Raw genomic sequence first — 142,298 nt, 5'->3', positions numbered from 1 at the left:
TGCCACCCTCAGGAGGTACCCCCTTCATTGAACTGGAAGAGGGAAGTTGGTGTAAGAATAAGAGAATGGTCAGCACCCAGATCACCCTCCTGTTTTGCTTTCCCTAGTAGGTCAAGAGCAATGATAATCAGAGACTGTGAGCTAAATGAGGGTGACTGAGAGGAGAGGGTAGGAGACTTCCCTGGTGGCCCAGTGGTTAAGAATCTGCCTTTCAATGCAGGGGACCTGGATTCCATCCCTGATCAGGGAACTAAGATACCATATGCTGCAGGGCAACTGAGCCTGAGCCTCACCGTACAGAGCATGCCACAACTAAGACCCAAAGCAGCCAAAAATAAATAATAAATATTATTTAAAAAGAGGAAGGGGTAGGACGTAGATGGGGGCAGGACTCCAAGGCTCATGGAGGTATTGCCCAGGACACATCATACTTCAGGTTCATTATTTGATCTTCTCAGCTGCATAGCATTATGGGAATATGTTCAGAGCCCACTGTCCCCAGTCAAAGGGAGAGCCCTGCTCTCCCAGGTAGAACCATTTTGACATTTTTTATGCCCCTGTCTCTGAGAAAACGTATGATGGATGGGTCTTCGGAGAGCAGAGCTTAACTGCCTCACTACAGATGAAGTAACTGAGGCATCGAGGCTCTAAATACTACAGATAATTAAATAAAAGAAAAGAGAGAACAAGACCCTTCCATCTTGGGTGGCCCCACACGGCATGGCTCATAGCTTCATTGAGTTACACAAGACTGTGATCCATGTGATCATTTTGGTTAGTCTTCTGTGATTCTGTTACTCACTACCTTATAGTCTGGGACTATTCCTCAAATCTCTGAGTTTTACTTTCTTTAATTATAAAATAAGGATAATGCTTGTACTTGTTCATGTTTTCAGCCATAGACCACTAGGAACACTCCTGTTCCTAGCTGAACAAGTTGGGTTTATTACTCATAGCAGCACCTCACAGAACACCTCCCTTGAGGAACGATGTGGCTTTCCAATAAGATGTTAGAAAGAACTTTACAGGATGTGGTATGGTTAGCTTCAGGATTGAGGAAGCTGGCTTTGCTCTGAACTGGATGCTGTTGGGAAATGAGCAGTTCTCTGATTGACTGTCTTAATCTTTAAGAAGGGAAGACTAGATAGATCTTAGAGCTGTACTTGGTAACGCAGCATCAACACCACTCATTTGAGGCAGGATAACGGGATAATTTAGCTTGTTTTGCCTGTGTTCAACCTCGACTACAGCGTGTCCTGTCATTGTGTTGATGCATCATGAAGACAAAATGGTCTTGACTGACGTGAAAATTCTGTGAAATACTTATCTTCAGCAAGAGAACATAAAGCCAACTGTGAGTGCCAAGTCGGCTTTCAGACTTCAGGGGCTGCTTTTCTCTTTCTCATAACTTCTCATAGAATTAAGGTGAGAATTAAGGATACAATATTAGTAAAATGCTTGGATAAGTGCCTGGCAGAGTACCCCTCAATGAATGGCAGCTCCAATAAGAGTAATAGAAATAATATTAAGAAATACTATTAATAAAGAAGTTGTGTGTGTGCATACTCACTCAGTAGTGTCCGACTTTTTGTGACACCATGTACTGTACGTCACCAGGCTCCTCTGTCCATGGGATTCTCCAGGCCAGAATACTGGAGTTGGTTGCCACTTCCTCCTGCAGGGAATTTTCCTGACCCAGAGATCAAACCTGAGTTTCCTGCAGCTCCTGCATTGGCATGTGGATTCCTTACCACTGAGCCATCTGAGAAGCCTAATAGATAAGTTATTTAATTATAATTAATAAATATTAATTCATAGCAGTATAATGGAAAAGTACTTGGCTCTAAATAGAAGAGACTGACTTCAGTAGCTCTGGGTATTGCTGTATGACCTTGGACAAGTCCCTTCACCATTCTGAACCACAGTTTCTTTCTATGAAAAATAGAGTGATTGCACCTGCCTTAGGAAATCCATTCCTCTGACTTGCCTGGGAGTCTAGTGGCTGGGACTGCACACTCCCAGCATAGGGGGCCCAAGTTTGATCCCTGGTCAGGGAACTAGATCCCACATGCCCAACCAAGAGTTCACATGCCAAAATTAAAGATCTTGCATGCCTCAAGAAAGACTGAAGATCCCACACGGTGCAACTAAGACCTGGTGCAGCCAAATAAATAAATAAATTTTTTTTAATACAAGAAGAAAGAAATCCTCTTCTTTGGGTATTTTTGAGGACTAACAGATTACAATGCTAAGTGCTTTGAACACCACAGACCAAAACAAGTTGGCTAGAAACACATAGAGTTTTGGGCTTCCCTGGTGGCTCGGTGGTAAAGAATCCACCTCCCAATGGAGAAGACACAGGTTCAATCCCTGGGTCAGGAAGATCCCCAGGAGAAGGAGATGGCAACCCACTGCAGTATTCTTGCCTGGGAAATCTCATGGACGGAGGAGCCCAGTGGGCTACAGTCCACGGGGCCGCAGAGAGTCGGACACAACTTAGCAACTAAACAACAATATCTAGTTTTAGGGGGTTTTTGGCTCCTGACTGCTTTTTAAGTGTACTATCAACTGCATTAAAGAAAGGAACAAGAACATTTTTCTTTGGTAGCGTCACCTTCTAGAAGTCCACTATCAGGAATTTCCCCATTGTTTAAGAATGTCAAAGTCCTCTTCCAAATTTGTCCCATTCTTCTTCACACTGAATCTAATTCCCTCTGGGTTCTGTAATAGGTCTCACCCGTATCCACTTTCACGCCCATCCCATGCAAAAATATTTGACCCTCTGGTCTCTCAAAAATATAGGGAGAAACTTTTGACTTTCTGCTGGTTCTCCTTTCAATTAAAGCCCCAAGGAACCAGCCATTAGGAACTGCTCTTTAAGGAAGGCACTCTCTGCCCACAGTGGCTGCCTCCTGGATCCAAACAAACCCTCTCTACTATTAGGAGGGAAAATTCACCTCTTTGGGTACCTGTGTGTGTGTGTGTGTGTGTGTGTGTGTGCATAAAGTGGGTTTATAAGTCAGCAGTTAATATGAATAATTATTTTAAAAAATATTTACTCAGCTGTGATGTACACAGGAAAGACATGGTCTCTGCTCTGTTATAGTCCATTTTCTAGCAGAAAATTCCGTGAGATATTGAACAAGTGATTACTAAGGAATACAATGCACAGGGTGTGAAGGGAGAGTTCATAGGAGAATGGAGGTGATGGGAGTTGGATGGAGGGATGCCCTGAGGAAGTGAACTTTCAGTTGAGACCTGAGAGATGAGCTAGAGTCCCTGAGCAGAAGGTGGGGAAAGGGTTCTCGGCAGATGAAAAAGCAAAAGATGGAGGAGGAGGTATGTGAGAATGAGTGGGAGGATGGGACGAGGTAGCACTGGGCATAGAAGTGGGAGCCAGACTTGAGGAAACTTGTGAGATGAGTTAAGAGTTTGGGGCTTTATCTGAGGTCAGAAGAAGGACCTGTTCAGCTTAGAAGAACCTGGCAGAGGATGGAGAGAAGGGCAGGGGAGGTGGGCACCAAGGCAGGGGGGGTCACGATGAAACCATACAACCCAGGCTGGGACTTGAACCATGGTCTTTTAACTGAGGTTACACACCTGTTCTGGGACCTTAATGAAGCTCAGCTTCTTTAAGTCTCATTGCATAAATAATTCACTGAGAGACAACGTGATTAAGAAGTGAATTTATTTATTTAGAGAGATATACATTCCATAGACAGCATGTGGTCCATATCAGCAGATGAGAATGGTCTTGGAAGAAATACATTCCACTGACACAGGGTGGGCCATCTCCGAAGATGAGGGGCCCAAAATACGGGATGGTTGCTCTTCATGGGCTGGGTAATTTCATAGGCTAACAAGTGGGAGGATTATTCCAACTATTTTGGGGAAGGGGTGGAGATTTCCAGAAATTGGGATAAGGCAATGGCACCCCACTCCAGTACTCTTGCCTGGAAAATCCCATGGATGGAGGAGCCTGGTAGGCTGCAGTCCATGGGGTCACTAAGAGTCGGACATGACTGAGTGACTTCACTTTCACTTTCCACTTTCATGCATTGGAGAAGGAAATGGCAACCCACTCCAGTGTTCTTGCCTGGAGAATCCCATGAACGGAGAAGCCTGGTGGGCTGCCGTCTATGGGGTCGCACAGAGTCAGACACAACTGAAGCAACTTAGCAGTAGCAGTAGCAGTATCCACTTTTTGACCTTTGATGGTTGGCCTCAGAACTGTCTCGGGGCTGTGTCATTTAGCTAACGTGTTACAACGAGCATATAGTGAGGCTCAAGGTCTCCTGGAGGTAGAATCTTCTGCCATGCTAGTCCTAGTTGATTCTAACTGGTTTTTGTCATGTCCTATGGAAATGTCATTCTTTCAAAATGACATATGGCTATGTCATTCTGCCCCTTCCCTCGTGTTTCAGTGACAACTGTCCAGAGTGGAGATGGGAGTGGCCTGGGTGCAGCAGAGAGCAGTGGCTACAGAGGAGACAGCAAGGAGCGACAACCAATAGGCTTTTCTAGGAGACTGCTCGGAGTGAGGAAAGGGAAGAAGCATTGAAAGCAGTCAGGTACCTGGGAGAAGGGAGGGGGAGCGAGTCTGGGGGAAGGACAAAGAGTTCATCTTGGTCAATGTTGAGTCCATGGCACCTGTAGAACATTCATGGGAAGATATTGAGTAGACATTGATTCATCCAACCACTTGATCAGAAAATGCTGGTTAGGGATAGAATACAGGGTGATCAAAAGCTCAGACCAGACCCTATGACTTCAACCTCTGGCTCTGCCAACTTTCTAGCTATGTAGTCAGCTCACTTCTGTCATCATCTGATCCTCTGCACAATGGGAGCCATAACAGAACCTACTTCTTTGGTCGATAGTGACACCAAGGGGATGAATCTTTGTAAAGACCTTACAACATTGCCTGCAGCCAGGAAGGAATAACCGTGTCCTATCTCAGTGCCTGCTATGTGTGCCAGGCACTGTCCTAGGCTCTGGATCACAGCGGAGAACAGCTCACAGCTCCCTGCTCTGCCAGAACTGACATTATAGCTGGTGGATACAGTCAGTGATGATGAACAAGATACATTTCACAAAGAGATCACTGTCAGGCAGAAAATCATGCAGAATCAGGGCAAAGCAAATCACAGCAATTTTAGGCAGATGGTTGTAAATATGGAAGGAAGGGTGACTGGAAAGGCCCCAGGGCAGGAACAAGTTCCCTGAGGTGGGGAACAGAAAGGTCTGTGCAGCAAGGGAAACTATGGGAGAAGTAGGCGGGGATTTGCTCAGAGGTGATGTTAGGGCATCTAGGTTGTAATTCCAGGTGCAGTGGGAAGCCTCGAGAAGACGTGAAGCAGGGAAATATCATGGTCTAATTTCATTTTTAAAAAGTCACTAGCCAACAATGAGAAAATGTAACACACCAAGAATAAAGAGAGGGGGAATTCCCTGGCAGTCCAGTGTAGGACTTGATGTTTCCAATGCAGGGGGCACAGCTTCCATCCCTGGTCAGGGGTCTAAGATCCCACAAGCCACATGATGTGGCAAAAAAAAGAAAGAGTGAAGGGAGGTCCATGCTGGAGATGGAGATCTGAGATTATTCACCTAATGGAAAATGGTGTTAGGAGGAGTGGTTATATGGACCCGGGAGGGTGCGCAATCACAGTAACAGGGAGAATACGGCTCTGCTCTTGCCTTCCCACGTGACCCTGGAGGCGGGTCCACTTACAAGGGAGGGTGGTGCCTGGTACCATGTAATGATGGAGATGAAGAACAACCACTGCAAAAGTCTGCTTTAGATGGATTCTCCTCCCTTACACAATTCTACGAAGCAGCCACACGAATTCCTGGAGTGCACACTGGCTGTGTGTGCATTCTGCCCCTGCCTGTCCTGTGTTGTGCAAATCAGCCTCAGTTTCCTCCTCTATAATGTGGGCGTGATGACATCTCCCCTCTCGTGACTGTACAGAGGATGAGATTAGATAAACCCTGGGAAGGATGTTGAAAGGAGAAAGAAGAAGGTTCTTTCTTTCATATTTCTTTCCTTTTTTTAATTTCAACTACTTTACATACTGGATTATGTTTCTTTTAAGTCTGCGTTTTCATATATGCTCTTTATTGACTAATTATCAGGTTTCATTGAAATTATATGTCAGTTTTCTAGAATTTCAAGTTTGATTCTTACTGCTAAGTCACTTTAGTCATGTCCGACTCTGTGCGACCCCATAGACAGCAGCCCACCAGGCTCCATCCCTGGGATTCTTACTTAGTTTTACTCTTAAAGTGCTAAACATTTATTAATGGTCTCCATCCAAAGAGCATGTAGATAGCTTGACACTGACAGATTTCTCACATATACATTCAATGGCTATTTTTAGGAAAGAATTTGTTGCCACCCATAACATCAGGTTTCTTTCTTGGGAAGGAAGAAAGAGAAAAGGCTGTTGGGCAGGTATCTGGGAGTGTCTGTTACAGCTTCTCTCCCTGAGGCAGAGAAATTAAATATAACACCTGACTTTTCCAGGCAGAGACAAAATACCTTCAGGCCCCACGAACTGTCAAGGGTGTGGGCACAAAGTGTCTTTGGTCCAGGACTGACCTGTCAGAGCACAAAGGTAGACAACATCCCTGGAGTCGCTGGGATGAAGCAGGGCCAGGTAGACAGAGCTCAGAGTATCTACAGGGCATTTTGACAACAGCCCTTGGACAACATTTTGACATTAATCAAAAAATGTTTGACCACCACATTTTGACATTAATCACATGTGAGCTCTATCTTGGTTGCTTTAAAAAAAAAATTATATCCTAATCCAAGTTGACTTTATGAGGCTAGAAATACTATTTCATGTTATAAATGAAGAAACTGAAGCTTGGAAGGATTAAATAATGTTGCCACGGTCACCTAGCTAGGAAATGATGGAGCTGGGATTAACCTCTTCTCCAAGGTCGCATAATCACTAATGGCAGGAGTGCGATTTGAACTCAAGATTCTCTGACTTCAAAGACTGCCCTCTAAAAGAAGTTTGAAAGCTGTGAGGCTAAAGCCTTGGAGATTCACAAGACAGGACTCAAAGTTTTGAAATAAGGAATCTCTGCTGTTCATAATTTTTTCAATTAGATGATATAGAAACAAATTTTTTTATAAAGAATTTGGTTTGCATTTATGCCATGAAGACCTTACCTGTGAGTTAGAGGAGGATGAGGGCTGACCAACTTAGACAGCATATTAAAAATCAGAGACAGTACTTTGCCAATAAAGGCCCATCTAGTCAAAACTATGGTTTTTCCAGTGGTCATGTATGGATGTGAGAGTTGGACTATAAAGAAAGCTGAGCGCCAAAGAATTGATGCTTTTGAACTGTGGTGTTGGAGAAGACTCTTGAGAGTCCCTTGGACTGCAAGGAGATCCAACCAGTACATCCTAAAGGAGATCAGTCCTGAACATTTATTGGAAGGACTGATGCTGAAGTTGAAACTCCAATACTTTAACCACCTGATGTGAAGAACTGACTTATTTGAAAAGATCCTGATGCTGGGAAAAATTGAAGGTGGGAGGAAAAGGGGACAACAGAGGATGAGATGGTTGGATGGCATCACCAACTTAAAGGACATGAGTTTGAGTAAACTCCGGGAGTTGGTGATGTACAGGGAGGCCTGGCGTGCTGCAATCCATGGGGTCACAAAAGAGTCGGACGTGACTGAGCGACAACTGAACTGGACTGAGGCCTGAGAAAAGGCCATTGGATTTGGACATGAGGAACTTGCTGGTGACCAGTAAAGGCATAAAATCTCCCTGGTTGTGAGCAACAGAAACTGACTCTGGCTACTGGAAGAAGAGAAGGAATTGGTGAGAATGGTGTGGGGATATAGAGGGCATCTATTCTGTCTTCCTGACTGTACCCTTAAGTTACATCCCATTGGATTCTTCGGCTGGCAACCAACAGCACTAGCTGATGTAATTCAGTCTTGGAACGGAAGGAAATGCTAAAAAGAATTCTGCTTGGAAAGGATGGGAAACAAGAGAATCAAGGTCTTCTCAGGCTGCTTTTGAATGAATACCATACATTTTCAGGATTTTTGTCTTTCATTAAGAAGTGAAAGTGTTAGTCACTCAGTCATGTCTGATTCTTTGTGACGGTGGGGACTGTAAGCCACCAGGCTCCTCTGTCCATAGAATTCTCCAGGCAATGAACATTGGGGTACACGTGTCTCTTTCAATTCTGGTTTCCTCGGTGTGTATGCCCAGCAGTGGGATTGCTGGGTCATAAGGCAGTTCTATTTCCAGTTTTTAAAGTTATCTCCACACTGTTCTCCATAGTGGCTGTACTAGTTTGCATTCCCACCAACAGTGTAAAAGGGTTCCCTTTTTTCCACACCCTCTCCAGCATTTACTGCTTGTAGACTTTTGGATCGCAGCCATTCTGACTGGCGTGAAATGGTACCTCATAGTGGTTTTGATTTGCATTTCTCTGATAATGAGTGATGTTGAGCATCTTTTCATGTGTTTGTTAGCCATCTGTATGTCTTCTTTGGAGAAATGTCTATTTAGAAATGTTTATAATAGCCAGGACATGGAAGCAACCTAGATGAATGGATAAGAAAGCTGTGGTATATATACACAATGGAGTATTACTCAGCCATTAAAAAGAATACATTTGAATCAGTTCTAATGAGGTGGATGAAACGGAGTCTATTATACAGAGCGAAGTAAGCCAGGAAGAAAAACACCAATACAGTATACTAATGCATATATATGGAATTTAGAAAGATGGTAACAATAACCCTGTATACAAGACAGCAAAAGAGACACTGATGTATAGAACAGTCTTTTGGACTCTGTGGGAGAGGGAGAGGGTGGGATGATTTGGGAGAATGGCATTGAAACATGTATAATATCATATATGAAATGAGTCGCCAGTCCAGGTTCGATGCACAATACTGGACGCTTGGGGCTGGTGCACTGGGACGACCCAGAGGGATGGTACAGGGAGGGAGGAGGGAGGAGGGTTCAGGATGGGGAACACGTGTATACCTGTGGCGGATTCATGTTGATATATGGCAAAACCAATACAATATTGTGAAGTTAAAAAATAAAACAAAATTAAAAAAAAAAAAAAGAATTCTCCAGGCAAGAATACTGGAGTGGGTAGCCAGTCCCTTCTGCAGGGGATCTTCCTGACTCAGGGATAGAGCAAATGTCTCCAGCATTGCAGGCAGATTCTTTACCCTCTTAACCACCAGGGAAGCATTCATTGGTCAACATTAAAATTCCAAGGAGAGAATCTGTTTGGCCACTCTTGGTCTGGGAGTAAAATCAAGAACTCTGATTGGTAAGCCCCTCAACCTGCCTGGCCCACCTGGGGTGGAAGAAGGATCGTTCTCTCAAACAAAAATCAGGCTACCTTTTTTTAAATTATTTATTTCTTTGTTTATTTTTGGTTGCTCTAGGTCTTGGTTGCTGCTCTCAGTCTTTCTCTAGTTGCGGTGAGATGGGGTTACTCTTCGTTGCATTGCACAGGCTTCCCATCGCAGGGCCTCTCTTGTTGTGAGGCACAGGCTCAGTAATTGTGGTTCACAGGCCCTAGTACAGGAGGGCTTCAGTAGCCCCATGGCATGTGGAATCTTCCCGGACCAGGGATGGAACCCATGACCCCTGCATTGGCAGGCAGATTCTTATCCACTGTACCACCAGGCAAGTCCAAAATCAGGCTAGTGTTATCAGTAAAAGGACAAAGGGATGCTAGGTGACAAAACAGCAAAATAGCCAATGCACTCAGAAAGAGAGGTTTCCTGAGTTAGGAAGTTTGAATGGGTCCAAGAGGACAAAGAGCCATTGTATGGTTAAAGGTACCCTGTTCCTTCCTGGGAATTTCTCAGATATCTAACGTTCATTTGTTTATAGTCATCTTAGAGTGGGCAAGTCTGCAGCTGACTCATATCACCACCCATTTCAACCTTATTAAATAAAAACAAGCTACCTTTTCCCCAAACACTTACGATGAGCTCACCCAACAAGCCACACTTTTAAATGCCCTCCAGGCCAGGTGAGTAATGAGGACAGAAGTATTTGGAGTTGGGGTGGAGGCAAGAGGACAGTAATGAATGCTGGGGATTATGGAAACTGGAGAGAACACTCCCCTCCCGAGAAGAGAGCAGCCCCCCTTAGCTTAGTCCACGGCTTTCAGTGTGGTCCCTTGAACAGCACCACCAGCATCCCTGGAAAGCCTTAGATGCAGATTCTCAGACTTCTCCCCAGTCCTACTGATTCAAAACCCTGGAGGCAGAGATGTTAAATCTGTGTTTGAACAAGTGGTCTATGTGATCCTGATGCTTGCTCAGATTTGAGGCCCAGTGTTCTAGTCGCCGGTTGCTACTGTGTTCCCAGATCATTTCCTTTTACTGAAAGATACTAGAATTTTACTTTTATGTGAAATTCCTCACTCTTAAATTTGACAACTAATTCAAACTCTTAAAAGGTACTGTGTGGGCTCACAATATAATATTCTATCCAGATTTGCAACCTCTGGTTTATGCTGTTGATACAGAGCAGGGCCCTATGGGGCTCCTGGGCACAAGGCCTTTCTGTGTCTTGCATTTCTTTGATTATAGAAAACAGCCTTCATTCAGCCTCCATGACCTTCCCTAAGGTCCAATCAGCAGATTCAAGCAATTGTTAGTTAGGGAAGGAAGGAGATAGGAGACAAGGGAGAAATAGTCAAGAACAGCCTTGGGGCAAGGTTCTGCTTCCCCATTAACAGATACATACAACAATATTTTTGTGCTATTTTGCAGGTATTGAAACCCCTTCCAGGTGGGAAAAGTTAAGGATTAATGATGGTAATCTGCCCACAAGCATGTAGACCCCAGACCCATTGGACCTACCTGCAGGTTGATGATGCTGACTCCTGCTATGTCACCACCAACCCATCAGAAGACTATCAATGAGCTGATCGTGTCCTCTTTGCACAATCACTGTAAAACTTCTCACTATCTTCTCCAAGTTGGGACACATGCTTTTGAGGGTGTTCGATTGCTGTGGCGCCGTTTGCCTGGCAAAGTAACAAAGCTGTTTTTTTCTACTTCGCCCAAAACTCTGTTTCCAAGAATCAATTCGGCACCAGTATACAAAGAAGCTGAATTTTGGACCTTAGTTTTCCCTTTGACTCTTAATATAATCCTACAAAACACTTCTTGTGATGTGTTCCACCTTCCTTCTTTTGCCCTCACTCTGCAGTTTGTAGGATCTTAGTTCCTCAACCGGGGATTGAACCTGGGCCCTCAGCAGTGAAAGCATGGAGTCCTAACCACTGGACAGCCAGGGTATTCCTTCAAGGATACCCGTTTCAAGGAATAAGAAGACATAGGTCCAAAAAGTGAGGTGCTGTTATAAGTCACATAGGAAGTAGCCAACCCCTGATTTGGATCTGAGTGTATTTGGTTTTAAAGCCTCTGCCCTTTTTATATTGTATGTAGAAGCAAACTGTACGAACGCACCTAGAGCACAAGCTGGCATCACAAAAGCTAAACATCTTTGGCATGCCATGGGCCACGGACCCATGGAGCTTTCTCCTCTATTTGTGTGCCCCACCCCATCCCGCTCGCCTCAGGCTAATCCCCATTCCTGTCAAGAGAGTCAGTCCCCAGGAGAACCCAAGAGGGCTGGAGAAGGGTGAGGCCGGGCAGTTTCCTGGAGAGGACAAGCTGACAAGGTGCCAGAAGAAAGCTGTGGGAAGCAGTGCCTGAGGCTGAATGTCCAGCAGGCAGCTGGATTCACAGGCTAAAACCAGCTGCCCATCAACGTGTCCTCTGCATGTCCTAGACTGAGTTCCAGGAGCCGCCCTGGGCTGAGCCCCTACCTGGCTCCGGCCTCATGGCTGCTAACTGTTCTGTGCTCAGAGTAAACAGCCCTGGCCCCTCCCAGCGAGGACCTGTCTCCAGTCCCCAGGCTGGACAAGGGAAGTGGGGGAGGTATTTGAAGCCTCTTTTCCCCGGGCCAACTGTGGGGACAGTGGCTGGACATACTTCTGTCATCAAGTCCTGCTCCTCTGTCATCCCCATGGCCACTGCTCTCCACCTCTTCCACCCTCCGGCAGCAAAGACCTCCTGGGGTTTACTGACCTCAGATTTGAATCAGGAGGGATGTTTGAAGATACTTCTTGCTGGGTAACCATGCTTTGGCATTTACCAGCCTGCATGTTAAACCTCGATGTCTACTCATCAGTCTCCTTACTAACAGGAGACACCATCTTGGCCCATTTACAGATCTCTGGAGATGACAACTTGGCAGCTCAGAACAGAGAAGAGATTCATTCAAGGTCCCACAGCTAGGAAGTGGGAGAGACGGGAATCAAACCAGACTCTGTCACCCGAAGGCCATTGTTGAGAGCTCCTTTAATTACTTTCTCTACAGCAACTGTGTGCCCTAGATGTGTCACAAAAACATACATTTATGATGGACGGGAAAAAAACAGACTTGGAGAGATGGAGACCTGGGATCAAACCTTGTCTCTGCAACTTCGCTTGGGACTTGGGGAGCTGGGAGGGCCTCCTGCACCGTTCATCTAGCACGCACTACTGGCGATGATAATATCCCTCTGTTCACATGTGTCTGGGACCATCCGTGGCATCATGAGACACTGAGCACAGTCAGAGTGAGTGAGCCTGCGTGTCTGCACGGGGAAGAGAGGGAGGGAGAAACACAGGTCCTGATGGCTCCAGACCTTAGCAGGTGTTCCACCTTCTCTGGCCTCGGTGTCTCGTGTCCAGTGGGTTCATGTGTAAATACGCTTTCCTATGGCTCCTTCTGTGTGCTGTGTATCACTACACAACACCCCCACCAGGGATCCCTAAAGCAAGATCCGGGCTCTGACCTGCTGACCCCGAGTCCAGCCACTTCGTCTGCAGTCTCTCCCAGTGGGTCCTGCCCTCCTCTCTCCTACCACAGTGGGCATCACAGGGAGACCCCTGGGTCTTGGAATGGGATCCCGGGAGTCCTAGATCTAGCCCTTGGCCTCCTGCTGCCCTGCCCCCAGGGCCCAGAGGGAGGTGGGGAGGGGGAGGGGACAAGGGTCCGGGTGCGACCAGCTGCACCCGGCCAGGAAGCCGCTTAGGTTCCTGGTTCCCACTGGGGCCAGAGTGACACCTGATCCTGGGAGATTGTGAAATGACAGGAGGTGGCAGTCGGCCCGCCTGCCTTGTGTGCTGAGGCCTCTACCCGCAAGGGTTCAGCCCCGCCCCTACCCCACGCCCCCCAGGAACCCAGTTAAATCTTCCTGGCGGCGCCTCATTCCCGCACCCCGCCCTGGCGAGCACCATGCCTGCCTGCCGCCTCGGTCCGCTCCTGGCTGCCCTCCTCCTTGGCCTGCTCCTGGGCCTCCCCCCGGTCACAGGTGAGTGGGGCGGGGAAAGGCTGGGTGCCCAGAGGGGCCGAACCAGGAGCGAAGGAACGGAGCCGGGCAGGAGCTTAGCCTCTCTGAGCAGTGAGGATTCCCCAGGGCGGAAGTGGGGAGTCCCCTGCAGACTAAAATGTGGGGATCCCTGGTGCTCTGAAGGAGGTAGCCCTTGAGCTTCAGATGTGTGGTCCAGTGTGCTGGAGGTGCGCAGAGACCACTGAAGACTGACCCTTATGCCTGGGATGGGGCGGGGGGGGGGGGGCAGCGGGGGTGGGGAGGTTCTTTGCTGATCTTGGAGATGCAATGGCCAGTGGCGGGGACCCTCTGCCGGGACATTGGAAGCTCCTAGACGCTCAGTCGGGCTGGGGTCTCCTAAAAATTGAAGGCTCAGAGGCCAAGGGTTTGGTCCCTCCTGTCCTCCTAGGTATTGGAGGACCCCGTCCCTGGAAGTGGGGCTCTCTGAAGACTGTTGGGGGGGGCCTAGGAACTGAGACTCAGAATTTCGTAGCGGGGTGGGGATCGAGATTGGGGGCCATCGGACACGAGGTGGGCATCCTCTGAGAGCGGGCCCGGGTTCCCCACGACCCGTCCACCTCCCAGGCTCAATCGCAGTGAAGCCGGGTGAGTGTCCCGAGCTGGAGGGTGACGCGAACTGCACGAAGGCCTGCGTCTTGGATGAGGACTGTGATGACAACCTCAAGTGCTGCCAGGCCGGCTGCGCCACCGTCTGCCAGATGCCTAATGGTAACTTGGGGGACCCTCGAGGGCCGGGGCGTGGCAGCGGGGGTGCGGGAGAAGGGAGCGCCCCGTTCCGGGCACACCAGCGCTACCGACCCGGGGGTTCAGGACCAGGTCGAGGTGGCTGGAACCGGATCAGCCCGTGCTCTCCCTCCCGCGACCCCCGGGGAGACCGAGGCGTCGCTGACATGCCGCCGAGGGGAAGTGAGGTCCCCCACTCCCAGCCGGATTCATCGCTCTGGTGCATGACGGACTTCCCGGACGCACCGCGGGGACGTGGTTCCGGACCATTGTTCCCTGAGATCTGGGCGCCAGGGTCGAAGCTTCCTCCTGGCGGGGGGTTTAGCCGCGGGGCAGCCCTGGGCTGTCCAATGGGCTGGGTCCGGAGGTCTTGGACTCGCTCCCGTGCCAGAACCCCTTTCCTGTGGCTTCCCCGGCCCTGGGGGAAGGCTTTGGGATGCCTACTTGCCCGCACTCCCCAAATTCCACTGTCCAGATGGAGGCTTTCCAGGTTTAGGAGAGCACTCCGCCCATCTTAAAGATGTGATACAAAAGAGAGAAAGGTTCTTGTCCAAGGTCACACTGCCATCCCTGGCTGGACAGGATTCATAACACAAGGGGTCCCTTTTTTGTCTGAGTGGCTTGAAGAAAGTCAGGACCCCATCCTGAGCAGCCCTCCCCCTTCCTCCTCTTAACACCCTCTCTTCTGCTCTGAAGACTGAGTGAGAGAGAGTATGTGAAGCTTGCCCTTCATAGAAAGCACTTGCTGGAGCTCAAGACTGTCCAGCAGGTCCTAGGGACTCCTACCTGAGCAGGAAGGGGTCTTAAACAGCTTGGACTCTGAGCATCTTGTTTTTCAGAAGGAAAAACTGAGGACTAGAAGCCAGGATATGACCTGATCCCACTGTATTGGGATCGCTTGTCTTTACCCAGAGAAAAAGTCCCTGTGATGCTCCCTCCCTGTGATTTCTCTGAAGATGCCTGCAGGGCCAGGAAGGCCTGTAATCAGAGACCTCAGTCAGAGCAGGTGGTGGGAGCCGGAGGGAGGAACAGCCTGTCAAGGGGGCTTGTGGATCTGGGGATCTCTACTGCTACTGCTACTGCTAAGTCACTTCAGTCGTGTCTGACTCTGTGCCACCCCATAGACGGCAGCCCACCAGGCTCCCCCGTCCCTGGGATTCTCCAGGCAAGAACACTGGAGTGGGTTGCCATTTCCTTCTCCAATGCATGAAAGTGAAAAGTGAAAGTGAAGTCACTCAGTCATATCCAACTCTTAGCGACCCCATGGACTGCAGCCTACCAGGCTCCTCCACCCATGGGATTTTCCAGGCAAGAGTACTCTAACCTGGACCAAAGTGAGGAAAACCAGGAGAGGAGGACATTGGGAGAGAAAGACACAGATGAGAGGAGAGTGGGGAGAAAAGAGGAGTTTCTGCTTGGGGGAGTCTCTGCTGCTCCCTGGTCTCGGATAGACTGAGGCAGGAAGAGGGGCAGGGACAGAGGGTCTCGTGGATTAGAATCCTCGTTGTACCATCTGCAGGTTTGTGTCCTGAGCAAGTGGCTTCACTTCTCTGAGCCTCTGTTTTCTCCTTGACACAATGGGATGAGAATCTCAGACGTTGTAGAACTGACATGAGGCTAAAAGAAATGGTACACGTGAGATGTCTCAGGAGAGAGTAGATCCTCCACTCACAGTGGCTTGTTTGGTGAGTTACTGGCTATTGATGCCCTTCTGTCCTGGGGCAGCTCGGTATTGAGAGCTCCTGCCCTTCTCCAGGGAAAGGGTGTCTGTGCAGGAAGGCAGCCCCCGTGTCCTCTCAGCTCATCACCCAGCTCTGTGCGTGCTTGACGTTTGGCTGGACTTGCTCCTTGGGCTTCTGGGCACTGAGCCCAGCTCCCTCCTCCTTGAGCCTGGAGTGGAGCACAGGGTGTGTGTGTGTGTGTCTGTGGACATTGAAAGGCTGGCTCAGGTCTTGGTTTTACTTCTCATCAGCAGTGTTTTGTTGGGTGATGCCTTCACCTCTCTGGGTTTCATTCTCCTCTGCTGTAATAAGAATACAGTAGAAATATCCCCTACAGAAGATAGGTTTGATGTGAAAACTAAAGGACAAAATGGATTTGCACTAAGGACTTGTTAATTGGCACATCTCTGTGGTTTTGTGTGTGTGTGTGTGTGTATGCACTAGTGGAAGAATGCTTCTCTGGGTGTTAGAGTGAGAGTGTAGAGGGGACCTTGGTTCCACCTGGTTGTAACTAGGAATGAGTATATGGGAGTGAAGGCCTGTGGGTGCATCACCCTGACGTGGGCTCTATGGTTTACTGCTTACAAAGCAACAGAATGCATGGTGCACAGACCTGAAGCCAGTTTCCTGGGTTCAAATCCTGTCTCTACCCTGTTTGACTTAAAGCAAATTATTTAACTTCTTCACTCAATTTCCTCATCTGCAACATGAGAAAATAGTTACAGCTCCTTGTCCCAGGTTCTAGGCTTATCCCGAGGATTAGATGAGTTAATAAATGTCGCAAGCTTCGGATAATGCCTGCTACTTAGAAGGAACTAAGTGTTAACAGCTGCCTTTACTCATCATCATTATTATTGCTACAAAGGACGTTGACTTCTCAGGGAGAAGTCTGTTGCCTCCATTGCTTCCATAACAACCTTGTGGTGTGGTCAACGCTGATCTCATCTGACACCTGAAGACACAGGGCTCTGGGGGATTTCCCTCCTGAGGCCACAGTTAGGAGAAGGCAGAGCTGGGACTCAAACTGGAGTGCAGTGATCTCAAAACCCCTGGGAGGAGAGAACAGGAGGAAGAGAGTTTGCAGACGACCTTCCAAGCCCCCTGAGATTCGCTCAGGCAAGCAGCTGTCTTCTTTGTGAATCCAGGTGGGCAGACATGCTGTGGAGACGTGTGCAGCCACCTGCCTCGGCTCTGCTCACCACCTCTTACTCCTTTTTTTACCCAGACAAGCCGGGCTCATGCCCTAATGTGGATATCGCCTTCCCCCAGCTCGGCCTCTGCCGGGACCAGTGCCAGGTGGACAGCCAGTGTCCTGACGCGTTGAAATGCTGCGTCAATGGTTGCGGGAGGGTGTCCTGTGTCACCCCTGTCTTCTGAGGTAGGTGCCCTGTGCTGGGGGGAGGGATACATTGATACCCAGATATGACAAGCTCTGCAGGAAGCTGAAAAGGAGCCCCTGAGCTAACACAGTGCTATTCGCTTATCCATCCTTTGATTTGTTCTCATCTGCTCAACAGATAGTCACTGAGCATCTATCACAGGCGGTTCACTGCTGTAGGTGCTGGGATGCTCCATGAGTAAACAAACCCAACAAAAATTTCTCTCTGATGGGTTTTATATACTGTGCATTCATGCGTCCTAAGTTGTTTCAGTCATGTCCGACTCTGCGACTCTATGGACCTGAGCCCACCAGGCTCCTCTGTCCATGGGATTCTCCAGACACACATACTGGAGTGGATAGCTGTGCCCTCCTCCAGAGGATCTTCCCAACCCAGGGGTCGAACCTGCATCCCTTATGTCTCCTGTGATGGCAGGGGAGTTCTTTACCACTAATGCCACCTGTAGATGCTAGTGAATGTAAATCAAATAAAAAAGCAAGTATACCCTGTAAAAAGGCTTCCCTGGTAGCTCAGTTGGTATAGAACCTGCAGGAGACCAGGGTTCAATCCCTGGTTGGGAAGATCCTCTTGAGAAGGAAATGGCAAACCACTCAAGTATACCTGCCTGGAAAAATCCCATGGACAGAGGAGCCTGGTGGTTTGCAGTTCATGGGGTCGCAAAGAGTCAGGCATGACTAAGCGACTAACACCTTCATTCAACACCTTCATTCCCTGTAAAATGTTAGCAGGAAATAAGTGACCTGGAGAAAAAGAAAACAGAAGGAGAATTCGGAGTAGGGATGGGGAGCAGCAGGGAGTTGTGTTGCAGTTTTATCACAGGACCTTTCAAAAGGCAGCATTTGAACAAACTTGTTGGAGATGATGGAGGGAACTGGGAGCTTTCAGAGAGCCTGTTATGACCAGTGGGGGCAGCAGATATAAAGCAGTAGAACCCCTGGTGTGTTTCAGGAAAAGCCTGAAGTCTGGAGCCTATGATCAAAAAGAGGGCAATAGAGGAGAGGGTCAGAGAGGCATTTTATTTATTTATGGCTGCACTGGGTCTTCACTGCTCTGCACAGGCTTTCTCTGGTTGCAGCAAGCTGGGGCTACTCTGCGTTGCACGGGTTTCTCGTTGTGGCGGCTTCCGTTGCTGCAGAGCCCAGGCTCTAGGCAAGCGGGCTTCCGTAACTGCAGCACGCAGGCTCAGAAGGTGTAGCACATGGTCTTAGTTGCTCTGCAGCATGTGGGATATTCCTGGACCAGGGATCGGACCCAGGTCCCCTGTATTGGCAGGCAGATTCTTAACCACTGGACCACCAGGCAAGTCCAGGACTTTGGTCTTGACCCAGAGATGTTGGGCCCTTGGAAATGGACATGCTCTTGAATTTAAAAGGATTGCTCCGGCTGCTGTGTGGAGACCCTAGAGGCAGCAGTAGCAGAAGCAGGGAGACCAGCTAGGAGGCTCCTGCAAGAGGCCAGGTGCGAGGTGATGGACCAGGTGACCTAAGAGGCTGGGTTTGCGACACACATGAAGGTGGATGGGACAATATTTGCTGATTATTTGGGCTGTAAGATTTACTCCTTTTCCCCTTCACTTGTGCACTTACTCTGTGGCCGACAGGGCTACATTCACCTGCTTTGAGTGGTTCTCATGCCTAAAGACAAGATCGTGGAACCTCTTTTTCCCCACAGATAATTAAAAATAAAACAATATTAAGTCTTAAAGCAAGCATAAGAAAGTAAAGAGAGGGACTTCCCTGGTGGTCCCATGGCTAAGAGTCTGAGCTCCCAATGCAGGAGGCCTGGGTTTGATCCTGGTCAATGAAATAGATCCCACACGCTGCAACTCAGACCCAGTGCAGCCAAATGAATAAATACATAAAGATTTTTTTTTTTAAAGAAAAGAAAGAGAAACAAAACCCAAAGCACATGCATCTTCAGCCCATTGAGGGATCCAGTACTGTGCCATGTGCTGGGACAGAAGGTGACGGCTGCCCTTCCTCACGGAGTTTGCAGCCAGGTGGCCGAGGCAGACAGTTGGACAGACACTCCCAATGCCTATAATCAGTGCGGCAGTGGAGGGCAGGGCGGGGTGTGGTAAGAACACAGGAGGAAATCTCACCCAGGTGACGGTGGGGGAAGGAGGGAGCAGGGTTCTGAGCCAGTCCTGAAGGATGAGTGAAAGGTCAGTAGTCTGGTAAAGTACAGTGGTAGGGAAGCTGTTCCGGATGGAGGGAATGGGACCAAGCAAGCCCCTGGAAGGACCCCCTGGTTGTAATTTAATTGCTAATCGTGCACTGCTGTTGATAAGCTCTCAGTCAACAGACTGGCAGGTCAGTGATGTAACCTATTGCCCAGATGTGACGACTGAGACCCAGACAGAGGGGAGGACATGCCCAAGGACCCATGGTTGCTAATTCAGTGCCTGAAAGGGAAGCACGGTCTCGCCAGGGCCCCGAGCTCTCCAGTGATGCCAGCTGCCTCTTGCCTCCATGTGTGCCAACAGCATGGGCTGGCATTACAGTCAGGAAGACCTAGGTTCAGATTTCAGCTCTGACAATTAACTAGCCTTTTTCACCTCCCTGAACTGCAAATATTTTGCTTATAAAATGGGATAAATAAGATCTTTTTGATCAGTTAACTTAGCTTAACCAAAGGAATGGGGGCATAGTGCAACATCCTAGTGGTGGAAGGATTCTTAGGGAGATAAATGACAGTGACCCCTCATGAATGATCACAGCGGTCAGTGGGGACCATGGTATACCCAGGTGTTTCCTGGGATGGTCGGAGCAAAAGAAGTGAGTCTAGGACCTTCAGAAAAATGCCTGCAGAGCCCCAGGGCCTCGAGAAAGTGAGGCTTTGCTGGGGGGTGGCGGGGGGGACGGGTAGGAAGGTAATTGGGAGTAGGAAGGCGCTGGGAATGTGATGGAGTGGGAGGAGCTTTGGATCAGAATTTAAGCTGCAAGCACTCTTGTCTAGTGTCCCAGGTGTTGTTGTTGATGGTATTATTATGATTTTCTTCCTCCAGCTCCAGCCTGTGGACTGAGGGAGCAGCAGTGTCTGCCTGGCCCTGTCTCGCTCCAGCCCAGCTGCCCTCCTCCCTTTCTGGCCTCTTCCCTCCCTCCTGAGCTGACCACAGCTGCTTTTTTTTCCAACCAATAAAGTGACTGCTTCCAGCACTGGCGGGCCTGTGGCCTCTGTTCTTATAATTCAGTCACATTCCATTCCTGCCTGCAAGCGTGGGCTGAGGAGGTGGGAGTGGGCGTGGCCACCAGATCGTCCAGGCAGAGTCCGAGAAGAGATGAGCTGTGACGCGGTGACACAGTGAAGGTAACTCAGGGCTCTGTGTGCCGAGGCCCTTCCCCAGTTAATCGTCCCACCAGCCCTGTGCAGTTGCAGGTTATTCTCCCAGGGTGATGGAGAAGAGAACTGGGGCTCAAAGAGATGCTGGAATCCTTCCAGAGCTGCTGGGAGTTCTGACAACAGCAGCACGTACTGTGTGCCTGACACAGGGCTGGGAGATTCACTTGTAAGATCTCCTGAATCCCCCAAATAGCCCTCAGATTGTGATAAGGTCTTCCTTGGTGGCTCAATGGTAAAGAATCTCGCTGCAATGCAGGAGACCTGGGTTAGATCCCTCATCTGGGAAGATCCCACATGCCATGGAGCAACTAAGCTCCTGGGTCTCAACTATTGAGCTGGTGTTACAGACGGGTCTCAGCCAAGTTACTTGCTTGAGGCCACACAGAAAGAAGGTAACAAAGTCAGGGTGCTTTGTTGTAGGTTTTGGGTTTTGTTTTAATCAAGCTGTTATTTTGTAGAAATAACACTTACATGGATCACAATTCAAAAGGTAAAAAACAGGATATATAATGTATGTACCACATCTTCTTTAAAATAAATAGCCAGGCTTCCCTGGTGGCAAAGAATCTGCCTGCCAGTGCAGGAGACCAGGGTTGGATTCCACATGCCTCAGAGCAAATAACATAGCCCAAAGATGGCCTAGATGGCTGGGATGGGGGGAGAGGGAGGTGATATATGAAAAGATATAAACATAAGTAGAGCTGATTTACTCCGTTGTACAGGAGAAACGAACTCAACATTCTAAAGCAATTATGCTCCAAAAAAAGAACAGAATACACAATGAAACATCGTTCACCCTTGACACTTTTCCTCCACCCCAGCCACTTTGTTGTATTTTTCTTTGAGAATTCCTTTTTGAAAAAAATCTTTATTTGTTACAGTATTGCTTCTGTTTTATGATTTGGTTTTCTGGCATCAACATGTGGGATCTTCGTTCCCCAACCAGGGACAGAACCCACACCTTCTGCATTGGAAAGCAAAATCTTAGCCAGCGGAACAGCAGACAAGTCCCTGCTCTGTGTTTTCTGTGGAGACTGTGAATGCTATCAGTTTCTTGTATCTTCTTTCCAAGCTACAGCTCAAGCTCACTCCCTCTATCCCGTACCCTTCTCTTTGTTCCCTCCTCTCTATCCCTTCTTTCTATATGTATTTATTTATTCTCTCCATCTCCTGGCTCCCAGGGCCAGAATTCTGGTAAACTGCCACCCTTCCAGAGTGCAGGGCAGGGGCTCTTCTTGCACTGACCTCCCATCTCCAACAACAGGCTACCTTGCTGCTGTCTCTAAACCCCACCTCCAGTCTAGAGGCTCTGTACAGTAAAACTGATGCAAAAACAAATGTCTGCTCTTCAGTAAAGTGCAGGTTGGGGTTGGTGGGATAATAGCTATATTTGAGGGAGCCAGAGCTTAAAAGTGAAGTTCTGAAGCCAGACCACAGCCCTGCCTGAGGAACAGCGTAAGCAGAGGTATTGCTCATGTGGGGAATACTTTTTGAGCTCTTACTATATGTTCTGTTCTAGGTGGGGCGGATTTGAGATCAAGGAGGTGTGTGGTGTATGCATGTGTGCATGTATGTGTGTAGGGGGGAAGAACAGTCAATAAATGAATGAAACAAGGCATATATAACATGTTAGGTGGTGGCAAGATGTTAGCAAACTATAAAGATGAGTAAGATGACTAGTGGGTCCAGGGGATGGGGGAGAGAAAGGGGCAGTTGCTTTGCAGAGCGTATTCAGGGAAGGTCTTTCCTAAGACGTCATTCAAGCCATGGGCTGAGTGAAGGACAGGAGCCATGTGAAATCCATGGAAAGAGCTGTCCAGACCGAGGACATTTCTAGTGCTGAGAACCTGAGGTCAGAGTGTGCTCTGGGTGTGCTTGAGGATCATGGCTGGAGTGGTGAGGGGTCAGGAGTACCAGGGGAGATAGTCAGAGAGGTATGTGGGCACAGATTACAGAGGGCCCTGTGGTCACTACAAGGACTTTGCCTCTTATTCTGAGGAATTTAGGAGCCCTGCTGGGGGTTTGAGCAGAAGGACGACTTCATCTTACATTTGAAAAAGATCCTTCTGGCTAGACTGTGGGACTTTCCTGGTGGTCCAGTGGTTAAGAATCCTCCTGCCATGCAAGGGACACATGTTCCATCCCGAGTCTGGGAAGATTGCACATGTCATGGAGCAAGTGAGCCCACATGCCACAACTACAGAGCCCCTACTCTAGAGTCCAGGAACCTTGAAGAAAAGCCCCCTTCAATGAGAGGCCCAGCACAGCCAAAATAGAATTTAAGAATCGACTCTGGGGCGATGTGGAAGCAGAGAGAGCAGTTAGGCGACCCAACAGGACATGGAAGAAATGACTATTTTTTTTGCCTCTTCATCTACTAATATGTATGAGACCTCCAAACTGTCAGCCCTAATGCCTGGGAGCTAGGGCTGTACCAGCCACGGTGGCTCCTATGACTCCTGTGTGGTTCCGCGTGTCCTGTCTGTTGGAGCTTTGGGAAATTAGCTCACGAAATAATCACATTGCAAACACAACAAATATTCCGCTTCCTGCCCCATGACCACGTTTACCCCGTTGATCAAAAGTGAGGGGGTGAGGAAAACAAAAATAGACAGCTGACGACATTGTTAGTCTTCCATTCACAGCTGCAATCTGGTGGGTATCTGGTTTCTTTAGCTATTAAAGATGGTACTTGCGGGGGAGCTGCAGTGCCCCCTTCAGTCACAGAAAAGCATAGCATTTGAAGGTCCTGCCTTCTGGACCTAGAGGTCTCTGTATCCCCTACAGATGGGATATCAACCCCCCAGAAGCCCAGCGCCCAGCCAAACCAAGCCTACTGGGGTGAGCTTATTATATAAAAGATGGAACCCCCTAGAGCTACTGTATCACCCCCTCATCATTTGCAAGCTTCACATCTTGAACAGCCCTCTGGAGATTTTTCACCAGATGAACGATCCAAACAAAGCCTGTGGTTTATTATGGGCTACGATTAGGTTTAGGGTTATGGTTAGAATCTTGGCACCACCAGGGGAACAGACTATGGAAGGCAGCTGCCCTTTTCAGTCAGTCTGAAAACAACAACCCCTCACTGATGGAAGGCTGGTTCACTCTGCAGGCCGAGCTCCAAGTGGCCTGGATGGTGCCCACAGGACCCTCCTTTAACCAACCTCCAGGTAGCAATATACACAGACATGCTGGGTTGAATTTTCTACATTGGTTCACTCATGATCTCTGTTGGTGGGTTGGAGACTCTAGTTTGAAATAGATAAACCTCTCAACATATTAATGTACAAGTTAGGCATGTTCATGCTTATCTCAGGGTTAGTTCTCCATTGGTCTCGTCTGGTTCAGCTGTGGTATACTTGTAAGGTCACCTTGTTATTTCTACGCTGCATTTTGTTTGTTTGTTTTGGCCATGCCGTGCATTCCCAGCCCAGGGGTTGAACCCAGGCCCTCAGCAGTGAAAGCTCAGAATCCTAACCCGTGGACCACCAGGGAATTCTCTAATCTCTTGATCTTATGTATTATGGCTTTATTCTCTAGTTTGGGTTTATTGCTTGAGACAAATAGCACTCAGACATCACATTCTGCATTTCCTTTCCACTTTTATCCTAGTTCAGAGGATAAAAGTCATCCCTAGTGGGTTTCTGTCATTTCTCTGGAGGTCCTTTGATAGTGGGTGGAGGCTTTCACGCTTGAGGTTTTTTCATGATTTTTTCTGGGCTCCCTCCTCACAGCTCTTGATTCTATTGTCTGCAGTTTGAAAAGAGTTTGAAAAATGAGAATTCCCAGCTGTGGGTTGCCTCTTGTTTGATCAGCGTTGCTTCTCCCTCCCTCCTTCATTTCCTTCCTTCTTTCCTTTCTTCCATAATTCAAAGATGACAAGAATCGTAGGACTGACTGCGAGCTTAAAACTTTACCTCTGAAAAATAAATCCCAGGCCCCTCCTTTCCTCCACAGTGTAATTTTTACAAAACGAATCAATAGGTACTTGTAGAGTATTTACTCTGTACACACGTCACCTCTCTTGGCTGGGTGCAGAAATGTGTAACGCAACATCCCAGCTTTCAAGAGCCCACAAAATATAAACATCAGAAGGTAGAAGCAGGCAGGCCCAGAATATCCTTGTATAGTCCGTATGGAGAGGTCAGGGAATTTTATGGGATGGAGAGGTAAGCAAGGACTGGGTTGCTCACACAGTAGAGCTCAACTTTAATGAAAGCGAACAGGTTAAGAATATGGGTTCCAGGGACTTCGCTGGTGGTCCCGTGGTTAAGACTCCATGCTTCCAATGCAGGGGGTGCAGGTTCAATCCCTGGTTGAGGAACTACGATCTGACATGCTGCATGGTTGTAGTAAAAAAAAAAAAAAAAAAGAATATGGGCCCTAGAGTCCCACTTCAATTCAAACACCAGCTTTACTCCTTGTCAGTTTGCTGTTTGGATCAAGTCATTTATATTTCTGACTTTCAGCTTCCTTATTTGTAAGATATAGATGTTAATAGAATCTTCCTCTTTGGGCTGTTGGGAATATTAAAGGAGAGCGTATATGTAAAGCACTTAACTTGGTTCCTGGCATATCATAAGTGTTTCATAAGTGGCAATTATGAAAATTTTAATAGACGGTATTATGTATTGAAAGCTTTTAAAATGCATGTTCTCTGACCCAGAGGGTCCCCTTCTTATAATCTATCCTAACTAAATAGTCAGAAATGCTCACAGTGATTTATTATCCTTGTGAAGTAAAGTGTAGCATTACTTAATTTTCTTAATATTTATTTATGTATTTGGCTGCATCGGATCTTCGTTGCATCATGCAGAATCTTTCATGGCGGTGCGTGGACTCTCTGGCTGTGGCACGTGCTCTCAGTTGCTCGGAGACGTGTGGTCTTAGTTTCCTGACCAGTGAATTCTTAACCACTGGACCACCAGAGAAGTCCATACAGCATTACTTATTATATTGAGAAATTGTAAACTCTCTTAATATTTAATCAAAGAAGTTTGCTTAAATAAATTATCATCCAGCCATACCAAGAAAGCTCTACCCCTTTGAATGGTTCTGTTGAAGAATATTTAACGATATAGGAAAATTTTCACCTGATATTGTTAACTGATAAAAGCAGGTTATAAATCTGTATTAATGTATGCTCCTGAATTGTTCTCTTTCATTCTTCCCAGGAAGTTTTTTTAAGGCTTGTGGAGCTTGTTCATTTGAAAGATTTTCCTCCAGCATATGTGGATTAAGAAATTTAGCAAGATCTCAACACTGCACCAAGAGTGCTGTTTCCAGTGCCTCTGTAGCTCATCTGGCACTCACTGGTCTTCTGGTAGTTTCTTCTTTTTGACAGTTTCTGTGTATCTTTTCATCTAAACAACTTTTAAATCACAACAGTTCTCATCACCCAGACTTGGTTGATATAAGGCCTCTTGGATATTTGTACTCATAGGAAACCAGGCACTGGGAGTCTTCAACTTTTCACCTGTGAACAAATACCAGAGAAGAACGAGGGAGAGGAAGAAGACTCAAGAACTGAGTCTTTTTTAATTTAATTTTATTATACATTTATTTTTGGCCACATGGATTGCGGGATCTTAGTTCCTGAGCCAGGGATGGCACCTGTGTCCCCTACAGTGGAAGCGTGAAGTCCTAATCTCTGGACCACCAGAAAATTCCCAAGAACTGAGTCTTTAAGCCGTCACTGCTGTGTAGAAAGAAGGTTCTCCGGTGTTCTTGCTTGGAGAATCCCAGGGACAGGGGAGCCTGGTGGGCTTCCGTCTATGGGGTCGCACAGAGTCGGACACGACTGAAGCGACTTAGCAGCAGCTGTGTGACTCTGGCCAAGCTCCTCCTCCTCGTGGCAGTCAGACTGCTCAGGTGGTCCAGTGATCCTCACTTCCTAGGATTCACGCTCTTGTGTAATCACTGCCTTGATGTGGGCAGGACTTAGTGACCTGTTTCTAAGGAGCAGTGCAGTGTCACTTCCGAGATTAAGTTACAAACAACTGCAACTTCTATCTTGCCAGCACTTGTTCTGGTTTTTCCCACTGCTTGCTCTGATGAAGCCCATTGTCATGTTTGTGAGCTGCCCCCTGGAGAGGCCCAATTGTCAAGGGCTGAAGGTGGCCCCTGGCCAACAGCCTTTGAAGAACTGAGTCCTTCCAATGGCCAGGTGAGTGAGCTTGGAAGTGGATCCTTCCCCAGTTGAACTTCAGATGGCAGAGCAGCCTCAGTCAGTCATTGACACCTAGACTGCATGCTTGTAAAAAAAACTTAAGCTCAGGAGACAGTATTTCAAGTAACCCTGAGAGAACTGCTCCGAGGAGGAGGGGGATGAGTCAGGTTATATAGAAGTTTGCAGCAAAGGGCAGGTAGTCGGAACATCAAAAGTACTTTTGTGAAGTAAAGAAAATCAGATATCCCAAGTTAAAGAATTCAGCACAACTGTATGTATGGGAAGATGCAAGAGTCTGAACTCACAGAATCATTCATTCATTTGCATCTCAGCTATGTGGGACCAGCATCATGTATTTTTTACATCTTGAATTCCTCAGGGTTTACCGTAGGAAGTGGCTACAGCCTAATGGCTGCTGAATTGCAAGTGTTCCTCTCCTTCTTGGGTGCCCTTAGGGCTCAGGATTTCGCATCTGGAGGGCTGGGATTGCTGAGGATTGTGACAACCTTGTTTACTGATATGGCAGAAAATTTTCCATTTCTCAGTCATTGTGGTGCATGCCTTGTTCCCAGGCATACGGAATCTTCCCCAAACAGGGATGGAACCTATGTCTCCCGCATTGGCAGGTGGATTCTTATCCACTGTTCCCCAGGGAAGTCCTCAGTGAGTTTCCTTAAGATGATTATTTTGCAATCTTTGACAGGCAGATTGTAGATCTGTGTTTCTTGGGAGCCAGTTACCAGAGCTTTACTAAGTTCTTTTGGTTGTGCCATGTTTGATTCTTCATGATTAGTGTGGCCTTGACATGGTATCTCTGCCTTTGAAGGAACAAACACCTCTTCCAGTCTTGACATACTGGTTTTGGCATGTGAGAACTTTCAGTCAGCTCCCCAGGCTGCCAGGATTACCACTAGAATCAGAGTTGTGCTGGATTAGAACTGGTTTTGAGACTGTCACTGGGTCGTCTGCGGTGGGTTTGTGATTTGCATGTTTGATTTCAGAGGCTCAGGTAGGCATGGATTCTGCCCAGTCCTTGGGTGGATGAGACTATCTAGAACCTGGTTCTGTAGGGAGGTTCTGGGAGAGGGGTCTGCTTTAGGGTCCAAGGTCAGGCCCTCATTCAGCGAGCCTATTACCAGGTACAAGGTAGGTGTGGCTCCCACCAGGTCCCTGGGAGGGCTGCTGCGTAGTCACCGGATGAGTCCCTGGGTGGGTGACACTGGTCCTGGACCATGGCTGCCAGGGACTGAAATGGAGCCGCAGGACTTTTTCCGGTTCAACAGCCAAGATTGAAGGTTCTATTCCTGGTTCCAGAGGCACAGTGTTGCCTGCTGGGTCTTTGGCTGGGCTGGACTATTCCCTGACTGTGACTGGAAGGACCGGAGCCAATTCTAGGGCCCTTTCTGTATCTCCCAAGGTACAGATGTGTCTCCTGCCAAGTCTCTGTTCTGGCAAGACTGCTCACAGTCTGTGGCTGGAAAGGGCTGGAACCCAGTCTAGGGCCTTTCAGGATCTCCAGAGTCGCAGATGGGAGTGTCTTCTCTTGGGTCCCTGAGCCAGTGGGCCGGTCTGCAGACCATGCACAGGACAGATCCTATTTTAGGGGCCTTTCAGAATCTACACTCTGAGTAAGTTTCGTGGGTTTTCCTCCAGGGGCTTCTAGGCAGGAGCTGTAGGCAGTTCACAGGCTAGTTCAGGGCTCACTAGTTCTCTATGCCTATTATCTGATGCGTGGGGGAGGTTGACTCTGTCTGGGTCCCTCGGCATATGGTGCTGGTGACAGGACCAAGCTAAATGGGACTGTAACCAAGTCCTCGTGGATATGGAGCTGTTTCTGGGTCCTAGTTGGAACTGTGATAGCTGTTTCAGCCACCTGGCTGTGGGCCTGCCTTCTCAAGTGGTTCTCCCAGGTCTAGGGCTGCCCTGGGCTTCACAGTCTCCTTCCAGGATCTAAAAGCTTCCACAAAGGCATTTTTGTCTATGGATGGATGCCAAATAATTATTCAGAAGGAATATGAGAGGGGGACCTCTTGTTCAGCCATCTTTCTGGTGTCACTCAGGATGTTACTTTTCAAAGGTATTAAAAATCATTCTTAATGTTTAACCTTGTGTTATTTTGCAATAATGGAAAATTGGAAGCACACATTTAACCACAGATGATTAGCTAAGTAAATTACAGTGCTTTGTAGGTTAGAATATTATGTAGCCATTAACAGTGATACTGAAGAATATTCACTGGTCTGAAAAAATATTTAAATGTTTATAGTAAAATGCTACATAAAAATCTCGGTAGAAAATACTACATAATTCATGCACAGAGAGAGAGAGAAATGGGGAGGAGAGAAAGAGAGAAAGTAAAGGCATACACAGAGGAATGTTATTTTAAGATGATAATTGAATGTTGTCCCTGTGCATAAAATTTAATTTAATTTAATCTTTACCCCCAAAATATACTTCCTGTGTATGCCCCAAGTTTTCAAATTCATTTTCCATCCCCCAAAACTTTTATCCTCCAAATCACTAAGCAATAACTAATACTACGTGTGTGTGTGTGTGTGTGTGTGCGTGTGTATTAGTTGCTCAGTCATGTCCGACTCTTTGCAACCCCATGGACCATAGCCCACCAGGCTCCTCTGTCCATGGGATTCTCCAGGCAAAAATACTGGAGTGGGTTGCCATTTCCTTCTCCAGTACTAAGTGTGAATGACTCTTAATCCCCACAGTATATTAATATTTATATGTATATATTTTTTAAATAAAGTCTTTCGATTTTAAACATTTTGGCAATATTTGTAGAATTTCAGGCACAGAGGTGGGTAGTTTAAAGACACACCAAACTCTCTTGCACTGTTGATGGAAATGTAAATTGATACAGTCATTATGGGAGACAGTATGGAAAGTCCTTTAAAAACTAGGAATAAAACTAACTACCATACAACCTAGCAATCCCACTTCGCAGCATACACCCTGAGGAAACCAAAGTTGAAAAAGGCACGTGTACCCTAGTGTTCAGTGCAGCACTATTTACAACAGCTAGGACACGGAAGCAACCTAGACATGCATCAGCAGATGAATGGAGAAGAAGCTCTGGCACACGTATCTGTGGAGTGTTACTCAGTCATAAAAAGGAAAGCTTTTGAGTCCGTTCTAATGAGGCGGATGAACCTAGAGCCTGTTATACAGAGTGAAATAATTCAGAAAGAGGAAGACGAATATTGTATATTAACATGTATATATTACTCCTTGGAAGGAAAGTTATGACCAACCTAGATAGCACATTCAAAAGCAGAGACATTACTTTGCCAACAAAGGTCCATCTAGTCAAGGCTATGGTTTTTCCTGTGGTCATGTATGGATGTGAGAGTTGGACTGTGAAGAAGGCTGAGCACTGAAGAATTAATGCTTTTGAACTGTGGTGTTGGAGAAGACTCTTGAGAGTCCCTTGGACTACAAGGAGATCCAACCAGTCCATTCTGAAGGAGATCAGTCCTGGGATTTCTTTGGAAGGAATGATGCTAAAGCTGAAACTCCAGTACTTTGGCTACCTCCTGTGAAGAGTTGACTCATTGGAAAAGACCCTGATGCTGGGAGGGATTGGGGGCAGGAGGAGAAGGGGACGACAGAGGATGAGATGGCTGGATGGCATCACTGACTCAATGGACGTGAGTCTGAGTGAACTCTGGGAGTTGGTGACGGACAGGGAGGCCTGGCGTGCTGCAACTCATGGGGTCGCAAAGAGTCGGACACGACTGAGCGATTGAACTGAACTGAACTGACTGATGGAATCTAAAAATATGGTACTGATGAATCTGTATGCAGAGCAGCAATGGAGACACAGACAGAAAACAGCCTTATGGACAGGGGTACGGGGGAGGAAGGAGAGAGGGGGATGGATGGAGAGAGTAGCATGGAAACATGTATACCAGATGTAAACTAGATAGCCCATGGGAATTTGCTGTATGACTCAGGAAACTCAAACCGGGGCTCTGTAACAACCTAGAAGAGGGGGAAGGGGTGGGAAGTGGGCGGAAGGTTCAAGAGGGAGGAGACATATGTATACCTATGGCTGATTCATTTTGATTCACAGCAGAAACCAATGCAATATTGTAAAGCAACTATCCTCTAATTAAAAATAAATAAATTTTTTGAAAATTAAGAACACACTAGGGGGACTTCCCTGGAGGTCCAGTGGCTAAGACTGTGGCTCCCAAGGGGCCTGATTTCTATCCTTAGTTAGAGAACTAAGTCCCACATGCCAAAACTAAAACTTGGTGAAGCCTAATTAATTAATTTTTTTTTTTAAAAAAAGAGCATGGCAGAGAGAAGGAGGTGAAGGAATGCACTTCTTATTCACAAAAATAACTTCTACTGCCCTAGAGCAAGCCTGGCTCCAGGGAGGGCTGACTTGTTAGAAAATCAGGTTTCTTGCAGGTTTCTTCACATTCTGTTTTCTTCTCAAAGTTGTTGCCATTGCCATAACAACCTCCAAAATTTAAAGACTCACATTCAGAAGTTTTCCAGTTGTAAAACCAGTGCTGGGTCCATTCTGCACAGGGGCCAGTGTTTATAGGATATTTGCAAACATTTGCGATGCCCATTCTGACTAAAGAGAGAAAGTGATTGAGAGAGGCTCACTTCTTATTTCCATATGCAGAGGCGGGTGGGGGCAGGGAATGACCCTGGCCACAAGCCCCTGGCTGTCTGTAATAGCTGAGTTCTGTTTCTTCCCACTCAACCCACCTAGTCCGCCTAGTCGAGATTTTCACTTCTGGGAGTAGCCTGATGTGGTGAAAACCCAAGACTTGAGACTTCCACTCAAGCGGCTGCAAGTCCTAGCCCTGCCACTTGCTGTTAATACCATGTGATATTATATCAACGTAGTAAGGCAATGGCACCCCACTCCAGTACTCTTGCCTGGAAAATCCCATGGGCGGAGGAGCCTAGTAGGCTGCAGTCCATGGGGTCGCCAAGAGTCAGACACGACTGAGAGACTTCACTTTCACCTTTCACCTTTCACCTTCATACATTGGAGAAGGAAATGGCAACCCACTCCAGTGTTCTTGCCTGGGGTGGGCTGCGTCTCTGGGGTCACACAGAGTCGGACACGACTGAAGCAACTTAGCAGCAGCAGCAGCAGTGTCTTCAAATTGCCATCTCTTCATTTGTAAAATTAGGGAGCTGAACTCCACCATCTCTGAGCATCCTTCCAGGTCTGATTTTCTAGGATTTGATGAGAAAGATCTCTCAGGTATCCACCCCCATCTCACTGTCTTTCTAGAAAAGATATCTGATCATGAGACAAGGACCAACTTGAATCTGAGAGCAGGATTGAACTTGACTCAATCATTTCCTAGCTTGGATAAATCACCTATCTTTTTGACACTCAAATATACAAATATATACTGTAAAATGGGTGTATATGCACATTTTGGGCTTCCCTGGTGACTCAGCAGTAAAGAACCTGCCTGCCAATGCAGGAGACACAAGAGACGTGGGTTCAATCCTTGGGTCGGGAAGATCCCCTGGAGAAGAAAATGGCAACCCACTCCAGTATTCTTGTCTGGGAAATCCCATGGACAGAGGAGCCTGGTGGGCTACCTAGACTAGCCAAAGAATCAGACACAACTTAGCAACTAAAATAACAAAATAGGCACATTTTAGACTTACTGAAGGGTGACAGACTGGTTCCAAATAGGAAAAGGAGTTCGTCAAGGCTGTATATTGTCACCCTGCTTATTTAACTTATATGCAGAGTACATCATGAGAAACGCTGGACTGGAAGAAACACAAGCTGGAATCAAGATTGCCGGGAGAAATATCAATAACCTCAGATATGCAGATGACACCACCCTTATGGCAGAAAGTGAAGAGGAACTCAAAAGCCTCCTGATGAAAGTGAAAGAGGAGAGTGAAAAAGTTGGCTTAAAGCTCAACATTCAGAAAACTAAGATCATGGCATCCAGTCCCATCACTTCATGGGAAATAGATGGGGAAACAGTGGAAACAGTGTCCGACTTTATTTTTCTGGGCTCCAAAATCACTGCAGATGGTGACTGCAGCCATGAAATTAAAAGATGCTTACTCCTTGGAAGGAAAGTTATGACCAACCTAGATAGCACATTCAAAAGCAGAGACATTACTTTGCCAACAAAGGTTCGTCTAGTCAAGGCTATGGTTTTTCCTGTGGTCATGTATGGATGTGAGAGTTGGACTGTGAAGAAAGCTGAGCACTGAAGAATTGATGCTTTTGAACTGTGGTGTTGGAGAAGACTCTTGAGAGTCCCTTGGACTGCAAGGAGATCCAACCAGTCCATTCTAAAGGAGATCAGCCCTGGGATTTCTTTGGAAAGAATGATGCTAAAGTTGAAACTCCAATACTTTGGCCACCTCATGCGAAGAGTTGACTCATTGGAAAAGACCCTGATGCTGGGAGGGATTTGGGGGCAGGAGGAGAAGGGGACGACAGAGGATGAGATGGCTGGATGGCATCACTGACTCGATGGGCATGAGTCTGAGTGAACTCTGGGAGTTGGTGATGGACAGGGAGGCCTGGCGTGCTGTGATTCATGGGGTCGCAAAGAGTCGGACATGACTGAGCGACTGATCTGATCTGATCTGAAGGGTGACAGATGACCAATGGGAAGCTTGATAAATAGAAAAGCATCAGTAAACCCTGAAGAATGAAAATCGTTCACTCGTGTCTGATTCTTTGTAACCCCATGGACTATACAGTCCTTGGAATTCTCTAGGCCACAGTACTGGAGTGGGTAGCCTTCCCATTCTCCAGGGGATTTTCCCAACCCAGGGATCGAACCCAGGTCTCCCACATTGCAGGCGGATTCTTTACCAACTGAGCTATCAGGGAAGATGCTCTCAATCACTCTTTTCCTTCCTGGACCAAGAAGCCTCTGAAAGCAGGGACCTCATAATACTCCTTCTGCAGCTACACACCTAACACACACCTGGCTCTGAGTTGTCAGGAAATATTTGTTAATGGGGTTGTGGTCGGTGGGGGACAACCATGAATATAAGGCAGTGTTACAAGTTTCTTGTAAAAAAAAAAAAAAACAAGAAAATATAAAACTCCTTTTATGTTAAAAAAGCATAAGTTTCCTTTTATGTTCCTTGTAAGTGAACAACTTTATCCTTGCAATTACTCTTCAAGGTAGATATTGGGACTTTCAACTTTACATGAAAAAAGCTAAAAGTCAAAGAGATGAAGTGTCTTTCCTGATGTCATGCTAGAAAGTGTTGGTCCGAGACTTTGTGTTGCTGCTCGCCACTCCCCGCCCCCCAACACACACACACATACACACCCATCCTATTCCCAGGTTATTCTTAGAGTTCCCATGTTCTGTACTAACTTTGCCCTTGGCAGGAGTCGAAGAGCTGGAGAAGTAAGAGAGAGACCCAGATCTGCATGGTTGCCTCCTAGTCAGCAGCCCAGCTTGGGGTTGGTATTTTAGAGAGAAGGGTGACCAAGGAGGAGTCTGATCCTACATCCAAATCATTCATCCCTAACTTCTGCAGTTCAGAAGGCTGGTCCACTCTTGGAACAGAGTGTCCATCCAAAGCACAGTTCTGCCTTTCTCCTTTGACTTTACCTGATCTGAATTTATCAAAGGCTGCTTTACTACACTTCATGGTGCAAGCCCCTTAAACAATTAATAAATCAACAGCTACCATTTGTTGAGTGCCTTTAACTTTCCAAGCACCCAATAAAATACTCTTCATTCATTAGCTCCCTTGAATCCACACAAGATCCCGGCAAGGCTTGTTGTTGTTTAGTCACTAAGTCATGTCCAACTCTTTTTGGGACTCCATAGACTATAGCCTACCAAGCCTTCTGTTCATAGGATTCCCAGGCAAGAATACTAGAATGTATTGCCATTTCCTTCTCCAAGAGATCTCCCTGACCCAGAGACTGAACCCTTGCTTCCCTGGTAGCTCAGCTGGTAAAGAATCTGTCTGCAGTGCAGGAAACCCCAGGTGGATTCCTGGGTCAGGAAGATCCCCTGCAGAAGGGTTAGGCTACCCACTGCAGTATACTTGGGCTTCTCTTGTGGCTCAGCTGGTAAAGAATGTGCCTGCAATGCAGGAGACCCTGGTTGGATTCCTGGGTTGGGAAGATCCCATGGAGAAGGGAACAGCTACCCACTCCAGTATTCTTGCCTGGAGAATTCCATGGACTGTATAGTCCATGGGGTCACAGAGTCGGACATGACTGAGAGACTTTCACTTTCACTTTCTCCTGCATTGGCAGGCGGATTCTTTACCACTGAGCCATCAGGAAGCCAAAGGATACCTTATGTTCTTGCAAAATCCTATATGCAAATGTTTGTAAGGGGTTTATTCATAATTGCCCCAAACTGGAAATGAGAGTGCCAGCTGGATCAGCATCACACTTGGTCTCTATAGAAACTTGTTACCATCTTTACACATTAGTGGTAACTCTTCCTTCCTTCTCTTTAAATTCCCTGAAGCCTCATTCATTGGCATTGCTTCTCGCAACTATAGTTCACACAGTGACTGGTCAACCGTCTCATCACCTTCAGAGCTTCACTGTATTCCCTTGAAGGCTTCTCGAAAGCCTGCATTTCCGCATATCCAAGCGTGCATCCTCTTTTGCACCTTGGTGGCTCTAGCAGCATTATTCCTGGTATCTCTTTTCTTAGCTCTCTTAGGTGGTCAAATCAGTTCATTAGAAACCAAAATAATGGCAGAAGGAGGCTCCCAGGAAGTAAACAGACATTCCATTCAAACAAAGGAAAGGCAGGATTGCCTACAGGTTCCCTCGGCTGAGAGCTTTACCACAATGTTCCCTCTTCTAGAGTGAGAATTGGCCTCTAAATTCAGAAAAGCAGTTTTCAGGAATTCCCCGCTAGTCCGGTGGTTAGGACTCCAGGTCTTCTCTGCCATGGGCCCAGTTTCCATCTCGGGTCAGGTCCCACAAGCTACAAAAGAAAAATGTTTTTCAGAAAAGTTTCTGCTTTCCCAGAAAAGCAGTTTTCATCTGGGGAGGGGATAATTCTGGCCTCCCAGGGACAATATCTAGAGATGTTTTTGAGTGACACAACTTAGGGGCGAGGGGCACCTGGGAAAGGCCAAGGATGTTGCTAAACACTCTACAAGACATAAGACAGCCTCAGCATAAAGAATTATCTGCCCTCAAATGTCAAATATTGCTGAGGTTAAGCAACCTGCATAAAAGTTATAGATATAAACACTTCCTGACCAGAGATCTAACCCGGGGCCCCCTTGACAATAAAGGTGCAGAGTCCTAACCACTGGACCTTACATTGGCAGCGTGATATGGATTCCACAAAGTAAATGCAGTGCTTGATGAGCTGTGTCTGTACTTACTGAGTGAACAAGCTTTGTAGGTGGGTGTGGGAGGGGCTGACCTTTTCAAACCAGGCACTCTATACCCAGTTGCCCTGGGCGATCTCTGGCGCTGACTCAGTGACTGGGCCTTTCTTCAGGTGACTGATGACTATTCCAGAAGCTGGAGGGCTAGTGCAAGATTTATTAAAAGCTCATTGGAGAAGCTAGCAGGAAGTTCTTTCTAGTTACTAGTACTTATAGTCATCAAAGGAGTCTTACTAATCAACTATACTTCAATAAAATAAGAAAATTGATTGATTATTTCTGATGATATAAAAATCTTTATATTAATTTCCTATCATTTCAGGGCTACCTATATAGTTTCAATGATTTCTACAACTATTTTGAATAAATATTTGGTACTGTCTATCTTTAAAAAAAAAAGTGACCTTTACTAACCCCATGTCAACCATGTATACATGGTTTGTGTGTGTGTGTACACATATATAAAGAATTAATTAAATTACTATTAATTGAGACCTGATGCTTTTGGGTAGTGTAGGGACTTTTGCTGTTGTTTAATTACTAAGTGATGTCTGACTCTTTTGTGAACCCATGGACTGTAGCCTGCCAGGCTCCTCTGTCCTTGGGATTTCCCAAGAAAGAAAACTGGAGGGGTTGTCATATCCTGCTCCCAGGATATGGATCTTCCTGACCCAGGGATCAAACCTACATCTCCTGCATTGACAGACAGATTCTTTATACCACTGAGCCACCAGGGAAGTCCCGTGTAGGGACAGGGGAAGTAAATAAGGGTGGAATATTGGAAAAGTAAAATCTTCCCATTCAGACTAAAACCTCCATGTAAAGTTTATCTTTATCTTTTCTAGAAGGGGGAAGGAGACCAACATCATCTGAGTACCAGCTACACATCAGAGAATTTTCTGCCTTGACTTTTCACATTCTCATGAAAAGACCTTGGGACAGATACTATTATCAGCCCAAGATTATGAACACAACAGAGAAATGAAGACTTAGAGAGACGACTTGCTTGTACATATAACAAATATGTTTACCACACACGCACACATACCAGGAGATTTTATTTTTGTTTCAACCTTATTTATGTTCAAAATAAATGTCCAGAAGGGGGAAATAAGCTTGATTACTTTAAAAGCAGAGTCAATTTATTTATTTATTTATTTATTTGATAGTGTTGGGTCTTCATTGCTGTGCAGGCTTTTCTCTAGTTGTGGTGTGGGGGCGTCTCTTGTTGCAGAGCACTGGCTCTCTAGCACACAGGCTCAGCAGTTGTGGTCACAAGCTTAGTTGCTCTGTGGCATGTGGGATCCTTCAGGACCAAGCCAAACTTGTGTCCCCTGCATGAGCAGGTGGATTCCCATCCACTGTGCCACCAGGGAAATCAATTTATGTCTTCAGAAAGACAAGTGAGAATTTTAGCAGGGGATAATTTTTAGCATTCCATGCCAAATGGCTTGCATATGACTAGGGTCTTCAGTGGAGGGAAGAAAATGTCCCTAAAACTCAGGAGGTTGAAATTCTCCCTGAGACACAGTGAGTTCCCACAGCTCCAGCCTGGCCATTTTCCTGGGAGTTGTGACTCTATACAGTTTGCATCTGAGTGGTTGACCCCGTGAAGCAATGCCTGCATTTTGCACTGTTTGTTCTCATACTAGTCCTTTTTCAGTCATGAAATATCTCCAGCATACCAGGGAGTATGCTATGCACCTCACATAAATCATCTTGTGTGACCTTCACAAAAACTCTGTGGCTCAGGTTTTATCATTTTGCGTTTTTCACAGATGAGGAAACCATGACCCACAGACATTGTGAGACATGCCCAAGTTTATTTAGTTCATAATTGATCTGTCTTGGGGGTAACTTATGTTTCTGTGACCCAAGCCCTTGTTAAACCATTATACTGTGTCATTCTACCACTACCCTGCCAAGGACCTCTGTCCTGCAGAAAGGACATTCCCCTCCATCATTTGCATACCCCAGAGAGACCATCAATTCTCCATGAACTCAATGTCTATCCACTTCAGGGCTTTATTCTTGGGGAAATGAAGTCATGGAGTAGAGGAACTCATAGAGTCATGTTTGGGATGGCAGAGAGATTTTAGAGATCCTGAGTTTAGGATGTACATAGGATTGCGTGTACATCTATTGACCTAATGCTGATAAAATTTGAGTCAGTTATAGTGAGGAGGATGAACCTAGAGTGTGTTATTTGAGTGAAGTAAGTCAGAAAGAGAAAAACAAGTATAGTATATTAATTCATAAATACAGGATCTGGAAAATGGTATTGATGACCTCTTTGCAGGGAAGGAATGGAGACGCAGATATAGAGAACAGATTGTGGACACAGTAAGGGAAGGAAAGAGTAGGACGAATGGAGAAAGTCGCATTGACATACATACACTATCGTGCGTGAAACAGATAGCTAATAAGGAGTTGCCATATAACAGTAAGAGCCCAGCCTGGTGCTCTGTGATGACCTGGAGGGGTGGGATCGGGGGCCGCGGGGAGGAGAGGGAGACTCAAGAGGGAGGCACAACTGTGCAAATCAGTCATAGATATATGGCTGATTTAATAGCTCAGTAACAGCGGAATATTACTCAGCCATAAAAAGAATGAAATGATGCCTTTTGCCGCAACATGGGTGGACCTAGAGATTGTCACACTTAGTGACGTAAGTCAGACAGAGAAAGACAAATACCATGACCTGGCTTGTGTGTGGAATCTGAGAAAACCATACAAATGAATTTATCTGCAAAACATAAATAGGCCAACAGATGTAGAAAATAAATGTATGGTTACCAAAGCGGAAAGGGCAGGGAGGGATGAATTAAGAGGTTGGGATCAACATACGTTCACTACAATACATGAAATAGATAACCAACAAGGACCTATTGTATAGCACATGTAACTATACTCAATATGTTGTAATAACCTGTAAGGGAAAAGAATCTTAAAAAGAATATATGTATTATATACATGTATAATATATATGTAATATATAATAATATTTGTATATATTAATCATTTTGCTGTACACCTGAAAGTAACACAACATTGTAAATCAAACCTAAGTGCATGCTGAGTCACTTCAGTCGTGTCCAGCTCTTTCCAACCCTATGCCTATTGCCCGCCAGGCTCCTCTGTCTGTGGGGGTTCTCCAGGCAAGAATACTGGAGTAGGTTGGCATGCCCTCCTCCAAGGGATTTTCCCAACCCAGGGATCAAAGCTGAGTCTCTTCTATCTCCTGCATTGGCAGATGGGTTCTTTACCACTAGTGCCACTTGGGAAATCCCGAAGTGTCAGTCACTCAGTCGTGTCCAACTCTTTGAGCCCCTATGGACTGAATACCCAGCCAGGCTCCTCCATTCATGGAATTCTCCAGGCAAGAACACTGAAGTGGGTGGCTGTTCCCTTCTCCAGGGGATCTTCCTGACCCAGGGTTCAAACCCAGGTCTCCTGCATTGCAGGCAGATTCTTTACCATCTGAGCCACCAAGGAAACCCAAATAAACTATGGTTCAATTTTTTAAAATATTTAGCTTCATACCATGATAAGGGCCATCACAGAGAAGTATAGGATGCCTGAAGACTCAGAGAGAGAGGAATCCATATAATGTGGACCAGCTTACATGGATGCTTTGGGATGGAAAGGAGCTCTGCACATTTGAGAAACTGAAATAAGACCAATAAGGCTATAGCTCAGGAAATGAGGGAGAGAGGAGCCTGACTCAACCAGGTTCACCAATGTATTAGCTTTGGGTAGGGGGTTGAGACCCACTCCAGTGTTCTTGCCTGGAGAATCCCAGGGATGGGGGAGCCTGGTGGCTGCCGTCTATGGGGTCACACAGAGTCGGACATGACTGAAGTGACTTAGCAGCAGCAGCAGCAGGGGGTTGAGAGGAAGATAGGGAGCTTCTCCAGCCATGAAAAACAAAGTTCACTGAAGCTTAGCCTTCTTCTGATGTCCTCTTTTCACTTGCTCAGTGATCTTGAAAGAACACTGAGTAAGTCCGTCTTCATTTTGCTTGATGAATTAATATGCCAAAAGTAGGTGGTAAAGAGAAAAGGGAGGGAAAGTAGTGCAAAAGATAAATATGATGAAACAGGTATGAGATGTTCTCCACTGGACAATACTTATCAGGAATGGCAGATCAAGAAGGAAGAATCTTTAGTCTCAAAATTAATAGCAGAAGGAGTACAGTAGTATAAATATGATGAATTAGAAATGATACGCTCTGCATTTTATGATATTTATCAGGAATTGTGATATTAAATGGAGAAGGTGTTAGGCCAGTAGTTCCAAACTTGTAACATATCAGAACTACCTTGGGACCTTTCTTTTAAGCTTGTTTTTTGTTTGTTTGTTTGTTTTGTTTGGAAAAGTCTAGAATCTCTGAGTTCTCAATGTACTAGTGTTGGTGAGCCACTGCCTTAGGTATGTGGCTTAAAAAAGGAAGGAAAAAAAAAAATCCTTGACCTACTCAAAGGCAGATAAGGTATTTAAAAGGCATTAAAAATGTTTGTTCATCTTCTTGACAGAGCCTGCTGAAGTTGTGTCTGCGATGTCTTAGAGCAGCTCAGATGTCAGTACTTGTGGATACTGAAGTATACATCCTGTTGATCGAGAGTGAAAACTGCCCTCCAAACGCAAAACCCAGGTCTTGATGACAGTTATAAGGGCTCAATTCTCCCCTCCCAATATGACACTGCATTGGGGTGCAGCTCACCTGACAAGAGACGGAGGTAGAACAAGGGTTTGGAGCCCCAGGCCTCCCTGGAAGGTGTGTGATCTACAGGGTTTTTCTGGACCTCCTGTTGCTCTGCCAGGCCCACTCTTCCCCCATCACTACCTCTATTGATGTCGCTTTGAACCTCACTAGGGGTGGGAAGGATTCGAGCCAAGGCAGTGCCCCCGGTGAGTCTACAGAGGAAGGTCCTTTGTCTTTTCCCAGCGGTGCAGGTGTGGTAATACCAGCGCCCAGAGAGAAGAGCAACTTATTCACTGTCACATAGTTCAAGGGCTGGGGCCAGCAGTAGAGACCAGTTCCCTAAGCCCACAGCTCTTTCTACCATTCATGGAAGTGGTCTCGCTTTACCCTGCTATTTTGAAGAGAATATTCTTTCTGATTTCCACTCAAGCCCCAGTTCTTTCATCATATCCATATCCTTGCAACGAGAGAATAAGAGGGTAAATGACCTCAGTGTTACTCACGTCTGGGTATTCATGCTCTAAAGGACACCCTTTCCAAAGAAAAACCTAACCCAGAGGAATATGGGGCCCATAGCATAACGACAAACTTCAGGAACTGGTTGTGGAAGGACTTCATTGGACCACATCACGTTAGGCCGACAACCTGTCACGAGAAAAAAAAGTCCTCTGTGCTCACTGAGATTTCCAGGTGGTGCTAGTGGTAAAGAATCTGCCTGCCAATGCAGGAAATGAAAGAGACTCAAGTTACATTCCATTCCCTGGAGAACCCACTCGAGTGTTCTCGCCTATAAAATTCCATAGACAGAGGAGCCTGGCGGGCTTCAGTCCGTGGAGTCACAAAGAGTTGGACACAACTGAGTGACTGAGCTTTATGATCGTTGGGACTTCTAGACTCTTCCAGGTGCCATCCTCATATATCAGTCAGGGTCTCCAGACACAAATGCAATCCGGGTTATTTTAAACATGATGGAAATCTATTTTTCAAATTCTGGGTGGTTCGCAGGATGCCCAACTGGACAGGAAAATAAGATTAGGGGAATGGATGGGAACAAGGAAGGCGACAAAGCCAGGGCCACATCATCAGAGCCCTGAATACTGGGGACCCACCTTGTACCAACACCTTTACCATCATGCCCACTGCGCCCCAGAAACAGGATGAGGCTCTCTGCTCTTGCTGCTGCCCTCAGAATGAATTCTCTCTTATCCTTGCTTCTTGCTTCCTAGCTCCCAACTCAGTGTTTTAAGTGAGGCGTCTGATTGAACCCAAGACTAGTGCCTGTTTACAGACTGCAAGACAGGCTGGGAGAGAGAGTATGCTAGCAATAACCTCCTCCCTTCTAGCCCCAAGTCCATCCTCGCTCTGCAGGGGACGGGCTCTCTACAAACAAAGTTCTCCCTATTCTTTTGCAAGTTTGCCTTCAGTTAGACTCTGTGAATGGGAGACTCTGAAAGAAAACTGACAGATGAGATGAAGGGAGAAGATTTTTTCTGTCTCCTGTCGGCATCTTTCCAGCAGCAGAAAAGAGTTAGAGCTCCACTCTCTAGATCACTTTTCAAGCCAGATACCTTTGCACCTCCTTGGAAATCCAGCACCAGCTGGCTCTGCCTGCTGACACAGTAGATCAAGTACCATTGGAGCCAACTTCCCCTCATTTCAGAGGGCCGAATACCAGCTGCAGGGCATTTTAGAAGATTGAGTGCCCACCACACAGCCCCCAGCTCTGTCCTTCCAAAAGTGTGAGCCCCAGCTATGCCTGGGCCCCTTCTATGAACTTTTAGATCTGATAACCCCAAATCTTTTATTCTCCCAAATCTAGGAGTGATGGATGCCTCAGCCCCGCCTCCTTTTGGCCTTTCATCCTCCCAATACTCATGTAACCAATTCATATTTTTTAATTCTCTCTGTTTGAAATACAAAATATGGTGGTTTCAGTGTCCTTTAATGAACCCTGACTGATAGTGTCTGACCCTCTCAGCTTTTACATTGGAATGCTGGTTTTACCTCATTCCAAGACTCCCCTGGATAGGGAATTCTTCATCTGTAGGATTCATCTGTAGGGATGAGATTAAGATGCTGAATATTAAAAAAAAAAAAAAAGACAAATAGCCATTATGTCCACCTTGATTTCCCATTAGGCTGTGGGATCTGGCAACACCTCGTGTTAGTCATTCAGTTGTACTCAACTCTTCGTGACCCTGTGGACTATGGCTTGCCAGGCTCCTCTGTTGATGGAATTCTCCAGGCAAGAATACTGGAGTGGGTAGCCATTCCCTTGTCTAGAGGATCTTCCCGACCCAGGAATCGAACCTGAATCTCCTGCATTGCTTGCAGACTCTACAGTCTGAGCCACCGAGCAACACCTTGCTACCCTTCAAACCTGGATTTTAGATCCAGATGTGTTATTGATTTGCTATATGACTTTGGACAAGTCTGCTTCCTGCTAGAAGCTTCTCTTTGTACATGTGTTAAAAAAAAAAAAAAAGAGGGGAAAGTTATTGGGCTGTGAGAACTCTCTAGTCTCCTTTATTGGCTCATTCCCAGAGGTTCCAAGCCATCCACAGCTTCCTCTGGGCATTTCTGGCTCTGGAGGTAGTTTTGAAAAGAGAATGAGAAGGAGAAGGGAAATAAGGAGTCCTGGGTCTGCCTGCCACCACAAGTAACACCTAAAAATCCTACTCAAGGTATCCTCTTGAGTAGGGCTCTAAGGGGCAGAGTAATGAGCAAACAGTTGACAACAAGGAGACACAGCACCTTCCATATAAGGACCTATGCTCAACCCTGAGGGCTCTGCACAGGAGTGTCTGAGCACAGAGTGCAGACACTGTCATCCACAAAGCACACTGGGCCATTTACAAGGAACTCTGTGGTCCATGAGGGCAGAATGATTCTGTTCCAATTGCTCATGCATGTAAACTTCAATCAAGAACTGAGAGTTACCAATGGGATGGACAAACATCAGTTGCTTATCAGATTTGGCAGGGTTCCTGAGCTTCCATATTTTCTCAACTTTAGAAATACTCTGAATATTAGTCCACCACTTTCATCTAACAGATTGGAAACTGAGATTCTGAGAGGAGTACCTCTCCACCCTACGCTGTCCCAACCGGGCCATACATTCAATGAGGGGCAAAGTTGAGACTCATTTCCACGTCTTTATTCCCAGAGAAGTGCTCTCCCCATAGGATGCAGATTAATGATGACTTTTTGGTAATTTGGCCTGCATTACAAAGATGCACAGGACTGGAACAGGCTTCCCAGGAGAACAGAGGTGTGAAGGCAAGAGCAATGTAAATGTGGGAGACACCACACACAAAGACCACTTGGCCAGGTGGTCACTCTGCAAAACTGCCAAATGAGCAGTGTTTTGGAGGTCTGCAGCCCAACCCTGCCTGATCCTCCCCAACTTTCAAAGATTCTAGTATTTTCTCCTAATGTCCTTCTGTACCAGGAGCAGACACCAATAAACATGTTAAACCTCTATTTTTTTTTTTCTCACTGTTGTATTGCCCCTTAAGTATCATTCCATCCACAGGTTCTGATAAAATCACTTAGATCTTGAAGATTCCTGGACTCTCCTTCTTGAGATGACAATTTCTTAGAAGACAATTTCTGGAGGACCCACACTTTAGACAAGTCCTTCCTACCCTAAATGACCAGCCAGGCTCTTCTGTCCATGGGGAGTGTCTAGGCAAGAATACTGGAGTGTGTTGCCATGCCCTCCTCCAGATCTTCCAGACCCAGCGATGGAACCTGCTTGTCCTGTGGTTCCTGCATTGGCAAACAAATTCTTTAACACTGAGCTACCAGGGAAGCCCCATAAGTGACCCTCAGTGACCCTAATGTAGGTGTTTGCTAACATCATTTTCAGAAATAGTCATAAATTTAACCAGCCCTTTTTAAAGAGGGAGAAACTGAGAGTTGAGAAGATGATAGGTCTTACTTGACCAGTAAGTGTACCCCAGTCTCTCTTTAGAAGCTCTTGGTGCAAGTCAAAGCAAACAAGGCATTTATTCAAAAATGACATGCAAGATGTGTGCTGTGGGGCTCCCTTCTCAAGCCTTGCGCCCTCTTATCTTGCCCTGTCTTTTGGGGACCCCTTTTTTTGTTCACCTGGGCTTCTCCATGTCTTTCCTCTTCCTCTCCCCTCCCTGCTTCCTGCTTCCATTCTATTCACTTCCTTATTTCATCTGTTCCAATTATCTACCAATTGTTGCAAATAAACTTTCCCCAGGGACTTCCCTGGTGGTCCAATAGTTAAGATTCTGCCTTGCAAGGCAGGGGACTCAGATTCCATCCCTGGTCAGGGAACTAAGACCCCGCAAGCCACGTAGCAGCTAAGCCCACACACTACAATGGCTAAAGCCCATGGGCTCCAGAGTGTACCAGTCACAACTAGAGAGTCCAGGGGCCACAACCAAGATCCCGCATGATGCAACTAAGACCCGGTGCAGCCAAATAAAGCACTTTTTTAATTCCCCAAACTTGGTAGTTTAAAACAAACATTTTATTTTTTGTGGGTGAGGAAATGGGAAGGAATCAGCCAGGTGGTCCTCTCTTGGGGTCTTCATAGGGTTGATGCTTGCTGGAGGCTCTGATGGGTTGCGAGCTCATTCATGTGGCTGGAGACTGATGCTGCTCCTTAGGCAGAGCTTCTCTGGGGCTGTGGACCAGATCACCTACAGGAGCCTCTTTAGCGTGATCATCTCAGTGTAGTTGGTCCCCTCCCTCTCTGTGGCAGATGCATGAGCCCTTTCCAAGATGGAGCTGCCCTCTATTAAGCCTCAAGCCTTAGGGCTCCTCACTCGAACAGACCCCTTGTAAGACTCTGAGAGTGGCCCAGGTAGTATGCTCCATATCATCTCTGAAAGCAAGATCTTTTAACCAGCCAGCCTGCTTTCTCTTTCCACTCCATCTTTCCCTCTCCTGTGCCGTGATATTTATGGCATCCAGCTAAAAGGAAGTTGAGTTGGGGAAGCACCTGAGTTTGGAATTAGTGGGATATATTTAAATGTGTGCATGCTAAGTCGCTTCAGTCATGTCTGACTCTTTGAGACACTCTGGGCTGTAGCCCTCCAGGCTCCTCTGTCCATGGGATTCTCTAGACATGAATCCTGGAGTGGGTTGCCATGCCCTCCTCCAGGGGATCTTCCCAACCTAGGGATCGAATCCCCATCTCTTATGTCTCTTGCATTGGCAGGCTGGTTCTTTACTACTAGGGCCACCTGGGAAGCCCCTGTGTTTAAGTAGTCATTCATGTATGTATGCTACATCTATGTACTGTGTATCAGTTATTTCTGTTAGGTAGTTAGAATAGGAAAAAGGAGTCCAGAATGGCAGTGGCTAAAAGACAAGGAAGGGAAAAGTCCATGAAAATAGAACAAAGGAATGTCCAAGGACCGGAGTGAGGTCCTCAGGTAGAACAAACAACACTCCTGCTAGCCCAATCTACACAGGGCAGGCCCAGGGGGAGGAGAAAAAACAAATAAAGAGGAGCCAAAGGGCCAGGGGTCTCTCTCTCGCTCGCTCGCTCTCTCTCTCCCCGGCTCTCTCGCTCTCTTCTCTTCACATCTTTTGGGTCAGCATGCCTTCACACCCCGAGGATGTATTTTCCTTTAATTTTCTAAATAAAACTGAGCTGTAACAAGATGCTGTGACACGGTCTGTCCGAGAGCTTTAACATCCATTGCTTCAAATTTTTGTTGTGAAGAGACAGGACCAAGGAAATTACACACTCCCATGACGTTTCTATGTATCATAAGTTGCTGCCATCTGTCTTGGTGCAAAAATGGTGCTAAGCAACATTCCTACCACCCACATGACACTAAGGAATGGGGCTAGAGGTTGTGTTGTAATAAAATGTACAAAATGCACCTAGAAGGATGGGATAGTGGAGGAAAAATAAGGTTTAAAATGTATGGAGCAAGAAAAATCATTCTGCAAACAATTCTTCCAAATATCAGAAAAATAAATCTATAAAGAGAAAAAAATTAGTTCTTACAGAAGCCTGTTCAGAGCAGGTGTTCTTTTTTTTTAATTGGAGGATAATTACTTTACAATATTGCATTAGTTTGTTGCAGAAACCAGTATTCGAGAAACCAAGCACCACACTCAGAGAGTTGGAAAACTCAGGTTTATTACACCGGTGGGCCCAGAAGAGTCAACACTCCAAACTCTGAGCCCTGAGCAAAGGGATTACAGATTTTTATAGACAGACTGTAGTGGGCAACACTAGCTGTTAATAGGCTGGTTTAAACTAAAAAGGGGTTTCGCGTGTGCGGGAACAGCAGTCAAGATGGGTAGGGGGATGCCTGACCTGGACAGGCATGATTAAGCAGGTTTGCAGGGGTTGGGCAATTGCAAGGAGCAGGATAAGAGTGAGTGAAATAAACTCCAGTTCCTAGTATTGCAAGTCCCCACCTTCTGACACTATGTGACCTACAAGATCTACAATTTGCAAGGGGCAAGCTGAGTTACAGAGGCAGAGGGAGAAAGAGGTTATGTTAAATTGTAACTTCTCCTCTTCAGTTTCTGCCATATATCAACATGAATCAGTCACAGGTGTACATATGTTCCTTCTCTCTTGAACCTCCCTCCCCCATCCCATCCCAAGAACAGATGCTCTTTACTAGCAAGAATATACTTGATAATTCATTATGTACAATTTTAAATGTCCCATACATTTTCTTCTTTTTTGATGGAATTATACAAGGAGAATTTACTAAAAGTCCTGTATCTTTAGGGCACAAACCTGCAGGAGAACTACAACTATCACATATGGCTGTGTTATTTATGCACCCCCACCATAATCGAAATAGAAAGATAGTCATCTTTTGATCAGCCACAGTAAATCAAAGACTGAATTATCTTTCCATAGACATTGACTTTTACAGAAATAATGTCCTACATTTTAAAAAATTGATAATTCATCTAAATGGATTTTGTGCAATTAGTAGTACTAGCTAGCTTTTTAAACTTTGCAATTGGTGCAATTTCCTTTCTCACTTGAAATAATATTCACTTTTAAATTTAATGTGCATTCCTTTTTTTTTCTTTTTTCTCGGTCTCAGTCCGTTCTCAGAACACGCTCCATCACCTAGTTCCCAGAACTCAGACTGCGCAGTGGTCACGTCATCATCGACCAGGGCTTGCTGGGGCCACCCTAACGTCACCCAAATCTTAGCCTAACTGCCTCCCCCTAACCTCCCAGCCCCCGGGTCCCTGGCCCCATTTCGCCTGACACGTTTTCATAATCGTCTCAGGCTCCGGGCCAGCAGCGCCGCCAGCCATGGGGCCCGATCATATAAGGTAAATACTGCGGCCTCATCCGGGGGCTGCATCGTGGACCCGGGAGCAATTCTGTTCCCTACGCCACTCGCTACACCCCACACCTGCCAACCTCCCTGTCCTGCTTCTCGCGCCCCCGCGTCCCCGGCAGGTCCAGCCGACTCGGCCTCCCCCTGGGCTGTGTGTGCATTCCTTTTTAAAGGAACTTCCAAGCTTTAGTCCAGACAAAACCTGGACCTGCTCTGTTTCCATTCTTAAGCAAATTTATGGCAATTGCACCAGGACAAAAATATCATCAGCCCTCTACAGGATTTTCATACTCTTCTTTCATACTCCGTTGGTGTCACTGCGAGATCCAATGATGTATTCTCTGCAGAGGGAACAGATGTGAATTATTCAGCCGCAGAGAACTCAGACCTCACAGAGCGCTTTATTGGGGTGAACTGGAGGTTTCCAAATGATAAATGGGGGCCCTGAAAGTTGAAGAAATAGGGTCACACACTGAGAAGGGATCAAAGAGCAAAGGTCATTGTGTTTGAAGAATAGCTGAGCTGGAGTAAAGGATGTAAGCAAATCATGGGGCTCCTCAAGGGAACCGCCAAGGTCTTAGCAGCTGAGATTCAACCAGTGGAAGCCAACGTGGAACATCTGTCAGGCACACCTGGAGAGATCCCTGGAATAAGAGCCAAATCCTGGAGGTTGTTCCAGCTTTCTTTATCCCAGCCAGCTGACTGACCCTGCAAGACAACAGGATGAAAAATGATGTCCTGGTGAGATGCTGGGGCCCTTCTCACCTTCAGGACCATAGCTTGCAATTAATGGAAGAAAGGAGATGGCGTCATTTTTATATCATTTCACAGGGAGAGAAAACAGAAGTGGAGTGTCATCAGGGGCTCATAGAGTGATCGTGTGTTCTGGTTTTTCCAATAGTCCCAGTTTATGCCTGTTGTTCCCAGTGTAATAATTAATGGCATCTCCTTTCACTCTTAAAAGTATCTTGATTTGGTCAATAAAGCATGTAGTTGCCCTGGCTATAATCACCTTAAGAAAATAAAAAGAATCAGTGACGAGGTTTGATAGAAGTTAAGGCCTGGAGCGACTGGCTGGTGCATGGCGCCCAGCTCTGGGTCCGTTCACTGGGCCTTCTTCTGACTTGATCTCAGCTACTCCACCACCTCTGCTTACTCTGTCTGTACCCACCATTCATTTCATATTCACCCACATCCCTTGGACCACTGCTCCCTTTCCCACCCTCTCTTTCCCAAAACATCCTCTACTTACCCTTCTGTGAGCTGCATTCTTACCTCTGGGTCATAAGCCCCAAGACTGCCAGGCTTCTGGAATGGACTAGTCAACACCAGGCCTCCCAGGGTGGCCCAGGTTAGCATGGAGACTGGGACTTACTTCTCTGGGGGCAGATAGCATGGCAGACACTTTCAGATTGGAAGTTGTTATTGTTCCCTTGGCAACCTCCATAGATAAATGAGGAGCAGGTTTCTTTTTGCTGATCATACCACCAGCGCACAAAGTAGGCGTTGCAGGGGCCAGGAACCTTTGGCAAAGTGCACACATCTGCAGGGAGATTGAGGGGCAGAGCTGTTTGGATGTCTGCCTCCTAAGGAACATTCCAAGCATGTGCAAAGGCATGGGATGGGAGGACAGTGGGATGCAAAGGCATGAAAATTTTAGCGCACGGCACAGAACTCATCCTGCATGGGTGCTTCAGGAATGTTTACAGTAAAAAATCCTGAACGGAAGCATTTACTGAGCAGCTGTTTTGTGCACAGCCCTAGGAGGTACAAATAGAGTTCTTTAGAACCTCAGAGTCTGAAGCACGATGAGCACACAGTTATTAAAGGGTCAGGCATTGTTCTCAGTACTTGATATATATTAACACATAGTCTTATGAGGTAGGTCCTCTTATCATCTTCATTTTTCAGATGAACAAACTGAGACTCAGAGAGGCTAAGTCACTTCCCTAAGGTCACATATAGATGGTAAGGGATTTGAATGTAGATAGTCTGTTGCTTTTAACATTGAGACAAGATCCTTTACTCTGACTGGCAAGGCCCTGCCTTGTCAGAGCTTTCTCTACCTACTCTAGCTTTATCGTGCTCATCTCTTACCATACTCATGCTCTTCTCTGCTCTCTGGGCTTCCTAGCTTGAGGATGGTGTCTTCTCACACAGGGCCTTTGCACATGCTGTTCCCTGTGCCAGAAACGTCTTCCCTTCCATTTTTCCTACCTTCTATCCATCTTTCAGATCTTAAATCACAGATTCCTTTCCTGTCCCCCCGGCTACACTGAGCAAGTGGAGCCCATCACGGGTGTCAAGGCCACAGTAAATGTTTGTTTAATGAATGAATAATGCTTGATGGACAAGGTCTTCTTTAGAGCTCAATGATAAGGGCAGAGAGAAAAGAGTGTAAGAGATCAAAGATGTCTAGGAGAGGCATCCAGAATTTCTACAGACAGAGAGACCAGAAAAGAAGCTAGGAAATACAGATCATATACCCGTTTTTTTATAGCTATCATGTCACCTGCCACCGTGCTGGCATTTGATGAGACTTCCATAGCTACTTAGCACCTTTCTTAGAAATAGGAAAACTAAGACCCTTAGAGGAAAAATTACATTACTCACATCACACACCTAAATAGAGGCAGAAATGAGATGAAACCCACGTCTGTCAACACCCTCCCCAGCCCAGCATTGACAGGATTTGTGCCAAGTTGAAGATGCATCTGGTCTCTTGGTCAGAGACCAGTCATCAACAAGCTAGGGGAAGAGTATGACGATACCAGCACAGGTGGCAGAAAGTAGCCGTAGGGGTGAGGGTGTCAGGTAACCCAGGGGATTGGTGAGTTACCTTTGTCGACATCTAAACATTTCTTTCCACAGCTAAACTGGCAACATTTCATCTTCTTTGGGCAATCTCTGCTGTTCGTACATAGGTCTCTTTCTTGTATTTCACATCTTACCCTGTTTCGGGGACAATGCCCTGAGGGACAGAAGGATATACTCATCTGGAACCTTGAAGGGGTTGGAGCCCTCCCTTCCCAGGGCCAGGACACCATCACCAAAGGAGGGAAGCTGTTTTCACTTCACCTCTCACCTTCAGGGAGCTCAGAATTTCCCCAACGATATCCCCACTCCCAACCACATAACCGCTCAACATCTGATCTCTAAACCCATCATCCATAAGGTTCCAGGGACAGAGATGCTCGTCCCAGGACTATTCTGGTCACTTGGCCTTTCCGTATTTGGATGTTCCCTGGCTGGGGGCAGGGGGGGTTGCAGCTCTCAGTGGTTGCGAACTCCCTTTCTGGAATCAGGGCTTTTGAATTCTGTGCATCCCTCGGTGTGGCAGAAACTGTCCCTGAACCTTGATTTTCTTCCTTTGCCGAGAGGGCTGTTTTGAGGATTCATGTGACAAACCTTGTAAAGCCATTGTCAAGCTGCCCGGGACGTCAGCACCATCCCCACCCGCCATCCCCATCCTCCTCCTGCTCATCATTATAACCAGTACTGATTGAGTGTTTGCTGTGTCCCTGTTCTTTTCCCTTCAGCCCTCCTTACAGCTCTTCTGGGTAAGCTTTGTCACCATTCACACTGTGTAAAAAAGGAGGTGCTGTAAACTTGCCAAGTTCACACGGCTACCAGGGAGTGGAACAAGATTTGGCCCTGCCATGCGTGGCTCCGCTGCTGTCTGAGGGCTCAGTTTTCTCTCTGCTGCTAATGGCAGGGGTCTTCATTATGTCAGCATTTCCGGGGACCTTCAAAGACCCTTCTTTACCCCAAAGACAAAGATCCCCTGTAGGTGCGGGTGTGGGGGTGGGGAGACTTTGGAAGGCTACAGTGAGAAGACTTAGAAGTTGATGTAGCTGGTGCTGGGGGCAGGGAGTGGCCTTTCTTATGGGGAATTTTCCCAACTTCCCTTAGTCTGTTTCATCCAAACCCTTCCAGGAAGAAGCCCTTTCATAATTATGGTGGGAAGTCAGTTGCCACAGGCTCGGGTTTCTGCATTCACCAAGGACATCTTAACCAGGAGGAAAGGGGCTAAAAGGAGGTCTTCGGATACAGTTCTTTCTCCCCCAGGATCTCAGACAGAGGTGGGGGAACACATTTCTCATCAGCAAAAATTTTTGTTCCTTCCTCCCAGCCAAGCTCAGTTTCTCCACTAGGAAGACTGAGTCTTCAATTCTTGCCTTGATACTTACTTTGATACTTACTTAGAAAGAATGCCTCCACCAGCCCAGGTTCCTGGACACCCCCCAAGAGCATGAATAGTATCAGGATTGGCAAAACTCTGAGGAACCCCATTACAGGAGGGACTCGCCTGGCTGGCAGCACCAAAACCAGGAACTCCTGCTCTGCAGCTTCTGCTTCTGAACTTTGGCTGCCCCGGCCTAGCTTGACACTCCAGGAAACCACACATCACTGGAGCCAAGCCAGCCACACTCCCTCTTCTGGAGAACGACAAGCCCCGGAGGCCGTCAGTGGGACTAGCTGACTCCCACAACGTCAACCCTTGTGGGGAAGAGCTCTTTGATAGGCAGCTCCCTCTTCTCATCTCATTGAGGCTCTCTGGCTTTCTGGTCAACCAGGGAGGAGAACAAAGCTTGTCAGGGGCTTCTAGACCCCCTAAGCAGAAGGGTATATTTGATTTCAGGATCTTCTGTTTTCCAGGGGGAGTTTGGAGATCACGAAGATCCCAGTTCTCTTGTTTCTTTCTAATCTTACTCTTCTCCAGACGTATCTATTTTGGTCTGCTTATTTTTCTCACACTGCTTTTGTTTTTTGTTTGTTTTTGCTTCTCTTGACACCTTTCTCTTATACTGCCTATTATTTCTCTCTTTTTCTTTGCATTTCCCTCTGTCTGGGTCTCTTTCTCCCTGCCATTCATCTCTCTTCTGTCTTTCTCTTCCTTCTTTTTGGGCCACCCCTTCTCGTTGTGTGTGCGTGCTCAGTCATTCAGTTGCGTCCAATTCTTTGTGACCCTACGGACTGTAACCCGCCAGGCTCCTCTGTCCGCAGGATTTTCCAGGCAAGAATCCTGGAGTGGGTTGCCATTTCCTTTTCCAGAGGATCTTCCTGACTCAGGGATCAAAGATCCCTGCATCTCCTGCATTGATGGGTGGATTCTTTACCCCAGTACCACCTAACTGGATAGGCACCACTGTTCTTTAATCATTGTCAAAGAGTAAAGGTATTGTCATGAGTAGCATGTGGGGGAAGAAACAGCCTGATTTCAAAATGAACCAAATATTCAGAGTGCCTGTTAAAGTTGTGGTGCTTTGAAAGCAGGAGAGGAGGTTATAGCTAATGGAGAGCTTCTATCACCTCGGAGTATGATTTGGAATCAGTGATGCAGGGAGTGGAGGAGGGGGGAATAAATGTCAGTTATGACCTCATAGCTAGCTGCAGCAGTGAGGCCTGAAGAATGTTCTATTGAACTTTCCAATTTAAGGCTTGCAGCATCCGTAGGTCATATTCTTGGCTTGTCTCTGATTTTACTTGCAGCTGTAGGAGACAGTTCTAGTTCGTTATTTTTTTTCCTAATCCATTTTGTAAACTGAGGTGAAATTCATATTACATAACATTAAGAATTTTAAAGTAGCAGTGCAGTAGCTTTTCAGTACCTTCATAATATTGCACAACTTTCACCTTATTAATTCCAAAACATTTTCATCACTCCTAAAGAAAACCTCATACCATTAGCAGTCACTCTACACCCTCTCCAGCCTATTCCAGCCCCTAGCAACCACTATTCTCTTTTTATCTTTATGGATTTACCTGTTCTGGATAGTTCATGTAAATAGAATCTCATAGTATATGACTTTTTGTGTGTGACTTATTCAGTTCAGTTCAGTCGCTCAGTCATGTCCTACTCTTTGCGACCCCACGAACTGCAGCACACCAGGCCTCCCTGTCCATCACCAACTCCCAGAGTCCACCCAAGCCCATGTGCATTGAGTCGGTGATGCCATCCAGCCATCTCATCCTCTGTCATCCCCTTCTCCTCTTGCCCTCAATCTTTTCCAGCATCAGGGTCTTTTCAAATAAGTCAGCTCTCAGCATCAGGTGGCCAAAGTATTGGAGTTTCAGCTTCAACATCAGTCCTTCCAATGAACACCCAGGACTGATCTCCTTTAGGATGGACTGATTGGATCTCATTGCAGTCCAAGGGACTCTCAAGAGTCTTCTCCAACACCACAGTTCAAAAGCATCAATTCTTCGGCACTCAGCTTTCTTCACAGTCCAACTCTCACATCCATACATGACCACTGGAAAAACCATAGCCTTGACTAGACTTGACTTGACTTGACTAGATGGACCTTTGTTGGCAAAGTCATGTCCCTGCTTTTTAATATGCTGTCTAGGTTGGTCGTAACTTTCCTTCCAAGGAGTAAGCGTCTTTTAATTTCATGGCTGCAATCACTATCTGCAGTGATTTTGAAGCCCAGAAAAATAAAGTCAGCCACTGTTTCCCCATCTATTTGCCATGAAGAGATGGGACTGGATGCCATGATCTTTGTTTTCTGAATGTTGAGCTTTAAGCCAACTTTTTCACTCTCGTCTTTCACTTTCATCAAGAGGCTCTTTAGTTCTTCTTCACTTTTGGCCATAAGGGTGGTGTCATCTGCATATCTGAGGTTATTGATATCTCTCCCCGCAGTCTTGATTCCAGCTTCTGCTTCTTCCAGTCCAGCGTCTCTCATGATGTACTCTGTATGTAAGTTAAATAAGCAGGGTGACAATATACGGCTTTAACATACTCCTTTTCCTATTTGGGACCAGTCTGTTGTTCCATGTCCAGTTCTAACTGTTGCTTCCTGACCTGCATACAGGTTTCTCAAGAGGCAGGTAAGATGGTCTGGTATTCCCATCTCTTTCAGAATTTTCCACAGTTTATGGTGATCCACACAGTCAAAGGCTTTGGCATAGTCAATAAAGCAGAAATAGATGTTTTTCTGGAACTTTCTTGCTTTTTTGATGACCCAACAGATGTTGGCAATTTGATGTCTGGTTCCTCTGCCTTTTCTAAAACCAGCTTGAACATCCGGAAGTTCACGATTCACATATTGCTGAAGCCTGGCTTAGAGAATTTTGAGCATTACTTGACTAGCGTGTGAGATGAGTGCAATTGTGCGGTAGTTTGAGCTTTCTTTGGCATTGCCTTTCTTTGGGATTGGAATGAAAACTGACCTTTTCCAGTCCTGTGGCCACTGCTGAGTTTTCCAAATTTGCTGGCATATTGAATGCAGCACTTTCACAGCATCATCTTTTAGGATTTGGAATAGCTCAACTGGAATTCCATCACCTCCACTAGCTTTGTTTGTAGTGATGCTTTCTAAGGCCCACTTGACTTCACATTCCAGAATGTGGATGTCTGGCTCTAGGTGAGTGATCACAACATCGTGATTATCTGGGTCGTGAAGATATTTTTTGTACAGTTCTTCTGTGTATTCTTGCCATCTCTTCTAATATCTTCTGCTTTTGTTAGGTCCCTACCATTTCTGTCCTTTATCAAGCCCATCTTTGCATGAAATGTTCCCTTGGTATCTCTAATTTTCTTAAAGAGATCTCTAGTCTTTCCCATTCTGTTGTTTTCCTCTATTTCTTTGCATTGATTGCTGAGGAAGGCTTTCTTATCTCTCCTTGCTATTCTTTGGAACTCTGCATTCAAATGGTGGCTCTTTCCTTTTCTCCTTTGCTTTTTGCTTCCCTTCTTTTCACAGCTATTTGTAAGGCCTCCTCAGACAGCCATTTTGCTTTTATGCATTTCTTTTTCTTGGGGATGGTCTTGATCCCTGTCTCCTGTACAATGTCACGAACCTCCATCCATAGTTCATCAGGCACTCTGTCTATCAGATTTAGTCCCTTAAATCTATTTCTCACTTCCACTGTATAGTCATAACGGATTTGATTTAGGTCATACCTCAATGGTCTAGTGGTTTTTCCTACTTTCTGCAATTTAAGTCTGAATTTGGCAACAAGGAGTTCATGATCTGAGCCACAGTCAGCTCCTGGTCTTGTTTTTGCTGACTGTATAGAGCTTCTCTATATTTGGCTGCAAAGAATATAATCAATCTAATTTCAGTGTCGACCAGCTGGTGATGTCCACATGTAGAGTCTTCTCTTGTGTTGTTGGAAGAGGGTGTTTGCTATGACCAGTGCTTTCTCTTGGCAGAACTCTATTAGCCCTTGCCCTGGTTCATTCCATATTCCAAGGCCAAATTTGCCTGTTACTCCAGGTGTTTCTTGACTTCCTACTTTTACATTCCAGTCCCCTATAACAAAAAGGACATCTTTTTTGGTTGTTAGTTCTAGAAGGTCTTGTAGGTCTTCATAGAATTGTTCAACTTCAGCTTCTTCAGCATTACTGGTCGGGGCATAGACTTGGATTACCATGATATTGAATGGTTTGCCTTGGAAATGAACAGAGATCATTGTGTTGTTTTTGAGATTGCATCCAAGTACTGCATTTTGGACTCTTTTGTTGACCATGATGGCTACTCCATTTCTTCTAAGGGATTCCTGCCCGCAGTAGTAGATATAATGGTCATCTGAGTTAAATTCACCCATTCCAGTCCATTTCAGTTCGCTGATTCCTAGAATGTCGACATTCACTCTTGCCATCTCCTGTTTGACCACTTCCAATTTGCCTTGATTCATGGACCTGACATTCCAGGTTCCTATGCAATATTGCTCTTTTTTTTTTTTTTAGCAAAAAAGCAAATGAACACTTTATTTTCATTCTTTTAGTGTTGATTTTAGTAACAGCAATTTATGGAGTAAAGATATTAACAAATATGCAAGCAAAAATGAATACTTTTCCCAGCTACTTCAAAATGCTACATTTATGGCTCTTTACAGCATTGAACCTCACTTCTATCACCAGTCTCATCCACAACTAGGTGTTGTTTTTGCTTTGGCTCCATCCCTTCATTCTTTCTGAAGTTATATCTCCACTGATCTCCAGTAGCATACTGGGCACCTACCGACCCACGGAGTTCATCTTTCAGTGTCCTATATTTTTACCTTTTCACACTGTTCATGGGGTTCTCAAGACAAGAATACTGAAGTGGTTTGCCATTCCCTTCTCCAGTGGACCACATTCTGTCAGACCTCTCCACCATGACCCGCCCGTCTTGGGTGGCCCCATACGGCATGGCTTAGTTTCATTGAGTTAGACAAGGCTGTGGTCCATGTGATCAGACTGGCCTGTTGTCTGTGATTGTGGTTTCAGTCTGTCTGCCCTCTGATGCCCTCTCTCAGTGCCTACCATCTTACTTGGGTTTTTCTTACCTTGGACGTGGGGTATCTCTTCACCGCTGCTCTAGCAAAGCACAGCCACTGCTCCTTACCTCGGACCTGGGGTAGCTCCTCTCAGCTACCGCCCCTGTGTGACTTCTTAGTGGAATGTTTTTGAGGTTCATCCACAGTGTAGCATGCATTAGTGCTTCATTCCTTTTTATGGCTAAATTTTGTTTTGTTTTTGGCCACAGCACACAGGATCTCTGTTCCCTGACAAGCAATTGAATGCACACCCCCTGCAGTGGAAGTGCGGAGTCCCAACTACTGGGCGACCGCGGAAGCTCCAGTGGCTGAATTATATCCGATGCACACCAACAGCTTCCCACTTCAAGTATCAGAGCTCTGCTTCTCTGCTCGGAGTTCTCTCTGACTTCCTAGGAACTTGGTCAGCTTGCATGCAGAAGAGTCTGGAAGAGTGAGGGATTTAACAACCAACATTGCATCCAGTAGAGGATGAAAATCAATGACTAAACACCTCAGCTTTCTCATGAATGAAGAAAATTCAAAGGCAGGTTTTACAAGGTTCTTTGGAAGGTCCCTAATGGGATTAAGCTGCATTTTCCCACCACAGTAACGAACACATAATCAACTCCTCTCTTCTTTGTATCACTTATCCCACTCCTCAACTTGTATTTCTTGAAAGGTCCCAAATAAACTTACTTTCACCCATGCCCTTCTCCTAGAAAGTAGCAGCACCCAAGAGCTCTTGCCTTAAAAGGGCCATATGATGCTTTGAAAAAACAGAGGAATAGTATAGTAACACCCTTGGAATCCTCAACTCTCAAGGTTCTGAGTATCTTCATTCCCTTTAATGCTGTCACCAGAAACCTCAATGACCCTTTACTCCCTGCAAAGTGTGATATGCCAATAGACGTAAATTATTCAGCCTCAGAGGCACAAGACTAAATAAAGTGCTTTATTGGGGAAAATGAGAGCTTCACAGATATAAACAAGCAGCTCTAGAAGTTGTACATAAAGATAAGAAGCATAGAGATGGGATCAAAAGAGAAAGATTATGTCTAAAAAGAGGCTGAGATGGAGAAAGGGGAGACAGGCACCAGGATTCAGTTTAGGGGAGCTCTAAGGCCTTGGAACACTGGAAGTGGAACAGTGGAAGCCAGCCTGGATCATCTGCAGCCACATGGACAGCGCTTGGTCATAAACTGAATCCCGGTGGCAGCTGCAGTGTATCCTTTCACATTCACGAATTAGAGCCTGTTGAGAACGGAGGATAGGACCAACTGAGCTTCTAGGACTCAGCTTATTTTCCAAACTAATCTTGAAGTTATGTTTGTACATCTTTTCACAGAAGACTAAAAGGAAGTGGGCTTTTCTGGAAAACTCTGAATGGGATGTGGCTGGGAGTGGGTTGCTGGCGAAGACTCATGAGGGGAAATTGATGGCCTGGAAGGGGTGATTGGTCCACCTCTCCAGCACTAGGCTGGATGTCCTGTGATCTCTCTGAAGTTGGTCTCTGAGACCTCACTATGTCTGCATCCTCTCCCACTCCTAATACTTGCCAGCTTTGATCCACAACCACACCCCCTCCCAACCTCAGTTTCCCAGCAAGCCATGGTCCCACCCTCTGCAAGGCTCATTCTTACCTGCTGATCGTGGCTGGTCAGTTCCTGATCTTCACTTGGTCTGTCAAGGATGCAACTATTCTGGTATGGGCCAAGCAACACCCACACTCCCCCCCTCAGAGTGGCCCTGGCAAGGATGAGAGACTGGGGCCCCTGGGACTCACCCTTTGCAGAGCAGGCGCTCTGGCACACGGCTTGGGATTGGAAATTGTTATTGTTTCCTCTACAACCACCATAGATGAAGCTGGAGCAAGAATTATTTGTCTTATCATACCACCAACGATGGAAAAGAGCCATGCAGGGGCCAGCTTCTTTGGGCATGCTGCATATGTCTGCAGGGAGATGCCAGAGTTGAGATTTTAAAGTGCCCACACCAAAAAAAAAAAAGCAGCTGTTATTGTCCCCCTAGTAACTAGCACAGACGAAACCAAACAGGCTCCTTTTACCTTTTCACACCTTGGGAGCCCAGTTCCATTGATATATTTGCCCATTTGTAGACCAGAACAGAGCTGTTTGGCTATCTGCATCCCCAGGGAACATCAGGTCAGGTCCCCACTTTCCCTTCAGGTCACTGGACTCAGTGTCTCCCCTGAGAGTGAGGAGCCTCTGTTTTCAGGGCTGTGCACTTAATTCGGGGCACGCACATTGACCTCCCACATTACCAGTCTTGTCCTTGACTTCAGTTAAATGAGGATGCAAAATCCCACCCTGCTCGTCACTCGGGCTGTCCTGAGGTGCAAATAAGACCGCCCTCAAGGCCCGCTACGTTTTGAGCTCCTTGATTGTATCTAAATGTGCAGCTTCCAGCACAGTGCCTGGCAAGACTAGGTGCTCAATAAATTCGTTCTGAATGGATACAGCAGTGCCTCAAAACTGCCAAATTATAAGCCACTTACTCTGCCCTCCAATCCACGCCAAAGAAAGAGAATATGGGGTCAGAGTCAAGGGCAAGTCCATGCAGGGAATGGAAGGGGTAGTTTTTCAGATTGTCAAGCCCCTTTTTTCTCTGCAGTTAGCTTCTGTCCTGTTATGGATTGAGTCCCCCTCCAATTCCAGTTCATACACTGAAAACCTAGCCCTCAGCACCTCAGAAGGACCCTGTTTGGAAATAAAATTGGGGCCTATATCATTAGTTAAGATGAGGCCATACTGGGATGGGATGGGCCCCTAATCCAAAATGACTGGTGTCCCTTAAAAAGGACAAGTTCTAATAGATAACTAGTATGGCACCCCACTCCAGTACTCTTGCCTGGAAAATCCTATGGACGGAGGAGCCTGGTAGGCTGCAGTCCGTGAGGTCGCTAAGAATCAGACACGACTGATCAACTTCACTTTCACTTTTCACTTTCATGCATTGGAGAAGGAAATGGCAACCCACTCCAGTGTTCTTGCCTGGAGAATCCCAGGGACGGGAGAGCCTGGTGGGCTGCCGTCTGTGGGGTCGCACAGAGTTGGACACGACTGAGGCGACTTAGCAGCAGCAGCAAAGACCCACTGTATAGTGCAGGGAACTCTACTCTATATTTTCTAATGGCCTATATGGGAAAAGAATCTTAAAAAGAGTGGATAAACGTATTACCAATTCACTGTACTGTATACCTGAAAGTAAGATAGCATTGTAAATTAATTATACTGCAATAAAAAAATTAATAATAAAAGGGTAAATTCTGACACGGACACACACACAGGGAGGACAGCATGTGAACATGAAGATCGAGGATCTTCATGGCACAGAACACCGGAGATTGCCAGCAAACCACCAGAAGTTAGAGGAAGAGGTGTGAAACAGATCCTCCCTCCCCACCTGACAAAGAATCAACCAACTTGCCAACACGTGACCCTGAACTTCTAGCCTGCAGAATGGTGAGACAATACATTTCTGCGGTTTAAGCCATCTTGTCGGTGCTGCTTTGTTACAACAGTCCTAGCAAACTAACACAGGTCCGGGCTAAACTGTAAGTTCCCCAAGAGTCAATTCCCACAGCTAAACAGTTGAGTTCTGTTGATTTTTACCTTCTCAAAGCTCACCTGTCTGCCCCTCTCCTTAAGTCTCAGGCTGTTGAGAGAGCCTCATATTGATCTTGCAGCCTCTATCCTTGGCTCCTACAATCAGTCCTTCCTGCTGCCCACCAGAGAGAAGGACCTGACGGATCCGAGACCAAGCTAATTGTGTCATTCCACAGCTAAGACTTGACTTCATGAGCAGGTCTTCCGTGGCCTAGAGACACTTCGTCTGGCTCCTGTTTGGCGCTCTGGCCTCCTCCCCTACCACAGTCCCCTTTTGAGCTTCAGGCTTCCACAATCTTCAACACCCGCCCCCCCCCCACACACACACACACCTTTCACTCCATATTCCCTCTGCCACCCTTCCATTGTTCATTAATCACACTCTTATTCTCCCTTCAAAACCCTTCCCAGACATCAACTCCACTATGGCATCTTGAACTCCATTCTCCACACCGCACCCCCACAGGTGCCTCACTCGATCCTGCATTTTTCTACTGTGCTTCTGAGTCATGTGAGTGCGTTTGCCATTTTTTTCATCTTCGGTCTCATCTATGAGGTGGTGAGCTTCTGTGAGGTAGTGAGCAGAGACCATGTCTGATTTCATCTTGGAACCCCATTCTTAGCAGGTGGTCATGCACAGTGTAGGATTTTGCAAATGCTGAGGGTAGAACAAAATGTATCCTGCCTGGAACTGAATAAGTCATTCCTTGAGCACCTACTACGTGCTCAGTGCTTAAAGAGACAAAAGTATGGCCTCTGTTATATAGGAGCTCCCAGTCATGAATGACTGAATAATGTGAGCTAACATGTGTCACGTGACTATTAGATGCCAGGCATTGCCCTAAGCATTTCACCTGCATAAACATATTTGATCTTTCAAATAACCTTTAACATTAGTCTTTTTGCTATCTAGAAACTGAGGCATCACAAGGGAAAGTGGTTAATTTGCCCAAGATAAATAGGCTGGTGAGAACTGGAGCTAAGATTTGAACTCAGGAAGTCTGCGTCCAGAATTCCTCAACTATAGGCAGACGAATAACCCACTGTCCCCCTGCCTGTCCAGTCTACTCCACCGTCGAGCCCTGTTGACTTCACTTCCTACATGCCTTTCAGACACATCTGACTCTTCCCCACCCTCTCAGCTACTTAGTCCAAGAAACCATTTTTTTTTTCATCTTGAAGTTCTTTAAGTCACTCCATTCCTGCCTCGTAGGCAGAGTAAAAGCCACACCATGTGCCCACCCACCTCAGTGAATTTCCATTGATCTTAAGATCAAGGTGAGACCCTCGTCCGACAAGAACCTACCTACCGAGACCCTTTCTCCCTTTCACCATGTTCACACTCATGTACAAAGTCTTGATGGCGGGACACCAGAATCCATCAAGACTTTGTATGTGTACATTGCCTGTGCCTGGAAAGCCCTTCCACCCACTTTTCCCCGAAATTTGCTGCCCATCCTTCTGAACTCAACTCTAGTTTTACTTTCTCAGGGAAGGCTTCCTCAACCTCTTTATAATAGGTCAAATCCTATTATACGTCTCAGAGACACTCAACAAACATTTCTTAAATGAGTGAATAAAGAATCTCTGATAGTCTTAATAGATTCAACAGACATAGAAAACAAACTTATGGTCACCAAAAGGGAAAGGAAGGAGAAGGGATAAATTAGGAGTTTGGGACTAATAGATACATCCTACTATACATAAAATAGATAACCAACAAAAACCTACTGTATAGCACGTATAGAACTACATTCAGCATCTTGTAATGATTAACAATGGAAAGGCAACTGAAAAGAATATATATATATATGAATCACTTTGTTGTACACCTGAAACATTGTAAGGAACTATACTTTAACTCTTGTCTTTATTTTTTTTTCAAAATTTAAACTTTTTATTTTGTATTGGAGTACAGTCGATTAACAATGTTCTGGTAATTTCAGGTGAACAGCGAAGGGACCCTACGTATAATGTAATACATATACATTACACTTTAATTAAAAAAAATTTGTTGATAGTCTTTCTGGAGCTGAGGTAGATGGGCATGGAGTTAAGACTGCATCAGCAAGGATAGGCCCTCTGGTCTGGAGTGGTCAGCAAAGATTTCCTAATGCTAAAGTGGATTTGTATAGGCAGGCAGTGAATCTGGAGCAAAAAGCTATTTTTTTGTATTTTTAAGAAATACAAACATCTTAATTATCATTTGCAGCAACAATGTTGATATATGGTGAACCGATAGCGGCCCCCTTGCTGCTGTTGCCGCGTCGCTTCAGTCGTGTCCGACTCTGTGCGACCCCATGGACTGCAGCCTACCAGGCTTCTCCGCCCATGGGATTCTCCAGGCAAGAACACTGGAGTGGGTTGCCAGGCCCCCTGGGGACTAAGAAAATCATAAGGGTTAAAAAAAAAAATAGTAAGAAAATAATAAGAGTGGAAAGGAGCCAAGAGACTTTGTGGTTCAGTCCCAACCTTATACCTAGATTTTGCTTGCGGAACCTGAAGCCCAACAGGATAAAGATACTCCCTAATGTCAAACATCAAAATAGGGGCGGTGATATATCTAAATTTCAAGTTTCCCAAGTCCAACAGTCTTGCTCAGAGACCAGCCCTTGGTGAACAAGGGACAGGGCCAGCCCAGAGGAGCAGAAGGGAGAGGATACAGGTAGAGGGGTTGGTTATTGAGGCTCTCAATATGTGTTTACCTTGTTGGAGGTTTAAGCATTTTCTTCCGCAGCTGAAGAAGCAACACTTCTCATGCTTCGGGCACTTTTTGTTCTTCGAACATTCATCCCTTTCTTTGAATTCACAATTACCCTGGATTCTGGGGCATCTCTCTAGGGAAGGACCGACAACCATGAGTCTTACAGTCACAGTGTCCACACTTGTCCAGACCCAAGGCAATTCTGGGGAGTCAGGGGAGTTTGCTTTCACTTTGCTCATCCCCAGGTGTCCTTTTCCTGGGGGACTTTCATTTATTTCCCAGGGCTGCCTGCAGCGACCTTTCTCCTGACCACCCCTCACTCTCTGCCTCCTTTCCCCTAGCCCCGCCCGCTAAGGCAAGATTTCTCAACCTAGGCACTGGAGGCATTTGGGCCAGATAATTATTTGATGGGTAGAGGAGGGTTGTCATTTTGTAGAGCGTCCACTGTAGGACGTTTGGCAGCACCCCTGGCCCCTACCCACTAGACTGCCGGTAGCACTCCCGGGTTGTGACAACCAAAAAAGCCTCTAGACATTGTCAGTGTTCCCTGGAAGGCAAAATAGCCCATTGAAAGCCACTGGTGTAACTAAGCCAATCTAGTCGCTTTGGGCTGGTTGAGAAAACAGTGTTTGGGGGTTCCTCTGGGGGGCGCTATTGTGCAGCAATATTGTTCACCCTGGTAGTCAGACAGCTGGGTTTTTTAATTCTCATCCTTGGTTTACCACTTACTGTCTCTGAACTTTGGTTTCTTCATTTATAAAATCCTTTTAGCCTTACAGAGAGGTGATGAAGAATTAAGACAAAGCGTGTAAAGCTATAATCATCGTCACAGATGCCCAATAATATTAACTAACACTGGTTAAGTTAACCATAAGCCTAGCACTCTTCCAACCATTGTAAAGAGGTTATCTCACATAATCGCCATAATTGTTATATGAAGCTAATTCTATTAATATTCCCCACTTTTCAGATGAGGAAACTGAAGCACAGGGAATTTAAGCAGAATTTGTACCCACCAAGTCTGACTCCCTCTCTTTAAATCCCTACTTTCAGATTTTTCAGTAAATGGTAGCAATTATCAATATTACTCTATTTGTCGTTATTCAGTCGCTCAGTCGTGTCCGACTCTTTGCGACCCCATGGACTGCAGCATGCCAGGCATGGAGTATTACTGTCTTAAATTCAAAGGAATTTCAAAAAGTCAAGGAACCCCTGGGGAGGTGGGAACACTTTCTAGAACTACATTTGAAAGACTCAGGAGTTAATAGAGGTGGCGTTTCAAGAAAGGGGGCTATTTTTGTCATGGGGTGAGGGAAAAGTCCCTTACGCATCCCAGATCCTTACAGCCCCTCCCCTAAATGCTAGATTTTGTGATACACACCCCACCACCCCACCTCAACTCCAAAAGACCTTCCCTTTCAAAGGGGCTGAAAATACGAATTGCCCAGGTCTGGATTCTTGCATTCACTGAAGAGATCTTCCATAGAAAAGAAAAAGGGAAGAAATAACCCAAGTATCTCCCTCATCTCTAGCCCAGGCCCAGGGCTAAGGTGGTGGAAAGCTTGTTTCTTCCTCCCAGCCATATTCTTTCTCTCCAGGGCAAGGGCTGAGGCCCCAGTACTTACGGGGAAAGAACCAATCAGTCAGAGCAGGTCCCTGGACATTCACCAGAAGGAGGGATAGCACCAAGAGGCTCAGAAGAACAGAAGACTCCATTCTGAAGGAAAGCTGTCCTGCTGGTTGTTCCAGACCATAAAAATGTCTGGCTGCCTTTGTCCAGCCTAATCTTTCAGTGGTCAGTGTCTTGGATACTTGAGAGCTGGAGTCAAGCCAACCACCTCCTTTCCTGGTGGGAACACTGGGTTCCTGAGGTCATCAACGTGACTAGCTGGCATCCACATCCCACAGCCCTGGGCAAGGGTCTCTTACGGGTGGCTCTTGATTGTTAGCCCCCTCAACTGCAGTGGGTCTTCTGGTCAACCAGAGAAAGTGGGCAAAGCTGCTCTCATTTTCCAGGCTAGATTAGGAGTGAATGCCACCATCGGAGGTCTTCATCTTGATAACTTTGAGAGTTGTAGGAGGACCTCATTCTCTTTTCACTTTCCATTTCAACTGGCACACCCCTTCTTGTTTTGTTTGATCCATGTGCATCTATTAAGCTCTTAGTATCTCTTTGTTTCTGTAAGTCTCCCATGGTCCCTATGTTTCTTTGCTCCCTCTCCCACACTGGCCTCCCATCGTCCTTTTTCTCTTTGGCTCACTCCACTCAAACTCTGATTAAGACCAAAGAGTAAAGATGTTGCCCCAGAGTGATGTGGGGAGGAGGAAGCAGGCTGATAGCAGAGTTTGCAGATAATGTTTGTCCAGATTGCATTGTCCTGAGAGCAGGAGGGAGGGTCAGGAAGGTTGGAGCTTGTACAGACCATCTACCATCTGGTGCAAACTCCCTGTTGTCTGATGGGGAACTGTGAAGGGAAGAGACGTGCCTGAGACCACAATTCAGTAAATGTCAATAACACAGCAGAGTTTCTGGTTTCTAACTAATTAACGGACTTCTAACTAACAGACAGGCTGTGGGAGAGAGTGGGGGGTGGTGCTGTAGGACTTGTCAGCTTTCCTTCAGCTACGGAACCCAGAACCCCAGCCCGTCAATCAGTCCTGGTAGAGGAAGAGACAAATGTCATCAGTAGGGTCACTGTTTTCTTCCCTAAATAGATGTTGCACATTTGGGCATAGCTTTATTTTCCAACTGTCTTATCTGCTGGAGAAGCCAGACAAAAACCAACCTTATTATCCATGACTGACTCTATGGTCACAAAATCTAGGATCATGACAAAGTCCCTATGGAATCTATCATGTGGGTCTGAGCCTACTGATGGTGATGTTCTTGGCCAAGACTGCCTGAGGCACTCAGACAGCCTGTATTTACTCTTGTAGAGCCCCACAGACATTCCTTCCATCATCACCAGGGCCGAGGTTGGGTCTGGACTAACCTTTGTGGTTCTTCGGGTGGTTGCAGGACACATCTCTGCAAAATCCTCAAGGAACTGTTAAAGGGAAAAACCACAGGCCACAAATGGCATCATTTATGCTCAAGTCTATGATACCAAGCCTAGATTTAATACCTAACCTAACTGCAGTTTTGACCTTCACCAGAAATGTAGCATTACTCAGTCTGGAATTCCTGGGTCAGCACCAATGAGGCAATCTGTCGTGTGGGCCATCTCCATGTGTCCCACTCCCCAAGAACAGGCAATCTGTGTGATAAGGACCCGTGATTCTCTTCCCTCCAAAAGCATAGCCCAGTCTAAAAGTAATCCTTTCTTTTCTTTTGCTTATAGCTCCCTTGTCTCATAGCTCTTCCTATAAAAACCCTCCGTTTTGTACAACCCATTGGAGCACCTTCTAGCAGTTCGATGGATGCTACTCAATTCATCAGTCACCTAAGAAAGCCAGTTTGACCTTCAAATTTACTCAGTTGAATTGTATTTTTTTAGTGGAACTTTGCAGAACAAGGTTTTTATTACTCACAAGTCCTGGAGGGTACATGACAGGCCCGAGGACCACATAGTTAAGATCACAAGCAGAGAAAGATGAAGAAAGTGTAGACCTGGAGCTCTGCCTTTATTAGGGTTCAAGATGGAGTGTCTAAGGTTTCACTCTTTTTTTTTTGAAACAATTTCTGCCCCTCTCCCCTCCACCCTTTTTTTTTTTTTTTTTTTGCTACACTGGGTCTTTTCTGCGTTGCACGGGCTCAGTAGCTGGGAATCTCTTGTGGAGCATGGATTCTAGAGCGAGTGGGCTCTCTAGTTGTGGCATTGGGCTTAGTTGCCCCATGGCATGTGGAATCTTAGCTCCCCAGCCAGGGATTGAACCCACATCCCCTACATTGGAAGGTGGATTCTTAACCACTGGACCAAAGGAAAATCCTAAGACTTCACTCTTTATTGATGAGTTTAAAGCATGAAAGCAGGAATGAGGGCATGGAAGGGAGAAACCGGGTCACCCAGTGGTTAGTCATCTAGGTTATGTTGCCAAAACTCAGCCTCTGTTCACCAGTGCCAAATAAAAAGGCAGAGACAAGAGTTTTGGGTAAAATAGGAAAAAGTAGCTTTTAGTGCTTTGCCAGGGGAAGGAGTCCACAGGGGGCTAATGCCCTCAAGATTGTGTAACCCACCCTGGGCGAGCTAGACAGGAGCTCTCTAGTGTTCAAGGAGCAGGGCCTCATCAGCTTGTGGACAATTCTCAGATTGACTGGCATCCAGGTGAAGTTTCAAGCATCTTCAATGTCCTGATTTCAACCAGTTTAGGGTCTATATTCAGAGAGGCAGTGGCACCCCACTCCAGTACTCTTGCCTGGAAAATCCCATGGACGGAGGATCCTGGCAGGCTGCAGTCCAGGGGGTGGCTAACAGTCGGACACAACTGAGCGACTTCACTTTCACTTTTCAATTTCCTGCATTGGAGAAGGAAATGGTAACCCACTCCAGTGTTCTTGTCTGGAGAATCCCAGGGGCAGGGGAGCCTGGTGGGCTGACATCTGTGGGGTCACACAGAGTCGGACACGACTGAAGTGACTTAGCAGTAGCAGCAGGGTCTATATTCTTGCAGTGAGCAGTTTTCATCTGAAGGGAGTCTTCTTCCTGTAAAAACAACTTAGGAACTTGTGCCAGGCCTTCATCTGTATCTTTCAGGGAACTGGGAATTCGGGAGTTCTGCTATGTGACAGAATTATAGTCGATAATGTTACCAGCTCCCCAGTCAACAGCTATTCTTTGTTTCTGCATCTTCACATTTCCCAACTATTAACTCTTGAGTCAATATTTTACTTCAAAAGACAAGGACACAGGGGCTTGAACACAGTTTCAGTACTTGGGCTTTCTAAGAGGGAAACTTCACAGATGGGGGCAGCCTGGTTCCTTGCCAAGTTGTTTCGCTGTGTCAAATAACTGGCAATATGCTTACTCAAGAGGGATGTCGTCAAAATGGATGTCCCGACAATCAAAAGCTTAACATCAGGCACTACAGAATACTTTCCCACCAACTACATGATCTCACCAGATCCCACAAAGAAACTAGGGAACAGAATTTTTAATGAACTGCCAAGATGTCTTAAGCAGTGGCGTCCTTCTTATTCTACTACTTGCATTCTCCCAAACTCAGCCCGCGGGGAATAGAAAGCTGAAATACTTAAGTGGAAAAACTCTGGGGGCCCATCAAGTCCCATTTCCTCAAATTACAGCTAGAGATCATATGGTCCAGAGAAGTGAAGATGCTGACCCAACTTCACCTAGCAAGTGAGTGTCAGAAATAAAGTTAGGAGGGAGTTGGGTTCCTAAGCCCTTGCCAGAGGTCATGAGAGAATCTTCTGCATTGGTGTGGATATACTATTTTAGTAGAGAGTTGAAGGTAGAGAGGAATGGTGAGTTCAAAGAGGAAGAAAATGATATTTTAGGCAACACAGGCTAAAGACCAGGGCTTCCCAAATAGTGCAACGGTAAAGAATCTGCCTGCCAACGCGGGAGGTGCAAGAGATGCAGGTTCAGGAAGATCCCCTGCAAAAGTGAATGGCAACCCACTCCAGTATTCTTGCCTGGAGAATCCCATGGACAGACAAGCTTGGTGGACTACAGTCCACAGGGTTGCAAAGAGTCGGACATGACTGAGCGGCTGAGCAAACACACAGAGAAACTAAAGGCCAACAGAGTCTGTAAGTGTCCAAGTGGTTCCCAGGGTTCCCAAATAAGACTGAATTTTTCTGTAAATTTTCTTAAATGAAATCTCAGAATTTCTGGTTGCTCTATCCCATTCTGTCTTGTTAAATTTTCAGCCACTTTAGAAGCAGGTGAAATGAAATTTACATTTTGGGGGCCTTGGATTAATGTTGCTTGGGGACCATTCCTTCATCTAATTTCTCGGAGAAGGCTGAGTAAGGATCCACCTGGATTTTTGTCCCTCCTTCCCTCTGGCATCTCCCCAACGGTCAGTGTGCCCTACCTCTGCCTTAGCCACACTTCTGTCCTAGGGCCAATCTTGGGCTCAGAATGAGGGACTCCAAAGGACACCAAGGTAGATGGCCTCTACCTGGAAACTTCGGCTTCTTCACTAGACCAGGACATATCACATGCTGACTTCCAGTCCCTGGCTTTCTGCATTGTTCCCTTTGCCTCTGACTTAACCACTGAGTGCCATGTTGGTTTCCCAAAGAAACTCTGAGCTCCCCTGAGCAGGTCTGTGTCTAGATCCTGGTGTTGACATTTTTCAATCTTATTTATTTATCTTATTTCTGGTTGCACTGGGTCTTCATTGCTGCTCATGGGCTTTTCTCTGGTTGTGGTGAGTGGGGGCTACTCTTCACTGTGGCATGCAGGCTTCTCACTGTGGTGGTTTCTCTTGTTGGGGAGTGCAGGGTCTGGACACATGGGCTTCAGTAGTTGCAGCTCCGAGGGCTCAGTAGTTGTGGTCACAGGCTTACCTGCTCCACAACATGCGGAATCTTCCCAGACCAGGGATTAAACCATGTCCCCTGCATTGGTAGGCAGTCTTATGCACTGTGCCTCCAGGGAAGTCTGAGATTTACATTTTTTTAAATTTTATTTTATATCAGAGTATAGTTGATTAACAATGTTGTATCAATTTCAGGTGTATAGCAAAGTGATTCCTAGTACATATGCATGTATCTATTCTTTTTCACATTTTTTTCCCATTTAGGTCATTAGAGTGTATTGAGTAGAGTTCTCTGTGCTATTCAGTATGTCCTTGTTGTAGAACCTCATATTTAGAACATGAATAGGCCCAGAATAAATATTCAGTACATTCTGTTGAATGAGCTATGGAGGTGCAGGATTGGTAAGTGGACATGTGGATGGATAGATGGACCAAGGTGTGATAAGTGGGAAGGTGGTTGGATTAGTAGGAAGAAGAAAGAGTGAGGGTAGCATGAATATTTAAGTGCATGAATGCATGGATATGGATGGGTGGATGAATGGCTGGGCCAAGAAGTAAACTGCTTTGGATAAAAGTATGGATAGGTTAGTGATGCAATGAATGGGTCTATTGATGAAAGCTGTTTGAATGGAAAGCATATGAGTTATTGGTGGGTGTAAGGAAGAAAGACGGATGTAGAAATGATGGAGAAGTACATTGATGGATATGAGAGAAGTGTGTTAGTGTGAAAGATAAGTAGGTAGATAACTAGGTAGATGGATGAAAGATTGGATATAAATTGGGCAGCTGAACAGGCAGAAGGAAGATGAGAAGGGTAAGTTGGATGGATATATGGGTGAAAGAATGGGTGCAAAGATAAATTAGTCGAAACGTGTGTCAACGGAGGGCAAAGTGAGTGGATGGATGGGTGAATAAATGGACTGAATGGTTGATGGATAGGTGGGGGGGGGGGGTGGAAACATGAATGAAAATATTAACTAAAGTTGAAGAAAAGAAAGGGACTGTATACAGAATAATTTATATTACTATAAAGTCATACATTTATAAATAGGGAGAAAATTTATCAATTTTAGCAAAATAGGCCAAAATTTACAGATGAGGTAGAAAGCCTATACAAACCCTAAGATGAAGTATCAAAAAATAAGTAAAAATATACCATTATGATATTTACATGTGTATGTGTATATAACTGAATCACTGAAACTAAAATTGTGAATCAATTGTATACCTCAATTGAAAAAAATCCTATCTAACCTAAAAAAAAAAAAAAATATATATATATATATATACATATATATACACACACACACTATTATAGAAGGAGCCGAAAATAGGCAAGTTTCCCAAATAGTCTTCCAAGCTAGTTTTCTGAGGTAATATGACTCAAATAGCAAAGCACTCAAAAATCATAGGCCTAGTTTTTTCTTTTAACTATAGATATGGGAATTCTAAATAAACTATCTGCTAAAAGAACCAACAATGTATTAATTCAATTATACCTTCAACATGATTAAAGTCATTCTAGGAATATGAGGATGGTTCAACATATGAAAATTTGTGTAAGTTTTTTTTGTCTTTCTTTTTTATTTTCTAAATTATGAAAATATGGTAACACATTTACAGGAGACTTGGAAAATACAGAACAAAGTTACATGTAATTCCACTATATTTTACCATTGTTTAAGTAGATAAATTAAGATTTTTAGTTGTGGTTTCAATATCAAACTCTTGGAAATTAATAAAATGAATGTACAGAAAAGTAGATGAAGATGCTGCTGCTGCTGCTGCTAACTTGCTTCAGTCGTGTCCGACCCTGTGCAACCCCATAGACGGCAGCCCACCAGGCTCCCCCGTCCCTGGGATTCTCCAGGCAAGAACACTGGAGTGGGTTGCCATTTCCTTCTCCAGTACATAAAAGTGAAAAGTGAAAGTTAAGTCGCTCAGTCATGTCCGACTCTTAGCGACCCCATGGACTGCAGCCTACCAGGCTCCTGCATCCATGGGATTTTCCAGGCAAGAGTACTGGAGTGGGGTGCCACTGCCTTCTCCGGTAGATGAAGATAGTAGATCTGAAAAACATTATGAACCAACTTGATGTAATTAAGATTTATACAATTTTCACACAACAGTAGGATACAAATTCTATTTAAGTTCCCATAGACTATAAGGTAGGAGACACTGGAACATATCCAGAGGCATAAGACCAGGTGCAGAAATTTCATGGTCTAAAGGTATTGAAAAAAATTGTATACGTTTTTATACCAACAAATTAGAAGAAAAAAATAATTGCATCACTAGATGCTGAAAAAATATATGACAAAATTTAGTAGTAATTTTCTGCAGCAGCTATAAATGGATTAAAGAGAAAATGACCCAAGGGCAATAAAACCTATATGTCCCAAACCCAAAAACAAATGTCATTTTATACAGCCAGAGACACTGACTTTAAAATAAAGAACTGGACAGGGCTAGAGCTTATTGAATTTATTCTCAACATTATTTCAGAGGTTCTATATAATATAAAAAGCCCTGAAATTTTTAAAAAGTAAGTCATAAAGTTGGGGGAAAAAAGAGTCAAATTTATCATCATTTTCAGATTATATGATTGTATATAAAATCAAAGTAACCCCAATAAATATTGTTATACTTAATAAGGCCATTTAGCAAACTAGTCGGATGCAAGACAAAATTGATAGCTCTTTATTATACCGAAAGTGAAAGTCACTCAATCGTGTCCAGCTCTTTGCAATCCCATGGACTATACAGTCCATGGAATTCTCCAGGCCAGAATATTGAAGTGGGTAGCCTTTCCCTTCTCTAGGGGATCTTCCCAACCCAAGGATAGAACCCAGGTCTCCCACATTGCAGGTGGATTCTTTACCACATGAGCCACAAGGGAAGCCCTTTTATTATACTGATCATCATTAATTATTTTGATGATAACATTTTAAACTTACTATTCATTTCAGGGATTCCAGGCACTTTAGTCCACAGCGTGAACAGCACTTCGTTGTCAATGGGCAATCATTATCCTGCAGGCACTTGGGTCTATCAATCGTGGAACATATTGGCGGCTTGTTTGGGCAAAAACCTGCTTTGACTTTATGAGGTAAAGCAAGACACTTGACCTTGAAATACTTGACCATACTTTGAGACAAATTAGGGGAATCTTGGGAACCTTAAATAAGGTTTTCCTCTAATTAAGCTTCTTACCCTCCCCCCTAGAGTAACAATAAGGTGGAATAGGTGGAGTATCAACTTCTATGTGATAAGTAATTTTAATAATTATTTGAGGAGAATCAGAAAGTCTTGCCAAGAGGTAGGGAACATATGCATACCTATGGCTGATTCATGTTAACATTTGGCAGATATGAATACAATACTGTAGAGCAATTATCCTTCATTTAAAAATAAATATTTTTTAATGGGCAGAAAACAAAGTTTTGCCATCTCTGATTTATAAAATCTGATAGGATTCCTTATTGACTCTACAAAATTAATAGATTTGGGTTATCTAATCCCAGAGTACCAGAAGTAGGAGTGTTAGAGAACACGAAGAACTTCCTTGTTTTATAAACCGTAGATACTAAGGACCATAAAGGGGGAATTGAGTTGCCTAAGGTCACACAGAAAACAAGCATGAAAGTTGAAGTCAGTTGAAAAGCCTTTGACTCCTTCCGCCATACCATGTTGTTCCTCAAAACACTGACAATCCCTGGGACAAGACCACAGTATCTTAGCACTGCATGAGGGAATGAATAGCATCTATAGAGGAAGAGTTCGCTTCTACTCCAACAGCACTTTGCTACCCATCTTTTCCCCTGCATACTTTACATGAAGTTCTGTGCAGACATAGGATTCATCTGAATTACACCTATGAATGGTTATGAATTTTCTATATGAATAAGTGGATACAGTCACCTTGCAGGACACTGAAGAATGAGACTTGAAATAAATACATTTTAATTGAGAAATATGAAGAGGGTTACCATGCAAGATTGGCTTGGAAGAATAGCACAACAGTCTCCCAAGGTCAAGAAGGCAACATGAGAGCCCTGGTTGGCCATTAAGTGAGGGAAATTTCCCGAGAGACTTCTGAGTTAAACAAAGGGGCATCCACCACTCTGGGACAGCTTGGCATTCTCAGGGTTTGCCCAGTAGACTTTGGGAAGTATATCCCCAGTCCTTACCTGTCCAGGCCATGGCACAATCAAAGCCACACATGGATTCGCAACATTTTTCATTTAAGGGACAATCGTAGTCACTCTTACATGAAGCTGAACACTCCATACGGTTCTTAAAAGGGAAGAGTGGGCACTGTCCATCCTTGACTGAAATGAGAGCAGATGTGAGTTCCTTCAAACCCCATCCTCTCCCATCACCCTTCAAACAGCTTCTCCTTTTCTTTAAAACTAGTATCTCTTTCTGGGATGTGGTTCATTCTACCCTGTCCACGGGCACCTCTAGTAGGCTGTGGAGTGATGAAATGCTCCGCTATATCAGGAGATAAAATAGAAAGAGAGTTAAACTTGGTGTTTGAAGGGCCAAGGTAAAGTCCCCGTCCTGCCAGTTAATGAATGACTCCAGTTTCCTTCTCTACAAGGTAGGATTAATTATGTGACATCCACACAAGTCCATGTAAGCTATTTTAGGGGACGTGCTTTACTTTGCAGGAGGAGTGATGTGATCTGACTCGAATTTTGAAAGAATCATTGTGGCTATTGTGTTCATAACAGACTTGTAAGAAGGGAAGGAGAGAAACAAGGAGATCTGTTAGGAGGTCATTGCGATTAATCTAGATGAGAAGATGGCACCTCAGGTTAGGGTGGCAGCTGTGGTTGTGGTAAGAACTGATCTGATTCTGGATCTATTTTCCAGGTAAGTCTAAAATGACTTCTTAACAAAGGATGTTGATTGAGAAAGACAGATATCAAGGATGCATGTGCATGTCTCTGTTTGCCCTCATCTGATTGTAAATTCCCTGACAGCAAGAAATGTTTTTTTCTCCTTGTCCCTGTCATTCTCCTTCTTGCTCTCCTCCTCCTCCTCCTTAGTGACCCCGTAACCTTGTCAAATCTTTGTGTCCTTGATAATACATAACCCTGTCAACAATTCAGTGAGGTACTATTCCAGTATTCCAATACTATTATTCCAGTATTACAAGGGGAGGAACTGAAACTCAAAGAAGCGAAGAAATTTGCAGTGAGAAAGACAGATTTCTAGCCAGTATTTTGACTCCTAAGCTCTGTATCACGCTGTCATGCTGTATCCTTACTGGTCATTGCACAGGAATTAATCCAGACTTTACCTTTAGCCCACTCTGAAAGTGAAAGTCATGCCCACCTCTTTCTGACCCCATGAACTGTAGCCCCCTGGGCTCCTCTGTCCATGGAATTCTCCAGGCAAGAATACTGGAGTGGGTTGCCATTCCTCTGAGCCACCAGGGAAACCCTTCCCTAGCTCTACTCTTCACCTTCTCCCTGCTCCATCCCTATTCCATGGGATTCCAGAGCTGACCTGTCTATGCTTCATTCTTGGGTGAATCCTTAGGTAATATTCAGCAGGTCAATGTCATGAGAAAATAACCTGTTTCCAAAGTGTAGACATGACTCTCAGGTCCCACTGGCCAAAGTTTACCAACAATTGATATGCACTACCTCATTTTTTGGCACAACTCCTTTAGGTAAAGACTTTAGGTAAAGTCTTTAGGTAAAGGTATTAGGTAAAGGTATTTTTAGGTAAAGATTTTAGGTAAAGACTATTATTATTCCCATTTTATAGACAGGAGAACTAAAGCCCATGAAAGACACAAAACTAAGACTACCCAGCCAGTGAATGACACAGCAGAGATTTAAACCAAGGCAATTTCACCTCAAAGCCTGAATCTGCAACTGGGACGGTATACTATTTCTCATCAGACTAGGCTCACAGATTGCCAAGGGTATGAGTCTTACCAGCTGATAAGCAAGCCTGCATGCAGTCCTCCTTCTTGGAGAAGTTGTTGGCATTCCCAAGGCAGCCTCCATATAAAAAGGGTTTGCATACACGCTCTTTGGTGTTAAAATACCACTGCTGGACTGTATTCTTGCAGTGTCCTTGGTCTAAGGGTAACAAGCAGGGTTCTGAGACAGGAGACAGAGAGGGAAGAACATAAGAGTAGCAAAAAAGATAGGGGTTAGGCCCTCAGCTTTTGTATAGCTCCAGGTGTTATTATCCAAGTTGTAGAAAGAGCCATGATCAATAAAAGTTCCGGTCCTAGCTCTATATGGTCACTCTTTAACATCCCTGAGCATTCTTCCTACCTTGCAAAGGTGGTCACAAAGAGCATATAAGAAAGATTCAGAGCTGATCTTACTTCTTCACTGCTTTGAGTTTTGAGAGGGAAAGACTTGTTCAAGAACTGTATCCAAACTGCCTATCAAAGCACCTGGCACATAGAAAGAATGAGGTACTGAGACAGAAAAAGAGCAGTCCCTCTCTGTCTGGAAATTGATCTGATGCTCACAGCTAAGCCATATTGTTCTCCTGTTGGACTTAATCCCATAGGACATCCACATCAAACAAAGTTACTCTGAGGTGATAGAGTGGGACCAAAAAAAAAGATCACTGTGAAACCTACAAAATACCAAACACCTATGAGTGATGTATGCTTCTCTACCAATTACAGCTTTACCCTCCTCCTAGCCTTCCCACTCTATTGAAGAGACTTACCAGGATAGTTATACAACTCCCCCCACTTTCTGACAGCACCCAATCTAGGGTGAATTCCCACTTCCTTAGATCTTCCCCCAAATTCCCCAATCAAAGCCTTCATCCTGTAGTAGATACTTCCTAACAGTTTCTTCTCGAGACACTTCAAATTGTCTGCGGTGAACTTTCTCCCTCGCTGCAGCAAGTGATAAGCTCAACTTGTTCAACTGCAGATCTGTTCCTAGTGGTCTTTAACCAAGGGCATTGACACTACTTATTTGTTGAAGGAATGAATGAATGAAGAGTGAATCTATACAAAATGCACAGTTCCCTACTATTAGATACTTTGAATTACTAGAAAACCTCCTCGAAGGGCAAAGAATCGGAGAGCAAGTCCAGCCTCTGAACTGAGGTTGCTACTTGCCACAGTGCCAACAATAGTTTCTTGACGCACAGTGAACAAGCAGCAAGCTTTAGTTACTGGGAGCGATTGGATGTTGGACCAAAGAAGAATAACATCAAGAGTATCCATTGATGTCCACCATGCCTAGACTCATTGTTTGTACTTGAGGGTTGGGAGGCTCATTAGAGAAGGCGAAAAGCTTGAACCCTGGCCTCCCTATCCCAACGTTCAAGGGGGTCATTCCAGCAGGTCTTGACAGAGCAGGAAGCAGGACACCTCACAGACACCCTTGCTCTCAGCCTGGATGGCCCTACCTTCATACGGGTCCATGCACTTCTTCCCACAGGCAAAAGGGCAGCACTTGAGGTGTTCATCGCAATTGAAATCTGTTTTGCATAAGTCTGGGGCTTTAGAACTACAGGTGATCCTTTCCTGGGGGCACTTTCCTGGCTTCACTGTAAGAAAAAAATGTCCAAATTCACATCTTTTGAGAGTTTCAGCTCTTATCAGCCCATGGAAAAAAGTGGATAGTGAGATTCCTTCAGTCCTATACTCTACCTTCAATTCTTAACTGTCACTCTGTTGTATTCAGGGTCTACCTCTCACCATTCTTCACACATTTAGGTAGATCTGAATCAGGAATTTGTGCCCAGGTAGAACCAAAGGGGAAGCATCTTAGTAACCATAAGTTTGCTTTCAAAATCTGTGAGTCCGTTTCTGTTTCATGACTAAGTTCATTACATTATTTTTAATTAGATTCCACATATAAGTGAAATCATATCTGTCTTTCTCTGACTTACTTCACAGAGCATGATCATCTTTAGGTCTATCCATGTTGCCACAAATGGCATTATTTTATTCTTTTTATGGCCGAGTAATAGTAATATATATATACACCACATTTTCTTTACCCATTCAGATTCCAGGGCAGGGGGTTTTATAGGGATCAAGACCCTAGTCTTAAATTCAGGATCTCCTTTCTCCTCCCAAAACTAATTATTTTAATGCCTAATTCCTCTGCCTCCTGTATCTTAGTTGATAAGGGAAGTTAATTAGTGAGGAGTGGTGGAAATATCATGGACATAGGAGTCAGGAGCCCTGATTTTGGTTCCTGACTCCTTGTGAATTCAAGACCAATCTGAGTTCCACTCTACGACTCTGCAGTTGTCTCTAAGGGGGAAGAAATGGTGGAGTGGAAGAATCACTATAAATAAGACAACTCTGGCTTAGGTGCTTGACTCTACACAACAGCTAAATAATCTTGGGGGAAATGTCTTCCTTTGTCTGAGTTATAAATTTCCATCTATGAAATGAGAATTACAATCTCTATAGGCTCTTCAGAAAGATTAAGATAGCAGAGTAGGAAGACTCTGAGCTCATCTCCTCCCATAGGCACACCAAAATTACAAATCTTCATGGAGCAACTCTGCAGGAGAAAGACCAGAAGACTAGCAGAAAAGATCTTCTACAATGAAAGATACAAAGAAGGAACCACAATAAGATGGGTAGGAGGGGCAGAGATGTCTACTCAAGACCTATACCCCAGGTGGGAAACCCACAAACAGAAGGATAATTACAATTTGAAGAGATTATCACCAGGAAGTGAGGGGGTCTGAATCCCACACTGGGCTCCCCAACACAGGAGTCCTATATCAGGAAGACAAGACCCAGAATGCTTGACTTCAAAGGCCAGAGGGGCTTACTTTCAGGAGAGGCAGAGGGCTGTGAAAAAAGATTCCACTGGTGAAGGACACACACAAAATCTCACCTGCTCTGGGACCCAGGACAGAAGCAGTGATTTGAAAGGAGCCAAGGTCAGAACCCCCTGCTGATTGTAGAGAGCCTCCCAGAGAGGCAAGGAGTAACTGGAGTTCAGCCCAATCTGTTAAGTCTTTTTAAAAGAAGGTTTTTTCCAGATTGGTAGAGAAGAGGTCAGAGATATTCAAAAAAGAATCTGGCCTGCTATTTGTGGCTTTGAAGATGGAAGAAGCTAATTGCCTAGGAATGAGGGTGGCTGCTAAAAGTTGACAACCAGTAAGGAAACCTCAGTGCTACAGCTGCCAGGAATGATTCTGCTAACAACCAATGAGATAGGAGGAGACCCTTGAGCCCATATAAGAATGGCGGCCTTGATGGACACCTTGATTTCAGTCTGGTGAGAACCTGAGCAGAGAACCTCAACACTCCATGCCAGACTTCCAACCTACAGGTAATTTGTCACACAGCAAGATAACTGATACAATATTTATTGTGGCTCCACGTCTCAAAACTGAGCATCTCTCTGGTGGAATCTGACCGGAGAGACGTGACTCTTTTGGATACTACTGAATCTTGAAATTACAGAAGTTTCGAATCAGAAAAAAACATATTTATCATTGGTATCAACTTCTTAATCTAATAGGTTAAAATAAGAAAGAGCGAGGTCACGTAGAATAATATAGTGAATTGGGGGCAGGTCTGGGACTTCCAGTCCATGGCTTCCAGACCCGCTTCTTTGGTGAGGACTGGCCACTGAGATTTCTAGTGCTTTCCAAATATATTTCTTGCCCTTCATACTACCCTTTTTAAAAACATTTATTTATTTATTTATTTATTTATTATTTTCTTGGCCAAGCCTCAAAGCATGTGGGATCTCAGCTCCCCTAACAGGGATCAAACCTGTGCCCCCTGCATCAGAAGTGCAAAGTCTTAACCACTGGACCACCAGGGATGCCCCCCCTTCATGCTATCCTTAATGCACTCTCCAAGGATGGCCTAAAGCTGAGAAAAGAAGATGGTATCAGGCCTCTCCTGTCATTCCTTGGCTCATACTTCCCAGGAGATCACATCCATTCCCACAATCCCAACTGTGGTTCCTATAGCTCCCTTCAGACCTAGCCTCTCTTCCAAGCTAAGACACTTTATAGCCAATGGAAAACACCATTTGGGCATTTAATAAACACCTCTGCTCCAACATGTTTAAAATGGAACTAATCACTTACACATGGAATCTAAAATACAGCACAAATGAACTTATCTACAAAACAGAAACAGACTCAGGCATAGAGGACAGACCCGTGGTTGCTAAGGAAGAGAGAGGAGCGAGGGAGATGGACGGGGAGTGCGGGGTTAGAGTGGATAAACAGCAAAATCCTGATATATAGCGCAGGGATCTACATTCAGTACGCTGGGATAAACCATAATGGAAAAGAATATTTAAAAATGTATATATGTGTGTATATATATGAGTCATCTTGCCGCACAGCAGAGATCAGCACAATTTTGTAAATCAACTATACTTCAGTTAAAAGAATAAGAAGAAGACAATGGAGCTAGCATCTCCCCACGTCCAAACAGCACCTTCTCTCTGTTTCCATCTTGATGTTTGGCATCAACAGTCCCCTGATCTGTTATTAGAATCCTGAGATTCAATTCCCTCGCTCGCCACCACCCCAGCATTTTACCAGTCATAGACTTGGGTCAGTTCAGCTCTCTAAATCCCATCTCTTCTTCCTCTTTGCTCCACTTCCTCAGGGCAGCAGCTGACCTCCTCCCAGGCGTGCTTTGTGTGCTCAGTCACCAAGTCATGTCTAGCGCTTTGCGACCCCATGGACTAGAGCCTGCCAGGTTCCTCTGTCCATGGAATCTTCCAGGCAAAAAAATTGGAGTGGACTGCCATTTCCTATTCCAGGGCATCTTCCCAACCCAGGGATTGAACCTGTGTCTCTTGCACCTCCTGCTTTGGGAGGTGGATTCTTCACCACTCTCGCTGCTAGGGAAGCCCAACCTTCTCCCATCTCCCCCCTCAACTACTGCACCAGGCTCCTCATCGGTCTTCTGCCCTCAGAGTCCTGCCTAGCAACTGACAAATTTTCAAAAATTAAACTTGGAAAAGACATGTATCAGGAAAAGTCGGGGAATAATTTGGGGGGAGGAAGGTGAGGGGAGGATATAAAGGGCTCAGGACAGGTGAGTGGGGCTAGTTCTCTGAAGCCACCATCACAGTGGCCTCCTCTGACATAAGTCCTCGTGTCTAATCCTCAGTCCCCAAGATCTCCTTCTAAAGAAGAGCAGCTGCAGCTTTTCTGAACCCACTTTTGACTCTGTAGCTTGGCGAGGCAGATGTCTGCTCCAAAGAGAGGGAGAGAAGCAGCAGGAGGGCAACATTTCTCCAGGAGAAGGTGGAGCTGTGGAGAGGAAGATGCCTGTGGAAGGGGAAGAGAAGAGGGCAGGGATTAGGCACAAGCCAGAGAGATGCAAGCATCTGCAGATGAACCTTGGAGCTGACCCACCAATTCCCTGAGTTCACAGAGCAGAAAACCAAGGCGCATCACGTGAGGTCAGTCATGTGGCAAGCAGGGCAGGTCTCTCAGTCCCAACACCCTCCCAGGGGCCCCACGCTCTGCTGTGGATTGTACGTTACCTACCCAGACACTTGCCCATTGTCTTGCTCCCAGGCTAGAGGCCACACATGAGTGATCACAGGGATCTGTCTGGAACACCAAGTTGATTTGCCCACAATCAGTCCTGGGGCAACCCCAGACACTACTGAGAATCTTTTCTTTGCTCCACTGAACAAGAAACTGATGATGATATGAGATTTGCAGGGAGGCCTGGCCATATCCTGCTGGGTTTTAGTGCCCCAAGAGCCAAAAAGATGCCAGTTGATCTGAGGTTAACAAAGTGAAGTGAAAGTTGCTCAGTCATGTCTGACTCTTTGCGACCCCATGGACTATACAGTCCATGGAATTCTCCAGGCCAGAATACTAGAGTGGTAGTCTTTCCCTTCTCCAGGGGATCTTCTCAACCCAGAGGTCAAACCCAGGTATCCTACACTGCAGGCGGATTCTTTACCAGCTGAGCCACAAAGGAAGCCTGAGGTTAACAAAGGGATCCCTCTTATTCCTTCTGATGTTATCCAAGCCTAGGAGCTTATGATATGTCCAGACAACCAGATAAATGGACATCTTCCCCCACTTAAGTCTCCATTTTCTATGTATTTTCCTGGCCTTTATCTATTTTTTTTTTTTAATAATGTGAAGAACTGATAATGTCTTACTGTATTGCCTCTCGGAGTAAATTTCAAAAATAGCAAGAGAAGGAGGCAAGAAGAAAGGGAGGAAGACAGAAAGGAAGAGGGTAGGGAAGAAAGAAAGTTTTTATGCCAAAGTGTGTTGTTGTTGCTGAGTTGCTAAGTCCGGTCTGACTCTTTCATGACTCCATGGACTGTAGCCTGCCAGGCTCCTTTGTCCTTGAAATTTTCCAGGCAAGAATACTGGAGTGAGTTGCCATCTCCTTCTCCAGAGAATCTTCCCAACCCAGGGATCGAACCCAAGTCTCCTGAGTTGGCAAGTGGATTCTTTACCACTGAGCCACCAGGGAAGTAACATCTATTAACTCTTGAAAGTTAGTTGATCGGATTAGCCTATAGTCAGTTAGTAGGAAGCAGAACGCCTGAAAAGGGGTAAAGGGAAGGATACGGATAAATAAGATTACCAAATATAATATAGGATGTCCAGTTATCATTTTTAGTATAAGCATATCCCATGCAATGTAAGGACTGTAGTTACACCAAAAATTATTCATTCAAACTGAGTTGGTTGGGACTTCCCTGGAGGTCAAAGGGCTAAGACTCTGCACTTCCACTGCAGAGGGCATGGTTTCCATCCCTGGTTGGGGATCTAAGATCCTACATGCTGTGTCAATCAGTTCAGTCTCTCAGTTATATCTGACTTTTTGCAACTCCATGGACTGCAGCACGCCAGGCTTCCCTGCCCATCACCAACTCCTCAAGTTTACTCAAACTCATGTCCATTGAGTCGATGATGCCATCCAACCATCTCATCCTCTGTCATCCCCTTCTCCTCCTGCCCTCAGTTTTTCCCAGCATCAGGGTCTTTTCCAATGAGTCAGCTCTTCTCATCAGGTGGCCAAAGTATTGGAGTTTCAGCTTCAGCATCAGTCCTTCCAATGAATATTTAGGACTGATTTCCTTTAGGATGGACTGGTTGGATCTCCTTGCAGTCCAAGGGACTCTCAAGAGTCTTCTCCAACACCACAATTCAAAAGCATCAATTCTTCGGCCCTCAGCTGTATAGCACAGCCAAAAGAACCCCCCAAATTGAATTGGTCATCACGTGTTTGTACTTGTTAAATCTGGAAACTTTAAAACAGAATCAATTCATTTAGATTGGAAGGGGACTTGTTTGGGCAATAGAATTAGAATTCAGAAGAATGATAGTTGCTACAGGAATGTGTATTAAAACATTTAAATTGAACAATTAATTCAATCTTTTTATGGAAGAAAGTCATTTGATTTGGTTGACTGAGGACTGACTTTGCCAATTAGACAATTTGGTTAACATTTTTCCACAAATATAGTGCATAACCTGCCTCTTGAGAAATCTGTATGCAGGTCAGGAAGCAACAGTTAGAACTGGACATGGAACAACAGACTGGTTCCAAATAAAGAGGAGTATGTCAAGGCTGTATATTGTCACCCTATTTGTTTAACTTATATCCAGAGTACATCATGAGAAACGCTGGGTTGGAAGAAGCACAAGCTGGAATCAAGATTGCTGGGAGAAATATCAATAACCTCAGATATGCAGATGACAACACCCGTATGGCAGAAAGTGAAGAGGAACTAAAGAGCCTCTTGATGAAAGTTAAAGAGGAGAGTGAAAAAGTTTGCTTAAATCTCAACATTCAGAAAACTAAGATCATGGCATCCGGTCCCATCACTTCATGGCAAATAGATGGGGAAACAGTGGAAACAGTGGCTGACTTTATTTTTCTGAGCTCCAAAATCACTGCAGATGGTGATTACAGCCATGAAATTAACAGATGCTTACTCCTTGGAAGGAAAGTTATGACCAACTTAGTCAACATATTCAAAAGCAGAGACGTTACTTTGTCAACAAAGGTCCACCCAGTCAAGGCTATGGTTTTTCCAGTGGTCACGTATGGATGTGAGAGTTGGACTATAAAGAAAATTGAGCACCAAGGAATTGATGCTTTTGAACCATGGTGTTGGAGAAGACTCTTGAGAGTCCCTTGGACTGCAAGGAGATCCAACCAGTCCATCCTAAAGGAAATCAGTCCTAAATATTCATTGGAAGGACTGATGCTGAAGCTGAAACTCCAATACTTTGGCCACCTGATGAGAAGAGCTGACTCATTGGAAAAGACCCTGATGCTGGGAAAGACTGAGGGCAGGAGGAGAAGGGGATGACAGAGGATGAGATGGTTGGATGGCATCACCGACTCAATGGACAGGGGTTTGGGTGGACTCCAGGAGTTGGTGATGGACAGGGAGGCCTGGCGTGCTGTGGTTCATGGGGTCGCAAAGAGTCAGACATGACTGAGTGAGTGAACTGAACTGAAAATCTGTAGCATCAAAGATTTTTTTAAATGTACTAAAGGACTTCAATAAGATTAATGCATTTTATGAAAATATGCTATCAAAGTTCAATCAGGTTAAGCTTTCCAACATTTACAGAACATATAAGATTATGTAAGGTGTCTAAGTAAAAGAGTAATGGATGTAATCAAACATCTTTGATCATTTGGCAAATACTCTTAAAACCTTTTTGGTAAACTTTCCAGAAATTAAGAAAATCACTTGTGATTTGTGATCAGTATTCTAATTACTGGAAACAAATTATTTTCAAGGGTAGGTTTTCCAATTGTATGTCTAAGTAAAAATTGAAATAGGGCTTAATAAAACTTTCTTAAACATTTAACTAGATCATTAAAATACATTTTTATTATACAGAATTATGTGACTGGGGGGCAACTTGCTAGAAGTTCAAAGAACCGAGTGACATACCTATAACCGAACTCCATTTGTTCCCATGAACTTACATATCATTGAGTTGCATTACCTATGGAATGTATCAATAAAATTTTATTTATCAATAATTTCAATATATTTACTTATATAGTCATTACTATTATTATGTTATTTAAATAACAAATGGAGTGAAAATGAATCCGAAGGAAAACATTTTATTCCTATAGTCTTATGATCACTGTAAATGAAAAGGCTAAATTTTAATTTAAACTCATGTTCTTGCTGCATAGCAATATGAAAAAGTCATGAATAAAAGGCTTTTGAGCGTAAGATTGTATTTCATCAGATTAAAAGTCTGTGGGGTAAGAGCAATGGAAAGAGAAGTTCAAGGAGAAGTGTTTTAAATTTTCCAACTCTTCAAGTGCTTTTCACATATTTTTTAAATGAATGATGCTGTATATCAAGTTATTATGGTATTTTGGCCCCAACTGATTCATTTGTTATGTAGCAGGGTTTTTGTAAAGTATTAATATTTACAACAGAGAATTCCCTGGCAGTCCAGTGGTTGGTACACCATGTTCTCTCTGCTGAGAGACAGGGTCTAATCCCTCATCGGCAAATTAAAATCCCACAAGCCTCATGGCATGGCCAAATAAAGTTTACAACATGTTTGCATAACGCATTTGAGATTCATTCATGTTTCTGTGTGTTGTTTGTACCATTTTATTGATGAGTCCTAAATCCACTATATGGATGTCTCACAGGTTGTTCATCCATTCACTAAAGGATATTTGGATTTTTCCAGTTTGGGACAATTATGAATAAACTCCCTACAAACATTTGCATATAGGATTTTGCATGAATGTAAGGTATCTTTTTACTTCCCTGGTGGCTCATTGGTAAAGAATCCGCCTGTCAGTACTGAAGTTGATCAAACCTGCTAGATTCGATCCCTGGGTCTGGAAGATTCCCTGCAGTAGGAAATGGCAACCCAGTCCAGTATTTTTGCCTGACAAATCCCATGGGCAGAAGAGCCTGGGGGGCTGTCATCCATGGGTTCACAAAGAGTCGGACACGACTGAGACACATGCATACACATTTATAAGAAACTACCAAAATGTTTTTCGAAATGGCCGTACTATTTTGCATTTCCACAAGGATTCGATGAGAGTTCCACCTGCTCCACATGATTGCTAGAACTTAGTATTGTAAATATTTTTTTGCTTTTTAATTGAAGTATAGTTGATTTACAATGCCATGTCAGTTTCAGGTGTACAGTCAGTGATTCAGATATATAGATATAGATATGTGGTTTAGGACACAATATTGAGTATCCTTCCCTATGCTATACAGTAGGTCTTTGTTGGGTATCTATCATATATACAGTAATGTATATGTATTAATGTAAATGCTTTTATTTTAATCATTCTCATAGATGCATAGTGGTAAGACTGAAAAACATTTTAAGACATTAAAGTAGTTGGCTTAAATTTCTAGAACCCTAAGAATCTAAGCCACCGAGAAGGATGATGGGGAGATTTCTCCTATTTTCCAACTTTCCTTAGGGCACTTTCAAGCCCAGCATCCTCCTTGGTTCCTGAGCCTGCTTGGTCAGGAGTGTCCCCAGAGCCTCGTCATTGAACCTACCTCTTTGCCCAGCTTCCCCGCGTGGCCGAGGTTACTCTTGGCAGTAGACTGAGGAACATGTTGCAACTGAAAGGTCTACAGATGACCAGGAGCTGGGGGAACATGTGAATTTCCAGGTTACAACCTTTGGAACCACAGGTAAAGGCTCCACCTTGTCTCCACTATGTCCCACCACGTTCTAACTCCCCTACTGGGAGCAAACCCAGCCCTGTTTCCATGGCTGAGAGCTCCTTGCTCACATCTTCTTCTGGTGTAATGTGGCTCAACCAGTAATGTGCCTTGAGCCTCCGTCTCTGGGCAGGAGACCTTGAGGAGGACAGTTAGCTCTGTGGATGGGCTTCCCAGGTAGTGCTAGTGGTAAAGAACCCACCTGCCAATGCAGGAGATGTAAGAGATGTGGGTTTGATCCCTGGGTCAGGAAGATCCCCTAGAGAAGGGCATGGCAACCCACTCCAGTATTCTTGCCTGGAGAATCCCCACGGTCAGAGGAGCCTGGAGGGCTACAGTCCATAGAATCACAAAGAGTCGGACACAACTGAAGCAACTGAGCACACATACAGCATGCCCTAAGCTCAGGTAGAGTAAGTAGATGCCTCTTCCAAAGATACAGCCTTCTAAATAACACCTACTTAGCGATCTACACTCTGATACTGACGAAAGGCAGTCTCTAAGGGTGGAATGCAGAGCACTTTGTGTCTCCAAACTGTGTTAAGATCCTTAACACAGTTAAGATCTTTAACCTATCAGTAATTGGAAAAGATGTGTTGAGGGCTATCAATATAGCCATAGGCGTCTCAGTTTATGCCTGTAATTCCACTAATGTTTGTTTAATATATCCTGATTCTATATACTTATTGTTGCTGTTGCTGTTTTAATCGCTTAGTCGTGTTTGACTCTTTGCAACCCCATGGACTGTAGCCCGCCAGGCTCGTTTGTCCATGGCATTTTCCAGGTGAGAAAACTGGAGTCAGTTGCCGTTCCCTTCTCCAGGGGATCTTGCTGACTCAGGAACTGAACCTGCAGGGGGATTCTTTACCTCTGACCCACCAGGGAAACAGTGCATTCCTTGTGAATTGTATCTTCTGTCATTATATAGTGACCTACTCTCTATCGATAAAATAAATGTTCACCTTAGAGTTCTTGATTGTCTGATATTAACCAAACTATACCATTTCTTTTGTTCACAGTTATCTAGACTTTGGGGCTTCTCAGGTAGCTCAGTGGTAAAGAATCTGCATGCCAATGCAGGAGCCGCAGGAAACTCGGGTTCAATCCCTGGGGCAGGAAGATACCCTGGAAGAGGAAATGGAAACCCACTCCACTATTCTTGTCTGGAAAATTCCATGGACAGAGGAGCCTAGCAGGCTACAGTCCATGGGATTGCAAAGAGTTGGACACGCCTGAGCAACTGAGCACAGACACAGAAGATGACTTTTTTCCATCTTCTTGCTTTCAACCTTTCAAGGCACTTAGGTGTTTTTTTAATTGAAGTATAGTTGATTTACTTATATGTTTTATATTAATTTCAAGTGTACAACATAGTGATTCAAATTTTTATAGATTATGCTCCATTTATAGTTATAAAATATTGGCTATATTCCCTGTGCTGCACAATATATCCTTGTAGCTTATTTATTTTATACCTATTAGTTTCTAACTCTTAATCCTCTACCCCTATTTTGCCTGCTCCCCCCCACCCCCACCACTTTCCTCTCCTCACTGGTTACCACTAGTTCTCTATATCTGCCTTTTGTTGTTTGTTTTGGCCCAACCACACAGCTTATGGGACCTTAGTCCGTGACCAGAGATCAAACCCTGGCCCACAGCAGTGAACGTGCTGAATCCTAATCAACTGGACCACCAGGGAATTCCCCAAGTGAGTCTTTTTTGTGTTATACTTACTAGTTTGACTTTTTAAAGATTCCACATAAGTGATATCATACAGTACTTGTCTTTCTCTGTCTGACTTACTTCACTGAACATAGTATTCTCTAGATCCATTCTGCAAATGGCAGAATTTCATTCTTTTTTATGGCTAATATTCATATATATATCACATCTCTTTATCCATTCATCTGTTGATGGATACATGGGTTGCTTCCACATCTTAGAAGTTATAAATAATACTGCTATGAACATAATACTGCTATGAACATCTATGACCCAGATAATCACAATGGTGTGATCACTGACCTAGAGCCAGACATCCTGGAATGTGAAGTCAAGTGGGCCTTAGAAAGCATCACTACGAACAAAGCTAGTGGAGGTGATGGAATTCCAGTTGAGCTATTCCAAATCCTGAAAGATGATGCTGTGAAAGTGCTGCACTCAATATGCCAGCAAATTTGGAAAACTCAGCAGTGGCCACAGGACTGGAAAAGGTCAGTTTTCATTCCAATCCCAAAGAAAGGCAATGCCAAAGAATGCTCAAACTACCGCACAATTGCACTCATCTCACACGCTGGTAAAGTAATGCTCAAAATTCTCCAAGCCAGGCTTCAGCAATACGTGAACCGTGAACTTCCTGATGTTCAAGCTGGTTTTAGAAAAGGCAGAGGAACCAGAGATCAAATTGCCAACATCCACTGGATCATCGAAAAAGCAAGAGAGTTCCAGAAAAACATCTATTTCTGCTTTATTTACTATGCCAAAGCCTTTGACTGTGTGGATCACAATAAACTGTGGAAAATTCTGAAAGAGATGGGAATACCAGACCACCTGATCTGCCTCTTGAGAAATTTGTATGCAGGTCAGGAAGCAACAGTTAGAACTGGACATGGAACAAGAGACTGGTTCCAAATAGGAAAAGGAGTTCGTCAAGGCTGTATATTGTCACCCTGTTTATTTAACTTATATGCAGAGTGCATCATGAGAAATGCTGGACTGGAAGAAACACAAGCTGGAATCAAGATTGCCGGGAGAAATATCAATAACCTCAGATATGCAGATGACACCACCCTTATGGCAGAAAGTGAAGAGGAACTAAAAAGCCTCTTGATGAAAGTGAAAGTGGAGAGTGAAAAAGTTGGCTTAAAGCTCAACATTCAGAAAACAAAGATCATGGCATCTGGTCCCACCACTTCGTGGGAAATAGATGGGAAACAGTGTTAGACTTTATTTTTCTGGGCTCCAAAATCACTACAGATGGTGACTGCAGCCATGAAATTAAAAGACACTTACTCCTTGGAAGGAAAGTTATGACCAACCTAGATAGCATATTCAAAAGCAGAGACATTACTTTGCCAACAAAGGTCCATCTAGTCAAGGCTATGGTTTTTCCTGTGGTCATGTATGGATGTGAGAGTTGGACTGTGAAGAAGGCTGAGCACCGAAGAATTGATGCTTTTGAACTATGGTGTTGGAGAAGACTCTTGAGAGTCCCTTGGACTGCAAGGAGATCCAACCAGTCCATTCTGAAGGAGATCAGCCCTGGGATTTCTTTGGAAGGAATGATGCTAAAGCTGAAACTCCAGTACTTTGGCCACCTCATGCGAAGAGTTGACTCATTGGAAAAGACTCTGATGCTGGGAGGGATTGGGGGCAGGAGGAGAAGGGGACGACAGAGGATGAGATGGCTGAATGGCATCACTGACTTGATGGACGTGAGTCTCAGTGAACTCTGGGAGTTGGTGATGGACAGGGAGGCCTGGCGTGCTGCGATTCATGGGGTCGCAAAGAGTCGGACATGACTGAGCGACTAATCTGATCTGATGAACATTGGAGTGCATGTATCTTTTCAAATTAGTGTTTTCATTTTTTCCAGCTCTATGTCCAAGAGTGGGATTGCTGGATCATATGGTATGCTAATTTTAGTTTTTGAGGAACCTTCATACTGTTTTCCACAGTGGCTACACCAATGTACATTCCCACCAACAGCACACAGGTGTTCCCTTTTCTCCACATCCTCTCCAGCATTTGTGATTTGTATACTTCTTTATGATAGCCTTTCTGACGGATGTGAAGTGACACCTCATAGTTGTTTTAATCTGCACTTCCCTAGTAATAAGCAATGCTAAGCTTGTTTCTGTGTGCCTGTTGGCCATAAGTATTTCTTCTCTGGAAGAATGTCTATTCAGGCCTTGAACCCAATATTTTATTGGGTTGTTGTTTGTTTGTCTGACATTGATTTGTGTGAGCTGTTTATTTATTTTTGATAGTAACCTCTTGTTGGTCATATTATTTGCAAATATTTTCTCCCAGTCCATAGGTTGCCTTTTTATTTTGTTGCTGGTTTCCTTTGCTGTGCAAAATCTTTTAAGTTTAATTAGGTCCCATTTGTTTATTTTTGGTTCTATTTCTTATGCCCATAGGACACAGATCTAAAAAAAGGAAAAGGCATTGCTATGAGTTATGCCAAAGAGTGTCCTGCCAACATTCTCTTTCTAGGAGTTTTATGGTTTAAGATCTTGCATTTAGATCTTTATTCCATTTTGAGTTTATTTTTGTATGTGGTGTGAATAAATGTTCTAATCTTTGTTTTAACATGTTCTCTGTTGTTTCTCTTTACTCTTTCCCCCCCATCTTTTCTTGTTTTCTAACCTATGTTGTGAATGTGTATGTCTATGCGTGTTTGTATGTGAGCTCCTATATTTAATGGAAGCTGGAGAAGGAACTGGCACCCCACTCCAGTATTCTTGCTTGGAGAATCCCATAGACGGAGAAGCCTGGTGGGCTACAGTCCACGGGGTCGAAAAGAGTCGGACACGACTGAGCGAGCAACTTGACTTAATAAACCATAATGGAAAATAAATAACAGAAAAAGTAATAGATATGGGTGATGATGATGGTTGCACAACAAGATGAATGTAACACGTGTATGCCTGTGGCGGATTCATGTTGATATATGGCAAAACCAATACAATATTGTAAAGTTAAAAAATAAAAAAATAAAAATTCTAAAAAAAAAAAAACAAAAACCATTGAACTGTGTAGTTGGGCTTCCCTGGTGGTTCAGATGGTAAAGAGTCTGCCTGCAATGCAGGAGACCCAGGTTCAATCCCTGGGTCAGGAAGATCCTCTGAAGAAGGAACTGGCCACCCACTCCAGTATTCTTGCCTGGAGAATTCCATGGACAGAGGAGGAACCTGGGGGGCCCCGGTCCATGGGGCCGCAAAGAGTTGGATAAGACCAAGCAACTAACACACAGGTGTATGTCTACTTTATATATGCATATTTTACCACAATTGCAAATAATTTTAATAATAAAAGGAAAGAGACTCTTGCTTTATGCTCAGAGATGCAGAGAGCTGAATAAACCTCCCAAACTTACCTTGAAAAAAAGCTGGACAGCTTTTCTTGAACTCACCAATCAACCCGTCCAGGATCTAGAGAAAGATGGGCACCTGTTCAGAGAGACACACCGTGAGCTGGATTACCTGGAGACGTGCAGCAGTCACCATGCAGGACTAGTAAAAGGAGTACACCTCCAGGGCTGGCAAATGGCTGGAGGCTGAGTGGGCACTGGCAAGATAGCGCAGTCCCTGAGGCTGCAAATACAGCGGGAAGTCCACACACTCCTTCTCTCAGGAATCCCACGGGGCCCTCATAGAAAAAAATTTACAATTCTGATAAAGTCTCTTGGAGGGGCAACACTGGGGAGGGGAGACAAGGCAGCCCCCACTATGGAAAGGCAAGAAATTCCACCTGAAAGCTTTCCTGTCCTTCCTCCAAAGGGACTTTTCATTTAGAGAGAATGAAGCAATACTGTTGCCCTAAGGATACCAGTGAAATCTCTGTGCAGCCGGAGGAGGGGTCCAAATACTGGCCAGCTTCAGAACTTTGTCCCTGAGGGTGGGGGGAAGGGTAAGATCACTAAGACCACTCCCCTGAGACTCAGGACAGTGCATCTACCTAAGACTGAGGCTTAACCAGAACGACAGAGAATGGACCCCAACCACACCTCCTCCCGCCTCACCTGGCTAAAAACACTGAATAATAAGCAACTTGCAAGAGTGTCATTCTCAGAGCCAGCCCGAAGCTGAAATCAGAGCAGTTGTTGGGGGGCGGAAAAAACCTGATAAACCCAGCTCCACCCTAAACACAGACACTATTTCTGTTTTGAGGATGAAATTTAAAATCCACGGTGCACTCAAGGGCAACCACAGCAACCATCAACCAGTCACCCCAAAGGCAGCCCTGCTCTGAAATAGATTCACACAAACTCAAAGTCTAGTAGAAGGAAAGGTGAGCCTATTTCCAGGGGTAAGAAAAGCTACTTACTGGTTCTGGTTCCTTGTGTCTCCCACTGAATAGAGTATAAAAGCTGTAAAATAAGTAATAGCCGGCAGACTGGGAAAGACTGCAAGGGCCACACTACCAATCATGAGTTTACTGGCATTTTTTTCCTCCATCAAATATTCCTGGTTAACCAGGAAATAAGCACTAAGGTGCAGAGAGACAGAGCTTCAGAAGAAACCTTCTAATTTTGGCTTGATGCATGTGAAAGGGAACTTGCAATGTTCAGCAGCGGTGCAGGTTTTTTGTTTTTATTTTTTCCTTTCTTTTTTTTTTGTTCTTTTTCACCCTGGCCCCTAAGAAATTCTATGCTAGTGACGACTGCAGTTAGTACAGGAATTAGAAGGAACCAAGACCCTGAAAGAAGGGAAATCTTCCTCATGGGGTACAGCTGTACTTTTGAGAGTGGGTGGGCCCCTGCCATCCTCCACTTCTGTCTTTGTTCTTCTGCCACTTGCCCTGAGTATGGATGCAGTTGTGGAAGTGCCTAGAGGAGCAGGGTAACCAAAGCCCATGCTTTTAGGTGTTTTGAAGAAACACAAGATACTGGGGAGATCACAGGGAAAATAACTCAGGAAAGTTACTTGGTTACTCCTAGGCTCACCTCCAAGCATGTATGGAAGCCTATTTAACATACCCTGCTGCTGCTGCTGCTAAGTCGCTTCAGTCGTGTCCAATTCTGTGCAACCCCACAGACGGCAGCCCACCAGGCTCCCCCGTCCCTGGGATTCTCCAGGCAAGAACACTGGAGTGGGTTGCCATTTCCTTCTCCAATGCATGGAAGTGAAATGTGAAAGTGAAGTCGCTCAGTCGTATCCGACTCAGCGACCCCATGGACTGCAGCCCACCAGGCTCCTCCGTCCATGGGATTTTCCAGGCAAGAGTACTGGAGTGGGGTGCCATTGCCTTGAGAAATGAACAAATACATTGTCTAGGTCCCAGACTAGCCACTAGGTGGTACACGGGCAGGGAAGTTACTGAATGAACTGCAAAGCTTTAGAAATTGTACTGACATTGGAACCACCACCCGCAGAAGACAGATGGAACTTTTAAACCTGAACCTAACCATTTCAATGACTTTTAAAAACAAAATATCAGCTTTTTCTGGTGGATTTAAACAAGACCCAAGAGTTCCATAATACAATATTCAAAATGCCCAGTATATAATCCAAAATTATTTGGCATCTCACACACTAGCAAAGTAATGCTCGAAATTCTCCTAGCCAGGTTTCAACAATTCATTAACCATGAACTTCCAGATGTTCAAGCTGGATTTAGAAAAGGCAGAGGAACCAGAGATCAAATTGCCAACATCTGTTGGATCATAGAAAAAGCAAGAAAATTCCAGAAAAAACATCTATTTCTACTTTATTGATTACACCAAAGCCTTTGACTGTGTAGATCACAACAAACTATGGAAAATTCTGAAAGAGATGGGAATACCAGACCACCTTACCTGCCTCCTGAGAAATCTGTATGCAGGTCAAGAAGCAACAGTTAAACCAGACATGGAACAAGGACTGGATCCAAATTGGAAAAGGAGTACATCAAGGCTGTTTATTGTCACCCTACTTGTTTAACTTCTACACAGAGTACATCATGCAAAATGCCACGTTGGATGAAGCACAAGCTGGAATTAAGATTTCCAGGAGAAATATAAACAACCTCAGATATGCAGATGACACCATCCTTATGGCAGAAAGTGAAGAGCAACCGAACAGCCTCTTGATGAAAGTGCAAGAGGAGAGTGAAAAAAGCTGGCTTAAAACTCAACATTCAAAAAACAAAGATCATGGCATGCAGTCCCATCCCTTCCTGGCAAATAGATGGGAAACAATGGAAACAGTGACAGACTTTATTTTCTTGGGCTCCAAAATCACTGCAGATGGTGACTGCAGCCATGAAATTAAAAGATGCTTGCTTCTTGGAAAGAAAGTTATGACCAACCTAGACAGCATATTAAAAAGCAGAGATGTTACTTTGCCAACAAAGGCTCATCTAGTCAAAGCTATGGTTTGTCCAGTAGTCATGTATGGATGTGAGAATTGGACTATAAAGAAAGCTGAGCAACAAAGAATTGATGCTTTTGAACTGTGGTGTTGGAGAAGACTCTTGAGAGTCCCTTGAACTGCAAGGGGATCAAACCAGTCAGTCCTAAAGGAAATCAGTCCTGAACATTCATTGGAAGGACTGATGCTGAAGCTGAAAGCTCCAATACTTTGGCCACCTGATGTGAAGATCTGACTCATTGGAAAAGACCCTGATGCTGGTAAAGACTGAAGGCGGGAGGAGAAGACCACAGAGGATGAGATGGTTGGATGGCATCACCGATTCAATGGACATGAGTTCGAGCAGGCTCCAGGAGTTGGTGATGGACAGGGAAGCCTGGAGTGCTGCAGTCCATGGGATCACAAAAAGTTGGACATGACTGAGTGAGTGAACTAGAAACTGGATGAAGGAAAAGGAAAATAACAACTCATAAGGGAAAAGACTATCCAGAGACTCCAATTCTAAGATGAAATAAATGTTAGAATTATCTGACAAAGACTTTTTTCTTTTTACATTTCTTTGGTATTTTTTCATAAGATAGCAAGTAATAAAAATATAAAATACTTAGTATGCACATGTATACATGGACGTACCAGTGATATTTTCTCCACAAATTCACTGATGTTCTTGAAGAAGAGCAAAAACACGAGTGGAAGTTTTCTTGCATTCTGTTGATTCACATAGTAAAGATCCAAGATTACTCTATGCATCTAAAAACTTCTCTCTGTAAATAAATCATTTAATATTTTTTCCAAATTTTTAAACCTTGACCACACCTTAACTGTTCCAAAAACATCCATTCTTAGTTGATGAACAGCTTGTAATAGGCATCCTAATCTTTCCTATTTCTGTAACTTACTTTGTATTGAATGACAAAGGTCTTACAATAAGAGTTGTTCCCTCTTCTATAAAGTTGGGAGAGGCAAGATAATTATGATTGAGGGATTTTGTTGTTGTTATCTTTTTTAAAAATATATTTTCACTGCTGCTGCTGCTGCTAAGTTGCTTCAGTCATGTCCGACTCTGTGCGACCCCACAGACAGCAGCCCACCAGGCTCCCCCGTCCCTGGGATTCTCCAGGCAAGAACACTGGAGGGGTTGCCATTTCCTTCCCCAATGCATGAAAGTGAAAAGTGAAAGTGAAGTCGCTCAGTCATGTCTGACTCTTAGCGACCCCATGGACTGCAGCCTACCAGGCTCCTCCATCCATGGGATTTTCCAGGCAAGAGTACTGGAGTGGGGTGTCATTGCCTTCTCCGATTTTTTCACTGGAGTATAGTTATTTTACAAAGTTGTGTTAGTTTCTGCTGTACAGCAAAGTGAGTCAGTTATATACGCATATATCCACTCCTTTTTAGATTTGCTTCCCATTTAGGTCACTGATGAAGACTTGAAAGCAGCTACTATAGAAATTGTGCAGCAAGCAATTATGAACACCCTTGAAACTGATGGAAAAGTAAAAAGCCTCAGCAAAGAAATAGATGAGATAAAGAAGACTGAAATAGAAACTTTTTAAGAGAAGAATATGATAACTGAAATAAAAAACTCACTAGATGGGCTTAATATCAGAATGTAGATGACAGAGAAAAGAGCAGTGAACTTGAAGACAGAGCAATAGAAATTATCCAATTTGAACAACAGAGAAAAATATATTGAAAAAGGTATACAGAGCCTCAGGGATGATAACCAAAGTTCTGACATGTTTCCTTTCTTTCCTAGGGGAGAATTCTTTCATTCTTAGGAGAATCCTTTCTTTCCTAGGGAGGAGAATTCTTTCTACCTGGAAAAATTCCTCTCGATACTGGGGACTGAGCAATGCCTAAGCAATTATTCTTTCAGGGATGGGATGCTGTAAGCAAAATGCAACCATTCTCCCTTCTCCTTTAAAAAAAAAATTTTTTTTCTGTTTTTTTGTTGAAGTATTGGGCTCCCCTCATGACTCAGTGGTAAAAAAAAAAAAAAAAAATCTGCCTGCCAAGGCAGGAGACACAAGAGACTTGGGTTTGATTCCTGTTTGATCCCTGGATCAGGAAGATCCCCTGCAGAAGGAAATGGCAACCCACTCCAGTATTCGTGCCTGGGAAATCCCATGGACAGAGGAGCCTGACGGGCTATAGACCATAGGGTCGCAAAGAGTCAGACACGAGTTAGAGACGAAACAACGAATAGTCCATTTACAGTGTCCTGTTAGTTTCTGGTGTGCAGCAACGTGACTCCGTTTTATCCATGTTTATATGTATGGCACCACTTATACATGGAATCTAAAATATGGCACAAATGAGCTTATTCACAAAACGGAAACAAGCTCACGGTTCTCTTCTCCTCTTAGGTGGTTCTCTCGGGTGGTATTCCATGTGTTGCTCAGGTTTTCTTGCCCAGATTTTGTAAGTGGGCTCCAACGCTCCCCCAGAGCTGTTTTTGTTCACAGATAGCTGTCTAAGTATTGTCCTTTGTAGGACAGAGACTGGGGTCTCCTAGGTCATTGTTTTATTGACATCATTCTGTATCCATATGTTTTGATCTGTCATATTTTCATTTTTCAGTTCAAAATATTTTCTACTTCCTATCATGATTTCATTTTGACCCATGGTTCCTTAGAATTGCCTTATTTTTAATTATGTATGGATAGTTTTCTAGCTATTTCATTTTATTTTCTAGTTTATTTCCACAGTGGTCACTTTGAATTTCCACCGTAGTCAGTTTGATTGCAATTTATTGACATTCACTGAGACATCCTTTAACGTTCCCATGTGGCTTTCCTGGTGGCTCAGTGGTAAAGAACCTTGCTTGCAATGCCATAGACACAGTAGAGGCGGGTCCAGTCCCTGGGTTGGCAAGAGCCCCTGGAGGAGGACATGGCAACTCACTCCAGTACTCTTACCTGGAAAGTCCCATGGACTGAGGAGCCTGGTGGGCTACAGTCCGCAGGGTCGCAAAGAGTCGGACATGACTGAAGGGACTGAGTACACATGCGCGTGCTCTGGGGGGAAAAAGTATATTCCACAGAAATGCTGAATTCTTTGTTATTTACTTATTTATTTTTGGCTGCACTCGGTCTTTGTTGCTGCACTGGGGCTTCCTCTAGTTGCAGAGAGTGGGGACTCCCCTCTGGTTGTGTTGAGCAGGCTTCTCACTGTGGTGGCTTCTCTTGTTGAAGAGCCCGGGCTCTAGGTGCAGGGGCTTCAGTAGTTGTGGCACATGGACTTAATTACCCTGAGGCATGTGGAATCTTCCTAGACCAGGGATTGAACTCATGTTCCCTGCATTGGCAGGAGGATTCTTAACCACTGGACCACCAAGGAAGTCCTGAATTCTTTTTGATATAAGTCGAATAGTCACTTTATGTTGCTCAAATATTCTGTCTCTTTGCTGATTTTGTGGAGGAGGGAGCAGACATATCATCCTATTTTATCAGTTACTGAGAGAAGGATGTTAAAACTGTCTGCTGCTGATCAATCATGCTTGATCAACCATGGCAGGCCAGTTTACTTAGGACCAATCCTCCCAGTAAAGCCAAAATGAGATCCCCTGGGGGGCTCTCAGTACACATCTTTGAGTAGCAATCACCACCCATTTCCAGAGTGGGTTGACTCCACACTTTGAAGCTAGATAACCAGGTGCAAAAGCTGTTTCAGTGTGTTCCTAGCACACCCCTGGGGAAATGAGAGTCTTCTCTCTGACAAGTGATTCCAGAGATTTTTCTCAACTTTCTTTTTCTCTAATCACTCAACAGTGACTAGTTCATTGGTTTTGTCCTAAGGCAATCACCCCCTGCTTGTCCAGGAAAACATTGAGGACCTGTCCTCCATCATGCATCTCACTTAATGCTTTTTCTGCACAGTGCCCCTCTCTAACTCTATTCCCCACCAGACCCCTTCCCTGAAGCACATCTTTGTCCCCTGACACAGATAAACTTCCGTAAACTCAAGTGCAGAGGTGTTTGGAGAATGGGGTCTGCATATTCATTCATCATCAAGTTGCCCAGTGAGTTTGGATAGGTTCAGTCACCTGTTAGTTCCTGTTTGTTCTCCGTTACTAATTTTGGCAAACAGGATGAGATGGTTGGGTGGCATCACCAATTTAATGCACGTGAACTTGGGTCAACTCTGGAAGATGGTGAGGGACATGGAGGTCTGGCTTGCTGCAGTCCGTGGGGTCGCAAAGAGTTAGACATGACTTAGGAACTGAACAACAACAACTTATTCTCTGCAGGCTTAATGGGCATAACAGCACAGATCAAAATGGAAAAGTTGCAAATTAGAAATGCTAGGGCCATAGAATTTAGTACCAAATTCATGATCCAACCCTTTCGGCAAACTCGTCTGTTGCTATTGGAGGCAGGGGGAGGTTAGGGTAGCAGGCTTTCATGTCTTTCAAGCTCCCTTTCCTCTCCCCCAAGTCTACATTTAATCTACTCAAGAAGGGAAAATAACTATCATTTGGGGCATTCCAATTCCTCTCTATCCTTCAAGATAGGACCAAGCATCTCTCCTTGCAGGAAGCCTGATTACATCTACCCACTGTCTTCTGTACTTTAATGCACTGTCTGTCCATTGGCCCCTTCTTGTCATGTCTCATTCAGGTTTCTAGCTGTTTGGATTATACCTCCTTCCTTGGGTAAAATGCTAACAGATAGAGTTTGTGACACCCTCATTTATGTGGAGTGGCCTTGCCACCATCTTGGGCACATGGTAGGCTACCACCCTCCAAAGGTTGCTTATGATTTCTAGGAGTATTTACATCTAAAAATAGCCCTGTAGGTGCCAAATGATTGAATAAGTAATGGTAACATGTTAGGCATTGTTCAGGAAGAGAACTTGGGGAGGCCAGGGGTATTTCCTTTCATTCTAGACCATTGGTGCTATCCCCTTTAGGTAAGATTGTAATTTCATGTGTGTGCATTTGTGCTCAGTCGTGGCCTACTCTTTTTGACTCCATGAACTGTCAGGAGCCCATCAAATTCCTCTGTCTATGAAATTCTCCAGGCAATAATACTGGAGTGGGTTGCCATTTCCTACTCCAGGGGATCTTCCTGACCCAGGGATCAAACCCAAGTCTCTTGCATCTCCTGCCTTGGCAGGCAGATTCTTTACCAACTGTGCCACCTGGGAAGCTCATGAACTAGTTAAATCACAGGCCTGAGATTATAGGAGAAAGGCTACACCACGTTATGGGGATCTCAGAGGAACAGTGTTTTCTGTAGCCATAAGAACATCCCAGGGAGGTTGGTCCGTGGACAAAGAAGAGTAGAATCCAGAAATCTTGGCTAAGGACATCAAGCCCCTAAAGGGGGAGGAGGTAGGGGGATCCAAACCGGGAGGCAGGGACTTCCCTGGTGGTCCAGTGGTTAGGCCTCTGTGCTTCCACTGCGGAAGATACAAGTTCCATTAGTGGTTGGGGAGCTGAGATCCCACATACTGCAAGATGTGATCAGAAAAACAAAACAAAGCTGGGAGGCAGAAGTTGAGGGCATGTATAAAGTGGGGTGGGGATGGTCAGCGAACGATACGGGCCGGCATTATGGAAGAAGAAACAGATGTCTCCTTTACTGTCACAGCTTATTTGTCAAGGAATTAAAGCTGATAACATAATAGCTTAGGGAAGAGGGTTGGCAGGGGGACATTACCCGGGCCCACCCTCCTTGCCCCACCCAGAGCTGAGTTAGGAAGATGATCCTACTGGAGGTCACAGCACGGTCTTCCAAGGCCTCCTAGGTATCCTCCGACTCTCACGGGTGCTTTGTGGGCTGCACGGTGGACAGGATGTTGCTGATTTTGTGGTCTGTATTGCTGCTCACTAGGAGAGAGGAGGGGTAGGTACTCAGTCATCACACAATCCAGAGAAAACAGATCCTCCCAAACCATAGGGGCACGGGTGTGTTCTGCAATGTAGGGAAGGGCCACACAAGGTTTCTCCAGGGATGTTTTAAGTCAGCCATGAGCAAGGAGACATAAATGTCAGACCTCCTGAAGTCTGGATGAATCAGGTAGGCCCACAAGCAGACAAGGACTCAGATGAATGAAGAGGCAGGGGATCCCAGGTTTGATTAGATATTGGAACTGGGAGAAGGAGGGGAGGCTGAGTCTCCTGCAGTCTGTCTCCCCGCAATTTGGAATCCATAGTCTTTTGGTTTTCCTTTTTTAAAAAATCTTTTGGCTGTACCTTGGGGCATGTGGGATCTTATTTCCCCGATTATGGATCAAACCCATGCCCCCTGTATTGGAAGCACAGAGTTTTAAGTACTGGACTGCCAGGGATGTCCCAGGAGTCCATAGTCCTTGAGAACCAAATGGCAAGGCAAGGAAGGGTGCTTCTTAGACCCTACCGTTCGGCTTCAGAAGCATGCAGACATCTCCGCAGAAGGCACTGCAGCAGTGATGACCGAGCTGACACTCCGTGTGAAGCTTGCACTTGATGGCACACTGCTCATTAGTGGGACTCTTGTTGCAGGGTTTCAGTTTCAGCTTTGGCTCAACTTAGAAGAGTACATGAGTACTGACTCCCAGAAGAAGAGCGTCCTCAGTATTATCAGCCCCTCCAAGACCCCAGGACCTGCTCCACTCATTTCTCTTCTTCCTCTGCCTGCCCGGGGGTCTAGGTGGACTTCCTAGTGCCCAGACTCAAGATCCTGCTCCCACCCCTGCCCCCAACAAACCCAGCCACCCTGAAGTCACCCCTGTGGAATTTAAACTCACAGAACCTGGGTCCTGAAACCCAAGTTTCAGAACAAAGAATCCCAAGAGATCTCCCAGTCTCCCACTCTCATTTTACAGAATGAGGGGAACCAGGTCCCAGAGCAGAGACTCCACTGTTTCACCTCTGGTGGAAATGGCCCTCCACACCTAGTTCTTCCCTAGAAACATCTATCACTAGTTATTCACTGCTCTTCTCCCCTCAATTCTATTGATTTCAATTTTTTTACACCAGTGGTTCTAAATTTCTCTTCATGGAACAGAATTTTTTTATTGGCCTTTAGTCTTGGAATATCTAGGCTTATTTTCCCCTCAATCTATTTTTTATTTGTTTTTTCATTGGAGTATAATTGCTTTACAATGTTGTGTTAGTTTCTGCTGTACAACAGTGTGAATCAGTTAAATGTGAAAATATATCTCCTCCCTCTTGAGCCTCCCTGTCACTTCCCCCCGATTCCACCCGTCCAGGTCATCACAGAGCACCACCTTGAACTGCCTGTGCTGCACAGCAGCTTCCCACTAGGTATCTGTTTTACACACGGTACGGTATTTATGTCAGTGCTCTTCTTCCAACTCATCCCACCTTCTCCTTCCCCTGCTGTGTCCACAAGTTCCTTCTCTATGTCTGCATCCCTATTCCTACCTTGCAATTGGGATCATCAGTACCATTTTTCTAGATGAGCATGTGTTTTATTTCTCCTCTCCATACCCAATGTTCTGAAATACTCAGAACATTGTAAACAAAGGGCATATTTCAAGAAATTATTACCAGTCCTTTTCCAGTTTGCTGCTCATCCTTGAAACTCCTGAGAACATAAACTCCTGGTAGCTCAAGCTAAGCTCTAGACCCCATGGAGCTTTTCACTGCTAAGTGCTCTCCTGGACAAAAACTCTATGTGCACATGTTTAAAAAAAAAAATCGCATTCCGTGTAGCATCAGAAGACCCTCAAGATTGAGAACAAAACATTCAGCCTTCCTCTGGTACCCGGACTTTAAAAAAACCACTGCTTCTATTACAGACCCTGGTTCTTCTCTGCAATTAGACCGAGAAAGGTCCTTTTGTTTCCTATTCCTTCTTCATCTGGACGCCCAGCCCAAATACCTACTGTAAGGTGGAAGTTCAAAGGGAGAATCTATTTTTTCTTTCCAGCTTCCTGAAACTGGCAGGATTGCCATGCAGGAGAGCATCAGCAGCGGGAGACCCAACAACTTCATGACGCTGACCCCGGACATGTCAAGGTGAGCCTGGCAGAAGACCCAGCACTTGGGCCAGGTTCTGCAGGGGCTCAAGAAGGGTTTCAGGGTGGGGAGTTGGGAGACCACGTGACCTTCTCTCAGTGCACCATCTGGTTCTGCCTCCTCTCCGTCTTCAGCCACCACTCCTGGGCTGGGCATTGATGTCTCAAGAAGCACTTGCCTCCTCTTATACTTTATATACTCCTCTCATTGTAGAAATGGATTCTTTGTACTTTACTAATTTTTATTTTAGCAGTTTGAAAAACACAGAAAAGTATGAAGAAGAGTAATGAGGTATTGTCAGTTGATTATCCATTACCTAGATATAGGTAGATACTAGGGTTTTTTATCTTTTATAAAAAAGAGCTGTAAACTCCCAAATTTTAAAAATTGTAATCCTATGATAAACTGTAATGAAAAAGAATATTTTTTAAATGTTTTTTAAATGTATGTATAACTGAATCACTTTGCTTTATAGTGATTTACAACATTGTAAATCAACTACGAAGTGAAGTGAAGTGAAAGATGCTCAGTCGTGTCCAACTCTTTGCGATATAGTCCATGGAATTCTCCAGGCCAGAATACTGGAGTGGGTAGCCTTTCCCTTCTCCAGGGGATCTTCCCAACCCAGGGATCAAATCCAGGTCTCCCACATTGTAGGCAGATTCTTTACCAGCTGAGCCACAAGGGATTTTAAATAAAACTTAGTTCATTAATCTCCAAAATACTTGCACCTGTTTACAAGTATTTTACTGACAAAAATCAGGTCCTAGTTTCATGGTGAGAGAATTTGATGGAAAAAAAGGAATTGCAGAAATAATGATTGAAATAGGGATCTCCCTGGTGGTCCAGTGGCTGAGACTCCATGCTCCCAATGCAGGGGGACCCATCTTCAATTCCTGGTCAGGGAACTACATTTCACATGCTGAAACTAAAGATCTTGCATGCTGCAAGAAACAGGATCTCTAAACCAGGAGAAAGTAAAATACCACTTTGATGGTGAAGAGAAATCCCCAGGGGCGCTCCATAGTGGGGAGCCTGGAGCCCCACTCCTGAAGGATGTTTACCCAAGCCCCTGGCCCATTGTCCCTTTTCATTGTTCTGAGCTCTAAAGCTCAGTGTGCTAAGTCGCCTCAGTCGTGTCCGACTCTTTGCAGCCCTACGGACTACAGCCTGCCAAGCTTCTCTGTCCATGGGATTCTCCAGGCAAGGTTGCTACAGTTGGTTGCCATTTCCTTCTCCGGGGATCTTCCTGACTGAGGGATTGAACCCAGGTCTCTTGCATTGCAGGTGGATCCTTTACCGTCTGAACCACCAGGGAAGCCCAACAACAGAGGTTATCAAGGGTGCTTGCTCCCGGGGCGAGAGTGATATGGAGGCCAGCATCTTAGGTCTTACTTCAGGAGTCTGGTTTTTCATAAATAGGCAGGTAAGAGACTGTCATGTGTTCACCAAATCCATTTTCCTGTTCTTATTGAGCATAGAGCTAGACTATAATTCTTAGTCTTTTTTGCCAATAGGTGGGACCACATAATGGCAAATAGAATATTGGAGAGAAATAATAAACTTCATTTCTAGGCCTGGCCCTTAAAAGTTAAGGGCCTCCATCCTAGCTTTCTTTTCCCATCTGCTGGCTGGATGCAGAAGCAGCCATAGGAGATGATGGATCTATAGATGGGAGGAGCCAGGACCCTTGAATCTTGACATGGATCATTCATTGATCACCCTGATGTATTATGAATAAGGATAAACTTTACTGTGTTGACCACATACGTTTTTTAAATTATTTTTTAACTTATTTATTTGTTTATTTATTTCTGACTGAGCTGGGTCTTCGTTGCTGCAGATGTGGGCTACTCTCTAGTTGCGCTGTGCGGGCTGCTCTTTATGGTGGTTCCTCTTGTTGCAAAGCACACGCTCTAAGGCCTGCGGGCTTCAGGAGTTGCAGCACGTGAGATCTAGAGCACGTGGCCCCCCAAGATTTTTATAAACTCTGTATTTTTGCTACAACCATGACCATGCCAGACTAATACATGGGTCTAATTGAAAGGCAGAGTTGAGTGCCTGTGCCCATGATGGGATGGGAACACCTCTGGGAGCTGTTGAGGGTTATAATGAAAGAAATGAAGTCACAGGGATAAAGTACCAACAAACACAGAATGCTCAAGTTGGTGCATCAGTTTATTTGGCAAAGACGTGAGCCTTCTCAAGATTGAAAGGTCAAGGAAGAACAGAAATCCTCAGCTGGAGCGAGTGGGTATCCCAACAGAGAACCAGGCAGCCCTCTTCTTGGCCACATAGCCTCTAGCCCACACTAGTTGGGAGGAGGTCATCTAGAAACTAGGATTTTCACTTGAATTTAAAAGGTTCCCTGGAAGAGAAAAGTTAAGTGGTTAAAAGTCACAGAACTCTGGGGGGCATCCATTCCCAAACTTAACTCCTCCCTTAGTCCCAGTTAAGCACCAGGTGCTTCCCTGGTGGCTCAGAGGTTAAAGTGTCTGCCCGAAATGCGGGAGACCTGGGTTCGATCCCTGGGTCGGGAAGATCCCCTGGAGAAGGAAATGGCAACCTACTCCAGTATTCCTGCCTGGAGAATCCCATGGACGGAGGAGACTGGTGGGCTACAGTCCACGGGGTCACAAAGAGTTGGACACGACTAAGCGACTTAACTGACTTTCTAGTCCCAGTTAATGGAAACAGGAATTCTTCCTAGAAGATCAGGAGTTACCTGCTTTTAATCAATTTCTCTCAAGAGATTTGCCAGTTGAGCAGACAAGTAAAGACCTGGTCTCCTTGGGCCTGGCTAAGAAAAGGGGCCAGTGGAGAGGCCAGATTGAGGCAATAATAGGAACCTTGGACAAGGGAAGGATGAACAAATTGATGGGTGATGTTGCGGGGAATTGAATGAGAGTGAAAAAATACGTGGAGGGCCCCCATGCTGGTATCTTGTTTACTTTGCAGTGAGTGGCAGCCTAGGTGTGGGGGCAGGAGGACGTTGCCTTATGCCGCTTGTTTCTTTGACCAGGGTTTGGGTGATGATGTCTTCGGTCCCAGGTCACACCTTCTGAACAAGGGCAAGGAGCAGGAAGGAAGCATCCGCAGGCCAACCTTCCCACCCCAATCAACTCACTCATTGTTCAGGCAGATGTTTCCACAGTAGGTCCAGCAGCATGTGTGATTTGGAAAGGAACATTCCCTTAATTTAGTGCATCTTTTTACACAATACCTTAATGATGGAGGCTGTACCCAGCATTGATCAACGTCTTTTATTTCATCTGGAATCAAGAGCATAGAAGTTGGCAGTGTCTATCCACCCAGTACTTGGACAAGAAATCTTTTCTCAAGTTGAAAAATCCCTGAGCTGTAAGTCACAAGATATTTTCCTGCCTTTGAAGAGAATCCCTCTGTGAACCCTAGGCAGTGGCTTTTTACAGAAGACCATCCTTATATGGCATGACTTCCCTCTTACCACATGTTCCCACAGCATTGCAGGGCTGCAGGTTCTGTCCAGGTTGCCTAAAGATGGGGCCTCGGACAACCCCAACACAGATGACACCACCTCACCAAGTCCGTTCCCACATAACTTTAGATTGCAAGGTCTGCAATAGTCTCTAGCTCCAATTTCCATACCCATTTTTCAGATTGGAAAACTGTGGGCTCAGAGGGAAACTCTGTGTTGGTCTTTCCTCCACCCAAGGTGGTCTGACATTGGCCACTATTGTATGCTGCTAGGTTATGGAATGTGGGCAAAAGCTACATTCCCTTTCCATGTACCCACTACGGCTTTCAGAGCTGGGAAAGGAAGCTTGAGGAGATGCCAGTTTGGGAACAGCCAACCTAATCTTTCTTGGACATCTCTTGCTTGAAGGAGGACTCTGTTCATTTAAAGGGTGATCCTAGAAATGTGGGCCCTGAATCAGTTATACAAGACACCCCAGGCCTGGACAAAGCACCCTCCTCCCTGTCCTCCCTGGCCACACCACCTACATAGAAGTTTGTTCTTGATGCCTCCCAACACAGGCAGAAACATCACAAGCTCATAGGTGAGAAGCATGAGTAGAAGAATCCAGGGCTTCATGGTCGTTTCTACGTGTGTGTGGATTAGGTTTTGGCAGAAAGCAGGTCTTTTCCCGATGCTACTAGAGATAGGAATTAAGGGGACAGGGTAGGAAAGAAAGAGAAAATGCCTGTGAATATTGTGTTGTTCTTCTCCTACTTTTCCTTTCCGCCCGCTGGCCCCAGCAACACAGCAAACTAGCCAGTGGCTTCCCTGGACTTCTTCCCCATTCACATTAGGTACCCCTTCCTTTATGAAATTACTTTTTTTTTTTAATGCATTGTTTTTTTCTGATCAAAAAGCAATTTATCTTCAGGTTGTATTGTTAAAAAAATACAAACAGGAGAGCTTCCCTGGTGGCTCAGTGGTAAACAATCCACCTACCAATGCGGGAGAGACGCGTTTGATCTCTGGTCTGGGAAGACCCCACGTGCCACGGAGCAACTAAGCATGTATGCCACAACTATTGAACTCGTGCTCTGGAGCCCGGGCGCTGAAACTACTGAGCCCACGTGCTGCCACTACTGAAGCCCGAACACTCTAGAGCCTGTGCTCAGCAGCAGGAGAAGCGGCTGGAACGAGAAGCTCGTGCACTACAAACAGAGAGTAGCCCCCACTCACCGAAACAAGAGAAAAGCCTGCACAGCAACGAAGACCCAGCACAGCTATTTAAAAAAAAAAAGAAGAAGAAGAAGAAATGGGTAAGCATTATCCATTATTCCACTACCCAGAGATAACTGTATAATGTCTATGCTTTTATGTTGCAGTCATTATTTTACAAAATTGGAAAAATAGACTACTTGAAATAATCTGATCTGTTAAGAACACAGGTAACAGGATGATATAGTGGAAGTTTTAGTTGAGACCTTAAGACAGAGTGGATGAGATAGATGACTCAGCAGGACTTGAGAAAAGTTGCTGGCCAAACTTAGAAGCAAGACTTTCACACAACATTGTGAAGCAACTATACTCCAATAAAAATTAATAAAACTGGAAAAAAAAAATTTTCATCTGCAAAGATGATCCAAAGTTGAAGGCGTTATGAGAGAAGATGATGCAGGAGACCTCATTGGTCAGAAGCTTTGCCCAGAGAAGTAGACATGCTGTCTTCCAATTCCAAGTTGGGAGCATGAGCTCTGTGGCTGCTACTCAGAGTCTCCAGTATGTCCCCAAAAGTTTACAGAGACACTGTAGACTTGTGTTCCAGTCATGACTGAAAACTCTAAAGGGTAAGGAATGTGTCTAAAGCGACCTGTAGTAGCAGAGAAGAGGGCTACAGTTTGAGAAGTATCTAATTGTAAATGGCCTGATGCCATTTTGTGTCTCCAATGAACTCTTGAAATCACCCATAAAAGAGGACCAAAAGCCCAGTGCCAGCCAGTGATCATGCCTATTGTGTAAGAACTTTCCCATCTCTCTTAGTGGTCCTTCCTCCCTCTACTACCCAGGGGCCAGAAACTTTTTTAAACCAGTTGGGGGCGGAGGAACAGAATCACAAAGAACCCAAGAGAAAGATTTTGGCCACATCCTCTTCCACAGCTGGAGCCTCTGAGAAAAAGGAGGATCCACAGTTCTAAGCAATTTAGGAAGTTGTGGCTAACTTTGTGGGCCTGCACATTCTAATGATTAGGTTGAGAAAATGTTTTGTGACTAAAGTCACAGAAGTTATGGGCAGCTACCAAAGTTTTCCTGAAGAAGCAAGGGAAAAACTAGCTGTTTCCTGAATAGAATAAAATCTATTCTGAATAAATAGATTGTGAATAAAATCAAACAGAGCAGGCAGGGGACAAAAATAATATGATCACATCACACAAGTCATGCCAACAATACAATGATAAATATTACGATCATTCCCCATGTCATGAAGAAAACAGGCAAAAATCCATACATTTGTAGAGTTGCCATTCTAGTTAAGTAAGAGAATAAGGAAATACATATTTGATAGTAAGCACTCAGGAGAAGGAAATGGCAACCCACTCCAGTATTCTTGCCTGGAGAATCCCATGGACGGAGGAGCCTGGGGGGCTACAGTCCACTGGGTCGCAAAGAGTCAGACACGACTGAGCGACTTCACTCACTCACTCACTCACTTAGGAGAAAACAAAGAAGCAGAAAAAAGATGAGATAGCCTGCTGACAACTGGCAGCTGAGGGGTGGAGGACATGTGGGGAAGGAGACTTAATTAGAAGTCCCCGCCCTCTCCCATCTGCTTCCTTCATCCTTTATCTGCTGTCTTGCTCTCTTAAAACCAAACAGGAAGAAAAATGAAAGAATCTAAGAAAAGGGTAAAATTCTGATATCACAGATTACATAGTAACAAGTTAGAGGTTGTTTCTCTCCCTGAAAGTCTTTAGAAATTTTCAGTCCACCAGAAGACTACTGTCCAATATGGTAGCTGCTGACACCTATGACTATATAAATTAACTTAAAGTGCAAGATGAACAACAAAGTTTTACTGTGTAGCTCAGGGAATTATACTCAGTATCTTGATGGAATATAACCTTAAAAAAAAAACAAACAAACTATGCTGTACACCTGAAACTAACACAATCAACTGTCCTTCAGTTAAAAATTAAACTTAAGTTTAGTTTCCAGGCATTTCAGGCTTCAATATCCACATGAAGCTAGTGGCTAGTCTATTGGATAGGTTAGATGTAAAATATCTCCATCATCACAGAAAATTCTATGAAACCACACTCCTCGGAATGAAACAAAATGCCTTTGCTTAAAAGCAAGGCTAGTGCTAGAGATCATTTAAAAGGTGTGGAATTTTTCAAAGGGATCTTTGAAAACTCATTGTCCACTCAGAATACGTGAAATTTGGAAGTTGCAAAAATGCACATTTTAGGCATGTGAATCCCTCGATGCATTGACTTAGAGGCAAATTGGATTTAGGAGATGAGGAGAGACAGTAAGAGAAGGAGATTAATGAAGAAGAGGAGAGGAAAAGCCCTTAAAACGTAAAAAAAGCGACTTCCTGGTGGTCCAGGGGTTAAGACCACGCTTACACTGCAGGGAGCACAGGTTCAATCCTGGCTGGGGAACCAAGACCCCACATGCCTCCCGGCACAGTCAAAAAAACTGGAAAGGTAAAAGATCAGATGTCCGGGGGCTTCCACTCAGATGCGTATATTTGCTCTCCAACCATGTCCATTCAGAACCCACATTCTTGCCAGCCTGCTTCAGCAGGGCATGGGGAGGGCAAACTGTGAAGTTCACCTACTGACACATTGGGCAATATTTATACCAAAGGATACCACTTAACTGGTGAAGCTCCAAGCTAAAGGTGAACTTTCTTTATGCACAGTGGGCTTCCAGAAATCCTGTAAATCACTCACATTTTTTTTGCACTGGAAAGCCAGCTAAGAGTGGTAAGAGTCCCAGTCCTTGGGCCGGGCTCAGTGTTCTTCTGATCCTCCAAAGGCAGCAGCACATAGCAAGACAGGTATGTAATGAGGATGCTCTGTTAACCACTTATAGGCAGGGGTAAGGCAAAAGAGAACTGGGTGGAGTTGGGCATGGATTGGGACCGGCCTCTGAATTCTTGACACCCCCGCCTTTTGCACACAGAAGGAGGAAGACAGACACAATAAATTCAAAGCAAAGGGTTCAATGAAGCTGTTTATTTGTATTCAAAAATAGCGTTCTAGATGCAAGTTTGCCGGAGCTTTGAGACCTGTTCATTTAAAGAGCCTCATTCTTTGTCCTGTTCTCTGAGCTTCTCACTTGTCCCTAGAGGGCTTGTTCAGGATCCTGGGGATGCCCAGTCCCCTTCTTTGCACACCTCAGGTGTCCTAAATGATCCCAGAGAGGAAAAGTATCATCCCGCGCAGGCTGTGTACCACTCACATACAGAGGTCTGGGCGAATCTTTTGGCCATGATGACATAGGGTGTATGGCAATGAAATGGTCTCTACGCATCACAAAGACACAGAACTACTGCCCCCTCCCCCAAATTCAGGGTCCTGGGCTCTCTAGATGTTAAAGGAGAGAACCGGGGCTTTCTAGTCAGGGATATTGTCATCTTGTTTACTCTCTGCTCCTTTTACCAGAGCACTTCAAACAGTTCCCATGCCCTCTCTATCAACTTTCTTATTCATACCTCAGGCAATAATCCCCATTTAACAGGAAGAATGTTGATACCACTGGGAAGGAAACTCATCTGAGCAAGCCACAAATAAAAACTCACGCCTCAAAACCCTTACCTCCACCTACCTCTGAAGGCATCTGAGTGGAGTGTCTGCAGTAACAGGCTGTTTTTTTATCTGGCTTCTTCCTACTGGGAGAGTCAGTGGAGGGGCGGGAGGGGGCAGGGGTTGTGGTCTGGAACAAGGGGCAGAAGAGGAGAAAAAGTCAGTTCAAAGGCTGGGAACTTAAAGGTGATTTTGGTTGCAGCCCATCTTTCATTCCCACTCAGGAACATTCTGGTCACATCGCAGCCTCTGTGATATTCACCCATCCAGAAGTCCTGGATTTTCTTTGATGTGAGAAGTGTCTCCTGCTAAGCCAGGAAGAACACTGTGTACCTAACTCACTGTCTCACCCACAAATTCCAGCTGCCTTACTTTAAAAGAAAAAGAAAAAAGGACTTCTGAATAAAAATGTTCAACAGGATATTGTCCAGATAATCAGTAATTAATGTAATCCTGCTGCTGCTGCTACTAAGTCGCTTTAGTCATGTCCGACTCTGTGAGACCCCACAGATGGCAGCCCACCAGGCTCCCCCGTCCCTGGGATTCTCCAGGCAACACTGGAGTGGGTTGCCATTTCCTTCTCCAATGCATGAAAGTGAAAAGTGAAAGTGAAGTCACTCAGTCATGTACGACTCTTAGCGACCCCCATGGACTGCAGCCTACCAGGCTCCTCTGTCCATCGGATTTTCCAGGCAAGAGTACTGGAGTGGGATGCCATTGCCTTCTCCATAATGTAATACAGATGCTTGACAATAGGCATTTATGTTAAGTGAGGGCTGTGCAATTATGAGAAATCATATTTTGTGAAATATTTACAATATTCATTAAGAGTGGAGAGGATGGGTAACAAAAGCTGGGTGATTCAAAATGTGAGAAGACAAAGAACTGTACATAGTAAATATGCAAAGAACTAGAAAGACAGTATAACAGGGCCCATGTTAATTCCAGGCAGTGAGATGATCATCTTTTTTAACACTCTTTGTCTCTTTTCTTATAAATTATTTTGTAATTACAAAATAGAAATAGTTACATCTTCCAGAAAAAAAAAAAAAACTGTTGACAAAAGAGGAAGATTAGCTGTGAGAGGAGGACCGTCCCTGTAGGAGCCCCAGTGCCACAGGAGTGGGCCGTGGTGAGGGGCAGGCCACGTGAGGAACAAGGACTCCTTGCTCTGCCCCGGCTTGGCCAGGAGAGGCAGCGAGGAGCCCAGGATCACCTTCGTTCCTTCCCTTCTCTCTCCCCACTCAACTCTCCAGGGGAGTCCAGGCCAGAAGAGCGCTCACCACTCTGGCCAGAGTCATGAGAGCCCAGGCTCTGCTGCCCATCCTGCTCCTCTGCGTTCTGCTGCTGCAGGCCAGGGGAAGGCAACACAGCCAGAAGACGAACCGTAGGTGGTGGGGGAGGGGGCGGGAGGGGGCGGGGGAGGGGTGACCCGTCCAGTCTAAGGAGGACCTGGGAGTTCGAACTTTCCGGCACATCCTATTCGGTCGGACCACAGCACTGTGAAGACTCTGGTTCTTCCCAAACCACGGCCCTCCAGCCTCTTTATCTGGCTCTGGGAAGAGTGATGGGGGTGGAGGGGGAAACTGCATCTTTTCATTCCCCATCCCTCAAATCCAGAGACATGTGGTACCTACAACAGGGAAAGATACACCTGAGCGAGAATCAGGTGGGAAAACAAACAGCTATTCTTTGGTTTATGCACACAGGTGACAGGTAAACATTCCGAGACATTCAGGGGAGCAGGTGTAGAATGAAAGTACGTGGGAGAGCAACATTTGGGGTGCAAGGGTCAAGGTAAATTTATCTCAGAGGGAGCAGGATGCTGAGAGTGGAAGGGAAACACTGAGGGTGCTACTTTGCTGGGAAGCGGCAGGGATGGAGCAGACAGTGGCAGCATGAGAGGAGAGAGACGACGAAGGGGCAAGTTCATCTTCCTCTCTGGTCCCCACGGATTGTGGAGAGAGGGGAGAGTTAGCAGGTCATCCTCACCTTTGTGGAGTTCTCAGGGGTCGGGTGCAGGTTCTGAGGAGGTGACTTGGCCAAGGCCATGACAAATATGGGAGACGGAGTCCTATTGCAGGATTATGGAGAGAGTCCAGGAAGTCCAGGCATCGAGGTCTATTGGGGAAGAGTAGGAGGAGTGGGTTTAAGATACTACCCATCACCAGGATCTGGTGAAGGGCGGAGGTGAGTTCCCTGAAAAGTCCAAGAGTCATGAGTGGGCCTGTGTCTGGGGTCTTGGAAGTTTTAAGCTTTAGAGAGGTATTCTCAGGGGCCTGGTTCCACTGACCTTTCATCTGCTCTGTTTCAGAAAAGCAGCAACCCCCAGAAATCAAGCAGTGTGAGAAAAGACCCAAAATATATATGTGCAAAATCCCCTGCACAGATGATCGAGAATGTCAAGCAAATAACATATGTTGTTCAACCTTCTGCGGGAACATTTGCATGAACGTCCTGTGAGTCAGAGAGCCTGGGGCCTTACATCTTGTCCCCCCTCCAGCCGTCTCCGCAGACACTGTACCTGCGGCTGAAGATAAGGACTTGACCCTGGATACAGGATGTCGACAGGAACGCCACCCTGTCCAGCTAGGATCTGAACAACCTGTCCCTGTCAAATAAACCAGAACGAATGTGGAAGGGCCTGCCTAGTTCACTCCCAGTGCCTGTGATCATGGAGAACCCGGCACAGACCCCAGAGGGCCCCCGCCTTTCTGGGTCTGGGTCTCTGATCTCTCCCCTTGTCAAGCTTCTCTGCTCCCCCTCCCCACCTCCCCCTGCTTCCCTGCCAGCCCCCCTGTTCCTCTGCTCACTGAACCAGGACTCCTGGGGGAGGACCTGCTCGGTGGCACCTCCTGGTCCGCAGGAGAACGTGCCTCGCCCGGAGCCACAAAGGGCCAAGTTCAACATGACATGCCGCGAGGCTAGACCCTGGGGCACAGAAGGGGAGGCCCCCGAGAAGGACTCTTCTTAAACTTGGTCCACCCCCATCCCATCCTGCTCATCGTCCTTGAGAGGCTCAGGTCACTGTCTCTTTGCAACAAAGAAAGTGAATCCCAAGTGAGATGACATGTCCAAGGTCAAAGGAGAGGGAGAAGTTGTGGTCTGCTTGGAGGAGGAGGTTTCCTCTGTGCTCCCCTCTCTGCATCCCAGTGGGACGGTCCACGGGGAGTGAGTCCTGTGGTATCCCCACTCCAGCACCACCAACAGGCTGCTTGTGGAATGAGGCCTGGCTGCGATCCCTGGGACTCCAGGCCCTTCCTTTAACTGTGCGGTCCCAACCTTTCCTTATGGCCTCATCTTTCTTCTTTTTTTTAATCCAGAGGGAGGAACAGTTGGTTCAGGGTGATGTGACAGGGTTAATTGGCACAGGATGCCTTGGGTCTTGCCCCTGATTTCATGGTGAGTCAGTAGAAATTCCTCCCTGGGGTCCAGAGTCCCTACTACTCTGTACAATCACCACTTCTCTGATGTGGTCCTGGGACTAAGTCCAGAGACCGGGCGAGTGTGTCCAGCTGGGACGTGGGGTCAATTGTGAGGAACTCGGGAGGGCAGACCCTGCTGGAGGCATGGATGTGGTGCTATGCTCCAGGCCAGTGGCTCCTGCTGAGCATCAGGGAAGGAGACACGCCATGCCTCCATCAGCCCAGAGCCTCTGACCCATCTCAGGAGCATCACAGGGCTTCTGGTACTGCAGGGTCTCCTCCACTTCTGCTAAAAGCTGTCTTTGGACAAGGGGCCTTAGGAAAGAGATCACGATCCACTAGCAATTCAGACATCATTGGAGGTAGTTGGGTGCTAAGGGCATGCTCTAAAGGAGCTCTTATGTGGTACTTCTTCAGATAACCTCACTCTGCATGCGTTTTCCCAAGCTTGGCTATCCCCTCAAACACCGTGGGACAGACTATTAAGAGAGGCAAAATCACCTGCCAGGGGACCACATAGTGAATGGCCTCCCAAGTCCAAGCCCATCGTGTCCTACTCCATGGGTGTATCGGAGATACCAGGCTGACCTATTCCTTGCCACTGGTGGACACCGTGGGCCGTGAATTTTACTGGAAGCAGCTGTTCTTCTCCTTGTGGTAACTGGTGCCCTGACCCTCTCTGGACAGTCCACCCTGCTCTGGAGAACTCAGAGGCCACACCTAGAACGCTATGGCTAGGAGGAGTGCTTGCCCGGCTACCACTTCATGTTCTATTTTTATTAGAATAAACAATGGCCTCTTTATTACATAAAAGGGAGGGGTGGGGGGGTCCCTTGGAAGACCTTGAAATCTATGGAGACAAAGGAGGAAACAAGTGCAGAGTTTGCCATGATCTGGGTCTCCAAAAGGTCAAGTCCCTGCCTATAGAAAATCGCAGATCAGGACTGATCTGTTTGTGACAAACACATGGGCTCCTGGTTGCTATGCCTTATTCACTCATTCATTTATCTATTTGCCTGTCTGTCTCTCTATATATTTATTTATTGCATGATTTGTTGTCCTCTCAAGTTCCAGTCTTCTAGCAAATTTTTACCTCTGGTTCCTATCAACCAAGATAATCGGAAGTAGCTTTCTCCCATGTACAGACCTAGCAATAGACCCTCAGTGTCTTACTTCAGGACTAATTCATCTCTTTGGGCTTTTGACTTCACAGTCTGAAGAGACTTTGATCCCTTGGTATTCCATGGAGCATCACGCCAGCTTCATCATACCTATGCCACTCTGCTCACTGGCCATAGAGAATGGAAATAGCAGGCACCCTAGATGCTTTAGCACTTGCATGCCAGAGGGTGGGGCAATAGTCCAGACTGACAGAAGTCTGACACCTGACGATAGTCAGGACTTGCTCTGCTGGTAACATTTCCAGAGATCCAGTTGTCCAGGTGTATAGGAAAGACCCTGGGAGGCAGCAGACAAGCTGCTGCACCTTCTGCTGCCCACCGTGAAGAAAGACACAGTACGTGGTGGGGCTCTGCTTTGTTGTCGTCGTTTTGTTTTTTGGCCGTGACACACAGCTTGCAGGATCTTAGTTCCCTAACTAGGGCTGAACCCAGACCACAACAATCAAAGTACCGAGTCCTAACTATTGGACCACCAGGGAATTCCCTTGGTGGAGCTCTTTGGATTTTGGAGACAATAAAGGCCACTTTGGGGGCACTCAGCTGTTACTGACTTTCTGGGGGAACATAAGGTTGATAGTTTTTTAAAATAATTCACTAATTTTTATTTTCGGTGCACTGGGTCTTCAGAGCCACACGTGGGCTTTCTCTAGTTGCAGCGACTGGGGCTACTCTTTGTTACTGTGCATGGGCTTCTCACTGCAGTGACTTCTCTTGTCGCAGAGCACTGGTTATAGGCACATGGGCTTCAGTGCTTGCAGCCTGCCGGCTCAGTAGTTGTGGCTCTTGGGCTCTAGAACAGCTTAATTGCTGCACAGCATGTGGAACCTTCCCAGACAGGAGATTGAACCCACATCCCCTACACTGGCAGGCGGATTCTCATCCACCGGACCACCAGGGAAGTCCAAGGCTGCTAGTTTTGAGTGGAATCCAAATTAAGGAATATTTCTGCAACAGGTCCAGGATATTTTGCAAGTTGCCTGCCCCTTGGGTCGTAGCCCCTAGTACATGCATTATACAAAGTGTCTGTGGTTGATTAAGATGCTGACTGGTCTCTTTGCAAGTTCCAGTAGGAGAATCAAAGAATGCACACCTGTGTTGAGGTCAGACTTTCTCTTCTGTTGCCAGATGGTTTCCATTTTTGAAGCAGCTTTTTCCTTGCTAGCAAACCCTGGTAAAGACCCATGTCTAACCAGGGGACATCAAACCACTCTGCAACTGAAAGCTTCCATCGCAACTTGGGGGGTTATCTGATCTATGAAGTCTCAAAATGGGGGGCAGTGCATAGAGGCGGTTCATTGTCAAATGGAAATGGTATAAATGAGACTGAGCTTGATCAGTTCCAGAGGAAATGAGTCACCTGTATAATCAGGTGTGTGGACTCTGAGGACCCACTGCCTTCCTCTCTAGCTTCATCCTTTCCCACGGCCTCTAAGTCTACCAGAGGCACTGCCCTTTCTGTGTCCCCGCTGGCACTCTGAGAAATGGCGTCTTCCTGTGTTTGCCTACTTAGGGTTTCTTGTACTTGCACCTCTCTTTTTGATTTCTCAGAGTCCAGGGATCTGTTGTAGATGGCAGCCTGTTTCTCAGCGTTCCTCCATTTGCATTCAGACTTCCATTTTCTGAGGGTTATTTTATCTGTGTCCTAGCCTAAGCCCAGTGCCCCTACCTCATTTACAGGCATGCAGTCTCTGTGGTCTTCGTATGTCTCTGCTTCCTTGATGGCTCAGCAGGTAAAGAATCCGCCTGTGACACAAGAGACACAGGTTCAATCTCTGGGTCGGGAAGATCCCCTGGAGAAAGAGATGGCAACCTAGTCCAGTATTCTTGCTTGAAAAATCCCATCGACAGAGGATCCTGGTGGGCTACAGTCCATGGGGCCACAAAGGGTTGGACGTGACTGAGTGACCAGGCAGACATGCACAAACATGGACTCCGACACTGCACCTGCTACGTTGGGGTGTTTATTTCTCTCCTAACAAACTGAAATTTGTAACGTTCTCTATTTCCTCATTAGACTGACGGTTATGTGTGGAGTGATTTATTTGCTCCTTATTGATCGGTATGGATTTTCTAAAAACAGCTAAAACTAGATAGCCACAATCACGCTGTATCTATTTACTTGTTTACTTTCTTATTTATTTATTTATATCTTGCCCTTAAGAACTTCAAAGGAGTTGCTTAACTCCTCTATGTCTCAGTTTCTGCATCTGTAAAATAGGAATGATGGTACTAAACTCATAGGGTCATTGAGAGTACTAGCTAATACATGTTAAATATCTGACAGGTAGTAAATCTGGTATTAAACTGGGTGATGCTTGACACTTCATTGGGTAACACTCTCATTTGTTGATTTAATTCAGACATTGGTTCTAAGTGCTTAACAGATAATCATTCAGGGAACCCTCACAATAACCCTATGAGGAAAGCACCGCTATTAATCCACTTTGTCAGTGAGGAAATTGATGCACGGAGAGGATTAGTGACTCACCAAAAGTAAGTGGGAACTAGAATTTGAATCCAGGTTAAGTCTGTGTTGTAAATCTCTGTATTAGGTGGCCTTTCCAAGCTCTCTTGGCAGAGCTCTGTTTTTTCAGTAGCTCAAAACCCACAGGACATTGTGCTCAGGTAGTGCTGCTGCTGCTGCTAAGTCGCTTCAGTCGTATCCGACTCTGTGCAACCCCATAGACGGCAGCCCACTACGCTCCTCTGTCCCTGGGATTCTCCAGGCAAGAATACTGGAGTGGGTTGCCATTCCCTTCTCCAATGCATTAAAGTAAAAAGTGAAAGTGAAGTCACTCAGTCATGTCTGACTCTTAGCGACCCCGTGGACTGCACCCACCAGGCTCCTCCATCCATGGGATTTTCCAGGCAGGAGTACTGGAGTGGGGTCAGTCATGTCTGACTCTTAGCGACCCCGTGGACTGCACCCACCAGGCTCCTCCGTCCATGGGATTTTCCAGGCAAGAGTACTGGAGTTGGGTGCCATTGCAGGTAGTGTTAGGCTGGTGCTAACCATGGAGAAGTTAACATAGAGATGGATAGGATGTTACAAAAGTCATCGCACACATGTTAGCACAAAAGAGATATGCAGATCCTTCACTACCCTTACAATCACCCAGACAGCCAGGCAATGTGTGTGTTGAGGGAGGGAAGGCTCCTGCAGTTCTCCAGTGTTTGGCTTTTACCTGTATTACCTGCAGCACAAAGAGATTAAAAAAAAAAAAAAAGTACTCCTTGAGTACTTTTTATAGGAATTTAGGGACAATGTTCTATATGTACCCAACTTACTGGCAGAACTCCCAGATCTGCCACAACCAGAACCATGATTACATTCTGAACCTTCGAGCTCTGTTCTGCTCATCAGATTCCCCGTGTGCAAGGGCTCGGCAGTTCGCAGAGACCAGGAAGAAGAGCCATCAGTCATATAAATACCGGCACTTCCAACTCCAACAACTTCAGAGGTAGGTGAGGGTCAGAATCTTGGGGCTGGAAATGTGAGCCTGAAAATGCTTTCATTTGTGGCTTGTGTCCAATTCATGCTCCCAGAAAGAAGTAATGGTCCTTGATGTTCAAATGGAGAAAGTGAGAGAAAGATGAGACAGATGGACGCCGACTCACCATGTATTGCCTACAATACACATGACACTACTGTCGGCAACACATGGCCCATTGTGTATTGTCTTCAGAGTAGTCTCAGGGAGAACGTATAACCTGCACCTAATCATGAAGACACTGCACACAAACCCCACATGAGGAATGTTATTTAAAAGAAAAAACTGTCTAGCGTCGTCAAAAATTTCAACCTCATAAAAGATAAAGGAAGGGCATTCTTGGGTGAATTTACACAATGGGATACTTATGGTAGATTCGATAAAAAGATTTTAGAAATGTTCAATTTAATGAAGTTGTACTGTGATCACAGAAGAGAATGCTCCTATTGTTAGTACTCACTGAAGTATTATTCCTAAATAAGAACCATGATGTATCTACTTACCCTCAAATGGCTTAGGCATATATATATATATACACGCACACACATGTGAGAGAGAAAGCAATTGGGGTAAATTCTTAAAATACGTGAATCTGAGTAAATAGTATGTAGAAGTTCTTTGACTAGTCTTACTCTTGTAATTTTGAAATCATTTCCAAATAACAGTGTTTTAGAAGTTAAAGGCAACCCAGCTAACCATCTATGTGCCTCAATTTTTATTTTATTATTTTTAACAGATTTTTTTCATGTGGACCATTTTTAAAAGTCTTTTAATGAATTTGTTACAATATTGCTTCTTTTATTTATGTTTTGATTTTTTGGCTGCAAGGCCTGTGGGATCTAGCTCCATAACCAAGGACTGAATCCAAACCCCTTTGCACTGGAAGGCAAAGTCTGCCACTGGACTACCAGGGAAATCCCCCAAATTTTCTATATTTTCCTATTTTATAATTTGTAACATATGCCAAGAGGCTTAATTTTTTAATTTTTAAAACTTAAATTTTTTGCTAGTGCTTCATATAGTCAACGTTTGCTATGTGGATATATCATCCCCATATTGTTCAGTCACTCAGTCGTGTCAGACTCTGCAACCCCAAGGAAGCACACCAGGCTTTCTGGTCCTTCACCATCTCCCGGAGCTTGCTCAAACTCATGTCCGTTGAGTCGGTGATGCCATCCAACCATCTCATCCTCTGTCGTCCCCTTCTCCTCCTGCCTTCGATCTTTCCCAGCATCAGGGTCTTTTCCAATGAGTCAGCTCTTCTCATCAGGTGGCCAAACTATTTGAAGCTTCAACTTCAGCATCAGTCCTTCCAATGAATATTCTGGATTGATTTCCTTTAGGATTAACTGGTTTGATCTCTTTGGCAGTCCAAGGGACTCTCAAGAGTCTTCTTCAACACCACAGTTCAAAAGCATCAGTTTTTCCACACTCAGCCTTCTTTATGGTCCAATCCTTACATCTATTTACTGGAAAAGCCATAGCTTTGACTATACGGACCTTTGACAGCAAAGTGACGTCTCTGCTTTTTAATATGCTATCTAAGTTTGTCATAGCTTTTTTTCCAAGGAGCAAGCATCTTTTAATTTCATGGCTGCAGTCACCATCTGCAGTGATTTTGGAGCCCAAAAATAATACATCCAGGGAAACTGAGTCTTTGAGAAATTAGGTGGTTAGCCAAACACATAGCTTATATTAAACTAGGCATGTTGGGGTTGGGAATTCACAGGAATTTGAATATCTGACTCCAGAAAGTCACAGGAATTTACTGTCTATGCCACACTGACAGTTTTCAGTGTGGTGTCAAGTGGGAGAGAATTTCCCTCCTATTGATAAGACAGGATGTATATCCTGTTGGTAAAATAAACCAATTTTTAAATAAGTAAACATTTTAGAGTTATGTGTCTCTGCTGCTGCTGCTGCTAAGTCACTTCAGTCGTGTCCGACCCTGTGTGACCCCATAGACGGCAGCCCACCAGGCTCCCCCATCCCTGGGATTCTCCAGGCAAGAACACTGGAGTGGGTTGCCATTTCCTTCCCCAATGCATGAAAGTGAAAAATGAAAGGGAAGTCGCTGTCGTGTCCGACTCTTAGCGACCCCATCTAGGTTCCTTTTATATGTCTAACTCTTTAAGGCTATGAGAAACCACAGCCATTATTGATAAAATTAAATTGTACTTAAAAAAATTTTGAAGTATGGTTGCTTTACAATGTTGTGTTAGTTTCTTCTGTTCAGCAAAGTAAATCAGCTCTCTCTCTATATATATATATACACATATAGCTTTTTTTCCATTTAGGACCTTTAGGTCACCACAGAGCATGGAGTAGAGTTCCTTGTGCTATACAGTAGGTTCTCATTAGCCATCTGTGTTATGCATGTATACATGTATCTGTATATACATTTGTACATTTATCAATCCCAATCTCCCAGTTCATCCTACCTCTCTTTTCTTTTATTTTTTAAAAATACTTTTTCAAATTCTCTTCCCATTGTTGCATAATATTGAGCAGAGTTCCCTGTGCTATACAGTAGGTCCTTGTTGGTTATCAGTTTTAATTTTTAAAAATTAAAAAAAAATCTTTGGCCATGGCATGAGGCATGTGGGGCATACGGGATCTTAGTTCCCCAGGGATCCAACCTGTGCCCCTCTGCATTGGAATTGAGGAATCTTAAACACAGGACCCCCAGGGAAGTCCTTCCACTTTAAATATAGCAGTGTGTACCTGTTAATCCCAAACTCCTAGCTATCACTCCAGACCGCCCTCCCCCCTGAAAACCATAAGTTCCTTCTCTAAATCTGTGAGTCTGTTTTTGAGAATAAACTAATCTTAAAACAGGAAAAACTGGCACCAACCCCACCTAGGGTTTGAGATAGGCAGTATCCTTTGTCCAAGGATCTCCACATTTACAAATGCATTTAACCGAATTTCAGTTGCAAGGAGGTTTCCAAAGACATTTTTCCCCTGAAGAAAGAGAAGTCACAAATTTTCAGATGTCTTATGATCCATGGGAAAATATTAATAATCTGTGTTACTGGTACACATATCATTAATATTCACTGGGAATGTTACTAGTAATATGTTGAAAGTCTTGTCCTTTGTCCCATTTAAATATATCCAGAAGAGCTACTTCATTTCTTGGTTCTATATGAGAGCTTGGGTATAGAACCAGACTTTTCTAGTCACTGCCTAAATTTAAAATATAATAGTATATTATATGCTAAAATATATTATTCATAATATAATATAATAAATTTAGAAAAAAGTCTAAGCCCAAGCACAGTTGAAACACTAAGCTTGAATTAAAACGGTTGTTCCCTCCACACCTAGAAAGAGAGTGGTCAGTTTCCTTGCTCTTTCCTCTCCTCCTGCAGGTAGCTAAGAGCCATTTGGAGGTGGCTTTATCTAGCAAGAATAGATAAAGGGGTCAGGACAGCTCCTTCTGGCAGGCAGTGTTGCATTCTTGAACTTTGTACTTTCTGGACTTGGTACTGCTTCAAATTGACTCTGTCATGGGTGGTTTCATGGCTTGAGTTTTCCCCCACCCAAATGATGGAAGTTGCTCACTTGTGATCTGGCTGAATCCATCTCTTTACCAGCTGGTTTATTGTGATATCTTTCCCTGACCACTTACTTCCTTTTTTTTCTTTTAAAAAATATTCTATTTATTTATTTGGCGTTGGGTCTCAGTGGCAGCACGCTCATCTTTTGTTGCAGTTTATGGGCTCTCTAGTTGTGCTGTGTGAGTTAGTTTCCTGACCAAGGATCAAACCCAAGTTCCCTGCATTGGAAGGCAGATTCCTAACCACTGGACCACCAGGGAAGCCTCTGAGTCATTTTTTTAATCAAGGGAAAATAACACACACTTGCAAAACAATAAAAATAAAAAAGGTTTTCCTGCAAAAGGAAGGCATGAAGCTTGTCTTAAGTGCTAAATTTGAATTATCATTATTTTAAAGATGTATTCATCTATTTTGCTGCACTCGGTCTTTGTTGCTCTGTGCCGGCTCTCTCTAGTGGCAGTGTGCGGACTTCTCATTGTGGTGGCTTCTCTTGTCATGGAGCATTTGCTCTAGGCACACAGACTTCAGCAGTTGCAGCACTCAAGCTCTAGAGTGGTGGCTCAGTATTGTGGTACATGGGCTTCATTGCCCTGCAGCATGTGGGATCTTCCTGGAGCAGGAATCGAACCCATGTCCCCTGTGTTGGCAGGCAGATTCGTAACCACTGAACTACCAGGAATCCCTTGAGTTATTTTTTAATCAAGGGAAGATAGCACATCAAAAAAAAGCAGGGGGGTGGGGCGGGTTCCTGCAAAAGGAAGGCATGAAACTTGAGATGGAGAGATATCTTTTAGCAAAGTCAACATCCAGAATTGGTTTGTACCTGTGGTTGGGTGGTGGAGGTCAAGGAAGAATAATTAGAGGACAGAGTGTAAAGAAATTCCATGAGAATTTTCCTCTTGCTTCCCAGCTTTCTTTATTTGTGTCTTTTGATCTCTAGAAGCAACTGCAAAGGAAAGAACTCCTGACAACACCTATTCAGACGTATATATATGGTCAACATCATGAAGTTCGGGACACCTCTCCTCATGATGTTACTCTGTATGGTACTACTGTCTGTGCTGGGAGGAGTGAAGGAAAGATATAGCAGCAGGTGATGAGCCTGGATTGAGGATCAAAAGGGCATGACGGGGCTGTGCTTATTTCTGGACAAATGAAGAAGTATCATGCCTGATACATCTGACCCAGGACTCACTTCCCTGGATCACCTGTTGGAGCATTTGTGTATAGATACTTTTCTATAGACAGAGATCCAAGAAATTCGCAAGCTGAAATCCTTCAATGTTTCTTCTTCCAACCTTAAAAGTATCAATGAGTATCTGTCAGCTTTTAGATACATTCCATAAATTATAAGGATATAATATTTTCCCGTGTCAGGCTATCTTGGAGGAGATGGGGCACCAGTAGAGAGCTACCATATTTTCCCATTCTTCCAGAAGCTCTGTGTCCTAACTGTGTGCATGTTGATGATTACCAAATGATACCAATATCATTTCTTGATATATACCCTTAATTTAGCGATAGGATATTTCAGAAGTCCAATGCAATGGAATGACTGCTTGAGTTAAAGCCGACCCATTGGTAGGATAGTTCAGAATGTAAAAAGATGGAAAAGAGACATCAGATGGGTCTTTAGTGGAGCAATGTTGGGGGCCATATGATGAGAAAATGAAATCAATGGAGGGGGCCAAGAAAATGAGATGAGAGAGAATTTGGAGAGGGGCTGAATTACTTTATTTTTTTTAATAGGATGATTTTTTTTTTTTCCTCTAGATGTGGCATGCAGATTTAGTTGCCCTGAAGCATGTAGGATCTTAGTTCCCCAATCAGGGATCAAATCCATGTCCCCTGCATTGGAAGGCGGATTCTTAACCACTGGATCACCAGAGAAGTCCTGAGGCTGAGTTACATTAAAGGCAGGGTCAGCAAGGAGGGGAAGAAAGTGAGGCAATCTATTCCTTACTTTCCCTGGTCTAGTTTCCCATGCTGTAAAATAGGTGTGATAACGAGGGTAGAGGTTATCTCAGACTCTGAGATCCCCCGTTATAAAGATGTAACTTTTATAGGAGGGCAGATGAATGCTGGGAGTATATGGAGTCCTATCTCTAGGATGTTCAAAGAGGACCCAGAAGTCTGCAACACTATAGGACCTGGGGAGCAGAGAAGTCTAAGAGTTTAGTAAAGATGCAATGGGGTCAGTGAAAATACAATGAGGAGGCTAAGGAAGGGGATTTTCTTAGAAGATAGGTACTTTAGTGGGGACTTGGGGCCAGGATTCTAGGAGGGGCCCCTAGAGGGGCCCTCTAGCTTAACATAAGCTGTTAAGCTTATGAAGGACTTCTCTTCCCACACTTGTCTATATGGCCCCACCAATGTCTTACCATCTCATCTCATTTTCAGGAGGGAATTGCTCCTTCAGGAGTGCTGGGGACAGCCAACCATCCAAGAATGTAACAACAGGTGTTCTAGAAATTTTAGATGTGTAAAAATAAATCACACATGCTGCTGGACCTACTGTGGAAACGTCTGCTGGGAAAATACAGTGAGTTTGGAGATGCACGCTTGGGTGTGTGTCATCACTGATTCTCACCTTCTTCTCAGATGCTGTTATCCCTAAACAGAGGGCCGAGGTCCTAAATCCTAGGCACAAACGTAGCAGAAGACCATGTCCACTAAACCTGGAAGCCAATTCACTGGCAAATAGACCAAGATACCAGCTTGGGGCACCTTGTTTCTTTCGATATATAATCAATGCCTGTGATGTCTTCATTCTGTATTTCAACAGCTTGGTGTTTTTTTTGTTTTTTCATCCAGATTTCTAGCCATAGCATCCACAGTCAGACTTTACCATGAACCATCTTAGCTTACCCAGATCCCATATTTCTACCTGTAACTATTCAGTGAACTAATACCATCCCCTCCTCCAAATCAGAAGTGGACAATTCCTGTTGTTACATGAAGTATTCTTGTTCCAAGATCTGGTAAAGATGAATAATATTAAGCTTGGGAATGAATTCTTGCTTCCCAGATTTCCAGAGCCTCTAAGCATCTAACCTTTTTCTCTTGCAGCTAATCACTGAAGAAGCTAAAAGCCTAGCCTCCCACTGAGACACCAGTTCATTCTCACTGAGGGCTGGGAAGGAGTAAATCCTTGGCTAATAAACTCACCTGCCAGCAGTGGTCCTTGACTTTTTTTCCACTCCATTCCACTACCCTTGAATGCCATTATTACACTCCCTTCTATTGTCATAGTGTGTATGTAAGTTTCCAACTCTTGCTTCCAAATCTTGCTTCCCCATTTGATTACCTTAGAACTAATAGGCTAAATCATGGACTTCAAGAAAAGAAGTTTATTTCTCGCATGCCATTTTAATGTGGGTAACTGGCAAGCAGCCCTTTCTTTCCATTTTTCAGACAGCAGGTCTCCGGTGAATTTGTTTTCACAGGGTATGGGTAAACAGTTCTAAAACTATTTTACAGCTATGAAAGATTGAACAGGTAAGTAACTGGTAGATAAGAGCCAGGTTTCTGTGAGAGTTAGAAATAAGCAAAAGGAAAATGCTAGAATGAACCCTGGGTTACTGGATTAAAATCAGAGATATCGATATGAACTCACGCTCAGCTATATATATACATAGGGTTGGTCAAAAAGTCCACTTGGGTTTCCTGTAAGATGTTATGGACAAACCCGAATGAACTTTTTGGTCAACCTTATATATACACACACAGGGGCTTCCCTGGTGGCTCAGTGGTAAAGAACTTGCCTGCCAATGCAGGAGACATGGATTTGATCCCTGAGTTGGAAAGATCTCCTGGAGAAGAAAATGACAACCCACTCCAGTATTCTTGCCTGGAGAATCCCAGGGACAGAGGAACCTGGTGGGTTACAGTAGATATGGTCTCAAAGAGTCAGACACAACTGAAGGGACCCAGCATGCATGCACGCATACTCCTAGATAATGTTATTTTGGACTTATGAACATCTCCTTCTGGAAAGAAAATCTTCCTGGAATGGTTCAAGGAACCAATATATTTGGGCTGATGGGCATTTCTTAGTAGTAAATCTTGCACCCAGCACCTAACCCCAACATCTGCATTCCATATATCTTCCTGGAGCTTCTTACTTAGGCATTCTGCGTCTAGTTATGACACAGACAGCTAGAGACACAGGATGGAATACACTTGCTGATGAAGGCATCAGTATTAATCCTCCTGTGAACACTGGGGGCAGTCAGTGGGAGCAGGTGGGAGTTGACCACCATCATGATGTACGAGATGAGGAGGATACTTCTAGGGTCCTTTCATATGCTTGACATAGAGAAGAGCAGGGGATGAGAACAAGTCATGCTAAAGTCATTGCAACCATGAGGCGATGGGTTGGCTCAAAACAGATCAGCTCTGATTTGCAGTTCTCTGCAGGCTGGGGCTTGACCTTTTGGAGACCCAAATCAAAGCAGAGTATGCATTTGTTTCTTCCTTTGCCTCCATAAATTTCAAGGTCTTCCAAGGGACCTCCACTCCTTCTATTTATGTAATAAAGAGGCACTCAATTATTTCAATAAAACCAGAACACGCATTGGTGTCCAGGCAAGCACTCCTATCCATAACATTCCAGGGATAGCCTCTGAGTTCTCTAGGGCAGGGTAGACTGGGGAAAGGAAAAGGTCAGCCTGGCACCTATGATCATGATCTCTTTCCTAAGGCCCCCTTGTCTGAGGGCAGCTCTTAGCAGAAGAGGAGACCCTGCAGTACCAGAAGCCCTGTGATGCTCCTGAGATGGGTCAGAGGCTCTAGGCTGATGGAGGCGTGGCGTATCTCCTTCACTGATGCTCAGCAGGAGCCACTGGCCTGGAGCATAGCACCACATCCATGCCTCCAGCAGGGTCTGCCCTCCCAAGTTCTTCACAATTGACCCCACGTCCCAGCTGGACACACTCGCCCGGTCTCTGGACTTAGTCCCAGGACCACATCAGAGAAGTGGTGATTGTACAGAGTAGTAGGGACTCTGGACCCCAGGGAGGAATTTCTACTGACTCACCATGAAATCAGGGGCAAGACCCAAGGCATCCTGTGCCAATTAATCCTGTCACATCACCCTGAACCAACTGTTCCTCCCTCTGGATTAAAAAAAAGAAGAAAGATGAGGCCATAAGGAAAGGTTGGGACCGCACAGTTAAAGGAAGGGCCTGGAGTCCCAGGGATCGCAGCCAGGCCTCATTCCACAAGCAGCCTGTTGGTGGTGCTGGAGTGGGGACAGCACAGGACTCACTCCCCGTGGACCGTCCCACTGGGATGCAGAGAGGGGAGCACAGAGGAAACCTCCTCCTCCAAGCAGACCACAACTTCTCCCTCTCCTTTGACCTTGGACATGTCATCTCACTTGGGATTCACTTTCTTTGTTGCAAAGAGACAGTGACCTGAGCCTCTCAAGGACGATGAGCAGGATGGGATGGGGGTGGACCAAGTTTAAGAAGAGTCCTTCTCGGGGGCCTCCCCTTCTGTGCCCCAGGGTCTAGCCTCGCGGCATGTCATGTTGAACTTGGCCCTTTGTGGCTCCGGGCGAGGCACGTTCTCCTGCGGACCAGGAGGTGCCACCGAGCAGGTCCTCCCCCAGGAGTCCTGGTTCAGTGAGCAGAGGAACAGGGGGGCTGGCAGGGAAGCAGGGGGAGGTGGGGAGGGGGAGCAGAGAAGCTTGACAAGAGGAGACATCAGAGACCCAGACCCAGAAAGGCGGGGGCCCTCTGGGGTCTGTGCCAGGTTCTCCACGATCACAGGCACTGGGAGTGAACTAGGCAGGCCCTTCCACATTCGTTCTGGTTTATTTGACAGGGACAGGTTGTTCAGATACTGGCTGGACAGGGTGGCATTCCTGTTGATATCCTTGTGTCCAGGGTCAGGTCCTTATCTTCAGCCGCAGGTACAGTGTCTGCGGAGATGGCTGGGGGGGCAAGATGTAAGGCCCCAGGCTCTCTGACTCACAGGACGTTCATGCAAATGTTCCCGCAGAAGGTTGAACAGCATATGGTATTTTGTGGACAGTGCTGGAAGTATGAACAGTGGTTCCCACAAGTAAATTCCGTGGGCCGCTTCGTACAGGCTTTAGCTTTGAGATCTAAAAAGAGCAGGAGCAGAAGCAGGGTCAATGGAACCAGGTTTCTCAGAGAACTCCTCTCGAGTTGAAAGCCCCCCAGAGATCTGAGACCTCAAAATCTACTCAGGAGACACTTGGACTTTTCAGGGAACTCACCTCCGCCCTTCACCAGATCCTGGTGATGGGTAGTATCTTAAATCCATTCCTCCTACTCTTCCCCAATAGACCTCGATGCCTGGACTTCCTGGACTCTCTCCATAATCCTGCAACAGGACTCCGTCTCCCATATTTGTCATGGCCTTGGCCAAGTCACCTCCACAGAACCTGCACCTGATCCCTGAGAACTCCACAAAGGCGAGGATGACCTGCTAACTCTCCCCTACTCTCCACAATCCGTGGGGACCAGAGAGGAAGATGAACTTGCCCCTTCGTCGTCTCTCTCCTCTCATGCTGCCACTGTCTGCTCCATCCCTGCCGCTTCCCAGCAAAGTAGCACCCTCAGTGTTTCCCTTCCACTCTCAGCATCCTACTCCCTCTGAGATAAATTTACCTTGACCCTTGCACCCCAAATGTTGCTCTCCCACGTACTTTCATTCTACACCTGCTCCCCTGAATGTCTCAGAATGTTTACCTGTCACCTGTGTGCATAAACCAAAGAATAGCTGTTTGTTTTCCCACCTGATTCTCGCTCAGGTGTATCTTTCCCTGTTGTAGGTACCACATGTCTCTGGATTTGAGGGATGGGGAATGAAAAGATGCAGTTTCCCCCTCCACCCCCTCATCACTCTTCCCAGAGCCAGATAAAGAGGCTGGAGGGCCGTGGTTTGGGAAGAACCAGAGTCTTCACAGTGCTGTGGTCCGACCGAATAGGATGTGCCGGAAAGTTCGAACTCCCAGGTCCTCCTTAGACTGGACGGGTCACCCCTCCCCCGCCCCCTCCCGCCCCCTCCCCCACCACCTACGATTTGTCTTCTGGCTGTGTTGCCCTCCTGGGGCCTGCAGCAGCAGAACGCAGAGGAGCAGCAGAGCCTGGGCTCTCATGACTCTGGCCAGAGTGGTGAGCCCTCTTCTGGCCCGGACTCCCCTGGAGAGCTGAGTTGGGAGAGGGAAGAGGAGAAAGGAAGGTGATCCTGGGCTCCTCGCTGCCTCTCCTGGCCAAGCCAGGGTAGAGCAAGGAGTTCTTGCTCCTCACGTGGCCTGCCCCTCACCACGGCCCACTCCTGTGGCACTGGGGCTGCTACAGGGACGGTCCTCCTCTCACAGCTAATCTTCTCCTTTTGTAAACAGACCATTTTTTCTGCAAAAAAAAACTGTAGGTCTATATTTTTTTTATAAAATAATTTACAGAAGAAATTAAAGAAGGAACATAGTTTAAAAGATACGGAAACAACCAAAGTCTAACCATAGGTGGCTGGATAAAGAAGATGTGATACATATATATGATGGAATATCATTCAGCCACGAGAAAGAAGGAAGTCCTGGCATTGATTACAACTTGGATGAAACTTGAGGCATTAGGATAAGTGAAAAAAGCCAGACAGGAAAAGATAAATGATATCACATATGTGTTATCTAAAAAACGGAATTCATAGAAACAAAGAGTAGTATTGTGGTTCATAGGAGCTGAGGTTGGGGGACAAGAGGAGATTTGGGGAAATGGTCCAAACTTTCAGTTATAAAATTAATAAATTCTGGGAACGGAATGTACAGCCTAGTGATTACAACTAATCTTAGTGTATTATATACCTGAAAGTTCCTAACAGAATACATCTTAAATGTTATCATCATTAAAAAGAAATGATGGGAACTTCCCTGATGGTCCAGTGGTTAAGAATCCTCCTTGGATTGCAGAGGATGAGGTTCAATCCCTGGCTGCAGAAATAAGATCCTGCATGCCACAGAGTGTACCAAAAAAAAAAGGGAGGGGGCAATAAAGTTCCAAGAGGAAAAATACAACTGATACAACTGTCATTATTTGCAGATGATGTTGAATACATTGAACACTGAAAAGAACACATCAAGATATTACGGTAAACAATGCGAGAGTTTATCAAGATAACTGGCTACAGATCAATACACAAAAGTCATGTATCTACATTAGCAGCAAACGAAAAGGCATAATTAAAAAGTTAGGATGCTGTTTACAATTTTAACAGTTCAAACCTCTAGGAATAAATATAACAAAGACAAGCCAGAACTCTACGTAGAAGAACTTATTAAAACTTTGTGAAAGGATATTAACAAGACAGAGATAGATGAGAGACCTGACAAGGTCAGGATGAGGGGGGTGATGAGAGTGTGGATTTGAAAATGCTACCTGGCCCTGCAGTGGGTGTGGTTGGGACGTGCCCCGATTTCTGCCAAAGCCTCCTGATTGGTGGACACGGTGTAAGGCAGTCACAGCTCCTTGCCTTCACTTTGCCTTCTGTTCTAAGCTGTGCCTGGTCACAGCTTTGACCAGGACTTGCCCACCCATCCTACCAGCAGCATGAAGCCTGCGCTGTTTCTCCAGCTCCTGCTGTTGACTCACGTAGCATCGCAGCTGGTGTCTGGGAGTCCCAAGCAACATTTTAGGAGTAGGTGCTGGGTCTGGGCCCAGGGGAGGGAAGAAGCATCTGGACAGATGAGAGGATGTGAGGGATTGGTACATCTCATGAAAAAATACAGTTTCGTGTTCAAGAGTCCAAGTTTGATTGTCAGCAATATCTAGGTTTGAATCCCTGTTCTGTTTCACACTGAGTGAGCTTAAGTAGAGTGGATTTTATCTTTGTGATGGATAGAATAATAGTGGGGTAGTTGGGAGAAGAAACGGAGACTATGCATGTAGACATAGAGTGCCCCTGCTGAACCAGGGTAAGTGCTCAGTAAGTATTAACTACTGTCAATGTTATCACCTCCATCATCCAGCTTCTTCATGGATGCTTGGGCCAACTATTCAAGCATTGAAACAGAGAGGAAAATTAAGTTGGCAGAATTCAACCTGCGACCTACATAATCTTAGCCTGAGAGGATATTTTGGGAGGAAAGGAAGCAAAGTGTTGCATTACATGACCCATGTTAAATGCTCAGAGGTGCCTGCACAGGTATCAGTGATTAGCATCCACGGGAAGGTGTCAGGTTCATCTCTGCAGCCACTGTTGCCTAGCTCCAACCAAATAAGAGCTCTGGCCACAGCTGTTATTCGTTATCCCTGCACTTCTCCATAGGAGACGTAGCTTCAGAATACTGCAGGCTCAGGAGAGGACTGAGTGTCCTGTCTCATGTACCTAGGGAGCACGGTCCTATGTTAGGTTCTCAGAGACAGAGTCCAGGTTTAACCAAGGAAGGCTAAACAAGCTGCAAGAAAACAGGGGTATCCAGGATAGGGGCTAGCTGGAGAACCAAAGACTAAAATTTGAGGAAAGGGAGACACGGAGGCTTTATGAAAGATTGGTAAGTACCATATTGAGGTTAGGACCAGATACCCTTAAAAGGAAGCAAAACTTGAGAAGGTCAACCTCTCTGAGATTCCTGGCTCATGGACTCTTTTCCCACAGTGTTCCACTGAGCCCCAAGCTCTCCAAAGTGGGGATCAGCTCCAATTTCTTTTTTTAAGTTTTTGGTTGTGTTGGTCTTCATTGCTGCACGAGGGATTTTTCCAGTTTCAGCAAGCAAAAGCTACTCCATCGCAGTGCACAGGTTGCCTGTGGCGGTGGTTTCTGTCGTCGTGGAGCACAGGCTTAGGCACACTGGCTTTGTAGTTGCAGCATACAGGCTCGGTAATCGTGGTGCTAGGGCCTAGTGGCTCCGCGGCATGTGGAATCCTCCCAGACCAGGGACTGAACCCGTGACCCCTGCATTGGCAGGCAGATTCTTAATCACTGAACCACCAGGGAAGCCCAATTTCTTGCACTGATCCAGTGAGCTAAAGGATGACAGGCTGAGTACTGAGTACTGTGTGTTAGTCACTCAGTCGTGTCCAACTCTTTGTGACCCCATGGACTGTACAGCCCACCAAGCTCTTTTGTCCATGGGATTTTCCAGGCAAGGATACTGGAGTGGGTTGCCATTTCCTTCTCCAGGGGATCTTCCTGACCCAGGGATCAAACCCAGGTCTCTTGCATTGCAGTCGGATGCTTTACCGTCTGAGCTACTAGGGAAACCCTGGTCTCTGCCAGACTGTCATCAGCCTGGGTCTTGGCTTCTTACTCACCTTCTCTGGTGTCATTTGCTATTACTGTTATAGCCCCAGCTTTATTCACCACTTACTCCTTTTAGATCAGCATGATATCCTACAGATCCCCTTATAATTGCAAATACCTGCAGAGCAGTAAACCAACAAAGACTTATAGAATGCTCTTCCTATGACAAGTCAAAAGGGACAAAATTAAGATCTGGCAGGGCTTGACTAAAGGAGTTAATGGGTTCGTTCTTAATGCCTTAGAGTTCAGGAACAGAGAGAATATTGTGAGCTGGAGCATTGGGGCAGGATCCCCTGGTAGAGGTGCTCTTGACTTTGATCTAATTTCTGGTAGATGGGGTAAAGGAATGTCTACTTATTCTTCTCCAACAATAGAAAGTGGGGGGCCATGGACTCTGACCTCTCAATCACTAGAGACCTGGGAAGATGACCAGCTGATCTTTGCACCCCGTTCTGAAATACCCATCCTTCTTCCCATGAAAGAAGTCATCCCCAGAACTCATTTGAGATTTGGGTTCTAGCATTCTGATGCCAATAACTTGAGTGTGCTAAGCGGTCTTCATCAATTTCAAAAATCATCCCTTTTACTCATTCTTCCTATGCACAAATAACATGTTAGGTCAAACCCTAGGATAAACTATTGTTTGTTTGAGTCTACACAACGAATCAGTACAAATGGACCCACACACATATGCCATTCATTCCCTTGAATCAGACTCAACCAGGGCCGATGGGGACTTAGCATTTGATCTGCAAGGATGATGAGTGATCCCTACGTGCAGGATTCTCCCAAACTCTGTCTTTGATGGAAAGAGTTCTCGGCCCCAAAATCTTATTCTACCTCCCTGTGACCACACTAGGGGGAATCAGCGTGCCTGGTTCCCTGGCAGTTCCTTGGACTTGTAGAGTTCTGAATGTCACTCCAGGCTTCTCTTTCCTACTGTGTTCCAGGGTATATCTTGGAACCTCCACCCTGCCGATCAGACCCAGAAAACTGTACTGATTTCTGCACATTGCAGGAAGATTGCCAACCAGGATTTCAGTGCTGTTCTGCCTTCTGTGGTATAGTCTGTACACTAAACAAAGATGTAAACCGCAAAAGGTAAGGGCCTCTCCTGCCCAGCCCTGACCGTAGCACTGCTGGTGAGAGCTCAATAGAAGAGTCTCTTACCAGTCACGATGATGGATCTCTTTCTCTCTACCATTTCTTTCTCTTTACCAAGAATAATTACCATAAATGTCCTGATGGAGCCTTCCTCCACTCAAGAACTACATAATCATTCTCTCCCTATCATCACATCTGTCAATCTCTGTATCTGTCTCTCTGAATACACCTCTCTGATAAACTCCTCCATCCACTGACCTGTCTCAGAATCCATACTCTGGAACCCTGTATCTGGAGCTGCATCACTGGAATCCCAAAGTAACTCTGTTCTCTGGTTTTGCTCACACTCTTTTACCAAACACCACACTTCCAACCACCCACCCCCAGCAGTGTTCCTGGGTTCTGCAGATGCTCCAGTACAAGGGATGCTCTGATTACTTGCCCAGGCATCATCACTGGCCCCAATTCTGTTGAATAGGGAGAACTCCCAGAAGAGAGAAAGGGTATTACAGGCCCGATGAAATGTCTGGTTTCTAATCCTATCTTGCAACCATGTCTTTCTGTGACCTTGAGTAGGACAATTCCCTATTTTTGCCTTTCATTTCCTCATGCAGAAAATGGGGACTCTTTTTTTCCCCATCTTTGCATGATGGTTATGGAGGTCCAGACAAAATCTCAAGAGACCCACAAGACAGGAAACATAACCAGTGAGCTTCTAAACTATCTTACTCTCTGCTGCATTTCCTGCCTTGGGCATAGTAGCCCACATAGGACCTTGGTCCAGAGTGATCAAATATGAGCCCAGAACTAGATCTCTGGACCCAGATCCTGGCTTCACCACTTCTTGTCTGAGTTATCTGGGCCACAGCTTCCCCATCTGTAAAACTGAAATAGCAAAAGTGAAGTTAAAGTTGAAAATCCAGACAATCTCTAAAAACATTGCTTGCCACATAATACTATCTTTTTTCCTTTCTGTATAAGTGTTAGTCGCTCAGTCATGCCCAACTCTTTGTGACCCCAAGGTCCATAGGCTGCCAGGCTCCTCTGTCCATGAAATTCTCCAGGCCAGAATACTGGAGTGGGTAGCCATTCCCCTCTCAAGGAGATCTCCCCAGCCCAGGGATCGAACCCAGGTGTCCCACATTGCAGGCAGATTCTTTACTGTCTGAGCCACCAGGGAAGCCCTTTGCCACATAATAATTACTCAGGAAATTTTAGTGATAAGACAACCACTTCTCTCTCAAGACTGGCCCTTACCATTCAGCTCAACATCTTTCAAGGCTCCACCATGGAAGGCACAAGCCTAAGTCTGAATCTCTGTGTTCTCTGGGTTCTCTGAGGTTCCACTTTCCCTATGACATGAGGACTTAGCTTCACGGTCTTGTTTCAATCATGGAAGTAGTGGAAATTTTTAAAATGATATCTCTAAGAAAAAAACTTCATCAGGTAACATTTGAAAATGTTTTTCTTCTACAGACCCAAACCCAAAACCTTAAGAAACAACGGGGTTGGCAAGTGAGGCCTATTTCCCAGAGCATTTTGTAAGTATCAGGGTTGGGCCTGGGCTTCCCCAGACAAGTTTTCTCCAGTTTTCCCTCTCCAGCCTCTCCGGGGACTCACAGATTCCCAGAAGGTCAGAAGAGCCTTTTGTCACTGATGGCCCCACCTCGATTGTTCCCCTCCTGGGGCTATGTCCTCACTCCCTGGGGCAGGATGTGGTCCAGAGTCAGTTCTGCAACACAGATCAGCAAAGGAGGCTGGGTCATGGCCCCAGGGGAACTCAGGACACTCAGATCTGAATCTATGCCAGGGACCCGGGTCTGCCAGCCTCTGGGTGGATAGCGCCCTGGGCAGGGAGTAGAGCTGAGCCCTTCACACTGTGTGGCCTTGGTCAGCTCACCTTATGTCTCTGAGACCATCCACTTCCCCATGGGAAAGACAAGCAAACATGTCCCTCGGGTTCTGTGAGGATTACACGAGGCCAGGTGGAATGGAAGAACCTGGTCATTGTAAAGACGCTGCATAGGTTAGAAGTTGCCAGCAACTCACACTTTCTGGGTTCCAGGCTTTTCCTCTTTAAAAAAAAAAAAAATAGGGGGAGGACTTCCCTGGCATTCCAGTTGTTAAGATTCCGCACTTCTGTTGCAAGAGGCACGGGTTCTACCCCTGGTCAGAGAACTAAGATCCCACATGCTTTGCAGCTTGGCCAAAGCAAAAGGTGTGTGTGTGGAGCAGGGTGGGGGGGGATTATCTTTATTATTTTACCAATGTTACAAGAAAAGGGAGAAAAATGGAGTCTTCTGTAACTCCACCATAAAAAGAAAGCTACTCTTCATACATTGGGAGCATCCCTTGTGGCTCAGCTTGTAAAGAATCTGCCTGCAATGTGAGAGACCCAGGTTCTATTCCTGGGTTGGAAAGATCCCTTGGAGAAGAGAATGGCTACCCACAAAGAGTCAGACACTACTGAGCGACTTTCACTTCACTTCACATCTTGGTAGCATTTTTTTTTTCAGGCTGTCTGGGGGGAAATGAGGAGCTTAGGGTCTTCTAACAGCCCTTCTGAAGTCAACAGAGTTTCCAAGTTAAAACCTTGGTATTCAGCTTAGAAACCCTGCACTCATTAGACAAATGGTAGCGAGCAGAGGCCAGTGAAGGTGTTGAAGTGCATGTCACCACAGTCGCTCAGGTCCTGAGGAGCCAGCCATGCTAACTTCCTCTGCACCTAATAATAATTAACTTCCCAAGTCACACACTGGCCAGCAACCAATGCATCAACTCTGTGACCTAATCCAGGACCCGTACAGCATTCACTGTCAGATCTGTTAGATCCTTGTGTCACAGTGTTTATTCTCCCTAATCCTGCAGCCTGTCCTCTGCAGAATGGTTCCCCTCAACTGACAGTTCCTACTGTGGAGACCCCAGTGTTGGCTGGGAAGTTCAGGCAAGGTAGAAGATGGTAGTACCAGTGAGAGCCTGAAAAAAAATACTGATCTTATTCCCAGAAAAGGCAGTGTTGAGCTTCCTGTGGAGACAGGGAATGGAGGATAGCATAGACCAGGCAAATCCTGTCACAGTCTTCCAGGAAACCTGGGCTCTGCTGGGTGTTGTCAAGGGCTTCCAACTTAGTCAATGAGAACTAACATTTTTAGCCATGATGCCTTCATCTCACGGGGTCCTCACAGCAACAATAATACCCAGTTTATAGACAAACCGAGAACTGTGGCGTTAAAGTAATAATCTCAGCATTAGCCAACCGGTCAGTGGTGGAGCTAGATTACAAACCTGAGGCTTGGGGTGACAAGCCCAAAGGATTGTCACCGTGGGTGACTTAGTTCGTTTCTGCTGAGTAGATTTTCACACTTCCTATTTCCACTGAATGTTTCCACTGATGCTTTCGTCCAGCTGTCAACTCGGGCTTCATAACTCCTTTCCAAGCCCTTTCAGGCTTAGAAACCTGCCTCACTAAACTTGGTCTTATGCTAATGCCCCAGCTTCTTTCTGCCCAGAATATCTTTCTCCCACTTTTCAACAAACTCCCACTCATGTTTCAAGTTTCATATTAAATAAAAGATCTCCATGGAAGCTTCACCAATTCACCCCTCACAGAATGGTTCTCTTGTCTTTTCATGGAACCTTATCTTGGTCCTGCTGCTGCTGCTAAGTCGCTTCAGTCGTGTCCGACTCTGTGTGACCCCATAGACGGCAGCCCACCAGGCTCCCCGATCCCTGGGATTCTCCAGGCAAGAACACTGGAGTGGGTTGCCATTTCCTTCTCCAATGCATGAAAGTGAAAAGTGAAAGTGAAGTCGCTCAGTCATGTACAACTCTTCGCGACCCCATGGACTACAGGCTACCAGGCTCTTCCATCCATGGGATTTTCCAGGCAAAAGTACTGGAGTGGGTTGCCATTGCCTTCTCCATCTTGGTCCTACCTTCTACTTTATCACACTGTACTGTAATTGTTTACCTTAGTATTTTCTTTATCTAGAATGTGAGTTTCCTAAAAGTAGAAACTGTGTTTGATTTCTATGCCATGGTACCCTAAAATCCAACACCATGCCTTGCACATAGTGAAATTGAAAGTGTTAGTTGCTCAGTCATGTCCAACTCTTTGCTACCCTGTGAACTGTAACCCCCCAGATTCCTCTGTCCATGGAATTCTCCAGGCAAGAATACTGAAGTGGGTATCCATTTCCTTCTCCAGAGGATCTTCCAGACCCAGGGATCAAACCCAGGTCTCTCACATTGCAGGCAGAGTCTTTACCATCTGAGACACCAAGGAAGCCCATAGTGAGGACACAATTCTGACTTCAAATGAGGATGAGAAGCAGGCTGGCAAGGTGTAGCCTAATCCTAACATTTCATGAATTCTTCTCCCAAAGAAAATCTTCACTGGCTAGCCCAGTGAAGCATCCAGAAGCATTCAGATGGAGCTGTCTGTTTCAATTTTTGTCTGGACTCAGGTGTTTTGCAAATTCTTTTCCTTAAAGACTCATTTATATTTGATTTTGAAGATACAAATAGAATGAATAACAAGCAAAAAAGAAGTGTGGGAATATCCCGTTCATAAGGGGGACTAGGAGAAAGTAAGGGCTAGGGATCCTGGCTGCTGTGGGACTCAGCCCAGCTCTGCACTTGCTGACCTGGTGACACTGGGTATCTCCAAGTCTTCAGGGCTCCAACCTCTTCATCAGTAAATAGATGAATTGTGTCATGAGACAAAATGAGATGAGACAGATAAAAGTACACGCCACAGTGCCTGGCAGAGAGTCTAAGGAAAATGTGACTATTATTATTCAGTAATCCCAATTCCTTGTTTGTCTAAAATTCTTGTTTTATAAAGGAATCAAAGTGTACATTCTACCTTAAACTTTATGTTTCTTAAAAAATTTTTCTCTAGGTTCCATATATGTTAGCTCTCAAAGACCAGTATCATGTGTCTGATGTTTGAAACAGCTTCTAAGATGGAACAAGGCATATCTATGAAAAGCACTCCATCTCTGAAAGACTGTGTGATTAAACCAAAGAAAAGCTCAGCTAATTTAACAATGATCTCGATTTCTCTACTAAACCTCCAGCAGCTAAGAAAGATGTTGCTTCTCTCTTCGAGTCCCATGTAAATGTTACCAACTTGGAAATTTGTGGTCACCCAGTCCCACGATTCAATGTTGCCCCAATCACATCTCCTCCAAATAAACTTTTCCCAAGATAAATGTATCATAATTCCATATCCTACTCCTCTCTTATGTGACACCCTTCTTTACTTGCGGATCCCTGATAAATCCTGCCTGAGAGCTGGAGACATTGTTCAGAAAACTCTGCAGTCTCCTTTATCACCTGAATTGACCAGGTGTGTTCAAGTTGACCTAGTGAGCTGGTCCTCTCACATGAAGGTTGACCTATTCAAACGACAGCTATCAAACTTCCTTGGTGATCCAGTGATTAAGAATTTGCCTGCCAATGCAGGGGACATGGGTTTGATCTCTGGTTTAGGAAGATTCCACATATCTTGGGGTGGTTAAGCTGGCAAACCACAACAACTGAGCCCATAAATCCTAGAGCCCTTATACCACCAGTAGAGAGTAGCCCCCACGCACTGCAACTAGAGAAAGCCCTCGCACAGCAACAAAGACCCAGCACAGCCATATATATATATATAAAGTCAAGTGAAGAGGAACTAAAAAGCCTCTTGATGAAAGTGAAAGAGGAGAGTGAAAAAGTTGGCTTAAAGCTCAACATTCAGAAAACGAAGATCATGGCATCCGGTCCCATCACTTCATGGGAAAGAGATGGGGAAACAGTGGAAACAGTGGCTGACTTTATTTTGGGGGGCTCCAACATCACTGCAGATGGTGACTGCAGCCATGAAATTAAAAGGTGCTTACTCCTTGGAAGGAAAGTTATGACCAACCTAGATAGCATATTCAAAAGCAGAGACATTACTTTGCCAACAAAGGTCCATCTAGTCAAGGCTGTGGTTTTTCCTGTGGTCATGTATGGATGTGAGAGTTGGACTGTGAAGAAAGCTGAGCACTGAAGAATTGATGCTTTTGAACTGTGGTGTGGGAGAAGACTCTTGAGAGTCCCTTGGACTGCAAGGAGATCCAACCAGTCCATTCTGAAGGAGATCATCCCTGGGATTTCTTTGGAAGGAATGATGCTAAAGCTGAAACTCCAGTACTTTGGCCACCTCATGTGAAGAGTTGACTCATTGGAAAAGACTCTGATGCTGGGAGGGATTGGGGGCAGGAGGAGAAGGGGACGACAGAGGATGAGATGGCTGGATGGCATCACTGACTCGATGGATGTGAGTTTGAGTGAACTCTGGAAGTTGGTGATGGACAGGGAGGCCTGGCGTGCTGTGATTCATGGGGTTGCAAAGAGTCGGACATGACTGAGTGACTGAACTGAACTGAACTCAAAATGTACAAACCTCCAGCTACAAGATAAATAATTACTAGGGGTATAGTGTACAATGTGATAAATATAACTAACACTTTATGTTATATATGAAAGTTGTTAAGAGATTAAATCAAGAGTTCTCATTATAAGAAAAAATCTTTTTTCTATTCATTTAGTTTAGTATCTATATGAGATGATGGATCATCACCAAGCTTAGTGTGCTAATCATTTCATGATGTGTGTAAGTCAAATCATTCTGCTGTACCCCTTAAATTTATACAGTGATGCATGTCAATTATAACTTGATAAAACTGGAAGAAGAAATAGTAAAATTAAACCAAAAACAAATGAACCAATGAAACAAAACAGAAACAGACTCATAGATATACAGAACAGGTGGTTGCCAGAAGGGAGGGCAGTGAGGGAATGAGTGGAATAGATGAAGAAGGTAAAAGGTATAAATTTTCAGTTACAAAATAAATGAATCTCAAAGATAAGATGTAAAGTAAGGAATATGCTCAATGGTTTGGTAAAAACTGTGTATGTGACAGATGGTAACTAGACTGATCACTTTGTGATGTATAGAAATATTGAGGCACTATGTCAGGCAAATTTGGCCTTGGAATACAGAATGAAGCAGGGCAAAGACTCATAGAGTTTTGCCAAGAAAATGCACTGGTCATAACAAACACCCTCTTCCAACAACACAAGAGAAGACTCTATACATGGACATCACCAGATGGTCAACACCGAAATCAGATTGATTATATTCTTTGCAGCCAAAGATGGAGAAGCTCTATACAGTCAGTAAAAACAAGACCAGGAGTTGACTGTGGCTCAGATCATGAACTCCTTATTGCCAAATTCAGAGTTAAATTGAAGAAAGTAGGGAAAACCACTAGACCATTCAGATATGACCTAAATCAAATCCCTTATGATTATACAGTGGGAGTGAGAAATAGATTTAAGGGCCTAGATCTGATAGATAGAGTGCCTGATGAACTATGGTCGGAGATTTGTGACATTGTACAGGAGACAGGGATCAAGACCATCCCCATGGAAAAGAAATGCAAAAAAGCAGAATGGCTGTCTGGGGAGGCCTTACAAATAGCTGTGAAAAGAAGAGAAGCGAAAAGCAAAGGAGAAAAGGAAAGATATAAGCATCTGAATGCAGAGTTCCAAAGAATAGCAAGGAGAGATAAGAAAGCCTTCTTCAGCGATCAATGCAAAGACATAGAGGAAAACAACAGAATAGGAAAGACTAGAGATCTCTTCAAGAAAATCAGAGATACCAAGGGAATATTTCATGCAAAGATGGGCTCGAAAAGGACAGAAATGGTAAGAACCTAACAGAAGCAGAAGATATTAAGAAGAGATGGCAAGAATACACAGAAGAACTGTACAAAAAAGATCTTCACGACCCAGATAATCACAATGGTGTAATCACTGACCTAGAGCCAGACATCCTGGAATGTGAAGTCAAGTGGGCCTTAGGAAGCATCACTATGAACAAAGCTAGTGGAGGTGATGGAATTCCAGTTGAGCTATTCCAAATCCTGAAAGATGATGCTGTGAAAGTGCTACACTCAATATGCCAGCAAATCTAGAAAACTCAGCAGTGGCCACAGGACTGGAAAAGGTCAGTTTTCATTCCAATCCCAAAGAAAGGCA

At 45.1% G+C, this 142,298-nt stretch overlaps 6 protein-coding genes and 2 non-coding genes across 10 annotated transcripts; 3 read left to right on the top strand and 5 right to left on the bottom strand.

Moving 5' to 3' along the window:
- The first annotated feature begins 13,144 nt into the window (after positions 1 to 13,144).
- On the top strand, positions 13,145 to 20,432 carry WFDC2 (WAP four-disulfide core domain 2). Of its 2 annotated transcripts, XM_027558426.1 has the most exons (4): positions 13,145 to 13,391; positions 13,995 to 14,138; positions 17,100 to 17,252; positions 20,282 to 20,432. In XM_027558426.1, exons 1-3 carry the CDS (start codon positions 13,316 to 13,318, stop codon positions 17,249 to 17,251), a joined length of 372 nt encoding a protein of 123 aa, XP_027414227.1. In that variant the 5' UTR covers positions 13,145 to 13,315; the 3' UTR covers position 17,252; positions 20,282 to 20,432. The 2 variants fall into 2 exon arrangements, 1 of the variants encoding a protein (XP_027414227.1); XR_003513971.1 differs by having other exon boundaries at positions 13,995 to 17,252.
- Positions 20,433 to 47,923: 27,491 nt separating this feature from the next.
- LOC113903804 lies at positions 47,924 to 48,006 on the bottom strand. The gene has a single exon (XR_003514335.1).
- Positions 48,007 to 48,073: 67 nt separating this feature from the next.
- On the bottom strand, positions 48,074 to 48,216 carry LOC113903742. The gene has a single exon (XR_003514283.1).
- Positions 48,217 to 49,474: 1,258 nt separating this feature from the next.
- Positions 49,475 to 52,471, bottom strand: LOC113902760 (WAP four-disulfide core domain protein 6A-like). The gene is made up of 3 exons (XM_027558144.1): positions 52,381 to 52,471; positions 51,018 to 51,149; positions 49,475 to 49,721 (listed from the first exon to the last, which is right to left on the bottom strand). Exons 1-3 carry the CDS (start codon positions 52,469 to 52,471, stop codon positions 49,531 to 49,533), a joined length of 414 nt encoding a protein of 137 aa, XP_027413945.1. The 3' UTR covers positions 49,475 to 49,530.
- Positions 52,472 to 58,370: 5,899 nt separating this feature from the next.
- On the bottom strand, positions 58,371 to 65,793 carry LOC113902761 (eppin-like). The gene is made up of 4 exons (XM_027558145.1): positions 65,389 to 65,793; positions 63,765 to 63,896; positions 59,217 to 59,384; positions 58,371 to 58,684 (listed from the first exon to the last, which is right to left on the bottom strand). The coding sequence occupies exons 1-4, from the start codon at positions 65,477 to 65,479 to the stop codon at positions 58,671 to 58,673; spliced, it is 405 nt and encodes a 134-aa protein (XP_027413946.1). The 5' UTR covers positions 65,480 to 65,793; the 3' UTR covers positions 58,371 to 58,670.
- A 7,377-nt stretch (positions 65,794 to 73,170) lies between these two features.
- Positions 73,171 to 81,546, bottom strand: WFDC8 (WAP four-disulfide core domain 8). Its single transcript, XM_027558207.1, has 5 exons — positions 81,378 to 81,546; positions 77,618 to 77,758; positions 76,165 to 76,332; positions 74,401 to 74,541; positions 73,171 to 73,310 (listed from the first exon to the last, which is right to left on the bottom strand). Exons 1-5 carry the CDS (start codon positions 81,544 to 81,546, stop codon positions 73,171 to 73,173), a joined length of 759 nt encoding a protein of 252 aa, XP_027414008.1.
- A 30,939-nt stretch (positions 81,547 to 112,485) lies between these two features.
- On the top strand, positions 112,486 to 113,649 carry LOC113902759 (WAP four-disulfide core domain protein 10A-like). The gene is made up of 2 exons (XM_027558143.1): positions 112,486 to 112,573; positions 113,501 to 113,649. Exons 1-2 carry the CDS (start codon positions 112,486 to 112,488, stop codon positions 113,647 to 113,649), a joined length of 237 nt encoding a protein of 78 aa, XP_027413944.1.
- Positions 113,650 to 119,159: 5,510 nt separating this feature from the next.
- WFDC11 (WAP four-disulfide core domain 11) lies at positions 119,160 to 126,023 on the top strand. Of its 2 annotated transcripts, XM_027558142.1 has the most exons (4): positions 119,160 to 119,253; positions 123,787 to 123,939; positions 125,247 to 125,388; positions 125,916 to 126,023. In XM_027558142.1, exons 2-4 carry the CDS (start codon positions 123,839 to 123,841, stop codon positions 125,952 to 125,954), a joined length of 282 nt encoding a protein of 93 aa, XP_027413943.1. In that variant the 5' UTR covers positions 119,160 to 119,253; positions 123,787 to 123,838; the 3' UTR covers positions 125,955 to 126,023. The 2 variants fall into 2 exon arrangements, with proteins under 2 accessions (XP_027413943.1, XP_027413942.1); XM_027558141.1 differs by having other exon boundaries at positions 125,247 to 125,981.
- The last annotated feature ends 16,275 nt before the right edge of the window (positions 126,024 to 142,298 follow it).

This window comes from Bos indicus x Bos taurus, chromosome 13 (assembly GCF_003369695.1).
Source record: "Bos indicus x Bos taurus breed Angus x Brahman F1 hybrid chromosome 13, Bos_hybrid_MaternalHap_v2.0, whole genome shotgun sequence".
Classification (NCBI taxonomy): Eukaryota; Metazoa; Chordata; class Mammalia; order Artiodactyla; family Bovidae; genus Bos; species Bos indicus x Bos taurus.
Note: the sequence above shows the minus strand (reverse complement) of the source record. Positions and strands in the feature narration are given on the sequence as shown.

Bases quoted from the DNA above. Each gene is read 5' to 3' on its own strand.
- WFDC2 (XM_027558426.1), top strand. From the start codon at position 13,316: ATGCCTGCCTGCCGCCTCGGTCCGCTCCTGGCTGCCCTCCTCCTTGGC. The intron at 13,392-13,994 runs GTGAGTGGGGCG...TCCACCTCCCAG, and splicing joins GGGCCTCCCCCCGGTCACAG to GCTCAATCGCAGTGAAGCCG. The intron at 14,139-17,099 runs GTAACTTGGGGG...TTTTTTACCCAG, and splicing joins CGTCTGCCAGATGCCTAATG to ACAAGCCGGGCTCATGCCCT.
- LOC113902761 (XM_027558145.1), bottom strand. From the start codon at position 65,479: ATGGAGTCTTCTGTTCTTCTGAGCCTCTTGGTGCTATCCCTCCTTCTG. The intron at 63,897-65,388 runs GTAAGTACTGGG...GTCCTTCCCTAG, and splicing joins GACTGATTGGTTCTTTCCCC to AGAGATGCCCCAGAATCCAG. The intron at 59,385-63,764 runs GTAAACACATAT...ATCTCCCTGCAG, and splicing joins ATGCTTAAACCTCCAACAAG to ACATATGCAGCATGCCCAAA.
- WFDC8 (XM_027558207.1), bottom strand. From the start codon at position 81,546: ATGCTTGCATCTCTCTGGCTTGTGCCTAATCCCTGCCCTCTTCTCTTC. The intron at 76,333-77,617 runs GTAGGGCCATCC...CTCCTGTCTCAG, and splicing joins GTGCATGGACCCGTATGAAG to AACCCTGCTTGTTACCCTTA. The intron at 73,311-74,400 runs GTAAGGACTGGG...TACCTCATAAAG, and splicing joins TTGTGCCATGGCCTGGACAG to TCAAAGCAGGTTTTTGCCCA.
- LOC113902759 (XM_027558143.1), top strand. From the start codon at position 112,486: ATGAGAGCCCAGGCTCTGCTGCCCATCCTGCTCCTCTGCGTTCTGCTG. The intron at 112,574-113,500 runs GTAGGTGGTGGG...GCTCTGTTTCAG, and splicing joins ACACAGCCAGAAGACGAACC to AAAAGCAGCAACCCCCAGAA.
- LOC113902760 (XM_027558144.1), bottom strand. From the start codon at position 52,471: ATGGGGTTCCTCAGAGTTTTGCCAATCCTGATACTATTCATGCTCTTG. The intron at 51,150-52,380 runs GTAAGTATCAAA...TCTGTCCCTCAG, and splicing joins GGTGGAGGCATTCTTTCTAA to GGCATTGTCCCCGAAACAGG. The intron at 49,722-51,017 runs GTAACTCACCAA...ATCTCCCTGCAG, and splicing joins ATGTTTAGATGTCGACAAAG to ATGTGTGCACTTTGCCAAAG.
- WFDC11 (XM_027558141.1), top strand. From the start codon at position 123,839: ATGGTCAACATCATGAAGTTCGGGACACCTCTCCTCATGATGTTACTC. The intron at 123,940-125,246 runs GTGATGAGCCTG...TCTCATTTTCAG, and splicing joins AAGGAAAGATATAGCAGCAG to GAGGGAATTGCTCCTTCAGG.